Here is a 144,179-nt window from a genome sequence, read left to right as displayed (position 1 = left end):
TTTTTGGACTTTTCTATCAGCATTTTATATGCTTACAGCATTACTACTCTAAAAAATGGTATTTAATGGACTGTTCAGAAATAAGCTTTCATTAACTTTCATATAATTTTAAATTTGGAGAGGTTAGAGGGAAAACAATTTAAGCTCCATGGTACTCTTTTGAAGTATTTATGTACCTTAAAGTGAAATAGACTTGAGGTTTTTAATGTGCAGTTATGTTTTATTACTTTTAACAACATTACAAATAAAGGCTTACATTTTAATATTCCCAAGCAATAGCAAGCATAACACTGATTTCATAAGCTTTAACTGAGCATTTGTCTTTCTTAGTTATTATTAATATGTAAACACCTTTGTTCTATGTGGAAATTATTAAAGAGAATATTGAAATCAGGACCAAAGTTTGTAAAGGGACAGAATTTAATCTGTGTGGCTATAAACTTACTGCCATTCTCACAGAGTTAATCTGTTCTATCATAATATGATTTATGTTGTGTGCACTTTCAAAGGCACAATATTATTTTTGTGGGTGAAATTTATTAGTTCTAATTTATTAAAAAGTCCTAAATAGCCTTGGGTTACATTGACTTGCTTTTTAATCTTAATTACCAATAGCTGTACAGCTTCAGCTCTTGTGATTCAAAATACAAGTCTATAAAGAAAATGAAAGCTTTAACCACCACATAAATAAAAGTTAATTGCAATAGAAAAGAAACTGCTTACCTATCAATTCAGGTTACCCCATTGTTTTTGTAATGACATTACTTTTACCAATGACAAACATGTTCTACTGTCATAGTCACATATTATCAGTTCCTCATGTGCCAGTCTCTGGTAAAACAACTTTTAAAGGAAGCATTTCAGAAATACAATGCTCAGATGAAAACATAGAAACACGATCATCATTTCTGTATAAAGCTTATCATTTCAATTTATGAAAAAAGTATTTATGTATATTATTTCGACCTTAATTTGTGCTCTATGTTCTTAACATCTATTTCTTCTTTCACAGTCTCTCTTGGGTTTCTGGGTACATAGTCTTCATCCTCACTCACGCTCTTACTGTGGCTCATATGGAAAGGAATTCATTCATTCTTCATTTAACTTTTTTTTTTCCATCATGGACCTCTAATTTAGACAGTAGTCTTTATCCCTGGAAGTAAATACAGAAAAATAAAATGCAGGGTGCTGTTTGGAGAGAAAAGTGTCCCCTTGATTGGCAAAAGCACTGGGGAGTGCATTCACATTATAATACAGAGGCAGGACCAATAACTTTGGCCTTGAGAACTTTAGAAAAACAAAAGATTAAAGAATAAAATGGGAAAATAAGTTTTTGAAATACTGAGTAATCAGTATTAAAATACTGCAAGTTTGCTGGAACATTCCTGTAGTAGCTATATCTGGGTAATGCCTCGTAAACCTACTATATACTTTTTCTTTCTTTTCTGACTGAAGAAGTGATTAGAGGTAGAAACAGAGATAAAAATAAGAGATAGAGATACAGACATAATTTTGGGATTTCACACCAAGACTACTTTGTGTGATGTAGAGTGAAATGTGTCATTTGTGAATGTCAACTGAACTCACCTCATCACCAATGACATAAAATGACTCATCATTACAAGGAAGTACATGGTCCCACTATAGTTCAAGGTGCATACATTGAGCTGCCTTGACAATGGTCACCTTCCGAAAATCTAAAGAATACACTTACTCCTCCAGTGAGTGCCTTATACATATTGTTTTCAATGGAGACCCTGGTACAGGGATGAGAGGAGTTGCCTTTCTTATCTTGGACATGGGACATAAAATGATCTATATCGATAGTCAGGAATACAGTCACATCACAGGGCATTTACCTCAACAGAAATTAAATGAAGGAGCAAAAACACACAGAGGGAAGAGTAAGTTAAATAACTACCATAGTAGGTTCAGCCAGCTATTCTGCTTCAATAGTGTGTGTGTCCTGGGAATAACTGGCGTGGGATGTCCACTTTCCTTCTGTTGGTCTCAGTTCTGTCTCTAGAAGTATGAACATCTTGTCAGGTTAAGAGTGGCTCGTGTCCTTCAAAATATGCAGTTTTCGTGTCAGACAGAACCTACGTTCAAGCCAGTCATCTCATTTATCACTGTTCATTTGAAGGAAAAATAGAGCCCGCATTGATCCAATGCACAAGAAAACATGCTGTGTCAGACTGAAATGGAGCTGTCGCCCACAAGGTGCTTGATTAAGTGATCGTCAAGGTTAAGCTGGACCATGTGTGGTTTTCACCTACTCCTAGGTGACTCTTGTACTGAAATTCCTCATGATGGTATAGGTCCTGAGCATTTCTCAATACTTTTTTAAAGGTCACAGAGGAAAAAGTCACTCGAATGAAGAAACTCTGTCAACCAGAAGCACTAACATCTTTTTAGTATTTTATTACTAGTAAAATTCCTTACAATATATGTCAGAACCAAGATGTTGGGATACTGTATTTGAGAACTGGTATTGTGATAGAAATATTTTGTCACTTCTTTCTCCTCAAGGGCCTTCTATCTAGAGGACGTTCCCTTTAAGAACCTACATGATGGGGCTGTCTTTGTTCTGTCTGATATGGCATGACGGCAACAGAAACTATTCACCCAATCTCTGCCCAGATTCACTCAAATTTTCCCTGTTATCTACTTATTACCAGAAGGCAGCTTACATGGCTTTTAGATGAACCATACTAAAAATAATAACAATATATTTGAGAAAATATATTTAAAATTGCAAATCAGCAGAATTTTATATATTTAAGGTATCTTTGAGACTTCATAGTAACTTGTATGTGATATGTTGTTTCAGTATCAAAGCAGGGATGCTCCTTCCTTAACAATGAGATGGCATTTGCCTATTTCTTTCTGCCATTTAGCTGGTAGTCTTCCAGAATGGGGAGTTATCAGCACTGCTAACATCCAGACAAAAGAATAACCACATTCTTCAGAGAGTGGGGGAGAGTTATGATGGAAGTTAGAATGGTTAAGGGCCCACCTCTCCAGGCATTTTGCTGTTTTAGAAATGTCGTATTTTGTTCTACTGCTGACTTGACTGCCCTACTCCTGACTAAGTGACTCCCTCCCCCTCTCCCTCCTCCCTTTCCTTCTTTTCTTTCAAAAGCCAATTCTGACTGTTTAGGTCTCAGCCTGTGTGTCTTTCAGAGGAACTTTCTAAGACTGTCCACTCAGAGTTAAATAGTTTTATACTATCTGATGAACATAATATTGAGTATTCTGAATGTTTCCTTTCTAATCCCCATTAATACATTAAACATTACTCAAATTGAGGGACAGTATTAATATCCTACTGCAGCCATAACAAATAACCACAGATTTAATGGCTTAAAACAACAACAAGAACACCAAAAAAAAACCAGTTATTACCATAGAAATCTGGAGGTGAGCATTTAGAAAGTGTTGTCTGGGCTAAAATCAAGGTATTGGCTCTGCTGCATTTCTTTCAGAGGCTTTAAGGAACAACCCATTCCCTTGCATTTTCCAGCTGCTATAGGCCGCCTGAGTTCCTTGCTCATGGTCTCCTCCTGAGTCTTCACCACCAGTAGCATCTCCAGATGTCTCTGTCATGCTGCATCGGTCATCACATCTCTTTCTCTGTCTCTGACCCTCCTGCCACCCTCTTCCTTTATAAATACCCTTGTTAGTACATTGGACTCACCCAGATATTCCAAGATCATCTCCCCATTTTAAAATCCTTAATTTAATCATGTCTGCAAAGCCCATTTGCCAGGTAAGATGACATATATAAAGAGGCGAGGGAATAATAGGGTGTAGACAGCTTTGAAAGGGGAAAAGGATGGAAGAATGGGGTGGGGGGGTGATTATTCTAACTACCACAGGCACCATGTCAATTTTTAGAAATAAAATCTGGGATGATCTATTGTGACATATTGTAGGTGTTCAATTAATATTTGATCAGTTAATACATATATAAATAAGGCCTGTCTGATATAATGTTACTCAAATGACAAGTGTCATTGAAGTGACATCTAATATTTCACCCCATTATCCACCTTTCCCATTACAGTGTTCCCAGTACAATGAAGTCCTTTAGAGGACCAACAATGTCATAGGACACAAAATCCAATGTAACTCCCCTGTGAAGGACTCGGATACCTCAGAATGGAGTTGTCCTGTGGGAAATGAACCCTGAAATGGCATCATATTAAAGCTCTTCCTGTTTTAAAGGGAATGATGCCAAAGATGTTCTCATTCCTTTCACTCTTGCTTTTTGCTCTATTTTCTCTTTTCTAGAGGTTTCTTACATATAGTTTTGTATCATGATTTTTAAATTATAACCCCCAAGATATAATTATAAATTATAAACCCCAGTTCCAGCATCTTCTTCTGAAGCTTCTCCAAAGTGCTGAGCCTCCTGATGAATTTCCGTCTTTACCTTTAATGTAATTTGTGTATAGCTCTGTGGTGAAGGATTCCAGCTTCACCTGTGGGCCACCTGCGTTATCAAAGGTAGAGACAACTCGAGATAGATGCAGCCTACAGTTGCTTATAGCTCTGTTATACTTTTACATCTAGTTGTTGTTTTTTTCCATCAGCCTGGCAACTTCAGACTCGACACCAGACATGAAAGCAATAGCTTTACATAGACTTCTCCATTAGTTTTCACAATTGCACATACGTTCCCATAATAAATTCCATATTGTAAATCACAGTTTTTCTGCTTCTGTGACCAAATTCTGACTAATACAGTGTGTATATAATACAGATGGGAATATACACTCATATGTAAATCCATAAGCACAGAAATTTACTTGTCACTGAATCTGACTTGGGACACAATTGCAAGCAGGCAAAGAAATGTTTATTTATGGAAGCAAATCATTAACTATAAGATAGCATCAATTGTTCTTTAAGAACAATGATTTTTAAACTTACTTTGGATAACAGGCCACTTTGTAATTCTGATAAAAAGCTGTGTCTCTTTCTTAAAAAAAAGAAAGTATAACGTTTGGTGTACTAGTGAGGTTGTTCCCAGATCTCCTGAAGCCTGTCAATAGACCCCATAAGTCATTGAGGGGCTTGTGGATCCCAGGGTAAAAACTATCCTAGACCAAGGCTCACATTTTGTTTCTTGCCCATTTAGTCTGTGCCTGGTTAGCTCATTGCTTTGGAACCTGGTTCTAATGTGGATGAGATCACACATTCATCCCACATATAATCCAGATGCCTTTGCTCTTCCAACCAACACAGGTCCGATGTCTTTCACATGTGTGCTGTGAGTCACAAACTCGGTCTAGTGAGAACGTAAGAAAGGCTCAGTGAAACTTTATTCTTATTAGCTACAGTTAACAACTGAAATGCCTGCCATTGGGTAGTTGATAGTACTATCATTTTTATTTTTTATAATTTTTTCTTTATTGATTTTAGAGAGGGAGAAAGGGAGAAGGTGAGAGATAGAGACATTGATGAGAGAGAATAGCGATCGGCTGCCTCCTGCATGCCCCCCCCACGGGGGGGGGGGGTGTATTGGACCCGCAACCTGGGTGTGTGCCCTGACTGGGAATTGAACCAGTGACCTCTTGGTACATGGGTCAACACTCAACCTACGAGCCACACCAGCTGGGCAATGGTACTATCTTTTACTCAAGGTAACAAACTCTAAATTTATGATCTGGAAAATAGCGTTTTACTTATGAAGCCAATGGTTGATGATAAACAGCTTAACTGTACGTTTTTTGATAACTTTCTCTTGTTTATGTTTCCGTATAATTTCCAAAGTCCAGAAGTCCAGGAAGTTTCCATCTATCACTGTAGAATAGCAAGCAAACACAGCCAGTGGTAAGCATTTGGTAACATTCAGCAAAGTTTGGGTTAAGGCAGATTCAAATGGAAGCTACTGCTTTTTCAAGCCAAGAACAAATAGATGCCAGACATTGATATGGAGGGAAACCCAACAAATTACAAAGTTTTCTGGTAGCTTTTCTTTAGAGTAAAATATTCTCATTTAGTTTTCTTAAATAACAAGCAATCACTTCTAATGAAAAAGATGAATAAGTTATATACTCTTTAATTTATAAAAAAGCGACCACATAAAATAAGGCTATGAACCAACTTAATTATTCTAATTTCTAACTTTAAGTTGTTTCTAAGGAAGTGAAATGAGATAGGAATGATGGTGAATTCCTGGAAAATACTGAGATCTTCCAAGGAAGAGCTGCTGACACTGATCACAGAACCACGACTGTACTTTCTCTAAGCTTTTCATAACATCAATGTTCCCACCAGGTTATTTTGTAACCAGCAGTAAATTTAGGGAAATGAATAGTACAGAGGTTGCCCCTTAATGGATTTGGGTTAAATTTTTCTTTTTCTACCGTGGCTACATCAGACACACCAAAAGTTTACTTAAGCCCCAGTATACCATGGATTCTGTATGTGATCCATTTAATTTGTTCATTAGGTTCCACATATAAGTGAGACCATGTAGTATTTGTCTTTCTCTGATTGGCTTATTTCCCTTAGCATAATACTCTCCAGGGCCCTCCATGTGGTCTCAATAGGTAAGAGATTTCCCTTTCTTTCCTTCCTTCCTTCCTTCCTTCCTTCCTTCCTTCCTTCCTTCCTTCCTTCCTTCCTTCCTTCCTTCCTTCCTCCTTTCTCTCTCTCTCTCTCTCTCTTTCTTTCTTTCGTTACAGATGTTTCTCCTTTTCCCCCCATTGACACCTGCCTCCCCCTTCCTCCACGCCCCATCTCCGGCTTTAGTGTCCATGTCTATTGATTATGCGTACATGCGTATAAGTTCTGTGGTTTGAGATCCTTCTTTTTTACAGCTGCGAGTTATTCCATTGTGTAAATATACCACAGCATTTTTATCCACTCATCTACTAAATCACTTTTTTTCAACTGATAGGGGATGGGAGAAGGGGGAATGGGAGTTGAGTGCAGTGAACATGGGGTTTTATTTTGGGGGGTTGCTGAAAAGTGTTGGAATTAGAGATGATGGTTGCATAACCTGTGAGTTACTAAAAACCACTTAACTGTGTGCTTTAAATAGTAAATTTTATGCTATGTCAGTTATATCTCAATGAAAAACATAAACAGTATAGTCAAGAAAACTATGCAAAAATAGAATTCCCACCCAATGAAACTCAAACTGAAGCTTGTCTTCTCTTCTAAGCATCTGCTTGCTCTGTTGCTTCTACCGTGTCACATCCCTGTCCTTCAGACATGATCGATGGAAAGTGTCGTAGTGTGACCAGTCATCCGTTTGCCTGGGGCTGTCTAATTTTGCACTGACATTCCTAAAGCTTAAGAAATATCTCAGTTCAGAGCACTCCTGGACAGTTCGTCACAACTATTAACAGGCGACCCTTTTCTCATTAGGGCCTGCACGTTTTCTGCATTTCCATTTTCTCTATTTCAGATATACTGTCCCTTCCTCATCTTACATTTGGAAGGAGCAGACAGGACCTTTGTGAGCACCTGGCCTCTTGTTCCTTGGTTCAGTAGTTTGACTGAAGCCATAGTTCTTTACATTACAGTTCTCACCTGAGGTCACTCGTTTTCATGTTTGAGTGCATTGAACTAACCAATTAAAAAAAAAAAAAACATTTGCTAAAAAGACAAGAAATGAGAAATGTCTTAGCTTTTCTTAAAATAAAATAATCAAAATTCTTCTTTCTGTAACCACTGAAACTCAATTTTCCTGCTCCTTGTATGCTTCTGCTCTAGAAATATAGACTTAGTGGAAATGTCTCTTTACCTCTTTCAGTTTGGACACATCCTCTCAGGGCCCACAGCAGAGCTGGGTTATGAATGCTCATTCACTTCTCAGTTTGGGGTTCCTCATCATCATACAGATTACAGAGTATGAGATGCCTGAGGAAGGACTTAGCCCCAAGGGCACTTAATTCACTGTGTTTTCCTTTGCTTTTCAAGAATGCAGAGTGCATACAAGTCTAGATCTTCACCTCTGATTTTATCCTACACCCAGAAATATGTGGAGGCATCCCGTTTTTCTGAGACCTTCAATCCTTCTGTTACAGTTAATTAAATCAATTATTAACCTTTCTAATCGTGTCTTTTCTTACCTCAGTCTTGGCCAGTCCGTTTCAGAAGATGGAAGGGGGCGTGCGATGCATCACAATAACTGTAGAATGAGGAACATCCATTGAGTATCGGAAGCTTTTCATGAATTATTATCTTTAATCTCCACAATAGCCCCTTTAAGCATGGAATAAATTAATGTACTCATAGTGCAAAAAAAAAAAGAAAAAAAGAAAGAAAGAAAGAAAGAAAGAAAGAAAGAAAGAAAGAAAGAAAGAAAGAAAGAAAGAAGGAAAAGCTCAGGGTGATTAAAATAATGCTCTTAAGGTCCCATAGAGTTGATGTGGCTGAATCGAAATGCAAGACCAGTTTATCTTGAAAACAAATTCCATGCTCTTCCTGCTACACTGTGCCCGGGCAATGAACTACCTGGTTGGGGGTCTAGAAAAATATCTACCATTTTGATAATGAACCTTGCTTCTCTTTGATTAGAATTCTTCCAGTAATATCTTTTGCTTTGTGCAATATCTAAATAAAACCCAAGATCTAATCAATTAACTTTCCTAGCAGTTATGTAGGTTATATGGAGTAGAAAAAGCATGGGGCTTCCTCTCAAGTGTGGTGCAAAAAGCAGTCCCAGAAGACTCACAACTGCATGTCCACCGACTTCCCTGCTTTATTTACTTGTTTATCCTCACGGGAGGATATTTTTTCCACTGGATTTTAGAGAGAATGTAAGGGAGGGGTGGGGGAGAGAGAGAGAGGGAAACATCAACGTGAGAGAGACACATTGATTGGTTGTTTCCTGAATGTGCCCTGACCAGAGCTCGCGATCAAACCTGCAACCCAGGTTTGTGCCCTTTGACCAGAATTGAACCCGAGACCCTCCAGTGTGAGGGCTGATACTCTAATCACTAAGCAATGCTGGCCAGAGCCCCTGTTTTATTTTTATTCAAAGTACTTATTACTAAAGTATTGATCACTTTATTATTGTCTCTCTCCTGTGTGCAGATGTAAATTCCATGACAGTGGGGATTTTGTGTTTGGTTTCTTTCTCTGTCTCCAGTGTCTGAGTGCTTGGTATCCAGGCATTTTTTGGATGGATCAATTAATGAATTGCTCAATGGGACAGAAAAGTAAAATATGGTGGCATTGCAGTTTGTGGGAAATTAGAGTAAAGTGCAAGTACATATGCAGAGAGACAGACCAACAGATAATCTTTCCTTCAACACTGAAACCCAGGTATGTTTCTTTCACTGGACTTGCCTTGCTAAAAGTATAGTAACTATAGTATACGGAAAATGCTTATCTTTAAAAACAGTAAGCACGATAATCACAGAATCTCTCTGGTTGAACACAGATGAATGAACTTCTCCACTAGTATTTTCAGGGGAAATGCTTCTTCTTCCCAAGCCAGCCAGACATCAATACCAGGTGGTGAACTTTCTCTGCCTCTAGCAGAGTGAAATAGGAAGACAATCCTTGCTGGCCAGGCATGAAATCTGGACCAAATTAAAACCTAGCTTCCCATCTGGAGTAGCGCTTCATGTTCCCCTGGACTGGCCTGTGGCTCTGACGGAGGCTGGGAGTGGAGGCCAATCCCATCGTGCGTCTTTCAGAGCTGAGGGGTGGCACTGGCAGGGCGTTCATCTGTAGTCCCTGGGGATGGCATTGCCCGAACCACGCCCAGTTCAGCTAACGGTCGGGATAAATATGGGAAATTAAAAAAAAAGAAGAAAAAAACACCAGTCCCTTGGATTTCTATGCACATTTGGATTTATTTCTCTTGTGGCTTTGCTTTCCCATTGCTAGGTTAGATTTCCCTGTTGTCTTGGTATCTTTGCTCTGGCAGTGACCAGCTGGTCCCAATTCACTATCAGTTTGGGTTGTGCGTATCACACTTGTTTAGATTGGCATCCGAGAGAGACGGTCCAAGGATTACTTGATGACTTATGCTCTGCATTTTTTTTTTTTTTTTAAATCACATTGCAATGTGCTTAGGCAGAAGATGGCTTTTGGAAAATACAAAAGCTTTTTTATTTTCAGATCATCCACTCACTTGCCATATGGCTAGGGAATGACATTGGAAATCTTGGTCTTATTTTAACTTTGTCTGATTTATTTCAGGGAGAGATAAAACAAAGAAGCACGTTCCCAAACTTCTCAGGGCCCTTTAACGGAACGTCTGTAGTCCCGATGATCTCCAGTGGTTTTAAGTTAGGTTCACTGTGCCAGGGACGTAGCCGAAGCACAGATATGGAAAGGAGGAAGAAAATAGTCTGAACAATGATCCTAGTTTGCCTGAGATTGAAGGTTTTCCCTGGAAGTGGAACTTCTGGTGCTAAAACCCGAGAAAGTCCTGGGCAAACGATGGTTGGTCACCCTAGAGGAGGTGAGAAGAAAGGAGAGAAAGTGGTGGATGTTATTAGAGGGCCATCCACAGCGCCTGCATCACTGACCCACTCACCGAGTCGGTGCTTTGGGTGCATCTGCTATAGCCCCAGCCCGGTGCCAGGCACGGGAAATACAGCGGTGACCGAGCCTCACTGTGCAAAGAGCTTGTAGAGTCCACTTTCTAGTGGGATTTGAGAGGTTAGAGCTGGGTAGGGATGTAAATATCTTGTAGTCAAAACCATCCCTCCCTGATTTATAGATAAGAGCTCTAAGACTCAGCAGTTTGGAACAACCGATAACCCCTACAGTGAGTCAGACCCTCAGTTCACCCAAGAGCTGTTCTCTTCACTTTGCCAAACCGTCTGCTTCCCTTCTCCCATCAGCAGCTGCTTGCATTTCAGACCATGCCAGAGGCCCTCACTGTGCTCCATATGTGCCTGCTCAGCATATGTATTTACGTTCTACTGTCTCTACCGCGACTTCTAGGTGTCACACTGAATGCCTACCCATCATTGAAACGAGAACAATCATTTACAGAGGAATTCTGACCTAACATAGTTACCAAAAAACCCACCAAAACAAAATGCTGGGAAGAGGGGAGGGAGAATACTCAGACAAAAATATATACATTAAAATTTTGTGTGTATGCACTTAGGAGTATTTACTTAGGTATAGTTTCATCCCTCAAGATACTTGCCACTTGTCACTTTGTATCATAATAATTTACAAGCATATGCTTTATCTTCATGAGAGCGGAGTCTTATTCTATCCATAAATTTTACTATAATCTCAGCACTTTCCTGGTGTCTTGAACACAGCAACTTCTCTATATATGATTGCCAGAAAGTAAATACGTGGATGAAAATGTATTTTCAAAGTCAGTCAGTTTGGGCAACCGCTTTCCTTAACTCAAGGACAACTGGTTTGACCTTGTGTCGATTTGAAGCAGCCTCATAAAAAAGTCATTTAGTAACTAAATGCCTGCAAGTATTGGGCTTTTAAAATGGATTTGCTCCCTCAGGTTTATCTATCTATATTTTTTTCATTTAAGATAGCTATTACTGATGTGGACCAAAATCAAATATCACAGAAAATAAGAGAAGAGCTAGAGGAGTCTTATTTGGAAGTTGATGTGCCAAGTAAACTTGTTTCCCCTGCATCTAATACAGTGCCTACCACACTCCAGGGCTTTAAAAATTCTAATTAGATGAATAAACTGGTAAATCAGGTAAATATCACTAATATATGGAATCCATAAAAGGAGGAAGACCCTTTCAGCTGCTCAGAGGCTAGAGGTGTTTATTCTTATATAATCAAAAGGGAAATTAATTTCAAAATGTTGGGAGGACAGGATTTGTGGAGATGGTCAGTTCCTTTTGGAATTAAAATAAGGGTAGGCATAACTTGCCTCATCCCTAGTGAATGGTCTACCCAATCATGTATTTAGACCCTAAGCAACTTTCTGGGTTGTTTCCACTCATTACTGCTCCACCTTGGTATAATGTCAGCTCGTCAATTTCTATAAAATTCAAATGTATTTACAAAGCATATTTCAAATAATCTAATAAGTTATTCTAAATACCAATCTGAGTAGAGAACTTCTTTCTAGACAACCTGAGTTTTAGTGTATTTTTTTACTCTCTGGGTTTCAAGTTCACCTTGTAACAAGTACTACTTGAGTTCATGATTTTCCTTCTCAGCAGGGACCAGAGATCTTCCCCTCACTGCACTTCAGACCACTCTCAGGGAGTTCTCTCTCCACTTTCTCCACCCCAGACTCCCTCGAGTGGCTCCGACAGACAGATGGCTTAAAGGCTGAACTCTCCGCTGTGTGCCCCTCTGCCTCCAGAGAACTTTTTCCATTTAACTCATTCTGTATCCAACATTTTTTATAATATCTCTTTTATTTTTTTTAAATAAAATACCATATGAAAAATGAGATAGCTCTTGATACATAGCTGGTGCTGAATACATGGTTGTTACTATTATTACGAATGTTTGTCCCTGTTAGGAGCTGGCAGGTTAGTAGGTAGAGCTCGTCTTTATTTTGCTACATGTTTTTGACCTTGGCATGATTCTACCACACTTAAAATTGTTTAATTCTCTCAAAGACTTTTGCCAACATTTCAATGTTGGTGGACTGCCCATGAACTTTCTTTAGTCCTTGAAATCATATAAGTTAATTTTTCAACTGTGGGAATTCCTTATAAACTTTATAGCTAAATATATAAATAAATTTTATTTTGCATAATGAATGTTTATTCTTGGGTAGAAGTAAAATTTTATGTCCATTGACTAGCCAGAACCCATGGAATAGTCATTGTAATGCAGATCGCTTGATTATAGTATTTTATTAATATCCCAACAGAAACTGAGTGAATTATTCCAATCAGAAATGCATGTATTTCAGCCATCCAAAGTATTCTAAAGTGATTTCCTAGAAATCATGTTTGTCTGTATGCTTTCTAAATGCCCTTACATTTAAAAATCCCAAGAGTTATTCAGGAGTAATTAGAGAGTTATACCACTTCCTCAAACCTCAAACATTTCCATTGTATCTCACTGTTATAAGAGTCAATATCAGTGGTTTAGTTTAAAATTATAAATGCTACAGTGGTTATATAGCATTTCAGTCACGGAATACATCAGAAAATGGATGAGAGGAGCAAGTATCCTTGAGTGTAATCTATTTTTTTTTATCCTCACCCAAGAACATTTTTCCATTTACCTTCAGATAGAGCAGGAGGGAGAGAGGGAGGAAGAGAGAGAGAGAAACATCGATGTGAGAGAGACACATCGAGTGGTTGCCACCCACACAACCCCAACCAGGGCCGTGGACAAACTGCCACTGAGGTATGTGCCCTTAGCAGGAACCAAACCCGGGACTCTCTGATCCGTGAGCCTATGCTCTAACCGCTGAGCAAACCCGACCAGGGCTTGAGTGTAATATTTTTAAGTTTAGAGTGCAATACACTTTCTCACCCCAAATAACTAGCTCAGAACCAGTGCTTTCTTTGAGGGTGAAGAGTATCACTGAAAGTTCTATCTATGTAAGATGGAGAAGCATGTGTTATAAAACACTTGATTGCACTGTTTTTTATTTCCAAGTCATACATAACTTTTTAGTGCTATGGAACAATATGAAACACATTGCTTAGAATTAGGAACATTGTTTTTGTAATTAGATAACCTAAGTTTGGACCCTATTTCTGTTGCTTACAGGTGTGTGCCCTTGGGCAAGTCATTTAGCCTCTCTGAGTGCTATTTTCTAGAATGCAATTATCTCAGAAAATGGTTCTAGAGAATAAAATAGATTATACATATGCGTACTTATTATGGTAGATCCTTAAAAATTATAGCTACCTTTATGAAAGTATACGAAACCAATATATGGTGAAGTAATGATCACATTGCCAGTATTTCTAGTTCTTGAATTGCTCTACTCAATCCTATTAACATTTTGATATTATATGACAAATTGCTTTTATTTGCTGACAAAAATTTTATAAAAACCTTATTTCATCTCCATCATCCTGATTTCATTATGATCATGGCTCTAAATCATTTCCCCTGCTTCTATGTTTTGCTTCTTTTGTGTATTTTTAGATAATTTCCATCTCAACATCATATGCACCACGTCACTGGAATCTAATCAGCAGATCACCTGCTCCAGCAGCCTTTGTCCCATTGCTCCTCCCCTGTGGCCGCCTGTCTGCTTCCAACATCAATTTTTCTATGTGATTATTGCAGCAAAGGATTTATTTGGTTTTGCAACAACTGTCTTGCCTCCTTGCAAGGTTTTCTGTTCTTAAGTTTTCCAAGGTAGATATCCTACATTTGTCTTTTTCAATCCCTTGCTGTTATGGTCGAAAATAATAGTTTCATTTTCTATCTTATGTGCTGATTTCTTTTTTAAGTTCATTGATATTAAAAGCTGTCGTATTATTTTTGTTGGTTTCATTTGTTTATGCTCTCTAGGTCTTTTTATTATTTGCCAGAGAGAATTATATTAACATCACCCTGAAATTTGTGTCCAAAGGTGGTGATGTTTCTTGATATAACAGAGCAAAGTCAAATAAGAAACTGGGAGAAGATCAGAAAGTGAGTTGAAAAGAATGACAAGACTTGGGTTTGTTTTTTAAGTTGGATGTTATCTGGTTTGAGCACCTAACTCCTCATCCTTGGGGAAAAGCTCTCGTAGGAAATGTCCTTCAATTATTTTATAGAAAGGGTACCAATTAGTTTGGATGATCTTATCTTAAACAGCTCAGGAGTTTCCTGAGATGAAATTAAAACTTTTCAGTGAATAGTGTCCACTATTCTGCATGATCCTCTATTTTCTTTTAATATTTTACACAACAGAACTCATTCATTCAATACACATTTGTTCTTTGCCTGCCATGTACAAAGCACTGCTGGAGGAACTAGATTGAAAACAAAACAAAACAAAAAACATAATCACTGCCCTTACATCTCTTGTAAGCTGTTGAGGAAGACAGACACTGAATGAGGGAACAAAACCAATGGTAATGAATACCGAGAGAGGAACAGGACCCGGCATTTCTAAAGTGGTCCAGGGCTACTCTGAGAGCACAGCATCTCAATTGGTGCCTGGGAAGTGAGTGGAACTGACTGGAAGTTCATAGAGGTATTGCTCCCAGACCGCGGAAAGACCGTAGAAAAGATCTTTGAAGGTAGTTCTGTAGTAGAACTAGTTCTAGAAACTCTTGATTTTGTAGTCCTCAGTAGACTACTGGAGAAAAATGAAAACCTTGACTACTGTAATGAAAAATATTCTTCCTGACTCCTTCCAATTTCATTATTATATGCTTTCATAGCATAATGTATCTTTCTTTTAAGATTACACAATTGTAATCTTTTCTAAGAGTTTACTGTGAAAAATTTTAAATGTACAGAAAAGTTGGACGTGAATACACGTATGTTCAAAACCAAGATTCTACAAATGAACTCTTTACCATATTTGCTTTTTCGCACTTCAATTCATCTGTTCATCCTCCTATTTATTCACCAATCCATGTTTTTTTCATGCAATTCAAAATTAGTTGCAGACATAAGTTCACTAACTCCCTAAACAATTTCAGCATTCACATCCCTAAATAGAGTTCAATATTGCCTTTGTCTGAGTGTGTGTATAATATCTATTTGTATTTAAGTATAGTGTACACATGATAAAATATACAAAACATAGTTATACTATTCAATTTTGAAAAATGCATATACTTATGTACCAAAGTCTTAACATGATATAGGACATCATCACCGCCCAAAGCACCTACATATTCCTTCCTGGCCAATCCCTTTGCTGCCATTCTTCTCCCAAGGCAAACACTTCTACTATTCTTCCCAGTATACATTCATTTTATATATTTCAGAACTTTATATAAATTGATTCATCCTGTATAAATTCACTTAGCAAATTGATTTTGAGATTTATTTATGATATGTGTAGTATGTATTGGTAGTTCATCCCTTTTATTTGCCAGGAAATGATCATTGTGTGACGATATAGCAGTCTCTTTAGCCATTTTCTGATGACAAACTCTTGGGCTTTTACCATTTGGGGGATATTATGAAAAGAGTAGTTATGAACATTCTTATCATGTGTTTTTTGGTGGACATATACTTTTATTTTTCATGCATATATTTCTGAAGTGGAAACTGGGTCATAGGGTTAGGTGAATGTTTAAGAATGGTGTATGTTAAGGAAGGGGTAAATTGTAAGAAACTGTTAAATTGGTTTTTATTAAGTGGTTGTACTTTACATTCTCACCAGCAACATATGAGAGTTCTAGTTAGTCCATATCCTAGCCAATTTTGGGGCTTATCAGTCTTTAATTTTAGCCATTCTGGGGGTATGTAATAATATCTCATTATACTTTTGATATGCATTTCCATAATGATTAATATATACTTATATATTTTTTGTCATATACTATTGGTCATTGATATATCTTCCATTGTATACTACTGGTCAATCACAAAATTGCCCAGTTTCAAGGAAAAGAGAAGACTCATGCAAGAGTAACAAGATTCTGTAGGACTATATGGCCAGAAGTTTTTTGGTGACTATGGAAACACAATTTACCACAGTTGTTGTGGTATTTTCATAGATTCCTTAGTATAAACATCATGTTATCTGAGAATAAAGATATTTACATTTGAAATAATCTCTGTATCCTTTATTTCTTTTTCTTATTTAATGACTGGGACAATTACGGGTAGAGTAAGAGTAAACATTCTTTTCTTGTTCCCACTATGGGAGGGTGTTTCAATATTTCACATAAATGTGATATTATTTGTAGTTTTCATAGGTGCCCTTTATCAAATTGATTTTCCTAGTTGACACAGACTATTAATTATAAATAGATGTTAATGTTGTCTAGTGTTTTTTCTGCATCTGTTGAGATCCTGACATGGATTTCTTCTTTTATCTGTTAATATGGTGAATTACAATGACTTGAATATAAACAAACCTTGAAATTCTGAAACAAACACCACTTGTTTATGATGTATTATCCTTTATATAAACAGCTGCTTTTCATGTTTTGGCTTGAGTTCTCTTTGGCTCCACTTGTTTTCTTTGCAATTTTGGCTTCCCTAACATCTATTCACATTTGGAATCACACTGACATGGTATATCGTTTTCTTTGTTTTTTGTTACTTCTGTTTCATTGAATTTCTCCTTAAAATCAGCTCTTAGTCGTTAATCCTTAAACTTGTCCAAATGATGAAAACCAGATCCTCTCTGACACCTTCGGAATTCCCTGCTTCAGTCCAACTTCTGTCTTCATTAAGTCATTCCTTCTAGCTGGTCCAGTCCCAGCTCCAGATTTTGGTGTTCAAGACACTCTCTACAGCTGGCCCAGTTCTCTGTTCTGTTGCATTCTCTTGCGTATTATTGAGCATACTCAACATACTATCTCTGAGATTCTTTTTTTGTAAAATGTGATATAAAGAATAGATAACCCAGTCATCAGATATAATATTACACAATATCTGTTAGTCTTCAAATTCCCTTTCTTAGTCCATAGGGTAGTATTCTCCTCCACAGAGAGAATCCAATGCTTATGCTTTTGGATAATACTTTCAGCTACATGAAAGTTTTAAAATATTTACACTTCACATCTGAATCATGCTCTAGATCAGTGTTTTACAAGTATTTTCCTATCTTAACTAAGGCATAATAATACATATGTGCGAATATACTTATCATTACTATGCAATTATATACTCTAAATGTTTCTAGCCTGTTCTATTTTATCCCATCCTGCTTATTCTAAAATAATGTTTGTTACTACCCACGAATGGGTCATGGATTTTATGTTTTCATTAAACATGTTAGATTACAGGACTGCATACAAATGTGGTACTCCTGAAATTTCTTTCAAGGACAGTTGCTGACCTCATTAACTTTCAGTCACAGAGATCTTCACTTAGGGAAGTAAAACAGCAACGAGTGCAGAAAATATTTTGTACATCATAGATTTTTTTTATTGATTGTTTTCCTATTGATTCAGGGTTTATTGTCCCTAGCCCTCTCATGGAACATAATTCCCAGTACTTTTCAAGTACTCATTTATGTTTAAAAATTATAATTCCCAATTAACCAATTTGAAATGTACCCATTGAAAGTCAAAGAAATGGGAGATGTTTTCAAGAGGGCAAGATTAGGTAGTTCTGTCAAAATGGCAACAATTTTCATTAGTTGGGTTCTTGTCACGATTTTGAACAAGGTAGGATAGAATTTTCCCCAATGGTATTCTTCAAAGTGGTAAAAGGTAACACTTCACAAAAGATCTTTTATGATGTTTAATAATTTTAGAAAATATAATTATAAACAAAGTTACACTTTTAAACTAAAACACTTCTCCAAGTCTGTAATAAACTAACGTGCGTTCTGATTCTCTGGTTCTGTCTGTCATGGAATACCATCTTCCAAATATAATCACAGAAACTGTATTGAAAGAGAATATACTGAACTAAGAGTGAGGAGACTACAATTTGTACCCCAGCTCCTTGTGCCCCTTAAGCAGAACATCTGATCCTTCAATATTATCATCTCTAAAGTTAAGAAAACAAAATAAATAATCACTAAAATCTCTTGTAGTTTTATTAATCTAAGATATGAAGAGTTTGAGAAATCCCCAAAGGGATTTAGAAAGAGTGTTGCTGATGAGCTGGGGGACTGGGCCTTACTTTTAATAATGTCTCATTCGCCATGGCTCCTCACCCTCAGACTTTTTACTCAACAAACAATCATAGCTCTGTTCTCTTTGTAATGAAAACTTTGCATATGGCTTAATTTTCATTTCAAACTCAATGAAACCTTCTACTTATAGTGGTTTGGGGTTGGAGCCACAGACACCTAATTTACAGGCACCCAGCCCTAGTTGCAAACTTCACCAGGCTAAAAATATACCCATCCAAGATTTGCAGTTATTTCCATTTTCTTAGCCAGACATTAAGACTTCAATATCTAAAATTCTGACTAGAAATTCCAAGTGAAAGATTAGTTATCATTAATGAGTTTTATATATTCTAAGTTGAAATAAAATAATAATTGGAGGAGCAATAGTAATTTCTAGAGGGACTATTTAACTATTTTGGGTAAATCTTAGAAATTATTCTTATTAATAATTGAATCAATTACTTTTATTAACTGAAAAAAATCATAGCTGTTCTGAATATTAAACAAATTAAGTACAAATGAGTTATCTTGAATCCAATATGAAGATAGAAAATAGTAAAACTTGAATTATGTATTTAAGTATTATGTTTGAAAATGCCTTTTCCATGCCATTTCATAAATATTATAGAATAACTTCAGAGTGGCATTTTAAATGTAAATAGTATTTTAATAAAGATCAAGTAAGTCATACAACCAAATTCTGAAACAGATGTCATTTTAGGACAAGAACTGAGAATGTTTGTTTAATTTAAGAAACTATCTCATTTTTCCAGAGCATATTTCCAAAGTATCTATCCTGCTTGGCTTTAAATTTCCAACATTTATGTTCTGCCTGAGAGGTCTCCCTCTGAACAGAATTATTTAGTTAGAAATTTATATTGAAGTTTTAAAAAAGTGTTAAATTTTATATCAGCAAAATCTTCTTTCCTTCTACCCTTCCTCTGCGTGCCTTATATTACTTCCTTATGTTTCTTTTTAAATGTTACATAAACTTTTTAGTTTTTAATACTTTTAGATTTCAGAAAAGTTACAAAAATAGTATAGAGAGTTCCCATGTACCCCAGCCTCAGTCTCCCCTATTACTACATCTTATTTTACTGTGGCACATTTGTCACAGTTAATGAACTGATGCTAAAACATTGTTACATTGTTTTTAACTTAATCCTCTACTTTAGTAGTCAGATTTCTTAGGGACATGTACTTTTTTCCCTGTTCCTGGATCCTATCTAAGGTACCACATTATATTCATGCTTCTTAGATTCCTTATTTTTTTCTGTGACAATTTCTTAGACTTTCCTTATTATTTTTAATTTTGATTTTTTAAATTTATTGTTGAAACTATTACAGATGTCCCTCATCCCCCCTCTCCACTCCTTTTACCCACCCCTACCTAGTCACCTCTCCCTCTCCCTCTGGCCATCACCACACTGTTGTCTGTATCAGTGGGCTATGCATATATGTTCCCTGGCTAATCTCTTTACATTCTTTCATCCAGTTCTCCCAAACCCCTCCTGTCTGACCTCTGTCAGTCTGTTCCATGTATCCATGCCTCTGGTTCTGTTGTGTCAGATATTTTCATCAGATATTTTTGATGACTTTGACACGGTTGAGGGGTACTGGTCAAGGATTTTGTAGAATGCCCCTCAGTTGAGAATTGTGTGATTTTTTAATGATTACTCTGGGGTTACAGGTTTTTTTGAAGAATATAACAGAGGTAAAGTGCCAGTTTCAACATGTCATATAGAGGATAAATAATATCCACATGACATCACTGCTGATGTTAATCTTAATCACCTGGCTGAGGTAGTTTTAGTCAGCTTTCTCCATTATAAAGTTACTCTTCTTTTCTCCTTTTTCATACTACATTCTTTTTTTTTTTTTTTACCTTCACCCGAGGACATTTTTGCATTTTTATCTTCAGATAGAACTGGAGGGAGAGAGGGAGGAAGAGAGAGAGAGAAACATCAATGTGAAAGTGAAACATTGAATAGTTGCCACCCACACGACCCCAACTGGGGCTGGGGAGAAACTGCAACCAAGGTACATGCCCTTAGCAGAACCGAACCTGGAACTCTCCCGTCAGTGGGCCAATGCTCTAACCACTGAGCAAAACCGGCCAGGGCTCATAGTACATTCTTGGTAAGATGTCATGTTTTATCACTCAACCTTAAGGAGTGGTGTTACATAGTGGCTTTAAAAAAATAATATATAAAGATAACATAGGATGGCATGGGTAATATACAGATTTATATAGCCCTTTAAAGTTGACAACTTGGATTCATTTATATATAACCTACTCACCAACCTATGTAGTAGGCATGAAAACAATTACAGTGGTAAATATAATGAATATGGCAACAAGGTGAGAAAAATGGATATTAGTTCTTTCAGAAAAATCTACTGAATGGTAGCTGGTTGGCTTCAGGTTTCCCAGAATATTCCATTGTTTCTTGCTCTTATCTTGTGTCTTTTCCAACTGTCACTCAGAAATCATCCTTTGAATATCTTGCCATCGCTCCAAAACCAGTGTTACAAATGAAAACCCCCTGTATTGTCCATCCTTTCTCTCCTACCACCTCAGCTCTCCCCCACTTCTTAAAACAATTCTTCATCCAGACTTTCCTCATTCTGCCAAAAAATTTACCCTTTCATCTGTTATGTAGGCTGGATTTTATGAAATCATCTTGAAGTAATTCCTTTATTTAATTCTGTATATCAATTATCTCCTTCAAAATGTCATCTATTTCTATTCTTTTCTATTTGTTATTGAAGCCTAAGTCTTAGAGATGCTGTATTCCCTCATGCCTGGATCACTACTAAGTTATTCTATTTGTTCTCTGTTTATAATAAGTATTTCTTGCAACTGTCCTTAGTGCCCATTTTATTGTCTCATACCTCTGCTCAGAAAGTTTAGTAACTCTCTGAATCTTAGCACCGCATCTCTACTACGTGTCTTCAAAATTCAACCCAGCAGGCACAACCTGACTTCTCATCTCTGTATGACTGGCAAGCAGAACTCTTATGAGGCTGAAATAATAGCTTTAAAAGTAAGACTATTGTCCCCTGTTCCTGAATGCTCTCCTAGTGCACCCTCATTTATTCAGACCATAAGCATCCTTCAAGGGTCAGTTTAAATTCTATCTTAACTGAAGTCCTTTTTATAAAATATCAGCGTCAGAGCAAGTGGAGGTCAGTAGATGCTGGAGTAAAAATAAGCTCTCTTAATCATTTTTGTCTTACAATGAGGCAAAGCTGCTGATTTCTCATTCTTTTGTATTCCTCGCAGCACGTAGAGGAATGATGGACATATACTAGATTGCACAATAAATGCTTCATGTTGATTGATGATAACGTTTCTATTTCTCTTTAGGGAAGTGGCCATTGAAACTTGGCTACTTTCTTCTTTGCATTTGTCTGCCAGCATTAAACATTAATTAGGCTATGTATTTCAATTTTCACATATATCACTTTCTGAAAAAATAAATCTTCCGAAAGTGTTTTCTCAAATTTTAACTATGATCTGCTGGCTGTTTTCCAATGTTGAGACATTTTTTTTTTCCTTTGTAAGCTTTTCATACCAAAAAAAGGGGGGATTTTAAAATTTTCTTTAAAATTGTAGACTTACATAGCAATTATGGTTTTTGTTGACAGTATTAAAAAAAAAAACAACAACAACAAAAAACAAAACTCTAATAAGAAGGAGTTTGAATAGAGAGCCAGCTTTTCTCTACCAAAAATGGGGGAAAAATGGTATTTGGAGGATTTATGTTTGTTTTCCTCCAGTGGAAAATTTAAAGAATTATTTTTAGGGTCATATTAGAAATTGTTCCAAGTGAATGCAATAAAGGCCTCCCTAGTGAATTGGAGTGGTTTCCAAATCAATCCCCTCAAAAGGAGGTCTTACTTAGAAGCTTTAGAACAAAGTTTCAAAATGCTCCTGCCCTGTACTTTCCAATAAGAATGAAACAGAACAGATTAGAGAGTGGAAGTGGGTCTGGAGAATTGTTTGCTAACCATTAAAACAACGCAGGATACTGAACTGAAGGAAGTTATTATTTTTATCATCAAAGTTTGTTTCAGTAGAGGATTTAAATGGAAGCATAATTGCTTTAGGGGATGGTGGTGAGTGGGCACAGGAGGTCTGGAACAGTAAATTAATCCAATCAGCAAAAGGAGAGGCACCCAGCTCATGTACTCTGTAGGGATTGTACATTCATTCATTAACTATAAATACAATGGCTTCAACACAGCCGAAAGCCAAAATATCCACTTATATTACCAAAGATTGGTATCCCTTATTAAAGGCGATGGAAAGAGGGACTTCTGTACCTCTTTTAATCACTATATGAAATGAGCTTCCTTGAAGGTAATTCATTCTTATTGTATCACCACACTGAAATCAGTGTTGTTTTCAGAAGAGAGTATTTTGCTGAAAAGTTGTAATGAATCTCCCTCTCTCTCCCAGTTATTCTTTGGCAATACTAATACAGCCATGCTTATTATAGTCAGACATGTTTTTTGCCTGAACAAAAATGAAGTTCTAAAAGAGGCAAAACTAGTTAAAGGTATAGATACAACCACATACAAAAGTCACTATTAAAACTCAATTTCTCTGGTCTTACTCTCTCCCTATCCCATTCTCTTTCATCTATTATCATTATTTCTATAAAGTTTTTCTTTTTGCCTTCCTGTTTGGGAACTGGTCAAATTGAATTACAGGTGTAGTCTTTGTTGGTGAGAGATCCTGTTCATTGTTTCTCTGAAACCTGTCCTGAGGTTATGGACCGTGCCTGAGCAAGGGAAAGGACCCTGGTTTAGAGCTCTTGGGAGTCTCCTTTGGTTGTCAGCGTTAGAGATCAGTAGTGCAGATTAGGCATTTTTGGGAGTTAAAACTTCAAGAATTGCTTTTTCAATTCAGCAGCCCCATTTTTCTTTGTTGAAAATAGGTACTTCATAAGGAAGTGAAAGATTATTTTAAACTTAACTCATTAAATCTCTCTCTGTCTTTGAATGAAATAAAAGTAACAAAATATGATACATTTTTATTAGTAACCTTGTAAAGGTCGTGGTGTGTGATACATGATTGATAAAGATTCTGGATAAATAAATCATACCCAATTTGCAACTTAAGAGAAAAATATGAAAATAAAACACTAACTAAACAGAATAATCACAGAGAATATTAATTCTAGATAATTGGAATAAGGAACATTTATTATGTATTGAAAAAATGCTTTCACGTGTGTTATATCAATTGATATCAGTAAATCTTTTCAACACATTTTAATTTATCACAAACTATTGAGCTAAGTGAATCTGAAATAAAGAGAAGCTGGGAAAGTGGTTTATTGTCCCCTATTTCTGAAACACAGGGGACATTTTCTTCTTGATATAATTCCTGAAGTCTGATGTCTAGGAACAAAGGGAAAGTGTTATTTTTCAAGGAAAAAATGATTGTCTCTGTAGAAAATTTTACCTTATATATATAAAAAGCTAGTAGAAGCAATTAGGTAAATTTTTCAATGTATTATAATACTAATTCAATAAATAAATAATCAATTGTATTTCTATATGTTTACATCAAACAATTTTAACTTGAAATATAAAAATATTAAAAATAACATACTAGAGATAAATTTTATGGAACATGTACACTATGTATGCAATACAGAAAATATACAATATAGAAATTTATAAAATGCTGCTAACAGAAATTTGAAAGAGCTAAAGTAATGGAGAGATATACTGTGTTCATGCATCATGAGTATACTTTTATAAACATTTAAAATATAAATAATTAAATTATAAGAACAGTTTTTACTTGATGGGAAATATAAAAACAGAACTTAGGCCAGGTTTGATGACCCCTGCTACAATGATCATATCTAATCAGTATATGAACAAATAATTCAAGGCTGCTGTCTTTATCTAATTATATATTACTAAAATGAACAACTGACAGAAAAAATTAAGATACAAGTTTAAGTCCTCGGGTGAGGATAAAAAAAAAAAAGATATAAGTTAAATATCTGAACATCTACTTTTAAGTGTAAGTAACTTAGGCTGGAATTCCCTGCTTTTTATGCTGAATCAGTCAGTGGAAGTATGAGTATTTTTATTATTGTGAATAAACTGATTAATAATGATACATGTGATAATTTTGTGTATAAAAACTATTATTAGGGGTTTTACATTATCAATCAAAAGATTACTAGCTAGATAACATTTCAAAACACATATCTTTTGAATGAAAAAATACTGATAACATTATATAATTCAAATCAGAATACTAGAGATTATATTATATCCTAATTTTAATCTTATATAATTGTCTGGCATTTTATGACTAATAATATTAAAAATAATCTGTATAAACCGTACTTAATTTTTATTGTTATTTTCCAATTATTCCATGAGTCTTCGGAGAAGAAAAATAATTTGTAATTTTTCTATCATTTAAAGATAAATTAGAAGCATAGCCTAGGTCAAAATTACATAGAGAAAAAAGCCCTCAAAAATAATATTCAATGAAAAATTTCATCTTTAGTCATCTTTGATCCAAAAATAAGAAATAATTTAAAGAGTGAAGAAAAATAATTTTTGAAGAAAAGTGAAATAGTCAAAACAATTTTATTGTCATCAGTCATATTTCATGACAATATATTTTATAAGAATGGTTTAAGAAAATTTCTTGTAGATATACATGTATAGTGGCTAAAATTTAATGTAACATGTTGAAATAATTACTGTAGCTACCAAATATTTTAACTAAATATGAGGATTTTTTAGATTTGTTCATAGTATGAATTTTAGAAATTTCATCTAGAATCTTATGATTGACAAACTTCTTTCTGAATTATATTCTGCAGTGAACCTGAAGATTTGTGATATCAGTAATTTAAGTATTTCTTTTTCTTGTACATGGCACATTTGAACACGTCAAAACAATAAGAAATTATATTTAAATCTGGCAGATCAGAGGGTCATGATTAATTCAATCTTGCTTCTCCTTGACTGGCTTGCTGAGAGATTTCTTGGTCTCAAACAGCTAACAACAGTTTAACTGAAGAAATATTTTTGGAAGGAAAAATAAGAAAAGTGTCATGAAATTTCACTGACAATTGAACAACCACGGTGAAGATTTTGAACAATTTAGGCATTACAAGCATATGATGTTTTATTTCCATCTACAGTTGTGTGTTCAGAAAGTAATGACAACACCATGTAATATAATGGAATTACAATCCACCAAGCAGAACGATCGTGGGCCCCTTTTATCCTCCTTCTTCAGCCAGGAACAAATTATACGGCTTATAAATGATTTTGGAATAGGTTTTTCATGTGTTCATATAAGCTGTTTCACTGTTATTACAAATTAAACATCTACTTGAACTAAACAACTTCTTAATTAGTAATGTACTTTGCAGATGACAATGTTGACATAACAGGACTTACAAAAAATAGTCCTTTGCAGAGTAAGTAATATGTTTCCAGAAGCCATTTGAAAAAGTAACCACGTTTGAGTACTTTGAGAGAGGAAATATACTTAGATGATATCTGCTGAAATATCCTCCCACTATTCTGCTCCAGGGTTGATGCTGAAACTATAGTGAGGGTAATGAGAGGAGAAATGCAAATAGAAATCGAGAGATGATTATATTATCTTGAAAGCCATGTGCTTTGCTCCCCTCTCACATTTGTGAGGCACAATAAAGAGAACTAATTTTTTTTCTCAAGGGATTTTGTGTAGCAGCAGGTGTGTGATCAAATGTTAGAACTAAAAATGCTAAAAGGGAGGGAGACGATTTTAAGTTTTCTTTGGAAAATATTTAGAATGTATCATCAAGCTTCAATTTATAGATTATGAGAATATAATTATATTATTATAGCCAAAGAATCTTTAAGTATAGTAATAGAAGAGGAGATAATAGTTTAGATACTTTGCTAGAGGGAAGGAAAACCTAACTTCAGGGCAGTGTTTACTAAAACTTTTTTCTGTAAGAAAGAATTACCTCTTCTCCCACATTAATTGACTCATTCTGTTATTTATTTATGTGAGTTGAATTGATGGTTATTTATATTATATTTTGTATTATAATTTAGTACTGTCATTCACTGTTTTATTGCTTGAGGTGTTCTAACTTTGACCATTGAGAGTTACCTCATGCTAGCCCTGTGCATGCTCCTCTCCATCTCTCCCCCCGATTGTACCCATTAATGAAGGCATCTATGGACGTTAAGAACTATACTGTAAATTATTTGAGATTTACACGCACAGGTGACCATGTTGTCTGCAAATAGTTTTATTTTGATTTATATGCCATCTGTTATTTTATCTGGATTTGTGTACTGGCTGAGTGTGATGTTGAATAGAAATGATGACAGAGGCAACTTGCCTTGTTTTCAAAATTGATAGGAAAGCATTCAGTGTTTCACAATTACATGTGATTTGCAGACACCCTTTGTCAGCTTAAGGAACTTCTTTTCTATTTCTAGTTTCCAGAGAGCTTTTATCCTAAGACGTTTGTTAGATACATTTGTTTTTTTTTTTTTATTTCTTATGAGATGATCATGTGTGTTTTCTCCTTTATTTTGTCAAGGTAATAAATTGCATCAATTGATTTTTAGATGCTGCACTAGCCTTACACTCATGAAATAAATTGCACTTGATTGTGACGTATTGCCTTTGTATATATTGCTGGATTCAACTTATCAATATATTGTTGAGGATTTTTTTGTATCTATACTTGTGAAACATATTAGTCTGTAATTTTATTCTCTTATATAGAGTTCTAGTTTTAATTTTAGGGTAAAGGAGTTCTCATAAAATGAGTTGAAAATATTTTCTGTCGAAAATATTCTCTGCTTTTGTATTTTATGGAATAGATTTTGTATAAATGGTATTTCTTTCTTAAGTGTTTGATGGAACTAATCAGTAAAATTATGTTTGTCTAGCGTTTTGATTGTGTGTGTGTGTGTTATTTGGAAAGTTTTACACTTTGAATTTAACTTATTTAATGAATAGATATAGGACTGTTCATTATCTATTTCTCAGTCGTTGTCTTTGGTAGCTTGTGTCTGTCAAGGAATTGTTCCATTTATTCTAAGTTGTAGAATATTTGGGCATGAAGTTGTTAGTACTATTACTTGATTATTTCTTCAATGGCTGTGGGGTCCATGAGATATATTCTGTTGTTGGGTAAGATTATCTGAACATCAGTTAGATAGGTCTAACTGCTGGGAGTGTTGCTCTGGTCTTCTATATACTTATTTATTTTCTGTCTACTTGTTCTATTAATTAGTGGGAGAGGTTTTTTGGAGTTTCTAACTATAATTGTGGATTTGTCTATTTCTCTTATAGTTTGTATCAAATTTTGCTTTATGTATTTGAAGCTCTGTTATTAGGTATATACACATTTAGAAGACATATCTTTTTGGAAACTTGATTCCTTTATCATTATATAATGTTCCTTTTCTATTTAATTATATTTATTGCTCTTAGCTCTACATTACTTATTAACATAGCTGCTCCAGCTTTCTTTCCATTTATACTCACATGGTATTATCACTATGCATTCTTTTATTTAAAAAAAAATATGTTTTTATTGATATTTTAGAGAGAAAGGAAGGGAGAGAGAAATAGAAACACTGATGTGAGAGAGAAATATCAATCATCTGCCTCCTGCATGTCCCCTACTGGGGACTGAGCCTGAAACTTAGGCATGTGCCCTGACTGAGAATTGAACTGGGTCCTCTCAGTCCATGGAATGACACTCAATCCACTGAGGAGCCACACCAGCCAGGCTCTTGTACATTTTTTTAATCCATGTTTTTGCATAGAAAGCTGGTTTCTTATAGATAGCCTATTGTTGGATCTTGCTTTTATCTTCAATCTGATAATCTCTGTCTTTTAATCAGTGTGGTTAATCAATTCAAATTTAATATAAATATTTATGTGACATAATCAGAACTGCCATTTTGTTTCTGTTTTTTATTTGTTCCCTTTTCTTTGTTTAATTTTTCCTCTTTGCTTAGTTTGGGGTTGATTATTTTTTATGATTTATACATAAACTTTTTTGTTTACTTTTTCATTACCGTTTTAAATCTAATTTGAACAACTATAGAAAATAGATTGAAACAAATAGAGCCTCAGGGTCCAGTGAGACCCTAACAAAAGATCAAACAAGCATGTAATCAGAGCCCTGCAAGAGAACAGAAAGAGGGCAGGGCTGGAAAATACTAGAAGTAATAATGGCTGAAAACTTCCTAAATATGGGAAGAGATACGTCAATGTATTCAAGAGGCTGAGTAAACCTCAAACCAGGTAAACCCAAGTAAATCCAAATGTAAATAGAATAAAATTAAACTTCAGATTTCAAAAGACCAAAAAAAAAATGTTTTTTTTTTAAATCAACAATTACTGTATTTTTAAAAATTTTTATTTATTTATTTTTTGTTAGAGATGTTTCTCCTTTTTCCCCCATTGACACCCTCCTCCCCCTCCCTCCCTGCCCTGTCCCCAGCTTTGTTGTCCATGTCCATTGGTTATTTTTTTTGAAGCAGGCTGAGATAAAAGATACCTTATATACAGAAGGAAAAGCCATTCAAGTGACAGAGGATTCCTCATCAAAACATGGAGATCAGAGGAACTGACCGAATGTTCTCAAATGCTGAAACAAAGGGGCTGGCAACCCAGAATCCCATACGCAGCAAAAACATCCTCCGAAATAAAGGGGACGCCAAGGCATTGTCAGGTGAAGAAAAACAGAGAATGTGTTGCCAGCAGACTTAACCTAAACACAAAAAACAAAACCCTACAGGTTTTCTAAACAGAGAGGGAACAATAAAAGAAGAAACCTTGGCGTGCGAGAGAGAAAGAACAGTAGCCGATACGTGGAAGGATCACTGGGCAAAACTGGGAACACGATCCGTGGGATCTTTCTTCGCTATGCCTTACCACTACGTGTGAGTCGACACTAATCGCAAAGTAAAATGGCTAATTTGAAAAAAGCCATGAATTTAAGGTAGTCCAACTCTTTTTCATTGTAAACATGGTAGGGACTTTCCTGCCAGTTCTCAGTATCCTGGAGCTGAAGCTGGAGGTCTAGAAAGAAATTTTTATGATCATTATGGGGCCGTAAAGATGAAAATCTAATGGATGATATTGATTTTTTAAATCAATTATAGTTTAAGCAAAGTCTTAGAAACCACATTCACTAACTTTTTTCATATCTCAAATTAATTACTCCCCCCCCTCCCCTCCACTGCCCCTTCCTCTTCTCACTTCACGTGGTCTTTATGCCTTTCCCTCCGCCTCACTACCTCGCCCTGCCCGCCCCTCCTCACCTTCTCTTTTCTTTGTTTCCCTTTTCTCTCTCTATCACAGTGAAACTTCTTGAAATATAATTGTCTACAGAGGTTGTCTCCACTCACCTTTGATTCTGACTTTTTTCTATTTTCATCTAATGCCTGACCTCACCAGGGCACTGCAACTTCTCCTGAGCTGATCACCAGACATCTGCATGTCACTGTTCTGGACCACTGTCAGCTTTCGTTGTTGATTTTAATGTCTCAGCAACATTTAGCGCTGCCATTCATTCCCTCCTGAAATAATTTTTTATTACACTTCTTGACGTGATAACTTTCCGATTCTCTTATTGCTTCGCTGACAGCTCTTTTTTTAGATTTTAACAGCTAGTTTCTCTTCTCATCAACCCTTAAGTGTTGGGGTTCTTAGAATTTTCAAAAATGATTCTTCTCTAGCTGGACTGATGATCTCATCTACTTTTATAACTTCATTATCATTTGTATGCTGACTATTTAAAAAAATTTAATGAATTTATTGAGGTGACATTGGTTAATAAAAGTATATTAGTTGATAAGAAATTTTAAAATGTACATTTCTTATCTGGTATTTGGCCCTATAATCAAATGAATATATTTACTTGGATATTCCAATATATTGCAAAATTAATATATCTATAAATAAACTCACTATATTTCTCCTACATATATCCTTTGTGTGTTTTGAAAATAAGTGAACAGTACTACCATTCATGCAGTTTTTATAAGCGAGAAGTCTGGTGTGATTATCTCTTCTCTCCTCTCTCTTTCTCAGCATTTACTCTGTCATTTTGTCTCCCCTCCCTACTGCTATTCCACCGATACAGGCCACAGTCATCTCTTGTTCTTATTAGTGCAACAGCTTTCCTGTCTCTAGTCTTGTCTCCTCCAGTAACCTCTGGTGGGAGATTCATATAAGGATAGAGTCCACTGTAAGCTGAGGAACATAATCTTTGAAATAATTCACTCATCCATTCAATTATGAAATGTTTATTGAGTGCCTACTATAGACTAGTTACTGAGCCAGGGGTTGCAGTGCACAGACAGGGTTTTGCTTTCATCAGCCTTATAGACGCAAATGCCATTCACCCAACAGCTCTCCCCTGGTCACCTTATCTAGAATAACACTCTGCTTCTATGCCCTTCTCCTTCTATACTTTTTTGACATGTTGTATAGTAGTTTTTTTTTCTCATTTTTAAACTATCTTCTTCTAAAATATAGACACTCAGAATGCTGGAAACTTAAGTCTATTTTGTTAATTGCTATATCCCAAGGCCAGAACAGTAGTTGATATGTGATAGACCCTTTATAAATATTTTTTGAATGGAACAATAAATCCTGGCTTGGAAAAATAAATAAGAATCAAATTTTAAAAACATAATAGATAATAGATTTCAGGTAAGTACTATGAAGGAAATAATCAGGATGCCCCATAAAACAATAAGTGAAGAATGATTTACTTTTAGACAGGTGGTTGGAGAGAACCTCTTTTAAGTTGAGACTTGAACCATGAAAATGACCCAGGCATATAAATATCATATATCATGGGAAGAACATTCTAAGAAGATGAAGCAACTTTTACAAAACTCATCAGTGGGAAAGTGCTTTGCATGCTCAAGTAATCAAAAGAGGTCCTACTGCTAGAGTGTGATTCATGATACAAGATGAGGTTTGGGAAGGAATTTGGATTTTATTGTAGTTATGAAGAAGGCTAGTGACAATAGTATGCGTTGGTTGTACATACCCAGCATGTGATTAAGTATTTGTTAAATGTCTACTTTTCTTGCCAAAAGTTTCATGAGTGCTCATGTTTTAAGCAATATCTGGTATATTGCTAGCGCTTGTAAAATAGATTAATTGTGAAGGTCTGGGATCAACCTCATTAATAATATTCTTTTTCATTGCCAAACAATAAATACCTCAGTAAGACTTGAATATATAATCTCAACAAATGTTATGTTGAATTTGATCCTCTAAGATTTGATCCAGGAGTTTTTACATTGTTGAAGATTTCGTATGTAGAGGTAATAAACTTTTCCTTTTTGTTTGCTTACTGCCCACCTACTCCCCCCTCACCCCCCCCCCCCAAAAAAAAGGAGAATTAGGATGAATAGATAGAAATGTGCTCTTTGGTCATTTGTGTTTCCCAAGTTTCCTTTCATTGAGAGTGTTCACGCAAAGTCTGACTCACAATATATCAGTTATTCAAAAGAAAAGATTCTTATATTGGAAGGGTTTGGACTATTGGAGACCGCCAACATTTCTTCCAAATATAATATCTGGTTCCTTCATGGCTATAATCATCAATACATTTCTAATAACCCAATGAATAAATTACAGTAGGTTACTTAGATAAAAATACATTTTAGCTCCTGACTTAGATTTTGACCGTAAAATAATATATTTTGGCCTCTGGTTTCTATTATTTTGTACTTGCAGTCAATAGAAATACCAATTAAAAACAAAATAAAACAATCCTGGCCGGTGTGGGTCAGTGGTTGAACATTGACCCATGCACCAAGAAGTCGCTGGTTCAATTCCCAGTCAGGGCACATGCCCAGGTGGTGGGCCAAATCCCCAGTGGGGGGCGTGTACAAGGCGGCTAATCGATGTTCTCTCTCATACATGTTTCTCTCTCTCCCTTTCCCTTCCTCTCTCTCTCAAAAATCAATAAAGAAAAAACATAAAACAAGTATACTTTATAGTAATAACAAATTGTGTATATAGCTGAATATGAAATAGAAGGCATGAAAATGCAGTATTAGACCAAAAGTGTTTCTTATACTATAATTGAACCCATTTTAGTGTATCCCAAATACTCTCCCTGGCTTATTTTGGTAAAGAAGGAGTGGAATTTTGTATGCTATAGTCTTTTGACAGTTCTTATTTAAATGGAGCTATAGATCAAGTTACATGTGGCAATGAATTTCTCTTTTTTATTCTTTTTAAAAAAGAGTCTGCAAAAGTTATAATAGAAGTATAAAGTGGACATATTTCATACTCACATTCTGTATGTACACCCTAGGTTTACCAAAATCACAGTTTTTTGGGGATTTTATTTTAGCAGTCATAAATATAATTACTGAATAATTTTTTGTCTTCCTCCCTGATTGGGGAGCTTAAAGCTGATGACTTCATTGTTAGCTTGGCATTGTTAGCTTTTTCTATCCCAATTATGGCCATTCTTCTTCTTTTTAATTTCACATAAATGTTAGTTTTATAACTGCATATGAAAATAAGCATGACATCAATCACAGCCTAGTGAGCAACCCAACTAGAAAAACAAAACACTTAACTGAATAAAAATATACTCAGTAGCTTGAACACACCCAAACTTCCATATGAAGTAGGCTTATTTAAATATCACTACAAAGATGTGCTCTTTACAAGCTAAAAATGTCCACAAGGTTCCTGTGGTTTAATTTATTCCTTTAATTTGAGGCACACCAGTGCCTTTGTGAAATATGCCAAGTCTCAATAGAAGTGACTCTCATTAGTATTTAAATACAATTAATTTATGTTGTTATTTATTGGCCAATTATATTAGAAATTATAGTGTTTAACAGAGGACAATCAGGTTTCCAAGAGCTATAATTTTGCCTGCAGTGGGTAGGAGACAGATACAATCAGCGCTCACATCAATAGCATTTGCTGTGTCCCCCCCTCCTCTTCTATATATATCTAATTTAATCAATGAGGAATGTAGGGCTGAACTATACTATCTCAAGTTTTGCACTGGGGTTCAGTGATTTAGAGGGTTTTAATTTTTTTCCTCACTGTTTTTTTCCATGTCCCCATATCTGAGATTACATACACAATAATTTGAGTTTCTTAAAATGTCTAGATTTTTAAATCTTTTTCATAATGAATTAATAAAATATATTGCACTTTTTATTTTGAGGTCTGTATGGCAGCATATTTATATAAATTCTTATTCTTCACACCAAAAATCTTATAACCTCTAACATAGTACTGCATTATATATTGATAAAAATGAAATAACAATGATTTCTTACTTGTGTCTTGTGTCTCAGTCTATAGGAATTCTAATTACTCTTTAATATCCCTGTGATTATATTATTTGTTCCAAGAATTATTCTCTGATTTTTCTAGCCAGAAATAACCTCTTCCTCTGCTTAACTTCCATATACACTGTTTAGATATATCTTACAGACTTTATCTCATTTTGTTGTTTAGTATGATTTTGAAACCAACCAGAAAATAGGACTAAGTATATATTTGGCAATAATGATCATCCTAGCTCATATCCTTAAGATGCTGAAAGATACCAGAATAATTTGGTTAAAATATATGTCTTATTACACAGAGTTTTGGCACTTCCAAATTTATTTACTGTTATTTTGAGAGTTAATGTCAGGTAGAATGGGACAGATTTAAAGGGAAAAATTTCCCAAAGTTTATGGCTCTCCTTCATAGGAGGGAGAGAAGTAACAGAATGTGTGTATATGTCCTTGGAGTAACAAGACATCACTACCAGGGGGCATCCTGAGAGGTCCTGAGACCAATAGGTCCCTAAATGGAGGTGAGAAGTGGATAAAGAAAATGACAGAGGTCATCTTTTTAAAAATTGAATTTATTGGGGAGACATCAGTTTTCAAAACCATGCAGGTTTCAAGTGTACAAATCAGTAAAACATCAGCTGCACACTGCATTGTGTGCCCGTCACACCAAGCAAAGTCTCTTCCTGTCCTCATTACCCTCTTTACCCACCTCCACCTAGTCTTCACACCCCCTTTCCCTTGGCTATCACCCCACTGTTGTCTGTGTCTATATGTTGTGTGTATGTATTCTTTGGCTAATCCCGCCAATTTCTTTGATCTAGTCTCCCCTCCCCTCTGATAGGTGAGGACATTTAGGTAACACTTCCTAACTAGCTCTGACTGACCCAAGTAAAAAATAGTGCTTACCTGTGCCTGTGCCTAAGCAGACTGACAAACAGGCCTATCTCACTTTAAGGCATGGATATGTGGGTTAGTCATAAGGAAAACCCTTCTCCCTGTGAGTACACATTAAAATGGTTTATTGGGAGTTACCCGCTGGACCTGCAGGGTGCAGGGGCACCAGAGAGGCCTGTGCTACCCAGCTGCGCACAAGATAGGCTTAGAGGATGTGAAAATGGAGGCGGAGTGAATGGAAGCTACACAGCTGATCTCCCAGGACCAAACGGGAATTACAACTAAAATAAAGACAAATCTTTGGAAAAAAGCAACAGAAAAGCAGCAGGATAGGACCATATAACCAGAGACACTGGTGGGATCTGTGGAGGCGCGAGAGGGTGGTGGGCTGGGAGCCCACAGACAGCAGGAGTCTTAGCTGTGAGCAGCGCCCTTGGGGAATAAAACCCAAGCCTGCTCCACAGCACAGAGAGCCTGGACAGAGCACTAAAATAGCCACAGCCCCTCACCTGGGGGCTACAGCAGAGGGAGGGCAGACTGGGCTGGAACTCTGTGGGGACACCCAGGATTTGGAGAGCACTCAGAGATTTTGCTGATTTGCGGCCACAAAAGATGGTGGCCAGTGTCCTCCTTCCACATTTGCCACTCTTATTTAACATAGTACTGGAAGTCTTAGCCACAGCAATCAGACATGAAGAAAAAATAAAAGGCTTCCAAATTGGAAAAGAGGAAGTGAAACTGTCATTATTTGCAGATGACATGATACTATACGTAGAAAACCCCAAAAACTCCACCAAAAATTTACTAGACTTAATAAATGAATTTGGCAAAGTAGCAGAATACAAAATTAACATCAAGAAATCGATGGCATTCTTATACACCAATGATGAACTCACAGAAAGAGAAACTAAAAAAACAATCCCATTTACCATTGCAGCAAAAAAATGAAGATGTCTAGGAATAAACTTAACCAAAGAAATGAAGGACCTATTCGCAGAAAACTACAGGTCATTGAAAAAAGAAAGAGGAAGACATAAAAAAGTGGAAGCACATACCTTGTTCATGGATTGGAAGAATTAACATCATTAAAATGTCCATACTACCCAAAGCAATCTATAGATTCAATGCAATCATCATCAAAATACCAACGACATACTTCACAGAACCAGAACAAATACTTTAAAAGTTCATATGGAACCAAAAAAGACCTCAATTAGCCACAGTAATCTTGAAAAAGAAGAACAAAGTTGGAGGGATTACATTACCAGATCTCAGGTTATACTACAAAGCCACTGTAATCAAAACAGCCTGGTACTGGCACAAGAACAGGCATATAGACCAGTGGAACAGAACTGAAAACTCAGAAATGGACCCAAAGCAATACGCTCAATTAATATTTGACAAAGGTGGCAAGAGCATACAGTGGAGTAAAGACAGCTTCTTTAATAAATGGTGTTTGGGCCCTGGCCAGTTTGGCTCAGCAGTTAGAGCATTGGCCTGTGGTCCAGAGAGACCTGGGTTTGGTTCCCGCTGAGGGCATGTACCTCGGTTGCAGTTTGTCCCCGGCCCTGGTTGGGTTGTGTGGGTGGCAGCCACTCAATGTGTCCCTTTCATGTCGATGTTTCTCTTTTCCCCCTCTCCTTCCCACTCTATCTGAACACAAAATGGAAAAATGTCCTCGGGTGAGGATAAAAATAAATAAATAAATAAATAAATAAATAAATAAATAAATAAATAAATAAAATGGTGTTGGGAAAATTCGACAGCTACATGCAAAAAAAAAATTAAACTAGACCATCAACTTATACCATACACAAGAATAAACTCACAATGGATAAAAGACTTAAAAGTGACTCATGAATACATAAAAACCCTAGAAGACAATGTAGGCAACAAAATTTCAGATGACATACGCAGCAGAATTTTCACTGATACATCCCCTAAGGCAACAGAAACAAAGGAGAAAATGAACACATGGGACTATATCAAACTCAAAAGCTTTTACACAGCTAAAAAAACAACCACCAAAATGGAAAGGCAACCCACTGTATGGGAGAGCATAATTGCCAATGATATATCAGATAAGGGGCTAATTTCCAACATATATAGAATACTCATACAGCTCAAGAAAAGGAAAACAAAGAACCCAATTACAAAATGGGCAGAGGAACTAAATAGACACCTCTCCAAACAGGACATACAAATGGCTAAGAGATATAAAAAGAAATGTTCAACATCACTCTTCATCAGAGAGATGCAAATTAAAACAACAATGAGGTATCACCTCATACCTGTCAGAATGGCTGCCATCAACAAATCATCAAACAACAAGTGTTAGCGAGGCTGTGGAGAAAAGGGGACTCTAGTACACTGCTGGTGGGAATGCAGACTGGTGCAGCCACTATGCAAAACAATATGGTGTTAACTCAAAAAATTAAAAATTGAACTTCCATTTGACCCAGTGATCCCACTTCTAGAAATATACCCTAAGAAGTCTGACACACCAATCAGAAAGAATATATGTACTCCCACGTTCGTAGCAGCACTATTTACAATAGCTAAGATCTGGAAACAGCCCAAATATCCATCAGTAGACGAATGGATAAAAAAGCGGTGGTACATGTACACATTGGAGCTGTAAGAACGAAAGATCTCTTATCCTTTGAGACAACATGGAGGGACCTGGAAAGTATTTTCTTAAGTGAAACAAGCCAAGACAAGTATCATATAATCTTACTTATTTGTGGAATATAATGAACATAGCAGTCTGAGAAACAGGGTAGTCCCAGAAACGTGAAAGTAAGATACAGACTGACAACCCCCAGAAGGGGGTGGGGGGTGGGGGAGAGATAAACCACAGAACTTATATGCATGTGTGCATGGACATGGACATGGACAACAAAGCTGGGAACAGGGCGGGGAGGGAGGGGGAGAGGGTTATCAGTGGGGGGAAAATGAGAAACATCTGTAACAAAAATTAATTAATTAATTAAGTAAAAAATAAAGGAAAAAAAGAAACTGATTGTTTTCCGGTTCACACGGGGATAAGGAGTTTCAGCCAGATGGAAATTAACTGCACCACCAAATACTCTGTTTTGTACAGCTGACATTTTTTATAACTAGACTTCCTTTATGAAGGAATCATGGTGCTGGTTCAAATTCTGGTCCAAGCTCTTTATCTCATTGCCATGGACTGGGGACAAATGGTTAAAGGCCAGGCACAGATCCTAGCTCTTGCTTTGAGGAGTCCTGAACCGTGTGCCTCATCTCAGACCTACTGAACTAGAGTCTGAAGATGTTCTGCCTGTACATGAGCCTTTGAAAAGTACTGGCATAGAGCAGTTTCAAGTGTACTTTTGCATAAATCTTGGGTACAATCTTTGAAGATATATAATAAATAACTACACATGAATGATGCTTTAAAATATAGAAGAATTTCATATGCACAAATTATTTTAATTCTCAAAATGATCCTGTATTATCATTTCTTTTATACATATGAGGTAATTTAGGATTAGTGAGGTTAAGAATTTGTCCCAAATCACAAGTTAGTAAACTGTATAATCAGAAGTTATTCTCAGCTTTCCTGGGTACATCTCTCCAATTTTTTGTGCCCCCCCCCCCCCATTTTCTCTCATGAAGGATGGGAGAGATTCACCATAATAGGCATCTAATATATGTATGTTGAGGAGGAAATTGTAGATTTCACTTTACAATATTTCCTATAAAATATTTATACAATTTTTATAATTCTATTTTGAAGTGTACACAATTGTATATTCAGATTGTTAGGCAATCACTAAAAGTATTATAATACTCAAAATTTTAAAGTCTAACCTTTCTCAGGGAACAGAGAAAAATATGAGTTTAATTATGTTGCAGATGAACATCTTGCAACATATAAACAGCCCAGAGCACATTACATTACAATGCTCTAATAAAAAATAATTAAAACAAGGAAATAAACTGTCACAAGTACCAAAATGTACCCAATAAAAAAGGAAATAAATGCGATTTCCCAGAGAGAAATGTGCCGACTTGAGCATTTTGCAGGTAATTTTCCTGAATGGTGAAGTCTATAAGGAAGGTAAAATTTGAGTGGGAAATTGATTTAGGTGTCACAGTATAGAAGGCCATTTGATGACATCTTCCAGTGTCTCAGTTTAAAAAAAAATAATTATGTTGTTTCTCATTCTGTGTAGGAAATGAAAATAAACACCTGTATGTCAAAGGATATAATTTATTATTTGGTAATGTAATGCTGCATATGAAAGACAGTTATGAGGACAATAAATGGGCATTTTCAAAATTCTTATCATTTATCACAAATGTTCACGTTAAAATCAGAGAGCACATGGGGAAGAATCAAAAGCCCAAATTTTCATAGGTGTTTCCCAAACAAGAAAATCCTAACATTTTTCTGTGGAGGTTACACATATTTTTGAGAGCACAACTGACAAACTGAATATTACAGATGCATTTGAGGGTACATCTAATTAAGTTAGAGTTGATATTCCCCACTAACAATAAACACTGTGGAGTTTGGACACATCTACTGCAGAAATGCAAGGGACACATATGACAATGCCCAGGTGAGTGAATTATCAGAATTACCCTGTGCAAAATGATAGTCACATGTTTAGGTTACTTTTTTCTTTAAGTCACAGGTGATCCAGAGCACACAGCCAGACTCACATAAGTTTTTGGCTGGTTGGTGACAGTGTTGGATGGGCCGGGTTATTTCCGTTGAGTGTTACTCCCATTGTCACTGAAGTCCTGGGCCTGAGAAGTAGCAGCATTGAGAACAGAGTGGTACACAGATGTTTTGGATAAGAGGCATCCTATAGTCACGTGTTGATGAATGACCGCCATAATAGCTAAAATATTTGAAATAACTTTATATCCATCCAGTTCCACAAAATTTGTGAGATTTACTTAAATTATCATTAATGTTTCATGCAAAGTCTTTGACGTAGGTTATTACTTTAGCGATAAGGATAAAATACTGCTTACAGTATCCACTTGCAAATAGAACTAAGATTTCAGCGGCAGGGAGAGTAGTTGATCTCTAAGTCCAGTGACCTCTACGTTACTTTATTTTTCTCTCTCTTCTGCATGAAGACTTGCTACTGGCAAAGTCCTGTACATTGAGTTCCACTGTAGATTTTTTTGTTCTGTCTGCTTTGACTTTCCAAGTGGATTTGGGCGTGACTAGCCAAAGTTAAGGTAGACTGTCGGCACGGGAGAGAACAATGCAAATGAACTCACTCAGGGAGAGTTCAAAGGGAAAGCCTAGCGTCGTGATTGTGGCTCTGCCCCTCTCTTGTGCTTGTTCAGCAGACTGCGGAGGCTGGCATTCTACATGACTACTCCCTTTTCCTCCCATTCAGCCCTTCCCGGGGATCTATTGCAGGACCCTTAAGAATCAGTTAATCTGGCCAATTCTTTCTCCCACCATTTATAAAAATAAAATAGTGACATTAACTTCCTTTCAGGGTAATTAGGATACATCTATTGGAAATTAAGAGCACAATGTGTTCCCTATGAGGAGGACTTTGAGGGAAAAAGAGAACAGAGTTAGTCCCTTAAAATTTCTGCAGAAACAGCATCTACATGGTGCAGATAATTTACGCTTATTGCTGCCTCTGAGTTTTGTTTTGAGGCTGACAGACATATTATTCACATAACCGAAATCCCCTGGTGAAGATATATTTCTTAATCCTCTTTACCAGGCAGGATGGAGCCTATAAAATTGCCTTATCTACCAACCACCTCTGTATAATTTGACATTCTAAGAACATATTTTGTATTATTATCACTATATTTTATGTTGTTGTCAAGTTTTCTCTTTAAAACATATATTTAATATATAGCAATATTTATGTATGTATATTGCTTATACATATTTATGTATCTCTAATTTGTATTTATACAATGTTAATATATAACTAATATATAGTTATATGTAATTATAATATATAATTAACACATTTATATATAATTATAGTATATAATTAGTATATTTATATATTTTTATAATGCACAGAAAACCAAGTATCTTACCTTGAGGCACAACAGGAAGATACTCAGCCTTACGTCTTATAAAATAGAAGACTCATATTCAAGGGCTTGACCTACCACAGATACATGTTTGCAGAATGTTTAAAAAGAAAAAAGGCCAATTTGTTGTTCATCAGTTGCAGTAAAAATACAGTTCCAAATGCCATTATCTTAAAATACTAATAGCTTTTAGGATTGTATACTGAGGAAAACATTAGATATGGGGCATAAGATTGCTGTGTAAAGTTGATCATTACATTGTCATTTACACTGGGCAGAAAAGATACCCACCAAATAGTCCCATAATAACTGATTAGGTAAACTAAGGTGCAACTGTGAGATGAAGTATGGCCATTGCATACCATATTTTCTGTATTTATCAAATGGCAGAATGTTTACTCTACATGGTTTAATTTAAAATCAGAATATAGCCCTGGCCAGTTTGCTCAGTGGTTAGAGCATAAGCCTGCGGACCAACAAGCCACGGTTCGATTCCAGTCAGGGACACGTACCTCAGTTGTGGCTGCGGGAGGCAACCAGTTGATGTGGCTCTATCACGTAGATGTTTCTCTCTGTCTCTCTCTCCTTCCCTCCCTCCCACTCTATCTGATGATGGATAAAAAGTATCCTCTGGTGAGGAATAAAAAAGAAATTAGAATATAAAACTACATCTGTAATATTATTCAGATGTTTTATAAAGAAAGAGTGATGTATGTATCCCTGGAAGTTATATTATTTTTTGAATTTTGCCATAGGTAAAATATAAATGTAATTTAAGAAGATATGCATGCTGTACTGAGGGAAAAGGAGTTCCTATAGAGTGAGGGAAAGAGAGAGTGTATATTTAGGAGTGTATATGTACATACCCTCCGTTGAAACACAGCGGAGACTTTGAAAAATTAGAAGACAGAAGGGCAGGATTAGGTCCTTTAGAAATAGAAGCCAGGGGTGTCAGGAGATGGGAATTGGGTGAACAAAGAAAATCGAGACTCTATTTGACAAGCTCAATTTTGCTCTCAGATTGTATTTTTTATCTTCTGTATTGTTTCTTAGGCCTGGCATAACAAATTACTACAAACTATAGCTTAAAGCAACAGACATTTATTCTCTCACAATTCAGAAGGCCGAAAGTCCAAAGTCAAGGTTTGGGTAAGGTTAGTTCCTTCTAGGGGCGCTGCCCTGCCTCCCAGGCCTCTCTCCCCGCTTCCCTGGTTGCCTGCAATCTGGCATTCCTTCCCTCCCTGGCAGCCGGCATCTCTGCCCCACGGCCGGGCCCTCTGCGTGCCCTCTCCTCTTCGGATGAGGCCGCCAGTCTCTGGATCTAGGACTCCTCCTAGTCCAGCATCACCTCATCTTAATGTAACTAAGTACATCTGCAAAAGCCCTGTTTCCCAGAAGAGTCACATTCTGAGGCACCAAATGGACCTGACTTTGGGAACGGGGGACATGGTTCAACCCACTACACCTTCTCTTTCCATTTCCCTTTTTATTTTGCTCAACATGAAATGGAAGGAGGGAATCAAGATGAAGGTTGAACCATCTGCAATGAACAATTCAAAGGTGCTCTGTGAAGAAACCTTGAAACTAGAATAAACCAGTTCTAGCTTCCTCAGTAAATAAATGAAGTTATGTGGAAATGTCATGCTGTATAGGGTTAGGTAGAAATTCATTTTAGTAAGACTTATCCTTGAAATGTCTGTTTGTATTAGACTAGTTCTCCTGTTTAAAAATAAGATTTGCTTTATAATTTTGTGTTGGTAACAGTTTGTGCTGTATCTGCAAGGTACATGGTTTTAAATCTGAGAAAATATTTTTCTGTATTGGGCATACTTCCTAGTTCTTGATTTCTACCTAAGTAACACTGTCCTAAACACAGAATGAGACAGAACATATAATCCAGTGTAAACAAACGTTGGGTGACACAAACTTTAAATCTATCTATGTGTAGCATTTGTAAAAACCAGTTTTATAATTAATTGTTTATCTGATACATTCACCAACTTTGCACCCTTTTGTTTTGGTGCTAACATATTCTTTTGCATTTAGATGTTTTGTGGCTAATGAAGTTAGCTAATTATACAGTGCTACTAAACCTGCATAGCTCAAAGTCTACTTAGCAATTATTTGCTGAAAAAGTTTTAAATTCTCTTTTATGACATTTTCAAATAAAAGTTATTTTCCTAACTTTGCTGCATAATCTCTTATTAGGAATGCTAATCTCAAAACTTAATAACTAGATAGCTGTCTGGTATTATAATGGCAGTGACTCTAGATATTTAGACCTTATAAAACCAGCCCTAGCATTGCTTCATTCTTTAGACAATTGCTGAGAGCTGAGAGTTCAATACTCCGATGCCATAGGGGCATCAGGTAGCATTCTTGTTGTTGACAAGGAGCTAGCACAGTCATGATGCCTGTTTGTAAGTTTTAGTAGTGAGTTAATTATCAGAAAAATGATGTGATTGTTATTAGCAGGAAATTTCAGTGTTTTCTTCCTTAAAGAAAAAAATTTGGGGGGAGAATAGTATACATCCCAATAATAGCTCTAATATGGTATTTAAGAAATAAAAGATGAAGAAAAATTTTTAATTCATTGATTTCAATTATCAAGTAAAAAGAGAAGTCAAAAGTGTCATTTAAATTTGATGTCAATCAATCTGCTGTCAATCAACACAGAGCTATTCTATCACCACAAAGATCTCTGCTGTTGTTGCCCTTGTATAACAACACCCGCCTCCTCCTCCCGCACCCAACTCCTGGTAGCCACTAACCCATTCTCCATTTCTAGAATTATGTCGCATCCAGAGTACTGTGTATATGGAATCATCCAGTATGTGACATTTGGTAGTTATTTTCTCTGCATAATTCTTTAAGGATTTATCCCAGTTGGTGTTTGTAGTAATAGTAGTTTTTAAATGAAAATATCAAGTTATAAAATTGCTAGGCATACATTAATCCCATTTTCTATAAAATACAGATTTTTCCACCTAAAATATGTATCACAGAGCAAAATGATAATTGTACATAGGAGTAATAACGGCAAACAGGAGTGTCTGTATTGTTTTTATCATACTTCTCATATTTATGATTATGTGTATGACTTATGCAATGTGAAAATAATAGACATGAAATGAGGAGGAAAAGGGGTTCAGGGAGATGTTTAGCTCCGTGTGGTTACTGAATGCTTAACACAGTGGGCTTCATGTTTTTAATTTTTAAATAAAAAGAAAATATATTTGTTCTTTTGAAAAGAAAATATCTCTATGTTGCTGAAATGAATACTGTATGCTGTATGAATCCTTATATAAGGGAAACTAAGCTATCAACACACATTGTGTTTATCAGACATTTAGCAAAGAGTATAAAATGTTTCTAACAAATACATTCTACTTTCAATTCCCTGTGAAATCCCAGGAACTGAATTAAATTATAAATCGGTACAATCTTAACTGAGATATATCTTCACCCAATTATTGCTTGTCTTTTGGACATTTTCCTATTCTGGCCTTTAACTTACAGGGAAGGATGAGAGGCAGTGAGTGTCTAGTCTGGATTTGTTTGTTGAAACATGTAGAACTGTACAGAAAAATGGGTGACTGGTACTGAATGATAATTTACATGGTACACAATATATAATTTACCTTAAAAATATGATTTTACTTTGAAAAACAATTATGCAATAGTAAAAGAAATGTGTCAATGATTAAAATTGCAGTAATAATAAATCAAACTACTTGATAAATTTTAGGATAAATTTTCATATTAAAAACATCAAGAAAAAAACCACAAAGACCTCTAGAATGTCACCATATCCTAATTTTTCCTTCTACAATTAAGAAAAAGCTTAGAATAAATCATTTTACTAATGAATATTAAGTATGATCAAGTAAACCTGATATATCTGGGGATATATTCAGTGAACAGGTCACTAGATAATTTAATTAGCTTACTTCAATTCTATTTCCAAGCTACTCCTCATGATTTTAACATAATACATGAATAGAATATATTAAAACTTTTTTATTTTATAGTCTCCTCATAAGTCAGTGATAAGCACTTAAGCAGTTCTGTCCTGACCTATATGAACTGCAGGTAATAAGCCATTTTTTTCCTCTGAGAGTGAAAATCTCAATGCCTGCTACATGAATGATTTGGGAATATGGAGTAATTTTGTTTCAGATCTTTTGAAGGCTATGGAATTGAAGCAAAATTATTTTAATATTAGTGAGTATTCTATTAATAAATCTCTACATTTGAGAAAATGGAAAAAAAATACTACAAAATTACATGAGGAAAACAAGAATGAATTACATGTACAAGTCCAAGATATTGCTGACTGCTGGCATTTTTTATATCTGTAAAGAATATATATTTGTATTATATTTAACAGCAGTAGTTTTAAAAACATGAAATGTTTACTTACATTTAACCACATTTTTAAAATACGGAAGTTTAGAAATTATTGCTAGTACTTCTAACAGAACTGCTATTCAATAAATGTTAGTAATGTAAATAAAATTGAGAAAATTTTGTTTACACCCATTAGATAGACACACAAACACACTGTTACTGAAAGATATTAAAGCAGAAAAAATTCTAAATCAGTATTATATGACCAAGGTCTTACATGTGGCAAAAATAAGGTTCATCGATAACTTTGTGTTATTGTTTAACAAATAAATGAAGTCATCACGTAAGAGCTCATAAAAGTCTTTCTTAACTAGGTACGAATCTTAGTAAAAACAAAAAGAAAGAAAGAAAAGAAAACAAGACCATCTGGCCTAACATTCATTATTATACTTCACAATAAGAATGTTGTGATTATGTCACTGTGTGGGTATGTGATCCAATTATCAGTAATTTAAAATATTCACTAATGTAAAAATGGTTATTACACATTTATCTAAGTCTCTTGATATTGAAAAATTGCTATAATTCATTTTTCAAATATTGTTTCAAATATATAAAGATGTGTCTCTGGACTCTATTGGAAATATAAAGACAATAATAAACAGTTCAAGCGATAACATAATTTGTGGTTAGCTCCAGATAGGATACTTCTGTGTGTTTTAAGAAATAGTCTCAAGAAGAGAAGGGAGGGGAATGTATGAGTTGGGATATTTATGGCCTGAGTATTTAGCATGTAACTTTCATCAATATCATATATCAAGTGACATAATAAATATATAATTTATGATGAAATACAATCTAATTTAGATAAGACATATCAAAAATAGTCTGGGTCTCTTCTTGAATAGTTGTATCAAAGGTGAAAAATTGAATGGAGTTAGACATATTTTCTTATCACAGCCCTAAGAGTTCAAGCGATTCCATTACTCCTTAGAAGCCAGTGTGGTGCTTACTGGGGGTGTTGAAAGAAGCTGAGGACTTGAGCCAGCTGGTACTGCCAGGGTGAAGTGCTTTTATTGACACTGTGCTGACAACATAACAACAATGGAACAGCAAGAAGGAAATGCCTTCTTTTCTCCTCCTACCTTTAATCTCCCCTTGCTAGTGCCAAGTATGAACAGAACCTATTACGAGAGTTAACTGACAAAAGAAAAATGTAATTTACAGTCCCAACCAGTGGTATGCAGATACATATTCAGCAAGTAGGTTCTGGGAGAAAAGAGAAAGCCCAAATTGGTAGAACTTGCCTATATTTACGGTGTGAATATTTTCATCATGGTTGATTTCAAGGTATTAACATAATCCAACAATATGAGGACATTATTCAGATAAAATGCAGATATAATTGATGTGAATGACCTCAAAGTAGAAAATAGCAAGATGTAGTAAAATAATAAAAAAACGGTACATTTCAAGTACTCATTTTTTAATATTTAGTATAATTTATTTAATATTGTTTATATAATGGCTATTTAACAACCATCTTTCAAAAGTCCTCATAATTTAACAATTGGCTCTTGTGTGCTGATATGTGTTGACTCTAATACACCACTGTATCCCAGCCCAATATCAATCACATATTAGAAGAGAGATTAGATTTGGACCAGAGACAGTAGCTTAAAAGATTAGATGCAACTCACCCCTTTATTTACTCAGCTTAGTTACTTATTTGAACATCTTATGCTCTATCTAACAAGAATAAACTATTCTTTGTACAAAGATGTACTCAACCTCATTACCCAAATTCCAACAGTTTCTATCTCTGGGCAATGATAGTACCCTTTTATTTAGTCATTGTTCTAATTAAATATGAGAAGCTAAAGAATAAGCTGTAACATTAATAACTCCCAGCAATCCTTATATGCAATAATAAGAAAAAATAAAGAGTAAACAGAATTAGTTAATGTATACAAATATAAATGTGTGTAACAAACAAAAACAGTGATATACATAGCTGCTACAATCCTTTTTCTATAAATGGAGTTGTAGTTGATATTTGACCTCTCTTATTCCACTAACCATTTCATTTTCCCTCGAGTCAGCATCTTACATTATTGTGATTCTTTAACCGAAGATTCAGAATCTTCAGTGACCTTTTTTCCCCCATTGATTTTACACTAAGTATTATCATTTGCTATGGAAGGAATATGCATCTCAAAGAATCCAGTGTTTCAGACAAGGTCACTGTATAGCAAAAATCCATCTCATCTTTGATAATCAGGAACAATTACACCCATTAACTAAATCTCTACCTGTTGGTTCAGTGATAGCAAGAGTCCCAAATGGCCCGGGGACAGTCTCAACTTGGAAGTCAGTGGAGCCTTTTTTATGTTTCCTGATAAAAGCCTTTCTTCTATGATGATTAAGACCCCAAAATATTATCTCCCCAAATTTCTTGATTAGGAAAATATTTTCTGAATGGATTATTAGGTGTAATAGCAAGTAAAATCACTTTGACTTCCTGATTCCTGTACCTATGTATCATGGAATGGAAGAAACAACGCTATGTATAGGTTGCTGATTTACTACATAATCAATATTCTGTAAAATAAGACTCCAGTATTTCATGGTATTTATTTAATAACTAGTACCACAACTAAGTCTCTAAAAGGCTATGTTTTACTATTCTCTCAGGCTATTTCCTACAGGATGATGAGTTACATGATAAAATGAGTGATTCCATTGGCATGACCATGGCTGTACCTCTTTTGCGGTGAAATGAGTTACTCAGTAATGAGAAACATTATGTAAAATATGCATAGAATAAGGCATTTTATAAGTTCTCAGATGGTAGTGTTAGCAGGGAAAGGAAATCTCTATACAAATGCATGGCTATTCCATTGGCCCAATGAACAGAAAGCTAACATGAAGGAGAAAGTCTCTTTTCCCCTCTTCCTGGCTTCCAATTTCTCTCTAGTTCTTGCTATAGGCAGAAAACCAGTTTACAAAGGAAAACTGTTGTTTTCAGAGTCTACTCTCAGCAACAACACAATGCTGACTATAGAAGGGTAGACTGAGTCTGAAAATGTAGCTGACATTCTACCAAAACATTTCACCTTTTCACTACTCAGCATTCATAGCCACTTGTATATAAAACAACATTCATTTATCAAATAGCTACTGAGTACCTATTAGATATTAGACTTTGTGCTATAGGCTAAGGGTAACTTGGTGACCAAAAAAATAGATGTCTGGGCTCTCCTGAAGCTTATGTTATCTTCCTATATATTAACCAAATGGTCACCTTGGTTATGTATAATTGCAAACAAAAAGGAACTCAGGTATATTAAAAATATAATAAATACATTTGAAGTGATTAGAGGACTTCCTTGAGGAAGTAGTAGGGAGGCTGTATTGGAAGGCACACCTGTGTACAAGGGCCTTGTGGTGGGAGTGAAGAACTGTGAACTCATAGGGTTGAGTGTCTGGGCTATAGAGATGCAAAGCAATATATATATGTGTGTGTATACATATATGTGTGTATACACACACACACATATGTATTCAAAGAATTTTAAGGAAGATATTTTAGTTTTGACAATTTTATTTATTTACGTATGTATTTATTTATGTATTTATTTATGTATTTATTTATTTAGTGAGCCTTTTTATTGTTGTGTTTTTTTTTTTCTTTTTTTTAAATTGAGGGTCCCTTACTGGTCCTGTTTCCATGAGCGACCATGACCGGGTGGAAAAGGGGAGGGGAACCAGGCGGCATGGGGAGGGGTTATGGCCACAACATTCTATTTATACACAGAACTAAACAGACAAGCACAGAGTCACTATTGCGGTTAGAAGTTGGCAGCATGGGAGAGGGAGAACAGATGGGAAGTTGAGGTGTTGTTAAAAAAATACAGACCCTCCCCCAAACTGGGGTGCCTGTGGTAGGGGGTATTGGTCTGCTTCAACCCAAGAGGAATCAGAAACTCAGAGGCGGTTTGGGAAGGCCAGAACCATCAGGGGTGGAAGGAGAGGGAAGGTCCAGGGGGTGGGAGACTGACAACTGGGTGAAGGGCTTGCCCTCCCCCTGCTAAAATTCCCCCAGCCCCTCTGGTCTGGCAGGAAGGGGGCAGCCTGCAACCCCCACAGGCAGGTCTGGGGCTGCCAGATGCTCCAGGCAGGGGGCTGAAAGGGGCTCACAAAGGCTCGCCCTCCAGGGAGATGACCGCTCTGTCCCCCAGCTTCTCTGCCAGAGCGCAGTGGTTCTTGACCTCCTCGTAGCAGTTTGCTTGTAATTCATGCTGGATCCCTGTCAGCTTCTTGATGGCATCCTTGGAGCTGGCGTAGATCATTTTGCTCCTAAGGGGTGCAGACTCAGGGGGCCAGAAGATAAACACCAAGTCTTCCTTCTTGCTCTCCTTGGTCTCATAGGTCGCGTCATACAGGGCGTAGCGGCCGTCTTTGTCCGGCAGCACCTTGACAAAGGTGACAATGTTAAAATAAATATTCTATATTTTGTGGGGTTCTTAGTTGATAAATAGAAAACGGTTAATATATTCTGTGCATAATGAATTACAGTGAAATATTCTGTTATTTATAGGAGGAATATTCATTTAATGAAAGAGTTTTGGTAAATATTCAGAGCTTGACACCTCAAAATTTTGGGGGTGGGTAGTTGACAGGCCCCAACTAAATGCAGCTCAGGAAATATCATTTTATTGTAGTAATAACATGTGAAAGAAAAATTATAAAATAAAAATGTTTTTTGTTGTTTTGTTTTTTATTTTTAAGAAATACAAACAAATTAGCATAGGAGGTTCCACCTTTTGTAATTGCCACGACTCTCTTCATTAACTGATAATTCTCAAGTGTCTGTCCCAATGGCCATGTCTCCCAGGAAACTATTCCTAATGTATCCTCTCTTACTCTCATGTTCATTATCACATTCTGAAAATCTAAATAATGTTATTATTATTTAATGAAGAACCACATACATAGAAAAAGTCAGTATTATTAAAGAGTCCCTCTCCACCCCACCAAAATACCGGTTTTCACCACACGGCAGCTTGGAACAATAACTGACAAATAGAATTTGCTATATGAAACCTGGTCAAAATATGTTAGTAAATGCTATTGATCATGGATCAATGTGTGAATACTCACATATAGAACAGAGGGAACTATAAGTATCATTTTAAATAAAGCAGGATGAGACAGCTTTTACTATTAAGGAACTGGGAGTATATACTGTTTGCAAAATCTGGAAAAGAGTACAATATAAGAGGCTCCAAGGTAAGCTTCCCTCTCTGCACCCCTCCATGTCATTTCTTTGTGTGTTTTTTTTCTTTCTGTCTAGTTGGGACTAATAACTAAATTATTTAATAACAGTAAAATTTAAGCTTTCTTTAGAGTTATTATACCTTTTTACCAAATAGCCCTCTTCACTCCACACCATCTCAGGGAAGATTTCTGGCGAGGAAGGTAAAAATGCAGAATGTAGACGACCACGAAAATGTGTCTTCCACTTAAAATCCTATTTGAATACTTTGGAAGATTGCTTGCATTAATGACTTCAATTCTGTGCCCTTCCTTGATGTACTCTCTAGGCTATATGGCTTTGTCATTTCCAGTATGATGAGATGAAGAGTCCATATCCATGACCTTTGACTTTTGGGTTGGGCCAAGTGACTCACTTTGAACAATGGATAAAGTCCCTTTTTTGCACTTGTGCCATTGCCTCGAGAACAGGCATCTTTGAACCTGCTGGTTCACTGAGGGTGAGAGGGTCTCAGCACAGAGCCTTCCGAGTTTTGCTCCGTCTAGGTGCATTTATCTGCAGATACGCAAGCTAAGTAGATGCTTACTGAATATTAACTGTTTGTCATGCTGTGTTTCTGTGGCAGTAACTAACATAAATTTAATGATAGATTTAGGTTTAAAGTAATTTCACTGGGACATAGTGTGAAAGAATAGAAAATAAGAAAGCTTATCTTGATAAAAAATAACTCTCCTTCAAAGAAGATAATATCAAACTTCTCTCAGGGTTTTAAAAAAACCTTCTGAGGAAAGAGATTCCAAATGTTCTCCCTGCAACTATTACTCTTTGGAAATTCTTCCTTCTGAAGGTGAATCCAATCCTTAGTGTTTCAGTTTATGACATCATCTGGCCATCAGAGAATTTTAAATTAAATCGATTAAAACCCTTATTTTAGAAATTATTTTTAACTTGTAGAGAAAATCACTTTAAATTAATGCAATACATTTATCTTACTTTCCATTTCGATGATACATTCTTTTATTGTTTTATTCTTCCCTCCTTTTTTCTGTATTTTTTTTCAGTGTTCTTTTGGCTGTATTTTAGGTTTCCTTTTGAATTCTGTCAGGAAGGATTTATAAAAGAACCTAACAAATATGTAAAAATAAGAAGAATATGGTCCAATTTAAACATATGTTGGATCTGGGTAATATAATTGGTGGGGAATTTGACCCCTGCTTTGATGAATGCACCTGGGAAATTGGGAAAACTAAAAATAATAATCAATAGGATGGCAGCTAAGTTCTAGTTCAGAGAGAGCTCGTAGTGGTTCACTGTTTAAGTCTTATCCTTGGAGCCCCCTAGAAACGACCCTGCTGTCTCAGATCGTGAGGGTGAAAGCCTCGCTTTGTTTGGCAGAGCAGGAAGGAGCTTCATTGCTTCATGGTTTACTGCACTGCTTCACTAGCCTTCAAAGTGCCTACTTCATGGCACTTTATGAGTAAGTACCATTTGTCATATGTAGACAAACTAATATTTGAAACTAATGTTAACTTACAAGTCATGTTGCATCCCTGTCTGCCTGCAAGCACAACAGTACAAAATAAAAGCTACTATAGAGCTTATAAGAAGAGTCAAGGAGCCCTAGCTGGTTTGGCCTACACACCTAAGGGTTGTGGGTTTAATTCCCAGCCAAGGGCATGTTCCATCCCCAGGGGTCGTGTGGGAGACAACCAATCCATGTATCTCTCTCACGTAGATGTTTTTTTCTCTCTCTTTCTCCCCACTCCTTCTCTTCCACATTTATCCGAATCAAAGGGATATTATTTAAATAATTTGTGGATCAGATGAAGGTGTACATAAAATAACAGAATATAAAAGGGCAAGTAGATAACACATGGTTTTATGTAGGCTGAAGAATTCTTAATTCCATTTTGCAATGAAAATTGACTTGATATATTTGATCAGGTGGAGAAAAAAATGCCAGTTATTTTCCTAATTTGACTAGAAAGTTCTATACTTGCACCAATTTTTTTTTACAGTGTAGGAATATAACAATGTTTGTTTAATTGTTGCCTTTTTATTGTTAAAAATGCTGGGTTGTCTGATACGTCTCATAGCTATGTATGCAAAATGTCACACTTCTAGAGGCTATTACTTCTATCATGTTAACCAGTAATGCTTGGCAGGTTATAAGGCAAGCAGGAATTAGCAAATTCTATCCACTAGAAATGTTTTATTTTTCTCTTCCTCTAATAAGGATCAGACAGGTTCAGGGGACTGTCAATCAATACCCCTCCCGCTTTTTAAATTAATTTATTTATTTTTGTTACAGATGTTTCTCCTTTTTCCACCACAGATTCTCCCCCTCCCCCGCCCTGTCCCCAGCTTTGTTGTCCATGTCCATGCATACATGCATATAACTTCTGTGGTTTAGCTCTCCCCTCCCCTTCTGGGGATTGTCAGTCTATACCCCACTTCCACATCTCTGGAACTACCCCATTCCTCAGACTGTTATGTTCTTTATATTCCACAAATAAGTGAGATCATATGATACTTGTCTTTCTCTGTTTGGCTTGTTTGGCTTAGGATAATACTTTCCAGGTCCCTCCATGTCATCTCAAAGGATAAGAGATCTTTCTTTCTTACAGCTACATAGTACTCCATTGTGTATATGTACCACCGCTTTTTATCCATTTGTCTACTGATGGACATTTGGGCTGTTTCCAGATCTTAGCTATTGTAAATAGTGCTGCTACGAACATGGGGGTACATATATTCTTTCTGATTGGTGTTTCAGGCTTCTTAGGGTATATTCCTAGAAGTGGGATCACTGGGTCAAATGGGAGTTCAATTTTTAATTTTCTGAGGTAACACCATATTGTTTTGCATAGTGGCTGCACCAGTCTGCATTCCCACCAGCAGTGTACTAGAGTCCCCTTTTCTCCACACCCTCGCCAACACTTGTTGTTTGATAATTTGTTGATGGCGGCCATTCTGACAGGTGTGAGGTGATACCTCATTGTTGTTTTAATTTGCATCTCTCTGATGATGAGTGATGTTGAGCATTTCTTCATATGGCTCTTAGCCATTTGTATGTCCTGCTTGGAGACGTGTCTATTTAGTTCCTCTGCCTATTTTTAATTGTGTTCTTAGTCTTCCTTTTGTTGAGTTATATGAGCACTCTCTATAATTTGGAAATTATTATTATTATAATTTTAATTAATTATTGTTAACAAATGTTTCTTCTTTCCCCCCCACTGATTCACCCTCCTCCGCTCTCCCCACCCTGTCCCCAGCTTTGTTGTCCATGTCCATTGTTCATTCACACATGCATATAAGGTCTGTGGTTTATCTTCCCCCCCACCCCTTCTTCTGGGGATTGTCAGTCTTTACCCCACTTCCATGTCTCTGGGACTACCCCATTCCTCAGACTGTTAATGATCATTATATTCCACAAATAAGTGAGATCATATGATACTTGCCTTTCTCTGTTTGGCTAATTTTGCTTAGGATGATACTTTCCAGGTCCCTCCATGTCATTTCAAAGGATAAGAGATCTTTCTTTCTTATAGCTGCATAGTACTCCATTGTGTATATGGACCACTGCTTTTATATCCATTCGTATACTGATAGATATTGGGGCTGTTTCCAGATCATAGCTATTGTAAATAGTGCTGCTATGAACATGGGGGTACATTTACCCCCACTTTCTGATTGGTGTTTCAGGCTATGTCCTGTTTGGAGAGGTGTCTATTTAGTTCCTCTGCCCATTTTTAAATTGGGTTCTTTGTCTTCCTTTTGTTGAGTTGTATGAGCACTCTACATGTATTGGAAATTAACCCCTTATCTGATATATCATTGGCAATGATGCTCTCCCATACAGTGGGTTGCCTTTCCATTTTGATGATTGTATCTTTTCCTGTGCAGAAGCTTTTGAGTTTGATGTAGTCCCATGTGTTCATTTTCTCCTTTGTTTCTGTTGCCTTCAGTGATGTATCAGTGAAAATTCTGCTGCGTATGATGTCTGAAATTTTGTTGCCTACTTTTTCTTCCAGGATTTTTATGGATTCATTAGTCATATTTAAGTCTCATGTTCCTTTTGAGTTTATTCATGTGTATGGTGTAAGTTGATGGTCTAGTTTCATTTCTTTGCATGTAGCTGTCCAATTTTTCCAACACCATTTATTAAAGAGGCTGTCCTTACTCCACTGTATGCTCTTGCCATCTTTATCCAATATTAATTGAGCATATTACCTTGGGTCCATTTCTGGGTTCTCTGTTTTGTTCCACTGGTATATACGCCTATTATTCTGCCAGTACCAGGTCGTTGTGATTATAGTGGCTTTGTAGTATAACCTGAAATCTGGTAATGTGATCCCGCCAACTTTGTTCTTCTTTTTCAAGATTGCTATGGCTATTTGAGGTCTTTTTTGGTTCCATATGAACTTTTGAAGTATTTGTTCTAGTTCTGTGAAGTATGTTGTTGGTATTTTGATGGGGATTGCATTGAATCTATAGATTGCTTTGGGTAGTATGGACATTTCAATGATGTTAATTCTTCCAATCCATGAACAAAGTATGTGCTTCCACTTTTTTATATCTTCCTCTATTTCTTTTTTCAATGACCTGTAGTTTTCTGCAAATACGTCCTTTATTTCTTTGGTTAAGTTTATTCCTAGGTATCTTCATTTTTTTGCTGCCATGGTAAATGGGATTATTTTTTTAGTTTCTCTTTCTGTGAGTTCATCATTGGTGTATACGAATGCCACTGATTTCTTTACGTTAATTTTGTTTTCTGCAACTTTTACAAATTCATTTATTTAGTCTAGTACATTTTTGATGGAGTCTTTGGGGTTTCCTATGTATGGTATCATGTCATCTGTGAATAATGACAGTTTCACTTCCTCCTGTCCAATTTGGATCCCTTTTATTTTTTCTTGCTGTCTGATTGCTGTGGCTAAGACTTCCAGTACTACGTTAAATAAGAGTAGCAAAAGTCGACATCCCTGTCTTGTTCTTGTTCTTAAGGGAAATGCTTTTAATTTTTGCCCATTGAGTATGATGTTGGCTGTAGGTGTTTCATATATGGCCTTCATTATGTTGAGATATGATTCCTCTATTCATAGATTGCGGAGCGTTTTTATCAGAAATGGGTGCTGGATTTTTGTTGAATGCTTTTTCAGTGTTTATTGATATGGTCATATGATTTTTGTCTTTCATTTTGTTTATGTGGTGTATCACATTGATTTGCGAATTATGTACCCGCCTTGCATCCTTGGGATGAATCCCACTTGGTCATGGTGAATAATTTTTTTGATGTATTGCTGGATTTGATTTGCTAGTATTTTGTTCAGGATTTTGGCATCTATGTTCATCAGTGATTTTGGTCTGTAGTTTTCTTTCTTTTTCTGGTTTTGGAATTAGAATTATGCTGGCTTCATAAAATGAGTTTGGAAGTCTTCCTTCCTCTTGAATATTTTGATATAGTTTGAGGAGAATGGTTATTAGTTCTTCTTTGAATGTTCAGTAAAATTCCCCCATGAAGCCATTTGGGCCTGCGCTTTTGTTTGCTAGAAGAGTCTTGATTACATCTTCAATTTCTTTTGTTGTTATTGGTCTGTTCAAGTGTTCTATCTCTTTCCAGTTGAGTTTTGGGAGACTTTGTGTCTAGAAATTTGTCCATTTAGCTTAGATTGTTGAATTTGTTGCCATTTAGTTGTTCATAATATTTGTTAACAATCCTTTGTATTTCTGTTGTGTCCGTTGTTACTGCTCCTCTTTAATTTCTGATTTTGTGTATTTGGGTTCTCTCCCTTTGTTTCTTGGTGCATCTAGCTAAGGGTCCATCAATCTTGTTTATATTTTCAAAAAACCAGCTCTTTGTTTCATTGATCCTTTGAATTGTTTTTTTTGGTCTCTATATCCTTTATTTGTGCTCTGATCTTTACTATTTCCTTCCTTCTACTTGCTCTGGGGTGTTTTTTTGTTTGTTTGTTTGTTTGCTTTCTAGTTCTTTATGTTGTGAAGTTAGATAGTCTATTAAATTTTTTTTCTTGTTTCTTGAGTTAGGCCTGTAGTGCTATGAACTTCACTCTGAGAACTGCTTTTGCTGCATCCCATAGATTTTGTGTTGTTGTGTATTCATTTTCATTAATTTCCAGGAAGTTTTTAATTTATTCTTTGATCTCTGTGGTAACCCATTCATTGTTCAATAACATGCTATTTAGCTTCCATGTTTTCAAATGTCTTTGCATGTTCTTGTTGCAATTGATTTTTGGTTTCATGCTATTGTGATTTGAGAAGATGCTTGATATGATTCCAATATTCTTGAACTTGTAGAGACTTAGTTTGTGCCCTAACATGGGTCTACCTTTGAAAATGTCCCATATGCACTTGAGGAGAATGTAAATTCTGCAGTTTTGGGGTGTAATTCTCTGTAGATATCTATTAAATCCATTTGATCTAGAGCTTCATTTAGAGTCTGTGTTTCCTTGTTAATTTTTTGTCTAGAAGATGTATCCAGTGATGTCAGTGGGGTATAGAATTCCCCTGCTATGATTGCATTGCTGTTGATTTCTCCTTTGCAGTCCTCCAAAAGATTTTTAATATATTCTGGTGCTTCTATATTGGGTGCATATATGTTTACCAAGGTTATATCTTCTTATTGGATAGATCCTTTCAATATTATGTAGTGGCCTTCTTTGTCTCTAGTTATGGTCTTCATTTTGAAATCTACTTTATCAGATATGAGTATTGCTACCCCAGCTATTTTTTTCTTTTAGTTTGCTTGAAACATTTTTTTCCATCCCTTCACTTTCAACCTATGAGAGTCTTTTTTTTGTGTGAGGTTGGTCTATTGTAAACTACATATAGGTGATTCATGCATTCTTATCCAGTCAGCTACTCTCTGTCTTTTTATCGGGGCATTCAAACCATTCACATTTAAGGTGATAATTGATATGAACTTATTTATTGCCATTTTTGTGTAGTGTGGTTATATTTTTCTTCTTATTTCTTCTACTAATTACAGCAGTCATTTTAGCATATTTTGCAGTGCTGGTTTGGTTGTAACATATTTTTTTAGCCAATTTATGGTCTGGAAAGCTCTTCATTTGACCTTCTATTTTGAATAATAGCCTTGCTGGATAAAGTCATCTTGGATTGAGATCCTTGTTTTTCATAATATTGATTACTTCATGCCACTCCGTTCTGGCCTGTAGTATTTCTGTTGAGAAGTCAGCTGAGAGCCTTATGGGGGTTCCTTTAGAGGTAACCTGTTACTTATCTTGCTGCCTTTAGGATTCTCTCTTTGTCGTTAATTTTTGGCATTTTAATTACTATGTGTCTTGGTGTGGGCCTGTTTGGGTTCTTCTTACTTGGGACTCTCTATGCTTCTTGAACTTGAATGCCTTCTTCCTTCACCATGTTAGGGAAGTTTTCTGTCACTATTTCTTCAATTATATTCTCTAATCCTTGCTCATTTTCTTTCTCTTTGAGGACTCCTATGATGCGAATGTTATTACATTTCCAGTTGTCCCACAGTTCTCTTAAGCTGTCTTCCTCTTTTTCAATTGTTTTTTTTCCTTTTGCTTCTTTGATTGGTTAATTTTTTTCTACCCTGTCTTTCAATTCACTGGTCTGGTCCTCAGCTTCCTCTACTCTGTTCATTAGTCCTTCCAATGTGTTCTTTATTTCTGCTGTGCCATTTTTCATTTCCAGTTGGTTGGTTTTCAGTGTTTCCATATCTTTATTCATTGTGCTGATTTCTTTACTCATGCAGTTGAGCTTCCTCAAGATCATGGCTTTGAACTCTACCTCTGATAATTTGCTTAGCTGCATTTCATTTATTTCATCTTTGATAGAGTTGTTCTTTCATTTGGGATTTATTTCTTTGTTTCACCATTTTGGTTATCTCAGTGGTGTTTTGGAGCCTGCCAAATTTTCCCTGTGGGTGTTGGTGTTCTGCTGTTTCTGGCTCCTTGTCTGGGTTTGGATGAGCCTGGGTGGGCCCATGTTAAATGCCACTGTTAACTCTTATTTTCCTGGGTATATTTGCAAGCCCAGGAAAGGTTCAGTTATCCTCTAGCTTTTTTCTGGAGGTTAGTAGTGTCAGTTACTTAGTGTCTTGGAATTTAGCCCTGGTGTTCTGCATAAAAGGATTTCTAGAAAGTGGGATAGAAGCTGGTTGTTAATGAGCCTTAATTTGCATTTCTTTGCCTCACCTGGGAAAGGCTGAATCTCTGCGGGGTGGGGTGCTGCTGCTTTTCCCCACAGCTCTGAGAAGGAGCACACAGGCCACAGTCCTTTGTGACCGCAACTCAGCAAAAACTCTGAGTGCCCTCCAAATCCCGAGTGTACCCACAGAGTTCCAGCCCAGTCTGCCCTCCCTCTGCTGTAGCCCCCAGGTGAGTGGCAGTGGCTATTTTAGTGCTTTGTCCCGGCTCTCTGGGCTGTGGAGTGGGCTTGGTCTTTATTCCCCGAGGGCGCTGCTCACAGCTAAGACTGCTGTCCGTGGACTGCCAGCCCGCCACCCTTTTGTGCCTCTGCAGATCCTACCAGTGTCCTTGGTTATATGGTCTTGTCCTGCTGCTTTTCTGTTGCTTTTTTCTGAGGATTTGTCTTTATTTTAGTTGTAATTCCTGTTTGGTCCTGGGAGATCATCTGCGTAGCTTCTATTCACTCCACTTCCATTTTCACATCCTCTATGCCTATCTTGTTGCACAGGCCTTTCTGGTGTTCCGGCACCTTGCAGGTCCCGTGGGTAACTGGATCGCACAGTCCTTTTGGGGACCCGGCTCTATGCCTATGTTATGGGTGGCTGGGTCACACAGGCCTCTCTGGTGCTTCAGCACCCCACTGGTCCAGAGGGTAACTAGATGGCCCAGTCCCTGCTGGGTCGCACAGGCCTCTCTGGTGCCCCCTCACCCTGCAGTTCCCGTGGACGGACAGCTGGATTGCACCAGTCTCTCTGGGGGCTCCGGCTTCCCACTGCTCTTGTGAGCTACTGGACCACACAGGCCTCTGTGGAGCCCCAGGTCCCGCTGCTGGCAGCTGGGGAGTGCTGCTGCCCCATGGGATTTCACTCCTGCTCAGCTTTTGCTATAGTTTTTGGAGGTGGGTCTCAGTTACTGGTATGTGCTTCTGGTGCCTCGGGATGGATGTCTGCTCCCCGGCCTCTGTTGCTGGGGGTATATCTCGACTCTGATCCAGCTGCTACTGTGGGGGATGGTGCTGGGCTCCAGGCTGTCTGTGGCTTCCACCACCAGCACCTTGGAATCTCTACTACTGTGCACAGGTCTATGTTGACAGGGTGTCCACTGGTCTGATGGTGCCAGGTACACTGGTTGGGCTCAGGTTGCTGGGCCCTAGCCACTCCCACTGCCTCCTCCCAGGGAAGACCCAGGATCTTCCCAAATGGTGGGACCGCCCCGCGGCACAGGGAGAAGTGCCCTGAAGGGCCGCTCACCGCAGTAGCCGGCTGCTCTGTCCACAGCACAGGAACCTTCTGCTCCACGGCTCTGCACTGCTCGGGTTTGTCGTCCACCTTCACGTCCACTCACACTCTCTCAGACACTAGCTCACTCTCTCACATACTCACCCTCCCTCCGGTCCTGCCCGCAGCCATCTTTCTACTTTCCCCTCTTTAGGGTCTTGCTGGCAAATGATATTTCCAAGAAGAATAGATCCCTTCTCAGAATTTCTGTCATTGAGGTAGGACTTTCATGAAAGGTAGGGAAACAGGTATTCTTTTTCCTCCCATTGGAAAAGTGGTGGTTAATGTCAGACTTCTTGACAGATGCTTGAGTGTGCTTCAAAATAGTCTAATGCTGCTGATAATGGGTATAACTGAGATTTGTTCTTCTGCAAAAATTCACTCTTTCCAAGCAGTTTATTTAGAAGTACTTCATTTTTACATTGACTGTTTTGGATTGAATGCTTTCACAAAGTTGACAGATTTATGGTAGTTATTATTTGCTCAAGGAAATCTGTCAATGTCAAAATTTTCCAGAATGTTGGCTTGGAGAGATGAAGTTATTAATAGATAAGTTTTCTATTGCCATTGATATCTGGGCAAATCTTTTCCTGAAGATGATAATCTAGACCATTATTTATATTCCAACAAGCCTTTCATATTTTCCAGATGTCTCATTCTTTTTCTTAAAAAATATTTTCATCCTTCCTTCTCTTTACTGAGTATTTCTTCCTAACTTCTTATTACTTTCTTGGGTTTTTGGTTTTCTCTGACTTGAGATTTTAGGTAGTCTCAAAGCAGAGTCATATTTTTCTTCTTTCATTCTTTCTCTTCTTTTCTCTCTACCTTTTGTTCCTACATTCTGTATTATTGCTCATAAAGATTTAACCTGAAATTTAAAATGCGCAAGTAATTTCAATAAGTCCATAAAATCATATATGTGTATATAGATGTATATATAAACATACATTATTTTTTTCACAAAGCTTTTATATATAATTACCTCATTTGCTCAAAATAGTTATTATTAAATAGTGTTTTATTTGGAACAGTTGCTCAAATAAGCATTTTAAACCAGTTACTCTGGCTACACAGTTGTTGGGAAAACTCATTTCTGTTGTAGTTGGCACTGTGATATATACCAGAATGCTGTCGTATTGCTTTGATAATAGCCTTTATTTTCTTTTTACTCCCAATATTAGGGAATTCCAAATTTCCTTGTTCTTTCACACTATATACTCCAGAAATGTAGTAGATAGTGACAATTCTGGCAATCTGACAGAACTATGTGAATAGAGTTTGCATAAATATTTTAACACTACAAAGGAAAGGGGAGTAAATCTATTTTGAGATATAAATGCATGGAAATTGAATGTTGTCCATAGATAAGTTCTTAACTGATTATAATGAAAATACTTATAAATATTTTAATTTTTGCCTTTAGTTGTATTTCATCTGAGGAATCATATCTAAAACTCAGAAAATAAAACAGAGACTGATGTTTAAGTTAAATGTAATTATTTTCATTTGAAAAAAAGTATCTGGGGCTCTTTTCATGAAATTGTAAGTAATGACATCCCAAGTGATCCAATAAGAATGTGTCCACAAAATGGCACACAGACGCTTTAGAAAAGAATAAATACACACAGGTGTGGGCTGGTGTTATTTACTCATGGAACTCAGCAAGAAAATGGAACACCTTACTCAAAAAGTTGGTTAAATTATCTGTTCCAGAGAGGGAGGTTTATATTTCATGTAACTGGTGACCTTCAACTCAGTTACCATTGCCCGACAATCACAGTATTTACCCTCCTCTTTGTGCTTGCGTTTTGATTGGTGATAGCTTGGCTCAAGTGCAACTTTTAAAACCAGTTCATGACCAAGTATGCAAATAGCAATCTCCCAAGATGCATAGACAAATATTTTCTATCTAAAGGATTTTACTTAGTTTTGTGTGAACAACAGATTAATTTGGTCAGTGCATTATTCTGGGAAACAGATATAGGTTGAAGTTTTGGGTAATTTTTAAAATCACAGACGTCTTTAAAAATATGATGAAAACTCTGGACATTCCGTGTTGGAAATGAATATATACACCAAAAATAAACAAACAAACAAATACTTTTTCAGAAACAACATTTGGGAAATAATGCACCACTAAATTTTATTCATACACTCATCTTGAATTCCATGGATATCCCAGGTCCAAAAAGTGAGCACTTGCTAGGTATGTGACCTAACTTACTTCTTTCACAAACAGACTCACTATATTCATTTATAAAAAATTTGGCAACTTGTTGAGAATAAGAACTAGACATTACTTTTAATGAGAACATTCTCTTTTTTGCCATTTAAATTAGCAAAGCACATGAGTTAAATAGATATTAGCTATATTTTAAAAATATGATGAACATACAGTTTGGCTAGCATTAGGAATAAGTTTAGTCTAGTAGTCAAATCAGTAGCTTTAGCTTCAAAAGTATGTGTGTCACTGGTATCAATGCTGGTTACAATATTATAGTTCTGTGTATTTTGAAAGTTCGTTTACACTCCCAGAAAATGGACAAACCTACCACTAGGGAAATGATAATAGCCTCCTATCCACAGGCAAACATTTTCCATAAAAGTTAATGGACTGCCTTACATTTGTCTGTCCTGGATGGCAGAATGAGTCCATAAGTATGTGCCTGTAGTTCTGCAGAGTCACTTCACAGAGGGACATGCATATACTTATTGATTATAAACTATATTAGCAATGGGAAATTCCCTTTGGTTCGCTGAGGAGGTCCTTCAGCAAGGGAGATGATATCAGGAGATGATATCTGAGGATTTCATATTGGGTCAGTACATTTTCAGATAGAAAACAAATAAATCATGATGCTCCAAAATTGTCACCAGAACTGGTAGTTTGATTAATGCTAACTATTTGAACTATCTTATATAATTCAGGTGTAAATAATTTTAGGCTGCCTTTTAATTTTTTTTGTCTCTTAGAAAACTTGAAGTACCTAAATGATGATGATGATGATGATGATGATGATGATGATGATCTCCACATCTTATTCCCTGGAATCTATGAATGCTACTTTATTCACAAAAAGGGTCTCTGCAGATGTAATTAAGTTAAAGCTATTGAGATGAGGAGATCATCTTAGATTATCTGGGTAAACCCTAATCTAGCAATGAGTATTTTTATCCAAGACACACATAGAGTAAGATAGATATAGATATAGGAAGACAGAGACAGAGATAAGAGTGATGTGACCACAAATAAGGACACTGACAACCATGAGGGGCCAGAGGAGGCGAGGAAAGGAACCTTCCTTGAAGACTCTGGAGGGAGTGTGGCTCAGCTGGCATTTGCTTTAACACTCGATCTCCAGAACTCTAAAGGAATAAACTTCTATTGTTTAAAGTTACCAGTTTGTGGCACCTTGTTACAGCCCTCAAAACTGACACAGCAGTTTAAAATAATCTTTCTCTTTTATTAGTTTGGGGCTGTCTTAGCAAAAAGCCACAAACTAAGTGGCTTAACCAATACAATTTAGTGTTTCATAATTCTGGACGCTAGAAGTCTGATCAAAGTATCAGCCGGGTTGGTTCTTTCTAAGGACTGTGAGGCAGAAAGATGAGGCTCAATTCTGGGGATATGAATTTGAACTCCATAGACTGGCAGCAAACCCTGGGGACTGAAAAAAAAATGCATATATTTTATATGTATATGTGTGTGTGTGTGTGTGTATAAATATACTGATCTAAATCTTATTAAGTCAAGCTATTTATAACCTTTTACTGTCTGTGTTTGTGGTTCAATGCTTAATCTTCTATAATGTTCCTTCCAGACTTTGTTCTGTACTCATTGTGTGCTCAGGACTTTGGTGAAGCAGAAGAAATAGGGGAAGGACAAAAAGAAAGGTCACAGAGGTTCCTTGTACCAGTGTCTGCCCTTAAAAAACTGTGCAACCTAGTTTCTGAGCTCATTCAGGATAAGAAGTGTTATTCCCTTCCTTTACAAGCTCTGATAGTTCATCTGAATTTGATTGCAAATAGTTTTGTTTCAGAAGGCTTCATTAAGTCAGAGGGACTATTGCTTTGTGCATATTTATGTCCCTAGTCTGGATGAACCATGAGTGATGCCCTCTATTATATTTCATTAGTATTCATGGTGCTACTGGAGTAGCAGTTAAGCATGAAAGCCTGTAAAATAAAATAAAATAAAATAAATAAAACCCTCCAAGAATCTTATAAACTTGAATGCATTAGAGAAAGCTAGCCTTCTTTCCCTTTCCAGTTCTTGTTCAGAGTTGGCACAAAACTTTGATTTTGAAGCTATTTCAAGAGGAGTAAAAAAAAAAAAAATTCTAAGTACACATGCGCAAAAGAAGTAAAATGGAAACCAAAAAAATAAATTCAACACAAATAATGTAAACCTAGTAAGAATTTTGTAGAGAGTTTATAATCACAAGTGATGTAAATTGACCTCAGCTCTCTTCCTCATTTCCGCAGCCCTGAACTTTCTACTTATTACTGGAATGCATAGTTTTGGTATTCAACACCCCTTCGTTTCAAAATGGAAATGAAAAGGGGCTGCCGATTTCTCCTATCCTCCATGTAAAATGGGAGAAGCATTTATTGTTTGAATTTTCTTGATTTCTCTTTTGCATGTCACACACTGCTTAGTTATGTATTGCGTCTATCTCATAAGTAATCATTTCAAATGACAGAGTGGCCCATGTTAAGGAAATGATTCATCTTTTTAATGTATTTGAAAATATGGTTTGCAGCACTATTTTAGACACTGCATTATAATTCTGTGTTATGCAAAACATCTTTGGAGGCTAAAATTAATGCCGATAAGAAGCTTATGCAACAGGAAAAATGAACCCAGGGCAAAGCAAAGCAAAAAATAAACCCCTCAACCCTGACTGTTCTGCAGTCAATGAGAACGCACATTTAGTATTCTCATATACTCTCAGACACATCAAGGTCTTTGTGCATCAAAGAACAGCCTGAATACACCAGAGAGGTCTTTTACTTCCTGTTTTTCCTCTTCTGCCTCCTCCTGTAAATCCTCTTTGTGTGATGTAGGGATTGTACATCTTTTGCAAGATGAAGAAAGAAGAATGTTATCATGCCAATTTTCTTTAAAAATTAATTTTGACTGTTTTGTCAGTTCATAGCCTCCAGGTCAACAAGAAGAAAATGTAAAAAATTAATCTCAGAAAATTATAGACCATTGGACATAGAGTGATGACATGTATTTAATGGGTAGATGAGTTAATTCTCTTCACAGAGTCCAAAAAGGACAGAAAGTTGATGGAGGTCCAGAAACCATAAGGAAATAGAGTTAATGTGCACAATAATTTTTATTCATTGTACAAATGAACGTAAATACTGTTTTTCTAAGTAGTTATCTCTTATCTAATTAGCAACTATATGTGCAAAAATTAATTTTATACCAGGTATAATGCATAAAAGTTGAATTTCTCTAATTGTGTCATCTGACACTATTTTTAATAAATATGACAATAGCAATTAGAAAATAGATGAATACTTTTGTAGTCCTGTGATTTTCAGATGCAAGTCGGGAGCTGGGAGATACAGACACAGGTCAAAAGGAAAGATGCTGTAGAAACGGCAGGGAAGAAAATAAATCATGCATATTGTGGAACCTCTAGGCATAGATTAAGGAAAGAAGGAAAAAGAAGACAAGGCCTCAAATCATTTGCTGAACAGGAGAAATAAAAAATGATTCTTCACTATTTAAAACAAAAGTCACAATTTTATAGGTGAAATCAAGATAAGGTTTTACATCAATATGCTAAGTGTAAAAATATTTAAGTATAAAGAAATCTCTGAGCAAAGCGAGATTCAGCGAGAAGAGGAAGAAGAAAACAAGTAGCATAAATCAGGAAGTGAGAAGCTGGATAACGAAAATGTGACAACAGAACCAATAGGCAGCCACTTGCAGAACCCCTAAAATCTTCAAGGTATTGGAGGATGCTGTATCCTTTCCCCACTTTCTTGCTCACCAATTTTTCAAATCTGGTCTCTGATAATAACAGGGTGTTTTAGTTGTTTCTTTCTTGTTTTCAAAATAATTTTATTTATCTTATTTATTTATCACAATGTCATTATAAGGTATTCAAAGATGGATGGCACTACTATTTCACAGTTGAGTAAAATAAGTCTCAGACGGGTTTGACTTGACCATATTCACAGATAACAGAGTTGAGTCTTGGTTCCCAGCTATGTCTATCTTCATTCAGCATCTATTGCCATGTAACTAATTATCCCCAAATGACTTAAAACAGCACTGAACATTCATTATTTCAGGTTCTGTGGGTTAGGAATTTGGGAGTGGCTTTGCTGGGTGGTCCTCATTCAGGGTCTCCTATGAGTTTGCAATCTTGATGTTGACCATAACTGCAGTCATCGGAAGGCTTACATAGTGCTGGAGAATCCATGTCCAAGATGGCTCAGTCATGTGGCCGTTAAGTTGGTGCTGGAGGCCTTCAGGAGGCTTTGGTTCTTACTGCGTGGACGACTCTACAATGGCACTTAAATCTCTTCACAAACCAGCAGCTGGCTTCTTGAAGAAAGTTTCTCAAAGGACGGAAGCCACGTGCTTTTTCTGGCCTGGCCTTAGATGTCATTCCCCATAATTTTTGCAATATCCTGTTTGTTACATAGGTCAGTCTTATCTAATATGTGGGGGTTGGGTAGTATAAAAGAGGATAAATAATAGGAAGCCATTTCGAAGGCTGACAGCTACAATATAAGATAAAGTTAACTTTATGATTCTCTTCCATCCTTTTTTTCCCTTTCATTTCTAGGTTTTTGTTTGAAAACTATATATTCATTTGGGTGGTAATTTTATGTATTTGCTTTGCTTCTTTACCACTTGTCTTATAAGGACAAACCAGAGCATGAACAAGCACTGAAGACAAGCACTGGGACTTCCCATCCACCTTTTAAGGATTTATGGATCCTCTTATAATATCTTGAGAACAATGGGTTCTCTATTGACCCTGAGTGAACAAACAACTAAATAAGTGAGTAAATTGACGTAATGGAGATATGAAATTTATCAACAGATGTGTCACAATCAGGTTTATAATAAGAAACTTTCAGATTTTAAGTCAAAAAGTGTTAGAATTTATTGCCAAGAGGAAGGTCTCAGAGCAGATCAGATTCATCTACCATCTCAAAACCCCACAAGCAGCTGTTTTACTGTGTCTTTTAGATTTACTAGTCTTTCTATTTAAGATAATATTAGAGCCTTCTGCATAAAAATCATGTACAAGGTGATGTCATAATAGTATAATAAAACTAGAATATTCCAGGGGAAAATAACCCAAAAACGTTTGTTTTCTTTGAGTTAGAAACCTACTAAAGCAAATAGAACATATTGACTTACACAATTTATTCTCATAGAAAAATTAAACAGAGTGCATGAGTTTAAGATGTTTTGGAATATTGTGTATTATAGTGAGAACTAACTGCTAGAAGGAAGATAAGATACTCTCTTCTCTTCCTAGTAAACAAAAGGACCCTTTCCACTAATTCTAATTCTTTATGTTTCAAAACAGGGAAATACTTTCTCCAAAGTAGATTCTTCCTACTCCTAATAAAGCAGGGTTGGTTTTGATGAAGAAAAGGTACACATAACAGTACTGGGGAGAACAAAGTAACAGAAACAGAAATGTCAAAATTAAGAAAATTAAAATTATTTAAAATTAATAGTTAATATCTTTTAGTAAACTATTGATGAAAGTCTTCTTTGCCCCTCTCCATTCGACTCTGCTGAATCATCTGACTGTGTTCCAAACATGAACTTAATACTTGGAGATCACCAACACCATCCTTACCAATTCTACTAATCCCCACCCAACTCCACATATGCTTTACTGAAGTGTAATTGATGTATAATAAATGCACATATTTAAAGTGCATTTTGATATATATATACACCTGTAAAGCTATCAGCAAATGAAGATAATGAACATATCTATAACTCCCCAAAGCGCCATTGTGTTACTTGCTAATCTCCCTTTTATTTTCCTCCTGCCCTCTCACTGGCTGAACCTCAGACAACCATTGATCTGCTTTCTGTTACCATAAATCAGTTTCCATTTAACAGAATTTTATATAGGTGGAAGGAATTATACAGTATATACTACTTTTTTGGTCTGGTTTTAGAACATCATATGACTATTATAAAATAGTTATTATATATAATATATTAATATATAATTATTTTAGGATTCATTTATATTGCTGCATATTTCAAAAATGCATTCATTTTTATTGCTGAGGAATACTTCATTGTATAGATGCACCATAATTTGTCATTCATGTGTTGATAAGTTGTATTGATTCTAGTTTTTGGTTATTACTGACTATCTGCTATGAACATTTATATTCATGTCTTTGTATGAACATAAGCTTGTATTTATCTTGGGTAAACACCTATTAGTAAAATGGCTATGTCTACTGGCAAGTATATGTTAACTTTCTTAAGAACTGTAACACTGTTTTCCAAAGTGATTTGCCACCTTACATTCCCACTAGTAATGTATCAGAGTTCCAGTTCCTCCTAATCCTCACCAACACTTGGTAGGGTCAGTCTTATATTTTTAATTAAAAGAAAAAAGTTTTTGTTGTTGTTGAAAGTATTAAAGATGCCCCCCCCCCCACTGACCTCCTCCTCCCTATGTCCACCCCCCCTCCTGCTTTCCCCAAACTATTTTCTGTGCCTATTGGTTGTGCACATATGCATATAAATTCTTAGGGTCCGTCTTTTTTAACTTTAGCCATATCATGCTTGTTTGCTATCCATATATGTTCCTGAATCACTTCAGATCTTTTGGGCCTATTTAATTATATTTTTGATTATTGACTTTTGAGTGTTTTTTAAAATATATTTTGGGTACAAGTTTTAAAAATCAAATATATGACTTGCAAATATTTTCTTCCAGTATGTGGCTTGTCTTTTCATGCTCTTAAGAGCATCTTTCAAAGAGTAGAAGTTTTAGATTTTAACTTTAAGTCCAGTCTATAATAGCCAATCTTTCCCTAATACAATGTCACAACAAAAGATACTTTTGAAGATCATAGAATTCCAGGTGGACTAGATTTTTGTACTGTCAGAACTTTAAAGCATGTCTTTCATCCCTCACTCCTTTGGATGATTTAAGGGTTGTCTTTACCATTGATTTTAGGCAATTTTATTATGATGTACATGCCTTGGTTTAGTTTTCTTCATGTTTCTCAACCTTGAGCCTCTTAGACCTATGGCTATGTAATTCGGAAATTTTGGTCATCACATTGTAAGAAGAAATGCTATTGGCATCCAGTGGGTAAAGGCCAGGGATGCTGCTAAACATCCTACAATGCAAATGACAGCCTCCACCCCCTATAACCACAGAAGAACGATATACCTCAAAATATCAATTGTTCTGAGGTCAAGAAACCTTGGCTTAATGTAACTTTTTCAGAGAATCTTTCCCTGAAAAAAGCTTTCTTCTTCATAGAGATCTTCATTATACCCATTTTTTCATTATATCCTAAGCAGCATTCTAGGATAGGTTTTCCTACATATATGTTATGGAATCATGTTCTCCTTGGTAGTATGTGCTTATTAGAGTTGCAAAAAAATACTTGTTTAAGGACAGTTTCTCCCACAAAATTAGGAGTCCCATCAGTGATATAATTCTAGTTCTTATTCCTGTGCTAAGTCACAAAACTGGCATGTAATAAATATTTATGAAATTAATGAATGAATAATGGGGCTTTGAAGTCACCTGGGATGATGAGAGTGAATGAGAATGAGAAAAATACAATAAACCAGGTGCCAAAGTTCCTAATGGACATAAAGCAATATCTGGGAAGAGGTCAAGAAATGAAGATATTGACAAGGAGGAATTACAGTATAATAACTGGATTTTATGTTTCAATGGAGGGGCCCCAGCATCCTGGCAGGACAATTACTATTAGAAAGTTTATAAAGACAATTATGAATATAATTTAAAAATTTGGTGAGATTTTTTTAGGTGTGGTTAATAGAAAAGAGTAATGCTTCAGACTGACTTTTCATCTTCAAAATACATTTTTCAAACGTAATTGAACACCTAGCACTAGGACTGCTTTAGAAAATGAACTTGTTGGATCAATGGCTAAAAGACCAGGTCCCCTGAAATATTACTTTAAATAGCACATTTCACACTGCTAGTGTAAAACTCAGAAACTCTAAAAAAGGGCTATGTGATCTCTTTAAAAGATCATGGCAAGTGTATTAGGTTTCTTTATTATGAAACTAGGAATGTAGAGTTTATGATACCCTGCAGTTCACCACAACTACTTATTCCTTAAATGCTTTTGTTACTCTAAAAGTAAATATTTTCAAAACCCAGAGTTGTTTTGATGCTTTTGTTTATTGCAGAAAATATAATTTCTCAGGCATTCATAGGGATGTACTGGTTTGTTTCATTTCCAGAAAACACCATTAGAAGAGATGTTTTTATCATTCTGCCATAAGATATCTATTTTTCTAATTTTGAAAAATGAATAAATCAGTCATTTAAATAGCACTCAGTAAATAACCAGAAACTTGTCTCTCTCTGTAGCACTGGCATGCCTATTGATTTATATTATTACAGTTAAGAAATATGTATTGAGTACTGTGCTTTTATAGACTCTGTCTTGGGAAGGGGTGAAGAGGTATGAAATGATAAGCAAAATATGTAGAGTCTTTACCTTCATGGAATTTGGTATCAAACAGGGGAGCAAGTTATAAAATTATAATTTAGTTATAATTGTAAAATGTATTATGAACATATTATAAATATGCCTAACAATAATTATAATAATACTGTGATAGTTATCTATGCAGCATACCAAACTACTTCAAAATTTACCAGCTTAAATAAACAACCATTTATTATCTCACAATGAAATTTGAGAGTGGCCCAGCTGGTTTGTACTGGTTCAGAATTTCTCCTGAGATTATAGTCAATATATCAATTAGGGATATTGACTGGGAGGCTTGACTGGGACTGAAGGATCCACTTTAAAAATGGCTTACTCACATGGCTATTGGCAAGAGGCCTCAGTCCCTTACCACGCTGGCTTCTCCATAGGCCTACTTGAATATTATCATGATACGGCACCTGGCTTCTTCTAGAGTGAATGATCCAAGAGAGATAGCAAAAGGAAACCACCATACCTATTATAATTTAATATCATAAATTATTCAGTGTCATTTCTACTACATTCTATTTCTGAGAAAGGAATTGTTCAATAACCCACATTCAAGGGTATAATTGGACTCTACCTTTTTAAAAGAGGAGTATTTTATAACTTGGGGATATAGTTTAATAACACTATATTTATATTTTTTAATCTGGGACATTAAAATGCCCTTTCCTGATAGCATGACATTATGCTAGAACTGAAGGATGAACAGATTTATCACAACATAGTAAGTGAAGGATGAAAGATCAAAATAGTTTCAGACACAGGCAACATGCACGAATATCCCAAAACAGGAGAGATCATGTTCTTTAAAAATGCAAGAGGACTGGTGTGGCTATGGAGACAGTAGTTGAAGGGGAGTTGTGAATTGAAACCAGGAGGGGAAGGGAGAGAAATTAGGATATACAGAGCCTGTAGCTTGGGTTAAGAATTTTACATTTCATCCTAAGACAATGGGAAGTCTCTGAAGGGTTTCATGTAGAAGAGGGAGATGATTAAGTCAACAGGTTACAAACAAAATACACTACTGTGTCTGCTCTGTGGAGAGTGGACTAAACAGGGACAAGGGTGGGCGTAGGAAAAGTTAAAAGGGGGTGCCTGGGCAGTGAGTCCTGAACCAGCTGGCGACAGTTGAGGTAGAAAGAAGAGGACGTATGTCAAGTACAATGAGAAGGTAGGCTAGGTAAGACTTAGCAACCAACTGGATGTGGCAGGAAATCACAAGGGTTTCCAAAATAATTCCTGGCTTAAGCACTGGATGGGTGGTGGTGATTCTATTTACTAAAAAAGAAACACTTGAACAAGAATAGTTTTGGGGGTAGGAGAAAAATCACAACTGAGACAGTTATGATCTAGTGGAGTTGTTAGTAGATACCATAAAATGATGGATGTAACTTTCCCAAATCACAGAGTTCGTTCATTGGGAGAACTCATATCCTTTGACATTTACACTCGTGTAATATCTACCGTGTCGTGGTTCCCTCTTCATGATTATTTTTCTGTTTTATTTCTAGGAGACAGAGAAAGAGAATGAGAATGAGTGCAGCTTTTCCTGGTTAACTCTTTATGTTTACTGAGCTATCTTTGTATTTAAAGAGATAGCTTTTTGATATGTGTAACTGAAAAAATTCAAACTTCAGTGTAACACTTTCTTAGTACTATGGGGCTGATGTTTGGGTGTCATTAATTGGCATTTGTCTTGAAGTGAAAGGAGATCAGAAAGATAGACATTCTGGTGGGGTACTGGACATAGTCATCTGCCAGTGTTGTGGATGAAGGGATACTACCTGCAGGTTAGATGGCATTTGTGATTCACACCGACTTTGATGTTATCCTCTTAGGGCAATTAGAGTTAGCTAATGAAGAGCATGGAAGTCAGGAGGAAGAATATGAATTTATTAACATGGGGTTTAAATAATAAATTAGACAGATTAATTGGGGAGAGTGTCCAGTATGCTTCCCTGTAGGAAGAAGATGGGTTTGGAGTGGTTCATTGTCGCCCTAGAATGTAGGAGTTTTGTTAGATTTGAGATTTGTTAGACCCAAGTTAGATTATGGCTTTTTATGGGAGGGAATCCAGAGAAGTAGGTGAGGTCATTTTAGGAATCAGATAAACTCTGGTCTGAGACTTAATTGTGCAATTTGTCATCTGAGCAGCCTTGGATGAACTAGCCAACTTCCCTGAATTTCACTTTTTACTTCTAGTGTAGGAAAAATGACCTCCTTCATGTCTGCTCTTCTGTGCTCTGCACTTTCTTCCTTTTTCAGGATGCTTCTCTCCTCTTGCCCCACTGTTCTGTTACTGCAGATATCCTGATACTGTTAGGAGAGCTGAGATCTACCAGATTAAACTGTCCATGCTAACTCGTGTAGCTACATCAACATATTGTGGATGCCTCCACTAATGCCTTAGAGTCTTGTACAGCAAACATTCTCACACTGTATATTCTCTGCATCTTGGGAGCAGAGCAACCTCCTTACTCCACCAATGTTGGCTTAACTGTTATTTGCTTTGATTATAATTATCTGAACAGCTTAATGTGAACAGAATTTAAAGGTATCTGCATGCGTTAGTGTAGCATTTTTTCTAGATTTGCCTGGAGAAGAACATGCTCCAAGTCCTGCTGGTTCAAGGAGAGTGTGGAGACTGAAAGGATCTAAACCCAACCTGAAGACTTGAAGTCCAGTCAGTTCATAGTCTAAATCACAGCTGCCCAAGCTGACCATACACACTAGCTAAGGGGGAAAGGCCTTATATTTTAAGCTACTGAGCTTTGTATATGTTTTGTCATGAAGTATTATTATAACAATACCTGACTTGCCATTTGTGAAACAATGATATATTATTAGTAAAGCAAGCATGGGTAGGCACCATTCATTTCCCTACACAGCTTTAATCAGAGCCATAAGCCAAGGCCAGACTAGATGAGCCAAAGTAATTGTTATCGGAGTTGATGAGTATTTTTTGTGACAGTAGATGACTGATATACCTACTTTATACCAGGCATAGAAAAGAATAAAATCAGTTCTGCTGTGCTGTTTGCATTCTAATAAATATCCTTTAAAACATATTTTTATTGATTTTTTAGAGAGAGAGGAAAGGAGAGAGAGATAGAAACATCAGTGTGAGAGGGAAACATGGATCGGCTGCCTCCTGCACGCGGCATACTGGGGATTGAGCTCGCAACTCACTCACGTGCCCTGACCGGGAAATGAACCAGGACTTCTCAGTCCATGGGATGCCACTCAGTCCATGAGCCACACTGGCCGGGCATAATCAATATTTTTAAAAAGTCCTAAAGGCAGGCCAAATGTCCTTACTTCTGACTAGAATGTTTTTTTTTTTTTTTAAAGTGACATTGGTTAATAACATTATGTAAGTTTCAAGTGTACAATTCAATAACACATCATTCGTATATTGTACTGTGTACTCACCACCCAAAGTCTAGTCTTCCTTCATCACATGTATTTCACCCCTATATACTCTTATACCTCCCCCCATTTCCTTCCCCTCTGGTAGCCTTCATACTGTTATCTGTTTCTGTGAGTTTGTTTGTTTTGTTTCTATGTTTGTTGATTTCTGTTTTATATCCCACACATGAGTAAAATTATATAGTAACTTACTGCACTTAGCATGATACTCTTAAGATCCATCCATGCTGTTGAAAATGGCAGTATTTCACCTTTTCTTATGGCTGAGTATATATGTACATCTTCTTTATCCAGGAATCCATCAAAGGACACTTCTATAAAAGGTAATGAGAATTTGTCTCCATGGGTAACAGGAGAAGGAAGATGGAGAAAGCCTCGCCTCTAAGACTTAGGCATACAGGCACCTCTCAGACTTCAGTGAAACTAGACAAAGAGGAAACACCTGTACTCCCAACATGAGCTTAGCACAGGGTACAAGCAACAGGAGACTACCTCTGGAGAAAGAAACACTACACGGAGAGAGGTTCTTCTGTGCTGCAGAAATGAAGGGACACTGAATGAGGAGAACACTCTCCAACAACTAAGCCTCTACTCCGACCAGGGAGTATGGCAGTCAGCTGGTAGAGGAATTTGAGGCCTGGAGGGCACTGCTGCTGACCATAGCAACAATAAGCCCAAATGTAATTTTTTTTTTAATTAATTAATTTATTTTTGTTACAGATGTTTCTCCTTTTCCCCCCACTAATTCTCCCCTCCCCCTCCCTCTCTGCCCTGTCCCCAGCTTTGTTGTCCATGTCCATTGTTCATGCATACATGCATATAAGTTCTGTGGTTTATCTCTCCCCCTCCACCCTCTGTTCTGGGGATTGTCAGTCTGTACCTCACTTCCACATCTCTGGGACTACCCCATTCCTCAGACTGTTATGTTCTTTATATTCCACAAATAAGTGAGATCATATGATACTTGTCTTTCTCTGTTTGGCTTGTTTCGCTTAGGATAATACTTTCCAGGTCCCTCCATGTAGTCTCAAAGGATAAGAGATCTTTCTTTATTACAGCTGCATAGTACTCCATTGTGTATATGTACCACAGCTTTTTTATCCATTTGTCTACTGATGGACAGTTGATCAACTAGACATAAAAAGCATAATTTCAGATATAAACTTTTACTTTGATAGGCTCACCAGTAAACTTGACACAGCCAAGAAAAGAACAGTGAACTTGAAAGTAAATAGAAACTGTAGAAGAAAGAGTAAAATAATAATTTTTAATAAGAATAAACTTGGAGGAAAAATTCCCCAAGAGCTTTCAGACCAGGACTCCTTCTGACCAACAGCTTGGTTTTAGCATTTTAATATCCTGAGAGAGAACCCCGCACCTCATCTCTACTATTCCCCACTTTACCAGGGCATGTATGACCTTCACCAGGCCCAGGATCTCCCAGTTAATACCTTAGTCAGACACATCTCCCTCAGCATATAACATGCATTTTATATTTCTCCTCTTTTTCTTCTAGACCTTCAGATACAGCATGTAAACAATGCACAATAAAATAATTTGCACTATTATGTTACTGACAAATGTGAAAAAACATTTTTGTTAGGTCTGTTAAATCTGTTAATGGCAGTGATCATAGGGAAAGGATCATTTTTGGGAAGAGTGTTCAGAGGAGGGTTCCTACTTGACCCCTTAATAACAACAGATGAGAAAACACCTATGTGCATCAACATTTTTTAATTCTTTTTATAGGCATGTGAATGCACAAACATGCAGCCATACCTCTGTGCTTTGCTGAGCCCTTCGGCAGTAAGGCAAGACACCATGTTGCACAGAACCTCTAGGTTATACTTCTTGTCAAGGCTATGATTGATCTTAATGAGGCTACATTCCTTATTTAGGGTGAAAATATTTTTTGCAGTTACTTAAGTTTTAAAAAGGGTATAGTTTTAGCTCTTGTGAATTGTTTTTCAATTCACTCACCAAATAATATAATTACTTTATACTCAGAAATATTGATCATACTAGGGGGAAGCAGTTTAACTCTTTAATTAAAATAATGGGTTGGTGCTTTCAGAAGACTCGAAGACACTCCCTCAGTTTTCTCTCTACTTATGCTCTTGATACCGCTGTTACCATTGTCATGGAGAGCAATCCTCAGTCATTATTTACCAAGTTTTTGAGCTGTCAGATAAAAAGGAGAAAACTTTAAATATTTTGAAAATAGATTAAGCTTTCGTGTTGGAATCTGATGACTCTTTGAAGAACGGTCACTTAGCAACACTTTAAGTTCTGTTTCTGTTCTTAAGACACTTGAAAGATATTTTCGCTTCAAATATTGTATCTATGTTGCATGGCTTGCTTTTTTTTCATCCTTAGCTGTGATGATAGTTTTAACAAAATTAAGTTTTATTTTATTTTTATATATTTTAAAATTATAGTTTACATTCAATACTATTTTGTATTAGTTTGAGGTGCACAGCATAGTGGTTAGACATTCATATACTTTACAAAGCGATTCCCCTCAATATTTCGAGCACCCACCTAGCACCATACATAGTTACAATGTTATTGACTATATTCTCTATGCTGTACTTTACATCCCTATGACTATTTGAAACTACCAATTTGTACTTCTTAATTTATTCACCTTTTTAACCCAGCTCCTGAGCCCCCTCCTCTGTGGCAACTGTTAGTCTGTTCTCTGTATACGAGTCTGTTTCAATTTTTGTTTATTTATTTTTCCTTTAAATGACACATATAAATGAAATCATATGGTATTTGTCTTTCTCTGCCTGACTTATTCCACTTAGCATAATATCCTCTATGTCCATCCATGCTGTCACAAATGGTAAGGTTTCACTCTTTTTTAGGGCCAAGTAATTTTCCCTTGTACATATGTACCACCACTTTTTTTATCCACTCATCTATTGATGGGAACTTGGGCAGCTTCTCTAGCTTGGCTATTGTAAGTGATGTTGCAATAAAAATAATGGTGCATATATCCTTTCAGATTAGTATTTTGCATTTCTTTGGATATATACCCAGAAGTGGAATTGCTGGGTCATAAGTCAGTTTTATTTTTAATTTTTTGAGGAATATCTATGTTGTTTTCCATAGTGGCTGCACCAATTTGAAATCCCACTAATAGTACATGAAGGTTCCTTTTGTCTATCTCCTGGCCCACACACTTGTTGTTTATTGATTTATTGATGATAGCCATTCTGACAGGTGTGGGGTATCTCAGAGTAGTGTTAATGAGCATTTCTCTGATGATTAGTTATGTTGAGTATCTTTTTATATTGGCCTCTTTGGAGAAAAGAAGTATAAATGGTTTAACTTGATGAGATAAATATTTTAATTTGCACATATTTCTTTTTCGTTTTTCCCATATGTTTATTTATATATACTTAGTTTCAATTATAGTAAGTTTATAATTTGCAGCTTTTTTATTATTAAATACTCTGTTAATCCACTTTTCATGCATGCATGGTGTTTATAATTTCCACTCCAGTGACTTTTTGATTATTTTTTCCACCATTATAGATAATTTATCCAAGAAAATTTTGAGATTTTTTAATCCATTGAATTATTGTATAAGGAGCTAGGAAGAATAAGAAAGAAACTGGCTCAAGAGGAGGGAATAAATAGCTGTTTGGATCATGCTGATTTTGAATTAGATATCCAGTAGGAAGGTCAGGTGAGTAATTAAATATTTGGATCTGAAACTCAAGGGGAAATTAGGACTGAGACATGTGAAGGAACGGGCTTATTTGCTACAGATTTAGAAAAGGCATGGAGCTCACCGTGAAATAGAGCTGGAGGCACTGCAGAGTAGTTGTTAAGAATGCAGGCTCTTGAGGACCACCTGCATGCACATTCTGGCCTCACCACATACTGGGAGATAGTCCCCAATCTAAGAAGCCGTGGAAGATACAACTTGGAAATGTAACTACCTTGGAGGATTGTTGTGAAAATTAAATAAAGTACTCCTCTAAAGCACGTTTTGTGAAGTATGGCTCATTATATCCCTTTACTATATCTTCCATTACAATTGTGTCTACTCCATGTACATAGGCCTCTTAATATGGCTGCAGATTCAACCCAAGCATACGGACTCACCTACTTCGGTTTCATCAGCACTGGCCTCAAATAGGCCCTGGTGCTGTCCATTATAATCCCCAGTTCATTTGCTCTGTCAGTCCTAGATCACTATTTTATAACTTATAAAATACATTTAATTTGCTACTGTGAGATAAGTGGGACAAGGGTAATGGCCATTTTTATTTATTCATGGTTCCCACTTCTTTAGATGGCTGTTTTGAAGTTTTCTCTAATCTAAAATCTCCAGTTCCAAAGGCCTGCCCCATCTCTGGCCCTAGATGCCTGTGCTTACTGTCTCCACTCCCTCTGCCCTGAACCCATTTCAGGCAGGCTTGCGCCTTCACCACTGCACTCAAACTGCTCTTGTAGAGCTTACCAGTTACTTTTACTTAGTTCAACTCCATTCTCAATTGTTAGACCTTGTTTTGCTCTAACTTTCTGCAGGGTTTAACATATTTGTTCATATCTTCATTTCTAGACGTGCTACCTCCCTGGTATCCCTTTTCGGTCTCAGTGTTTTGCTTCTTAATCATGTTGCTGACTTTTAAATATTGATATGCCCTTGGCTTAGTCCCCACACTTTTTATATTCTCTATATATTCTTGTTCTGTTGGTGATTTTATGAAGTTCCACAGTGTTAAATATTATATATACTCTGAAGACTCCCAAATTTATATCTCTGTCATGCAGTTATAATAAAATGCATGAAATCACTATATACAGAGTTTTATGCAGTTAACGGACAGTTAGCCAAATTTGCAGTCAGCCCATTCTCTGGTGACATGAGCACTTTTGTACATGATCAATAATGAAAGTTAATTCTCTACTGTAAAAAAGATTTTCTGTCCTATAATTAGGGCAGAAAACTTATTACTTAAGTGTTCTTTTTGCTAAACAGGATTCAATTAGAAATTTTTATACCTGGGAGTAAAACTGGCAAAATAGCTATGTATTCCATTCTTATAAAGGTACATGGCTCTGTTGTTCATCCAGTTCCTTACACACACACACACACACACACACACGCACACGCACACACACACACCTGCTGGGTCTATGGACCTGTGGAGCATAGGCAGACTTATATAACACGTTTGCTTGTTTGTACTAATCCCAGTTATAGTGTATGATGGAGCTAAGACACTCTTCCAGATATGATGTAGTTTGGGGGGAGGGTAGGTTCAGTCTTCAGAAACCCAATACATGCTATCTCATTGACTTATGCTTTGCCATTCCTCTCAGGCATACCAATTTTCTCCTATATTTCACAATGTCAAACCATCTCTGTCTGCTACTGTATCTTTTGTCATTTACTTAATATTCATATCCCTACCTTCCTATCCCAGGACACCATTCTCCTCTTGCTTTCTCATTTTTTTGAAGATGTGGGTTGTGATTAGCCTAACCTGCGAAGATTTCATAGCACTGGACAGTCAAAAAATGCACTTAATGGCCATAGCTCAGGATGTATTTCAAGTACTTATCAACCTCTCTATGTGATAATGACTGACACCACATTTTGACTCCTGAATTCTTCACAGTAAATATTTGACCGAATGATTGATTTACTAATTGAAGATGGGACCCAATCTTAACAATTTTATTCAGTTTTAGTGTTCTGAAAGTACTAATTTTACTGGACATTTTTTACCTAGCTTTTTAAAAAGGCATTTTCTTATTTTGAGTCTGCCCATTTCTTTTCTAAGTAATTACTTCTTTTTACCTTTGGCAATACTCTAGATTTAGTTGAGGAAAACTTGATTTTTAGAGTATGCCTATAGTTTGGGTTTCATATTTTAGTCTAATAATTTATAAATTAGACCAATATTGTTTAAATGGGATAATTAACATACACCTAATTTAATATTCACATAGAATTTTATGCTGTGGTAGAAACCACTTGGATAAACTATTATAGATTACAGTCCTAAAAGTGTCATCTCTGCCTAAAACCTACATTTTGAAATGATCTACAATTGTGATTTCTACAAGGATTTTTCAGAGGTATACTCTCACATTTGCATATAATATGTGTGTTTTTAGTGACACAGAAATCTAGCCTTGGGCATTGTCCTCATTAAAGTTTCCTTGCTACTCTTCTCAAGATCATTTTTGAATTTTTTCTTTTCTTCTTTTTCAATACTATTCAGAATAATTGGTCTAAATATACTAAGCAGCGATTCTCAAATTTTCTGGCTTACAATCTATACCAACTGAGGCACCATCATTGCAGTGGCTCATTATCACATTGAACAGGAGAAAGAGAAAGGTTTTATTATATATACTCCATTGACCAACCCCTGCATAGTGCCTGGATTGTACTTGGTAACTATTTGTTGAGTGACTGAAGGAATGAGAGCCTCGTCTGGAGGATGGCTGATTCTATGAGTAAAGAAATGTGGCATATTTCAAGGAGTTTGAGTTTTGAACTCAGATATCTTAGGTGCAAATATCAACCCTGCCTCAACATAGCTATTGTATTAAGCAAATTAATTTAAATTTAATTCCTTCTTTTTTTAAAATTCTTACATGAGGATATGTTTACTGATTTTAGAGAGGGGAAGGGTCAGAGAGAGAGAAAGAAATATTAATGTGAGAGCGTAACATCAATTGGTTGCCTCCTGTACACACACTGACCAGAAATCAAACCCACAACCTAGGTAAGTGCCTTGAATGGGAATTGAACCTGCAACTTTTCAGTGTATGGGACGATGCTCCAACCAACTGAGCCACCCAGCTAGGGCTCATTCATTATTTCAAGCAAACTTTCCTGAGGGAAAAAAGTAGTTATATATTGTCATCTATTTCTTTTTTCTTTAAATTCATTTTTCCTGTTAATGAGTGTCCTATTCTTCCCAGGAATAATATATTTTCTTCTGTAAAATGGGTCTACTGTGGTTTTATGTCCTTAGAGAAAGATGGAACTTCCATTTTACTCTTACTAACCACCTTTCCCTTGGAAAGTTATCATTCCTATTCATCCCCACCTTTAGATAGCTCACCGAAAAGGAAAACCACTGGAAGTCAAAATTGCAAAAAGAGTTTTGCAATGTTACTTAAACAACATTCTTTCTAAGAAGGGGGACAGATGAACTGGCTAATATACTTTGCCCACAAAATCATCTTCTGGCTAAATTTAACAGCTTTCAAAATAGGACTTTGTACTTATTAAAAATGAAGTCTATTCTAATGACTTTCTTTTAATTCTTTAGTTTGCAAAACTGCAAAATGTAGGTCCTCTTTAAAAAAAAATAGTTCAAGGTGTTTGAGATAATGATGAAAACCAAGAAGTCACTAATGAAAGTAGGGCTGGAGGATTGGAGTGGGTAAGAGATGTCTGAGGAACCTGGCTGGTGTGGCTCAGTGGTTGAGCATCAACCCATGCACCAAGAGGTCACTGGTTTGATTCCCACATGGGGCAAATGCCCAGGTTTGGGCCTGATGCAGGAGGTGGCCAATCGATGTTCTCTCTCATCGATGTTTCTATCTCTCTCTCCCTCTCTCTTTCTCTTAAAAACAAAAAAAAAAGAGATGTCTGAAGAGAGGATGAGAGAGAGCCACAATTGCTATTCTGTTCCCACATGGGATTTTTCTCTAGTGGTCTCCTTCCCTTATACATTATGTTTATTTTACAAATCTCTGTTTATACCAAAGGATAAAATTGTCAGGGTGCTTGAGGCCCTGAAAGGCAAGACTTTGGTGTCTGATGGAGAAAGGGAGGTCACTCTGAATTACAAAGGGTCTAGTAGAGATATAATGACAAACATCAACTACTTGAAACATTTTCTTGAATTTCACTTAGTGCATCTGACTCCTGTTCTCCAGATGGCCCAAACTCAGTGAATGAACTGAGAGGAAACCGTACCTGCTCTGCCACAAATCAGCTAACCCCTCTATATAGTAAATGAAAAAACTGAGCAATGACAATTGTCCAGCTGTGGGGCTTATTGACATGGAACTGGCAAAGCCTCCTTTTGAGCCTTTGAAATTAACATGCAGATACGAGGTATTTGAGCTGACGAAAGTGCTATATTTTGCTCTAAGAATTTCAAGTTCTTCCTAAGGCAATAACACAAACCATTTCTTGTAGCAGTCTGCTTATGATTCAAATTCAGAGGTGTGAATTTCTTTCTGATTCCTAATACATGATGTGCGGATGGAGGAGCATGAAGAGATACTAAAAGGAGTTCTTTCTTTCCTCCATAAAGTTATATTTGTTTACTACCCATGCTTAGATCATGTATTTAGGAAAAGACTGTTTTACTGGAGGAGGATAAAAAAGTCCTTGTATGATATTTAACTTCATCACGTCAGATGTCATGTAATTGAGCACAGCTGTGTAATTAACTGACCATATTGATCTAAAACTATAGCTCAAATCAACACAAAAATATCGGTCACAGCATTTAATAATCCTTAGGTTTATGTTTTGGAAAAAGAAATGCTTTCAAGATTTTATATGCTTTCCATTCTTAAAATCTTAAATGGGTTAGGCTTTAAAACTCATTTTATGCCCTGTAGTTCTCCCTTCCCTCTGACCCTCCCACATCATTTGCATTTTGTCTCAGCTTCCTGACTTTTACCCAGTAATGAACTGGGGCTGGCGACTCCTAAGTTGGTGGAAAGCTCCAGGGGTTGACAATGTGACTGAGATCTGTGACTGTTGCAGATATATGTTAAAACTATATAATATATGTTGTGTAAATGGTACTTGATAACTTTCACTGTAGGTGAGTAACAATAACATTGGCTTTTTGTATGTGCAATCATAAACTTTCCTAGGTGTGGCAATGTTGTGATCTAGCATGGGGTCTCTTGCACATCTGTCACAGCACCTAGTGAAGCTCCCATGTTAGATGTTTGTTTAAGCACTTGCCATTTTCTGCCAAGGAACTGATGTCACTAATCATGTTATTTTAGGAGGCCTGCAGAGGTAAAATGATTTCTTTCATTTAAATATAAGATATATGCATGTTAGAAAATGCGTTCCCTTTAAAGTTGGTTGTAGAAGATAACTTTGAAATCTGAGTATATTTAGTCATAAAGAGTTGGGTTTCTTTACACATTTCTCTTGACTTTTACTCGACATTGGAAGTGGGCAATCCTTTGATGTTTCTCTGTGAGGTCTTGCTGCCTGTAAAATGAAGAGAACAGCTGGTATCCACTCCTTCCAAATTGAAGTGATTCATAAAAATCACATATGTAAAGACCTTGCACAGTGCAGAAAAGGCTGGCTCAGCTGAAGCTATTATAGGAATGAAGGTTAATGTTCATGTCTGTCTCCATTATAGCCACCTGCTCTGTTTGCATAGGTATTAAGATCTCTATCACTTTATACCTGCTAGAGAAGTCACATGTGTTTACTGAAAAATATTCAAGTGAGAATAAAATGTTGTGAGTAGATTATTTTAAACTAGATAAGCACGAGACTATTAAACCGGATATTTAATAAAGACTGTTCAGAGAAAATATTAGTGACAGTTTTCCTTACTAACAACTATGATATCATTGAAGAGTCAGACTTTAAAATTTTTTAATTACATGTTTATGTTTTTGTTTTATAGGAGACACTATTGGTATATCTCTTTTCTTCAGGCATACTTTGATTTTATTTTTAGTAAGACCAATTTAGAGACAGAGAAAATCACTATATCCTGAGAAATGATTTGCAAATCCTTTCTTTCTAATTGGTTTCCTTGAGGTAGAAACACAAAAGATTGCCTTGTTCAATGGACATATTTTGCTTACTAGCTTAAAATCCATGGCCAGTTCTAGTGAATCCTGAGAGACAGAAGCCCAAGGATAAGATTATACCTAATAAAGGTATACTCACAGGGAAAGCATACTTTCTTCCTTGTAGTAGTTTTCTGAAGGGTGAAAGTCCAAGGTTGATGATATAATAAAAAATGACATAAAGCAAAATACTCATTTGGAAAGTATGACTATCAAATAAATTGGATTAGTTTTTTTCCTCATGGAACCATCTAATTTTATTTCAAAAAGGTAATCTATATAAACTAATATATTTTCATCATAGACAAATTTTTAAAAAACACAAAAAAGAAAGATACAAATTAAGATTCCCTAGAATCCTACTCAGAGATAATCACTGTTAACATTTTGGTAATTGTATTTCTAGTCTTTGACATATGTATCTATAGTGTATGTATTCACACATATGATTCTACTTTAAATGTTTTTAAACCTTGCCTTTTTATGAGCTCTACCTCTTGCTATTTTAGTATTTTGGTAAACATAATTCTTAATGGATGCATGCTTCTGTGTCATGTGGATGGTTCTCAACTGTGAAGAGTACTTATTTTCTCAACTTACTGAATGCCAACTCCCAGGCTGACAAAATATTGTTGCAAGCTTGGAGTGCTACCAAATTCTCTCAACCTGAATCATAGTGAATATAGTCTTCTGCTGCCATTGATATGCTGTGTATTTTTAGAAAAAATAATCAGAGGTCTCGCTTTCAGTTACCTCACCCATATTTCCCATTTGACCTCATGGAAATGTTTTGTGGGTAAAATGAAATGTAAGACATTCTGTAAAAAACTATAAAGGACTATACAAATGCAAAAATGATTTTGTTATAGAGTTTTTATGGGTTTTATTTCTAAGTTATTATGGGTTTATATTGACTTATGTGCCATTCCCTGAGATCATCTCTAAGGTTCGTTGTACAAGCTGAATAGAGACACTATTTGTTGTAATTGCTTGATCTAGCCAGCACCATGGATAGATCCAAAGGTAAGAAGGAATTAAATCTAAAGGAGTTGTAAACTAGATTTTTCTTTCACTTTAGGTTAAACCCCCTTAGAGAAAATACCCAAACATATAAATATGAAAATCTCAAACTTATAAACATAAAAATGACCGAATAGAAATGGCATGGTATAAAGATGATTATCCCAAATGTAAAATAAATGTTTTATATAAATTAAGATGTTATTATGTTACTTTAAAATAACAACACAATAGATATAGATATTGTAGTAGATGCCTTTGGTTGCCTACCTATTAGCCATTTCTATTTTTTTTTTTTTGTCAATTCTGTTTGTAGCAATATTTTTAGTCCCAAGTGGTGAATTATGGTTTGCCTAAATTGATAAAGTTATCCTTGTTTTCCTGTGCCAGACACAGGCTTCCTAGCTTTCTTTAGAGCTAAAGTTAGGAACAAAGAAGAGCTATAATTTTTTTTGACATTATTAAACATTTAGGTATGTTCAACAATTCATTAAAGATTTAGGATTTTTGTTTTAAGAATTAAATGTCTTCTTGTTTATTCCTCTGTTTATCTGGTATTTAGCTTCTTATTGTTGAAGAGTTATATTGTTAAGTTATATATATTAAGTTATATATAACATAAATATAACAGAGTACATTTAAACAGGAATTGGGTCTTTTTCATTTTTAAATCACCAGCACCTAAAATAATGTTCTCTACGTGGTGGGTGCTAATAAATATATGGTGGATAAAAATAAATACAAGTACATACAAAGACATATATTTGTACATATTTAGGGCTTGCAATATGTGGAGACATTTACTTAAACTAGATTATAAGTAATGTGAGGGCAGGGATAATGTCAAGTCACTTACCATTGTTCTCTGAGCTCCTAAAATAATATTTGGCTATAGCAGTCCTCATTGAATACATTTTAATTAATGGATTAATTAAGCAATGAAGAAAACATTAATTTATGTGACTACATAAAACCTCACAAAGTATACCTAGTGACTATTATTACTATTTACAGATGAAGAAACTGATGCTCCAAATAACTACATTATTGACTCAAGGTCACATCGCCAGTAAGTGTTAGAACAGGAGCTACAGTCCTGACCTCATACCATGGCTAACACACATTGCAAATCACCAGAGTACCATCTTGTTTATTTAAAAGTATGATTGAATACATAAGAATGTGTTGTACCCTAGTAGGTTATTTGCCAAAGCATTTCTGTATAAAAGGTTTATCAATTAAGATGTTTCAAGTTAGCAGTTTCAGGTAGCACTTTGAGGCTTGGCATCTATCAGAGAAGGAAGCAGAACAATCTCTTTGTTGTCTGTTTTGGGGTGAGGAAACCCTACTCAGAATCTCCGTAAGCTTCCCCTTAAATCTCATTGGTCAGGTTACCATCACATTCCTATTTCTAAATGAATCTCTGACTGTGGGAAGGAGACTGCTATTGTTTAACATGAGATTTGGAGAATTGATCATAACGACTGGTACTTGTGGGCAGCACACTATTACAACATCACGTGCTAATGTCTTATAATACATGCTAATGTATTATATTTCACGTATTACATAAAAAAGGCGAACGTACATCTTTCTCTTTAAAAACTCTATTATGATTCTTATATTCATACTGAGTCAAATTAAACAAACCTAACTATGAAAGTAAAATAAAAAGTCTGACTTCCTATGTTTGTTTAAATCCTAACAGTTTTAAGCATCTCCCCTCCATTTCCCACCTGTGCCCCATTCCCTGCATCTGGGCGTGCTGCTAAAAAGCTTATGTGCTTCCTTCTCTGATGCCGATGAGAAATTCAAACTGTGCAACCCCCGCCCCCCATCAGCAGAAACCCTCGTCTAGGCCTGACCCCTCACTGTCACAGAGACCCAGAACCAGGCTCCGCTCCCTGCTATCCTAAGCCATGTGCCGATGAGCTGCGGAAATATGCCCCGCTCTCCTCACAAAGCCTCATTATGTAAGTGATAAAAGTTTTCATGCCCTCTCAGTTCGTGGTGTGGTGTCATCTGTGATAATATACAATCCAAATTTTGGCTGGGAATCTGTCCTGTCTTTATAGGGTGATCATAAAAGAAGGACAGTAGCTATCAGAGATTTATGCAATATAAACATTTGAGGCTCAGTTTTCCTTTTGCTGGCAAACAGAACAACCTTATTAATAAACTGCTAACCTACTATTTATTATGTGAGTTTTGAGCTGTACTCTGAAGTCCAAACTACCTGTTTCTCTATCCTAGAAGATTTTAACCCTACTGTGATTATTGAAATTGTTCCTGTAGTAATTCCTGAGTGTTAAAGGTTTGGTCTCTGCTGCTAGTATTTTAACAAATTACTCCAGGGGAGTATATTTTAAGACCCTAATGCCATTTTTCTAAGTTAGTTTTTCACTTAATAAAATAGACCTAAGCTACATATAATATCCTGTTTGGTAGACTGGAAATGGTATGACAGACACATAAAAAGGAAAAAATGAAAGAAAAAATAAGTGAGAGAGCAACCTCGTTTTAAGATGAGAAACCCCCAAACTTTATGACCTTATGAATAAACAAGGGTCGTAAGTGACCCTTAAACTAGGTACACTGTTTAAGGTTCTTAGATACTAACTTTATGAATATCACTTTATTTCATTGCTACCTTAAAAAACCTCTACTTCTATTTTCAGCAGCACTGAATCAAACCTCCCACAGGTATTCAGGTTTCCCTTTATCTGATCACTTTCTACATTCTACATACCTATTTCTCAGTATTCGTCAGCTTCTTCACTCTGCTTCAAGTCTATTTCTTTAGTCTTTAAATTCTCTAGAAATTGACTCACTTTTATTCTTCCCACTGAGAAAGCCTTGCCTTTATACTTACAACCACCCAAATCTCAGGTATTTTTCAAGATCAGTCATGTCATCCCTTTTAAAATCGACTCCCTATTTTGCGTAAAATGCTGTTCTCAGTGTTTGTAATATAAAATAGTGATACAGGTTTAGTATTTGTCCTCATTGCACTTAAAATTATTGAGAACAGAGTCAAGTTAACCAACAATATATGAGCATTGATTCCTGGATCATAAAATGCTCTGGAAACACATAGGAAAGGCACCTCAGCAAGCCCTTAAAAATTCTAGCTGTAACTGATCTTTTCAATCTCTTAACATCTATGTGATTCTTTTTTTTTTTTTTTAATTCTCACCCGAGGACATTTTTCCACATTTTGTTCAGATAGAGTGGGAAGAAGAGAGAGGAAGAGAGAGAGAAAGAGAGAGAAACATCAATGTTAAAGGAACACATTGAGTGGCTGCTTCCCATAGGGCCCAACCAGTGCTGGGAACAAACGGCAACCAAGGTACGTGCCCTTAGCAAGAACCGAACCCGGGTCTCTCTGGACCACAGGCCAACGCTCTAACCGCTGAACCAAACTGGCCAGGGCCCCTCCTTTTTTTTTAAATGCAACACACAGTTTAGCACTTAAGTAATATTCTCTTGTATTTTTAAGTATTGTTTCAGAAGTTGAACATAGAGAAATTTAATTCACTATGTTTCTACTGTGGAAGAGAAATGTATTCCTTTCATAGAAATATTGTGATAAGTAACTTGGAGTAGATGTTCAAATTTGATGGCATGCATGCATAACTGAATTGCTATGAATGAGAAAAGAATTCATACTGTTTTTGAAAAATAAGGAGGCGGAAAGGAGGAGGAAGAGAAGACAGAGACTACAGGAGAATTCATTAGAGACCGTGGGAATTCAGTGTGTGAGGTGAATCTTCAGAAATGTAGCTAAAACCACCAAAATTTGTGATATGATGATTGCAAGTAGGTACTGTGTGTGTGTGTGTGTGTGCGTATGCGTGCGAGAGAGGAAGAGGAGGGAAAGAGATATTCTTTGTGACATGGGTTAAAATAGAGGTGACATTGGTAAATGGAGTAATGGAGTCCTTTATGAAACATTATTATTCCAACTAGATTATCAGCTTTAAGTCAGGGGCTGGGATTCATTTTCTGTGCACAGTGAGGAGCACAGAAGGCACGTCATGTGGTTTCTTATTTTGAACAAGTTCTGTAATTTCTGACAAATCAAAATTAATGTCTGGGGCTGGACTGGGATGTGCTGGGAGGTAAGAAACAGAGGGGACCACATTCCTGGAAGTGAATGAACCTCCATTAAGGAACCAGCCGCTGTGAGTGTGGCTTCTGGCTGAGGACTGCCGTGGAGTGTGCAGCACAGCGTTCTGCCTTTCTGATGTTCTGAGTGACGTTCGGCGCCAGACCTGCCGAGTGTGATTCAACAACATGAATGACAGCCTCGGGAGAACAGTGTGCGGTCGTCTGCGCGAGTGGTTGGAGGGCCTGGCGCGGGGCCGCCTGTCAGAATGCATAACCTTACCGGCTGCCAAGGTCACAGCCATTTCCTGTGCAGCTACAGCAAGGCTGGAGTGAATTCCTGACCAGAAAATGTCCTTGGTCAGTATACACCACGGGGAAAACAAACTCTGTGCTATCATGGGGTTTGCTTCCGATTGCTTTGGGCTTGGCGGAGAAGTTGTTGATCAACTGACAAAATTGCAGTGCAAAGAACTACTCATCAAGTCAACACGCATTGATAATAGCTTTGTAATTATATTCCAAAAGACTTCCACAAAGCTTTTGTTTTTTTTTTTTTTTTGCTTTTGGGGCTTTCCATGACATTTCTCATTGAACCCTTATGGGAAGCCAGCCTCCTTCTGTTGCTCAATTGCTTTATTAATGGACACACTTGATTCAAGCTTCAACTATGGTGGAATTTCACTAGTCTGGTTTCACACTCAGAACTATAGGTTTCATGGTCCTCCATAAACTTTTGAATTTAAGTCTCTGGAGGCTACATCCTGGCGTCTGCATTTGCAAATGCATCAGAGGTGATACTGATGAACAGTTAGTCTCCAGATCCGTGTTCAAAGCAGATGGCATGATCCTTACTATCCTAAGTTATTGAATTTAAAAGTCTGGGGCAAAGCCTTAAAATCTCCATTTTTAACAGGGATTCCTAGAGATTCTACAAACCATCTTTGAAATTAAACAAGTGAAAGATGTAAAACGTACCGAATTACCACTGTTTTATACAATAATGAGCAAATAGCTTAACATTTTCATTGATGTTATTAGTTGTTTTGACACTAGTTGGGCAGAATCTCAGAGTCTATTTTATACATTTAGACACAGTAAAAATCAAACATAAAATAAGAGGAACATTAAACTTATTGTAAAATTTACTATTTTATAATTTCATCTGGGGAACTAGTAGAATATTTGCAAATAACAGAAGTAAAAATTGAGAGGAATAAAGAAATTAACGAGGATATTCTTTGCTATCCTTTAATAAGAAAAAAAAGTCAATACACTACATTGTTATAAGGAAAATAGTCATTAAGGACCTTCTTTATTCCAGAAAATAGCAGATTTTTCTCGGAAGACAGATCCTCCTAGCTCCCACCTCACTGAAGATTTGGGGTATAGCTGAGAAAACATCTCAAATGGTGAAATGAGCACAGCACCCTCTATAGGATCCCATGATTTGGGCATGACTATTGAAGGGCTCTTGATTCTAAAGACAGTTTAGGAATACTACTAACAGACCAGAAAATTCGGTCAAATAATGTTAGAAAACATGAGAAATATTAATTGGTCATTTAAGAGACAGATAAAACATTTAAGAAATTCTTTATGGAGTCTGAAACTCTATAATTAAAAAAGATTCTAGTTCCTGTGGGAGAAAGCTGTCTATTGTGAGAAAGTAGAAATAGATATATCCACTTATCTAAATCTAGTTACTGGTAGCAAGATTTGAGCACGGGTTTGGGGCAGCTGATTTCGGTGTCTATGCTATTGGTTGTACGGTGACCAACCATCTTTGTTTACTTGGGTCTGAGTGCTTTCATGGGACACAGAATTACTACTCAGGTCAAGTCTCAGGCAAATGGGCAGAGGTGCTCATCCTAGTTGGTTGCCTCCACTCCCTGCACCCTACACCCCACATCCTGGGTCGAGAGTGACCGGCCTAGACCCAACTCTCTCTCCACAGGGATTGGTTCAGGCAAGGACATAACCTAAGCAGGTCTGATGTGTGTGAAACAGCACTTTCTCTTGATAGTTTGAAGAAGAGAAGCCCTCCCTTTCAGGTAGCCTTGTATTCTTATAAACATGAACCAATACTGCAGCAGCCAGGAGGTAAGCAAACCTCAGAGGGAACTGACGCATGGAAGAGGACAGAGTTCTAAAAACAATGGAGGGGACCTGGAGTCTTGATGACAAAGGGGCTTCTCTAGCAGACATTGTCTGAAGCCTACCCCTCCCCAGGACTATTTATATAGTCCAACAAGTTCCATCACCCTTTTTTTCCCTTATAATTTCATAATGTGCACACATTTTAAAGAGTGAATAAACCAACTGTTCCCCATGCAGCTTAAGAAATGGAATAATATTTATGCCTCAGAAACTCACTATGTTCTCTTCTCAATTACTTCCCTATCCCATTCCCCAGGGGTGACTAGTGACTGTAATCTTTATTATTGTGTTATCATTCTGATACTTTTCTTTATGGTTATAACACATATGTGATCATTCATAAATTGTTACATTTTTATCATTACCTATTTTTTTCCTAATAAAATAGAATCATGTGGTAGTGTTCTTATGCAGCCTGCTTTTGGAGATTCATTTATGTTAAAGCATGCAGCTGTGGTCCATTATCCGGTTTAATATTTTTCTTCTTTCTTTTGACTTTCTTCTGTCTTTCTTCTTTTACTCCCTACTTTTCTGTGTACTTATTCTTTAAATGTATCTCAGGTAAATTGCAATGTCTGAATTTTTGTTTCTTTTTTAATAGAACTTATTTTTTTAGAGCATTATTTTTGTTCATAGCAAAATTGGATGAAAGTGCACATGATTCCCATATACTCCTAGGCCCTGTACACATACAACCCTCCCCACTACCAACATTCTGCACAATCATTTTATGATTGATGAACCTACATTGACACATCATTATCATCAAAGTCCATAGTTTAAATTCCACAAGTTTTGACAAATACATAATGTCGTATATCTACTATTGTAATATCATACAGAATAGTTTCACTATCCTAAAAATCCTTTGTGCTCTTCCAGTTCATCCCTCCCAACACCTTCCTCTAACCCCTGGCAACCAATAATATCGTCTCCATAGTTTTGCATTTTTCAGAGCATCATATAGTTGAAACCACACAGTATGTAGTCTTTTCAGATTGTCTTTCTCTCACATAGTAATACACACTTAAGGTTCCTCTATGTCTTTTCATGGCTTGATAGCTCATTTCTTTTTAGTGCTGAATAAGATTTCATTGTCTGGATATATCATAGTTTATTCATTTACCTACAGAAGAACATCTTGGTTGCTTCCAAGTTTTGGCAGTTATGAGTACAGGTGCTATACACATCTGTGTGCAGGTTTTTTGTGGACATAAACCTTCAACTCCTTTAAGTAAATAAGTAAATAAGGAGTACAATTGATATATCGTGGAGTAAAATATGTTTAGTTTTAGTGTCTTCCAAATTGGCTGTTCCATTTTGCATTCCCACCACAATGAGTGGGAATTTCTGTTACTCATTTGGTGGTGTGTTCTGGATCTTGGCCATTCTAACTAGGTTTATAGTGGTAGGTATCTCATTGTTGTTTCAATTTGCACTTCTCTTTTGACATACAATATGAAATACATTTTCATATGCTTACTTTCATCTGTATATCTTCTTTGGTGAGATGTCTGTTAAGGTCCTTGGCCCATTTTTAAATTGGGTTGTTCATTTTGTAATTATTAACTTTTAAGTGTTCTTTGTATATTTTGGTTAGCAGGCCTTTATTAGATGTGTCTTTTGCAAATATTTTCTCCTAGTCTGTGGCTTATCTTCTCAATCTCTTGACATTGCCTTTCACAGAGCAGAAGATTGTAATTTTAATAAAACCTAATTTAGCAATTATTTCTTTCCTGGGTCACAAATTTTGTGTTGTATCTAAATATTATTTCCCATATCCAGAGTTCATCTAGAGTTGTTCCTATAATATCTTCTAGGAGTTTTATAGTTTTGCATTTTACATGTAGGTTTATAACTCATTTTGAATTACTTTTTGTGAAAAACATAAGGTCTGCATCTAGATTTATTTATTTATTCATTCATTTATTCATTCAATTGTACATGCGATGTACAATTGTTTTTGCAACGTTTGTTAAAATGACCATCTTTTCTCCATTGCAATGCCTTTATTCCTTTGTGAAAAATCAGTTAACTATATATGTGAGGGTTCCTTTCTCTGTTCTGTCCCATTCACCTGTTTGTTTATTCTTTTGCCAATACAATCCTGCCCTGATCATTGTAGCTTTAAACTAACCCTGAAGCCAGGCAGTGCCAGTCCTCCAGCTCTGTTCTTCTCCCTCAATACCAAATGGATTATTCGTAGTATTTTGCTTTTTCATATATACTTGAATATTAGTTTATGAATTTCCACAATTTCTTTTACTGTTATGTTGTCCTTTGTATTTTAACTGGATAATTTAGGTTTTTTATTGCATTTTGATTAATGATATATTTTTATTTTGCTAGTGTAATATTTTGTACGTATTTTAGTTTACATCTAGATTTTCAAAAATTTATCTAAATTCTAAACTTAAGTAATTAAAAGGAAATTGGTTTATGGCATATTGTAAAATTTGAAATTTGAAATAAAACCAATTGACATATATTATTACTTTAAATATTTCCAATGGAGTACTAATACAATGGTAACTTGCTATTAATTATAAATCACTTAAACTCAATACTCTTCTTTACTATTATAGATTTTACATAGCTCCTTTTTCTCCTGAGTTTGTTTGCACTCTACCTTTTTAATGGAATTTTATACTAATATAATATAGTTTATTCTCAATAGTATTTTAATAACAACCCTGTCATTTTTCTCTTTGGTAAAACTGTGTACATAATTGAATTTTAATTTATTTTATGACCAGATGAGTTTATCTGTTGATTCTTCTTCTCAATTGAGTTATCATTATAGTTATTATCAATATAAAATATCAAAAAGTTAATATATTAAACATTTGTTACACAAGTGTTAAACATACAAGGAAAAAATATGTTGACTATATCTCTTCTTGAGATGAATAGGTGAATGACTGATAGTATACTTGTAGGTTGTCTTTTAGGACTGTTCACCTAGCATAAGGTTCCACAGTAAGATTTAAAGTGAGAGGCAATTCTAGAGCTTTTATAGAAAAAGAAAAAAGACAATTGTAGAAGGAGAGGTAAAGAAGAAGCACCAGCATGATGCCTCAACCAAGCGTACACACATGTTCAGGCAGATAAATGTTTATAGTAGAGAACATGTAGACATTCCAGTTCTGAGGATTCAGCCACAAGTAGTAATGGAGTGCTGATACATACCACAACATGGTTGAACTTTAAAAACATTATGTAAAGTGAAATAAGTAAGTCACTAAATAATAAATATTATAGTTTCCATTTATATGAAGTATACAAAATAGGTAAATTCCGAAAGAAAAAAGTAGATTCATGGTTGCTGGGCTGAGAGAAGAATCATTGGGTAATGAGTCATAATGGGTATAGGTTTTTTGGTTTACTTTTTCAAAGTGATATAAATGTCTAGAATGGATAGTGGTGATGTTTGTACAACTTTGTGAATATGCCTAAAACTATTGAAATGTACACCTTAAAGGGTGACATGTGGTGTGTGAATTATATTTCAAATAAAGAAACAATCTTTGTTTAGCATGCTTTTGCATACCTATAGATGTATATATCACCTATTTTGAATACTACTGTTCTATGAAACCTCATGAATCAAAGGGCAAAATTAGGATGAGGGAGGCAAATAAAAATGTATGTAGAAAGGCATCTGTTTCTTTTATGAAATATCTAGGTATATAAAATTTGATAATAAAACAATGAATACCTCAGTACTACCTATCACCAAGTTTCAGAAATAAAATTTATAGTTAAAATTTTATTTCTGTATAGCAACACCTTCCTACCTTTCTATCTTCCTGCTTAGAAATAATCATTATCCTCTATTTGGTAATAATTAAACATATTTTTCATGATAATGGTAAAATGAGCACAAATTTGAGAATTAGACCCTTTCTTTTCCTCTGCAATCTTATCTGTAAAATGGACATGCTAATTCCTCCTTTCCCTGACATATGGGCTGCCAATCAATCTATTTATCTTTTACTCATTTGACAACTATTTATTGAGTGTTCACTGTGTTCCAGGCAGTAAGACTATAGCAATAATAAAGTCACCTGGAGTTTAAAAACTAGCTTTTGAACTTGGCAAATTATAGAGGGGTACCTGTTGAAGAGTGTCACTATATTTTGGAACACTGATAATTTGGGGAGTGAGGTAGCAGAAGACATGAAGTTGATGAAAATTAAGCGAAGGTCTAAGATGGTAGTGTGCGCATGTGTGTGTGTGTGTGCTCATCAAAAGAAGACTGACTGGAAGAACTCTGAACATAAACTTCACCTGTTCTTCAGTTCAGTCTATGACTAGCTCTCCATCAAACCTGGTAAGATATAGAGTGTCAGCTATAATTCAGTTTTGTATTACTTGATACCAGAAAGACTTGTAAAAACCATTGAGACATGTGCACTTGCTGTTCAACTTTTAAGAACCTTAAAGAGTCATAGCGATCATTGGACAGGCCATTTCCTGGGGGGGATGGGGGGAGTGGAAAAAACACTTCCACGTAACACTTGCCTCCAGGCCTTCACTTCTGTTTGGCTCTGATTCTGTCTCCCTATCTCCATCTGTCAAGTCTTTCATGAGCATTTTTGATTCCTGTAAGAAAAATGGGCTCTTCCTCGAGAATGAGGTCTGTGGTTCACTTTGACACTTAAAGACAGACACTTGTGTATTATTATTGTTTGTATACCCCTTAGGTTCTGCTCTATGTACAACCTACCATAAATACTTAGCAATTCATAAGTACACGCTGAATAAGGAATTTGATTATTCATAAGTGTCCCATAACATGTTATTTGCCTATTTGGGAAGTAGGGTCTTTAAATCTGACATATAATTTATGCAAGTTCCTGTTTTAAAAATACTTTCACTTTGCAACCAGTGAATGTTTCTCTTTCTCTCTAAAAATATAAATCAATAAATAAAAACTTTAAAAATGTTTTTACTTTAAAACTAAACTGTTTTGTCTACAGAAAAGGTAAAACAAATATTTATATGATAGACTTTTTTTTTACTAAGAAAACTATCATTTATATGTTGCCTTTAGAAACTCAAATGCTTCTACTACAGACTATTCTGTTTGCCTATTGCTGAACCCCCTGATTATACATGACATGCACTGTCATCTTCTCCATGTAAAAGAAGCTATAGTCACAAAAGAACAGGAAGGCTAAAATCCTGAGATGGGACAGTAAAAGACCAGTATTATCATGTTAATTTCATATGTCTTTGGACTGATATTTTAGCAAATAATATGCCTACAGCAAAATTTTGTCTAAAATTTATCCAGAATTTTAGATTTTTTCCAATTTTTCTTCATCTAAATATGAGAGAAATAATTGACTATATATTTTAAAAATAATAATATAATCTGAACCTGTTTTTCTGTTTTCTTTTATTTTTACATCTGTCCTTAGCATATTGGCACGTGTGGGATCATGCACAGCGAATGCTACAGCACTTCCTTCCAGGGGATGTGGTCTGGATTCATTTTAAACTTTCTTCTTTTGAGTGGCCTGTGTAATTGATTTTTTAAAATATGAAGCACATGCCATTTTTAAAAGTAATTTTTAAAAAAGAAATTATTTTTACTCTATATTTATGTTGAAAGTATATGAATGAAATTTAAAGAAAGAATTTTTTACAAAATATGTTCTGTGCCATTCAGTGAATGAGGTAGTAGTATAATTGAAGCTTATACCTTCATTGAATTTTTAAACCATCTCTTAAATAAATCCTCCACCCTGTTGGTATCACACATCTATCGGTCGTCTTGCAAATATCCTGTAAGTTTCTTGAACTCCATCTTGCTACATAAGAGCCTAAATGCAAAGGAGGATCTAACCACAAATGGAATCACAGAAAAGTCCTGCCCCTGCAACATTGCTATTTTAAAAAATGTCAATTTGACATTCATTTATCAAAATAATAAATTACACATTTCTATTGTCTTCAATACAGAAAAAATGTTTACTCTCTCAGAAGTCTTAGACATGGCCTTTTATAAGCTTTGGCTATATTAAAATCATAAATTTTTAATTTCTTTAAGGTAACACTACAAATAAATTTGCTCTCTTCCTGGCCTTTGCTGGTTCATTTAGTAATTTTAGTTCCTTAGGAATGAAACGAGGGCAGAGGAAGGTACAGGTTTGTTTGTTTATCTATGTATGTATTTTTGTTGTTGACAGTATTACAGATGTTCCCTATTTTCCATCCACCCAGCCCCCAACCCACCCCAGGCCCTCACCATTATTGTCTGTGTCCATGGGTTATGCATATATGCATTTAAGTTCTTTGGTTAAACTCTTGCTGTTTCCCACACCTCACCTCCACTATGGGATCTGTCAGTCTGTTCCATGTTTCCATGCTTCTGGTTCTATTGTATTCATAAGTTTATTTTGTTTCTTAGATTCCACCTATAAGTGAGATCATGTGCAGTTTTGTTTTGTTTTGTTTTCTTTTCTTTTTTTTATCCTCACCCAAGGACATTTTTTTGCATTTATCTTCAGACAGAGCGGGAGGAGGTGGGGGAAAGAGAGAGAGAAACATTGACTGGTTGCTACCCTCATGACCCCAACCAGGGCCCGGGACGAACTGCAACCGAGGTATGTGCCCTTAGTGGGAACTGAACCAGGGACTCTCCAGTTTGCGAGCCAACGCTCTAACCACTGAGCCAAACCGGCCAGGGCCATGTGCAGTTTTATAAAGCATAGGGAGAGGAAGAGCTAGAAGGACACTATGCCAGCATCACCTTGATCACCTCATTCCTAAAACTCCAGATCAATGAAGCCTTGTATTGAATGTGACACTTATATGACCCCAGACCTTTACATATGATAACATATCTAATCATCGAGTCATTCCAATAGATTGGCTTACACAGATAAAGGATGCCTGAAATGGTCACCTGCCTAATGTTACAGAGCTAGTAAATTGCCAGAGCTTTGACTTGAACCCAGGAATCTTGGCTCCAGAGTTTATTTATACTGCTTACTTGATACTCTAGAAGGTAATTTGTGTAGGTAATTAATAACCATGTTTCTAGTTTTATAATGAGGTGGAATGACCCTATGGATAGCATTCACATGAAGAATATACTCACTAAGGTTAATGTTATGAATGTCCTTGAAAACGGATACTGTTCCCAAAAAGGAAAGTACTGGTTGGTGGTATGCACCACCAGACTTAGTGTGTTTACTCTTTGGAGAGGGTATGTGTGTGTGGTGGGAGGGAGTGCAGTTAGAGTCTGAGAAGAGTTGATGCATTCACTGAATGCTCTTTGGGGTCATAGTGACAGTGTTATTAATGCTCTAATAGTCACGAGGATAGATGTTCTTATGTTTTCACAGGAGGCAAGGAGACAAAGGGAAGAACATAAATTTAACCAATAACAGTATTAGCAACTAGCACTATGCCAGTGTGAATCAAGAAATAGTCTCTTTAAAGAACAGGGCATGGTATTTGTTTTTATTGTATAGCTCTTAGGATTATTATGAGGCAGTGCAACTCATGTTTCTGTTGCCAACAGCATTTATAAAATTGACAGTTTTATAGGGAGAATTGTGGACAGTTATAAAAATATTATTTCCCTGCAGGTAAAAGTTAATTCCTATTCCATCAATCCATGAAACATGGTTTAGGGGTTAATCAAAAGAGTCAGGAGCAACAGAGCCTGGAATTCCTTTTTGGCTACTGAGTTTCAAGGATATGCAAGTATCAGACTATGTTTTTTGTTGTTGTTTTTAAATCATAAGTCCCTCTCTGACCACGAGTCAAGAACCTAGAGATAATTTATCCTTTCAGTCCTTTAGGGGACCATTTATTTCCCTACAGTAGCCATGAAGGTTCAAATAAAATAATCCTACTGGATCCTGTTGAAAAGTGCACACAGAAAAAGCATTGTACAGTGGACATTTGGAGGTGGCATTAAAATTGTTTAAAAATTTACTTATCTTGGTTCAGCCATCAATTTGAATAGAGGCTGTTGCCAAGGAATAAAGAGAAGACTGAGACTTCGAAAGGTAGCAATGGGAGAATAAAAAAGATCACCAACAGCAAAGATATATCATTAGAGACCAAAGCTAAGATTATTCACACCCTTATACTATTCACACCCAACTACTATGAACGGCTGCAAAACTTGGACAGTGAGGAAGGCTGATAGGAAAAAAAATGATGCACTTGAAATATGATGTTGGAGGAGAGTTCTACAGATAGCGTGGGCTGCCAGAAAGATAAAAAAGTAGGTCCCAGAGCAAATTAAGCCTGAAACATCACTGGAGGCAAAAATAAAACCGAAGCTGCCCTACTTCAGGCACATCATGAGAAGTCACGGTTCTTTGGAAAAGATAATAATGCTAGGAAAAATAGAAGGCAGCAGGAATAGAGGAAGACAAAATATGAGATGGATTGCCTCTATCAAAGAAGCCATAGACTTGAGTCTACAGGAGCTAAGCAGGACTGTTGAAGACAGGATATGTGGACATCATTCATTCATAGGTTACCAGGAGTTGGAACGGATTCAATGGCACATAACAAACATTTAGGATGTGAGAGGAAACACATATACTGCAGAACATATTCTAGTGAAAAACAAAACAAAAAACTGTTCTTGAGCCCAGCATAATATATATGTATGTGTCTGCTTCATTGATATGGTCATCAATAATGTTTTATGTATGCAAGTTCACCTTCCCATATTGAAAAGCTTTCTGAAAAAGTTTGAGTTATGCTTCTGTCTGTGTGCTCTAGTTTATTTGAGAGAATGGAAGAAAATAATTCATAATGAATCTATAAAAAGAAAAATAAAATGTTATAGAGAGTAATAAAACTGTGTGTGTATATAAGATAAGTATGCATTACTTTTCTCAGCTAAACAATGGAATCTGCCCTGGCCAGTTTGGCTCAATTTGTTGGGCTTCATCCCATGCACCAGGAGGTTGCCCATTTGATTCCCAGTCAAAGGCACATGCCCAGGTTGCAGGCTCAATACCTGTTAGGGAACGTGCAGGATGTACCCTATCGATGTTGCATTGTCACATCGATTTTTTCTCTCTCTCCCTCTCACTTCCTTTCTCTAAAAAAAAAAAAAAAAAAAAAATGAATAAACTATTTTTTTTGAGAAAACAAAGAATGGAATCAGATGAATATTGCAAAAAAAAAAAAATTCAGCACTAGAGTTTGCCAAAGAGAGTAAAGGAATATAAAGAAGAAAGAGAAAGACAGGAAACTATGTGATACTCCATTAAACAAGATTTTATTTATTCATTCACTGAACAAATGCATTTTGAGCACCTACCATGTACTAGGTCTATTTTAGATGCTTGAAATGTATCAATAATATAAAATATGTAAAAATTACAGACTATGGAGCTTAAATTTTAGCAAGAGGGATAAAAAATAATAACAACAACCATAATAAATTAAGTAATATAAAATATTAAGAGGTGGGAAATGGTATGGCAAAAAATAGAGTAAGGCAAGGGGTATGGAATAATTATATTCACTCTGTATTATGTGAAGCAGCAGAATTTAATATTTTTAACAAAATGAAAGAAAGGATATCCAGGTAATAGTAGTTCAAGAAAAACTATTGCTACCTGTGATGGTTAATTTCATGTGTCAACCTGCCTAGGGTAAGTAGTGCTCAGGTAGCTGAAAAAAATCTTATTTTTCAGTGTGTCTGTGAGGATGTCTCCAGAAGAGATTGACATAGGAATTGTCAGATTGAGTAAAAATGTGAAGCTGGGTATCATCCAATCATGTGAGGGCTTGAGTAGAACAAAAATGTGGAGGAAGGGTGAAATTACTGTCTCTACTTGAGCTGAAACGTCCATCTTCTCTTATCCTCAGACATCTGCACCCCTGGTTCCAAGGCCTTCAGACTCGGACTAAATTATATCACTGGCTTTCTTGGTCCTCTGGCATACACAAGGTGGATTGTGGGACTTCTTGAATTCCATAATTATGTGAGTCAATTCATATAATAAATCTCTTCTTATAGTGATCTATCTATCTATCATCTATCTATCTAATCACCATCTATCTATATATCTGGGATGAAGCATACACTAACAGAGACTCCTTGTTAAGTATGAGATGTTGATTATATAGACACAGATATGTCTAATAAAAAAGGTATGCTGTTTTCCTGGGTAGGGATATAATATAGAGTCTGTTACAATATACCAACCCTATGTAATAGTACCTACTGGATCCAAGAGATGAAGTAGTTATTCTAATTATTTTTCCAGTTTAAGATGATTTCAGAGAACAAAGAATTTAGAAATCTAATAATTAAAGATTAGTAATTCATAATTTGCAACCTGATTTATGGTGTAAGACTCATGAGTAAGGGTAAAGTGCTGCTTGCAAACAAAGGAAAAATGTTGAGACACTGGAAGTGCTTAACTAGAATTTTAGGAGGAAAAAGGAAAACAGCTACTAGAAAGAATGCTAGGTCTATCATAGAATAACTGCCATTGGAGGGTTTCATGTGCCATTTGGGGGGAAATTAACAAGGGTGTGAACAGAAAAAAAAATGATGTACGCATATCTGTATATCCTTGATAAAATATGTCATAAACAGAATATCTTATACATTTTAATGATATCATAAGTAACAAAACTTGGTAGATAATATGTTGACTGTGCTTGGAATATGGAAATAAAAACAATCAAATCAGAACATGGAGGAGGAAAATAACTGTATGAAAGAAGAGACCAGATTGCAGTACAAGCACAGTAGAGAGAAGTTAGCTGATATGACTATGGAAATGTACATACTCACACATTCTATAGAATGTGCATAGAGAAAAAACCCTTTTCAGTGGGTTCTATGAAGTTGTGCCAAGAAGCCATTCTTAGTCTACTATTAATTAACTTACACTCTCAGAAAATAAGATAGGTCGAAGGGTAAACTTTCTGATTTCAAACTTGCTGCATATTCTTGTCAAGGTTCTTTGGGTATTAAGGAAAAGAGGCCCATTTAAACCATTGCAATAACTGTTGGATTTTATTTTAAGAAGACAAAGGCTCTAAGAGCAGGGACTGAAGAATGGTTTGGTGTCACAGGAACTAGAAAGCTAGAATACAGGGCTCAGCCACTGATCTTTGTGTGTGTGTTTCATTCCCTTCTCTGTAGATTGACTCTGTTCTGCTCCAAAATAGTGATTCCCCATCTCTAGATTAGTATGACTTTTCAGTTGGTCTCCACACAGCTAATTGATCCAGTTTCTTATTGACTGGATTTTATATTTCCCAGAGACATATCTAACTGGGATAATACATCTTTTCTCATCTTGTTATTGCCATATTGACTTTTATTTTCATTTTTAATAGGAGGGAAAGGAAATTGAAGTGATGAGGAATGACAGACAGCCTGATCTCCCTCCAGAGGCCACCAGCTGGTCAGGTCCGTGGAATAGGCTGTCTTTCCTAGGTTACAAAAATTGGAAAGACTGTCCACTAGATTCCATCAGGTACCCAACCCAAGAAAGCCAGCCTGGGGCAACTGTGGGTCAGTTCAGTGTGCAAATCCTGGGTGATGTGGTCAGACTCTAGCTACTCAATTTATTCTGTTAATTCAGTCCCTCTTGGTGACAGAGGTCCAGGAAGGTGCTTTAGTCTCACCCATGGGTTCTGGTATTTTACAGTGATGTCTTGTCTATGACTTGTTGGTTTCTTGTGAGGGGAACTGAAGTCAGGAACAACCTTATCGCTGTCTTGATGACATCATTCCAGCATTGGTATTGGTATTCAGAGGCTGTTGTTTTTATTTTGTGATACAAAGCAAATGAGTAGCTATGTTGATGTCTCTGAGACTGAGATATTTTGTATAAGATAAATTAGATTCAATTGTAAAGTTAACGAGACTAAATAAATCATCTATAATATTGAACTTGGAATAAATAATCACTCAGAACTCATGATGTAGTTTATCTTTAAAAAATATAGATGTTTTAGCCCTGACCGGTTTGGCTCAGCGGTTAGAGCGTTGGCCTGCGGTCTGGAGAGACCCGGGTTCGGTTCCCACTAAGGGCACATACCTCGGTTGCAGTTTGTCCCCGGCCCTGGTTGGTCGTGCGGGTGGCAGCCACTCGATGTGTTCCTTTCGCATTGATGTTTCTCCCTCTCTCTGTTCCTCTCTCTCCCTCCCACTCTACCTGAACAAAAAATAGAAAAATGTCCTTGGGTGAGGATAAAAACAAAACAAAACAAAACAAAAAAATATAGATGTTTTATTCATATGACTAAAATGGCATAAAAACTTTATCAACCAGTAGTAATGAGTCCAGCCATTGTCCAGTGTGAGGGAAATAACACTGGATGAAGATCAAATGTGCTAAATAAATAAATGCTTATAAAAAGAGAGATGTCTTGCATTGACTCTTTAATGAGACTATAACTAGAACTGAGGATTATGATGAACTGAAACCTTTGCAGTTGAGGTTCAACTAACAAACAAAATGAAACAAAGCAAAAATAAAAACACATTGACTGCTTACCCCAAGGTTAAAAGTACCTATGTTACTCACACCTCTTATTTTGTATTAGATGGTAACCTCTTGACATCAGCAAATGTGGTCCTAGGTAGCCCTTTATCTAGAGGTAGACAGCTGACTCAATTCTTAGAATAAGTTATTTGGGGGAGAAGAGGTTTCAGAGAAAGTTATTCCTGTTCAGTATAAAGTTACAGTACTTACAGAAAAGAGCACTTCTTCTGGGTTACTTCTTGCTTCCTTCATTATCTTGAATGACCTTTTGTGAGGCTAGGAGGAACTTCAATCATTTTGGAACACTGAAAAGAAGACAGAGAATTGTAGTGATGCCAATTCTAAGTCCTTTGCACTGGCTTAACAAATGGCTATAAGAACTAAACCTCTCCTATTGGTTAAGTGAGAAAAATAAACCATTTCTATTATAGGCTGTAATTGCTTGCCTATTGTCTCACTAGAAGATGAAGCCTTGTAGCCATTGTGGAAAATCTCTACATATAAAAGAAAACACTGCCTATTGGTAATTAGTACTATCATAACCACTAACACTAAGTGTGGATATTTTGAAATTCTTTTCATCTGTGTCTTTCACTGCTGTGGTGGCGGTATTTCTTGAATGCTTGATTCTGTTATAGGAACCGAAATATCATTAGGTGGAGATGGTAGGGGTGGGAGGATATGTTTTGACTCAACCTAATGATTTTGTCCCTAACATCAGTCAAATTAAAAACTAACATTTCTTTGTTTTCACATTAACCTTGTTCTTATTTGTGCATTTTTCCTCAGACCCAATAATGTGCTACGTTGTGTAGGGATAGGAGAAGAGAAGCTCTCATAACCTTCATCAGAAGTAGCGTAGTAGATTGACTTTTATCCTGGACTCCTGGAAACGTTTGCCCTTCAACAGTGTTTGATTTTCCTCAGGGATGAGCAAGACATTCCAGGGAAGAAATTAACCTTAATTTCAGCAAATGCAAGCCACTTGTTATAGTCTAAAAGTAATTTGCTAACTAGTAACCTGAAAGCACCAAATAAGTAATTTTCCTCATAAATTGTCTGAATTCCTGTCAAAGGGTATTCAGACATACTCTCTAAAGTTAAAGTAATATCTCTTAACATTTTATGGGATCATCTTTCATGATACTTTAAAAATATGAACATCACCCTGGCCAGTTTGGCTCAGTGGTTGGAGCGTCAGCCTGCGGACCAGAGAGTTCCGGGTTCGGTTTCCGCTAGGGGCACGTACCAAAAAATAAAAATATAAACATCTCAGAAATAATCATATCCATATTTTTGAACAATATGTTGTAAAGTTTCTGAGGTGGGCACTGCACTATATTACAGGCTCAATAGCTATGTATTTGCCTTCCTTCCATCTTACATACTTGTCGTACTGACTGCTCACTGATTGTAATTTCTCCTGAACTCCATGACCCCCTACCTTTGCCATGATCTTTCAACAATTACAAGTGCCAGGGTTATTATTCTAATGAACTGAGATCATTTGGCAAATGCTATATTGGTTGTGCCATTATTCAAATAAGCAACAATAGACTTGCTGCAGCATCAAATCTATGGTTATGGTTTCAGATTGGCCGTAACACTCATGAGACATAGAAAAAAACACTTTAACACTATAGTTAGTTAGCTTTTTTAGAAGGATAAAAAGAAGAAAATATAGCAAGTACGTCTTCATCTCATTAGGAGGCCTGACATGTATCCAGAGATGCAGTTTCTCTTGTTTCGTCATACATATACGTCTGATATGGTTGAGAACCTTGACCTATTGAAGGCCATATCTCTCTTGCCCACCAATTTTATGCATCATTATATTCAAAGGTAGAATACAGTCCATAGTATAAGAGGTGTCTAAATCAAATGCTTCAATTTAGTCCTGCAGAAATTGAGATGGCATCATTAAACCTTTGTGGAGATGACAGCATTTAAGTGGACTTCGGAAGAGAGGCTAAGTTTGTCTGATTTTTATACCAAAAAGAACCAATATTTTGAGAAGTTATAACTGCTTTCATTTATCCACTCATCTACTGATGGGTGCTTGGGCCACTGTGAAATCTTGGCTATTGTAAATAATGCTGCAATGAACATAGGAGTGCATATATTCTTTCAGATTAGTGTTTTGGGTTTCTTTGGACATATTCCCACAATTGGAATAGCTGGGTCATAAGGCAGATTCATTTTTAATTTTTTAAGATATATTCATACTACTTTCCACAGTGGCTGCACCAATCTGCATTCCCACTAATAGTGCACAAGGGTTGCACATCCTTTTCTCCACATTCTCACCAACACTTGTTTGTTTATTGAATATAGCCATTCTGAAAGGTTTAAGGTGATATCTCATTGTGGTTTTAATTTGTATTTCTCTGATGATTAGTGGCATTAAGTTTCTTTACATATGTCTACTGGTCACCTGTATGTCCTCTTTGAAGAAGTGTCTATTCAGGTACTTTGCTCATTTTCAGTTGGATTTTTTTTTTTTTTTTGGTGTTGAGTTATATAAGTTCTTTATAAATTTTGGCTATTCCCTATATCAGATGTATCACTGGAAAATATGCAGTGGGTTGTCTTTTCATTTTGTTGATGGTTTCCTTTGCTGTGCAAAAAGTTTTTGTTGATATAGTGCCACTTGTTTATTTCTTCTTTTGCTTCCCTTACCCAAGGAGATATATTAGAAAAAATATTGCTATGAGAATTTCCGAGATTTTACTGCATATGTTTTCTGCTACTATTTTTATGGTTTTGAATGTTACATTTATTGTTTTATTTATTTTGAGTTTATTCTTTTGCATGGTGTAAGAAGTGATCTAGTTTCACTTTTTTGCATGTATCTGTCCAATTTATTCCACACCATTTATTGAATATACTGTCTTTACCCTATTGTATGTTCTTGCCTTCTTTGTCAAGTATTAATTGATCAAAAAGGAGCAGATTTATTTCTGGGCTCTCTATTCTATTCCATTGATCTACATGTCTGTTTAAATGCCAGTGCCATGCTGTTTTGATTAATATGGCCTTATAGTATAGTTTAATATCAGGTTGCATGATTTCTCCAACTTTGTTCTTCTTTCTCAAGATAACTGAAGCTATTTGGGGTATTTTGTGGTTCCACATAAAATTTGGGAATATTCTATTTCTGTGAAATAGACCATTGGTATCCTGATTGGAATTGCATTGAATCCATAGATTACTTTGGGTAGGATGGATATTTTAATTCTGGAATCTCTAGGGATATCTATAACAGTATTATGTTACTTGCAAATAGTGGCAGTTTTACTTCTTCCTTTCCAATTCAAATGCTTTTATTTCTTCTTGTCTGATTGCTGTGACTAGGACTTTCAGTATTATGTTAAATAAGAGTGGTGAAAATGAACATCCCTGTCTTGTTCCTGATCTTAAGGGAAACACTATAGTTTTTGCCCACTGAGCATAATGTTGACTGTGGGTTTGTCATATATGGCCTTTATTATGTTGAAGTATGTTCCGTCTATTCCCACTTTTCTGAGAGTTTTTATCATAAATGGATGCTGGATTTCATCAAATGCTTTTTCTGCATGTATTGATATGATCATGTATTTTTTCTCCTTCATTTTGTTTATGTGGTGTACAATATTTATTGATTAATGAATAGTGTACCAACCTTGCACCCACAGAATAAATCTTACTTGATTATGATGTATTATCTTTTAAATATGTTGTTAGATCTGGTTTGCTAATATTTTGTTGAGGGTTTCAGTAATTATGTTCATCAGAAATATTGGTATATAATTTTCTTTCTTTGTATTGTCTTTATCTGGTTTTGGAATTAGTATAATACTTCTTGGTCCATACATTCAACAAACTCTTGTGAGACCTACTGCAGGTTTTCTTTTACCTTAGGTCAAATGCATCCCTAGCTGATTCAACAGCAGTTTTGGGTATACCTGCTTTTTGTTGATTTGTTTGTTATTGTTTGGTAATACCTGCTTTTGAATTAGCATTTAGTATGGGTTGGATTTCATAAAAGCCTTTACAACTGCTTGAGAATATGTGCTTGATTACTTGACTTAGTCTGGCCTACTGCGTGGGGCCATAAATGCACATTTCATTTTGTTTTTCTTCAGCAGCTAGAGAAGCTATATGCTAGTCTGTACTATATGTTGTCTTATAATGAAACAGGCAAGTACTGCACAAAAGTTGCTAGTGTCTTTACTATACACTAAAATGTTTCACAATACACTGAGAAACTTTGGTATTTGTTGATCTAAGCACTAGTTTTTCATATGTAGTACGTGTACTGTACATGTGACAATTCTAGAAGTGGGACTATACATTGATAAAACTACGAATAATTTCCAGCTCTGGAGAGTCAGGGTCCGGAGAGTTAGTACTGTGATCTAAGTTCTTATATGGCAAGACATAAGCCTCCCTCACAATCACTGTCCCAGCTGCTTCTGGCTTATGATTGACAACCATATGGTTGATAAGCATTCTCTGCCATCAGTGTGCTCTGTCAACTAAATCTGATTGCTTCAGGCTGCATTTTTTAGAGCCCTGTGTATATTTTATAGAAAGGGCTTAGAGACTGGGCTAACTTTCCAGACCTATAGGGCTCTAGAGGTCGAGGTCTTTCTTCAGCTTCGCTACTCTTTTAAGAATCTTATTCATTGTGAATTTCTTTGTAACATTTTATTTAAAAAGTATTTCATAGTCAAAATTTAAAAAATTATTTGAAAGCATTGAGCATACAGGATAATGTACTTAGAATGACACTGAAGACACTCCATTAACTCGCTTCTCTTTCCATTATCAGGTCATCATGCTCTCTCTATTATACTTGCTTGCTCTAGCATAAAAGTTGTAATTTTCTGAATTTTATGGTTTAGACACCCACATAGTCCCAATTTTAAGTTAAGCCAATAGTCTGTCCTCTGTCTCTTAGTCCATTACCTGTGACCCTTGAAGTCAACGTTGTGTGAGATTGATTTTGCCTATATATACTTGCTTTCTTCCCATGTATTTTGCATGCTGTTGTCCCATGGCACCCTCAGCAAAAAAATGTATAATTCATTCCTCACTTATTCCACCAACTTTTTATGAGCCTAAATTATGCTAGGTACTGGAAATACAGGTGGCTGTCTTTAATAAGTTCACTGTCCAATGAGGAAAAAAGACAGAAAATCTATTAAATCAGAAATTCTCAGTTGTGAAGTCCAGTAATTTATACAAATATTTTATTTTACAAGCTTCCCAAACAATGCTGATATACACAAGGTTTGAAAATCATATTGTCAGTTAAAATCCCCAAGTAATTTTATGAAGTGCTTCTTATAGACATGTAGAATTCCTGACACGTTACTTCTTTGTTCCTCACCACCATCTTTTGAATGTTAAAGAACCTTAGACAAACAACCTTTATATTCTACATCCACATTTCCAGATGAGGAATTTGATACACAAAGAGTTATAGTGTTGTTGCCAAGACAGTCATTTAAGTACTACTACACAATTCTTCCAACTCCTAGTTCAATTCTCTTGTCTCTCCACACTGGACAAACTCAGTACTAATACTACTACACTGTTTGAAAGAAAATAATCTCCTTTTGTATATATCCCAATGGAAGAAATATCTGCTTTCAATCACACAAATTCTCTATAATTTCTTTCACACTTAGCCTCTTATTTCCCATTTACTTTTACTTTCATGGGCAATGTCTATAGATGCAGCTATCACCCTGTAATTGTATTTTATTTTCAGAACCATTTCTGGCATTATTAATGTTTCCCCACCATACTAGCTACTAGAAAATGTATTTCAAAACATGCTTATCAAATAGGATTATCCTTTGGGACAGCTATCAGAATCCCTTACTGGATTAGAGGTCAAGAGCAAATCATAAGGTACAATCAAGAATATTCTGGTGATCAATGTGTTTATGGCATTAATTATGGTGATGGTTCATGGGTATATTCTTATCTCTAGACTTATAAAATTGTATGTGGTAGATATGTACAGCTTCTTTCATAGTTAAGCAAATATGTTCAGAGGAAAAAAAGTGACTTTTCTGAAAGCACACTGCTAGCAAATTTTCAGGCAGGGGTTAGATCTCAGACATTTGGTTGGCAAATTTAAGGATCCCATGTGCACTGTAGAATTCAATCAGAGCGGATTTTCATAGTGAACATAGTAGTGATTAGTATTCTTTAGAGAGATCTGCTGTTTTTATCTCATGACAATGCAAGTGGGTGACAAAACTTTGTTGCATAAAAGATGGAATTCATTTTAAATTACCAAAGTTACAGAAAACTACTCAATGAGTTGGCACTCTAATCATTATGTGTTGATAGATTTATTATTATTACCACAGGAGTAGCACTGGCATCATATTGTAATAGTTTCAAATGCATTAATTTTATACTCATGTTAAATTATTATAGTTATAAGGATATTGAATCACATTTCATTGATTTTCACATTTCCATACAGACAAGGGTATAATTGCATTAATTCTTTATGGTTTTCTTTTGCAGATGATATACCAATTCACTTAGGAACATCCATGCATTTCTAATAAGTAGTCCTTCCATAACAAAGCTATTTTTATTGAAGCTACAGTTTCATTTGAATCAAGATAGTATTCTTAACTCAAAATAGCACATAAAAATTAAAAGAAAATGAACTTGGCTTATAGAAAATAGTATATCTATATCTATATATATCATTGTCTTGTAGTAGTATATACATCATTATATAATATGTACGTTATAATTATAAATATAATATCTAAACTACATATATTATTATATAATCTATAATATACTATATATTACAAGTCAGGTAGTTTTGCATAAAATAATCTGGTGCATATAGTCATTAATATAATAAGTCACATGCAAATGTACACATTGATTCTAAAGAAAATGGAAGCAAAACTGAGGGTGATTCAAGACAAACCATACCTGTGATCATTTAGTGTGTCTTATCGGATAAACGTAATTTTCTTAGGATAGGAAGTTATGTATGTTCACATTCTGATACTCTTGATTTATAGCTGGTTTTATAAAAAAAAAAAAATTTTAAACCTTTGGGTCTGAGTTTCTGCAAGTAGAAAATCAGAAATATATGTTAGATTAGAAATATCTAGTCTATTTGCTTGTCTGTGTATGTATGTGTGTATGTATGCATGCATGTATGTATGTATGTATGTATGTATGTAGTTATCTACCTGTCAACATGGAACCTTTCAAAATAAAATTTTACACACAACCCCAAATTGTAAAACAGATGAAAACTGAGTTGTTCTTGTTGAAGCTACTGAATGGCTTTGTTCACTGATCATTTTCCTTTCTTTTTCCAAAGATCAATCGATATCTCTTACCCTCTTCTGGCCTCTGTTTTCTCACCAAGTCACCTCTTAGGATAATATTATTCTATAAAACATGATTTGATAAAAAATTGGTACAGCTGATCTCTCAGTTTTCCTTATATTTGAACACTTAATAATTGAATAAAAGGAAAGGACCTTCAAAATGATTATAAATTTAATATTAATATCTCCCATCTTCCCTCCTTTCCTTTGAAATTACCCTGGAGTTTATCAAATTGGATGGTTTGAAGTAAATCTTAACTGTATTTGTTTACAAATGGGTAACCAAATCAGTTTTTAAAATAAATTTATAATTCTTATATATTTGTAGGTTCTTAGATCAGTGCCATCCTGTTAAATACCCTCATTCAAATCTCCTTTACTTATATATTGATTTATAGTTTTATTTCCAAAACATCTTAACTATTCCTTCATATATGTGAAAACACGCACAATTCAAATCAATTTATAATCTTCCAAATAAATTTTAATATGAGTTTGTAATTTTTTGTATGTATCTATTGCACTTCTGATTGCGGTTTCATTACATTTATAAATTTAATTGAGGAAAGCTCATATTTTCACTAACTAGGATTATAGTACATTTTATCATTAATTATATCTTCTTTTATGTTTCTCACAAAAGTTTAATGATTTCCTAATTATATTTTAATATATAGGGTTTTTTAAATTATTTTTGTAATAAGATGCTTTCTTTCATTATATTTTCATAATTGATAAATGCTGGTATATAGAGAAAAGCTACTTTTTAAAAGATATTAATCTTAAAACTAAATTTTTCTGGTTTAAAATAAATTGCTGGTGTTTTTCTTAATATCCAACCATATCTTTCACCAAAAGTGATAGGTTTATTTATCCTTTCAAATTCTATACCTGCTGGAAAGATTAAATACTTTTGGTAAAAGAGCTGACAGTTTCTTATTAACTATACCTACCATTTGGCCCAGTAATATAATTCTTTAATTATAAATACAAGAGAAATAAAAACATATGTTCACAAAAAGAACTGTACCTGAATTTTCATAGCAGATGTATACATAATAGCTTAAAAGTTAGAAGCGACCCAAGTGTCCATGAACAGGATCACTCATAAATATATTGTGGTTAATTCTACAATGGAATTCAATAGAGCAATATGAGGGAAGGAATTACAATGTGGATTTATTTCACAAAGAAGTTGAGTAAAAGAAGCTTATTGTTCTAAAAATAGCTTTGTAGGCTGAATATTTAGATGATTACTTTCAACCTTACTTGTTTTTATTAAATATATTTAAGAATGTAATTTCACCACTAACTTCTGAAGTTTCATCTGCATCCTAGAGATTTAAACATGTACTTTTGTTTATATTAAAGTCTACTTATTTTGTTTAATCCAGTTATTCCCTCTTTAATTCTTGAGTTTAAAAAAAGGTGAAAAGTGGAAGACATATAGCTGTCAGAGGACCATGTGAATTCTGATATCTTACAGGACAGATGCCTCCAGGCCCCCTTACCTGAGGATAGGTCTTGTCTAACCCCAGCTTTGCTCCCTGAGGATGGTACCCAAGTTCAATGCTACTCCTGCTCTTGAGTCCACCTTTGGAATATACTTCCTTTTCCATTACCCTCCTTGGCCATTATTTGCAGAGTTAGAATTAGAATGTGTGTCCTTCTTGGTAGCTAAGAATTCCAGCTTGTTCCTTTCCTTTATAACATTGGGGGGCAGAAAATCAGAAATATATGTTAGATTTTTGCATCTTAAATATTTTAGTCTTTTGGACCTGCTCAGTCTTTTGGACCTGATCAATTCCTTTGGCAAAATCCACCTTCACAGTTCTTTTTGAGATATAACTGTATATTTAATTTCAGATCATTTGGTTGCATCAAGTGTCCATGTATGAAGGCATTTACCATTTAGGTCTAGGTGAAAAGTCTACTAGTCATCATGTAAATATTATCAAATGTAGGATTGTAACCACACCCTTGATTTAGTCCTCACCTTGAGTTCTTTTTTTAGAGGTTGCATGCTGTGTTTGGTCTTTTTTATTTAAATGGATCACCTTTGATATGGTGGAACATTCTGACTCTGGCCCTGAAATTTATCTTTATTTTTTTCCTAAATTATCTTGTAATCAGTGTTATTCTACGTTCACTACTTTCTTGTATCATTGTAACAAATGTAACTCATAAGATCTAGGTCATACTTCATACTTTCCATATTCACATTCTTTTTCAAAATCTTATCATTCAGTTTCACCAGTATATTAGGTAAACTTAGTATTTTCAGACAACACTTTTACCAAGTATTTTACCATTATATGAGTCACTATTTCACCATTATATGGGTTATTATTTTCCAGCCTTCTACGTTTCCTGAAATGTGGCCAAGCTGTGCAAGTGTACTTCAAGCCTCTGCTCATGTCTTGTGTGCTAACATTCTGCTGCCAAAACAAATCACATGGCCCAGCCCTAAGTCAACATTATGGGAAGTATAGTCTCCTCATCTAGATGGTGGTCATGGGGAGTGAATATTTCCTGAGCACTAACTTTCATCTATACTATTGCTCAACCAGTATTATGGTACTTATAAGAAGGTAATTAGAGAATATTTAAAAATCATTCTCTGGATTTCCAGACTGGCTTTACATACATTTGTAGAAATCTTGCCAGTTCATTTGTGCCACGTGAATATTTTTAATTACACACTGGATACACACTCTTCTTTGAAAGGGCATTCATATATATTGGGAGTGATTGAAGTATTTTAATAATTCTATCATCCGATCATAGAACATTTGTAGCCGCTTTCTACTATACATACTGGACTTAGATTCTAAATAAAACAATTCTATCTCCAAAAGTTTATTAGTTTTCAGGCTATTTGAGTTTTTTTTCTGATATTTTGCATAGAAAAGGAGGAAGTTCTGTTAATAGAGAGAGGATCACATAGTTGACATAATACTAATGGTTTAAATATTTTATAGCAAAATCATTTTTGAGAAATACACTTAACAGAAATAATTCCTCTTGCTACAGTGAAGAAATAAACAACCTAAGGGCCAACACACAGAGTCTGGTTTTTGCTCATCTATATAACAATGATACAATAGAAAGAATAGAGGGTTAAGATACATAGGACTTTGGTTGTACTTGAGTTTTTAGGGACTTAGGTTAAGTATGTCACCTAAAATCTCTGAACCTGATTTTCCTCTTCTCTAAAGTATGGAAATTAGTTGAGGCATCACAAACTATGGCTTCCAGGCCAGACTTGGCCTGCCCACCACCTTGTTTTGTAAACATATTAATGGGACACAGCTACATTCATTCCATTCCTTCATGTAGTTCCAGTGGCTGATTTCTTCTGCAAAGGCAGAGCTGAGTAGTTGTGAGAGAGACCATATGGTCTTCAAAGCTAAAATATTTACTGCTCAATTTTTTACAGAAATGCTTCCTGACCCTGGGACTAGACTATAATGTGCTTTCTTCAGCTTAAGCTATTTTGATTTTTTTAAAAAAATCAAAGCCCAGCTCTTATCATCTTTGTCAGAGTTTCTTGCTTCTTATTTTTACTTATCTCTGAACCATCAATCAATATTTAAGCTGTAAGTTATTTGTAAGTTTCATATCAAACATCACAAATAATAATTTCTCATGCACTTAAGATATTGGTGCCAGTCTCCCTGAATAAATAAGTAGCTACTTCATTTTCATGTCTAACCTGAAATGAAAATGGAAAGAGAAGGCAAAAAGAGTGCAGAAAAATGAAAAATGTAACATTTAATTGAACTAACATGAATAATTTATGTTGAAAAAAGTGTAATTACCTATTTGGGTTCCGGCCAGTGGCCTGCTCCCCTCCTTCCCTTAGTGTGAGTGACTGGTCACGCATTTCCACATGAGTTCAAGTCTGTTTCCACGTCTCATCTGGCAAAGAACAAAACCAGTCAAAAGCAACCAATTCATTTTAATTACTTAGATTCTATTTGGCAAACGCTGTCCTTAATTATTAATTCAGCATTTCAACCGGCAATCACTAGTTATTATATGAAGCTTTAGATTGTGAGAAGTCAAACTGAAACCTCCAAGAAATTATTCTTTCTTAATAAAAGTCAAGATTGCTTTGCTATATAATAATAACATTTTATGCAGATCTTTATTAGAGTGCCAGCCCAGGAATAGTAAAACACATAATAAAACTGTGTATCATATGCATTTCAAAATGATGTAATGCATGATGAGCACTCATCTAAAAAAAGGACATGTGCTCTTCTCAGGATGTTTTTGTTATATATATTCAAAATAATTCCTTCATGAAAACCTTTTTCAGTGTGACTGAAATTACAATTTATTTATATTCAATTCTACCATGCAGATTATGGTGAAGGCCCAGCGGATGTAGTAAAAGAATGGCCGTGGTGTTTCATTGATTTTCAAATACAAAATACAGAGTGGAATCGAAAATATTTAAATATGCTCTCTGTTTACGTGAAAAGTACAGTATGCTATTTGACCAGGTTCTCTAATTTCAAAACATATTATGTCTGCTGCCTATAGAAGTTCATAATTAACCACATCAAGATCTAGCTGACATATGCTGAGTGATTACAATGTTCCAACGACTGCTATTGATGCTCTTACAGTTATTTCCTTATTCAGTGCTGACTATAGCCCTGTGCACTAGGCTCTTATTGTTCGAATGTTTGTTTTCATTGTGTAGTTGAAGATACCGAGGCTGGGGTAAAGTGTTCACTAAAACACAGAACAAGAAAGCAACAGAGCTAGATTTCAAACCCAAGTCTCCTGGCTTTGTATATTTATCCAAATAGATAAGGACAACAATATTTTTTTTCTTAGTTTTAAAAATATTTTTATTTATTTATTTTTATTTTTTTTATTTTTGTGAGAGAGTAAGAAAGTGAGAGAGAGAGAGACATCGGCGTGAAAGAGAAACATCTATCGGCTGCCTCCTGCACGCCCCCTACTGGGGATCGAGTCCACAACCTGGGCATGTGCCCTGACCAGAAATCGAACCAGGGACCTCTCAGTCCATGGAATGATGTTCAAGCCACAGAGCCACACCTGCCAGGCAGGACAAAGATATTTTCCATCTCACCAAGCTAAGCCCACGCTGATTCTGCTCTGGTTTGCTAAAATCTACGTCAATAATAAGATGGCTGAAATCTTGGTTTAAAAAAACTGACAAGCAGAACAAAATCCTCTATGGTGCTTTTTGCAAACTTTTCATTGTCCTTTGTCAAATTGACAAATATGAAACATCAGCAAAAATGAATAATAGAATGCGAGCAGTGAAAGAAAAGATAACAGCAAATATTAATAGCAAAGTTAGATTTTGGGGGGGCTGGTTATTATTTACATTAGATTTTTTTTCACATGTGCATTTTCTTTGTTCCCTTGCTGCTGCCGGTGCTATAGCACCATGATTTTTCTCATAGTCTAATTCCTGCAGTATGTAGAAACTGCCCCAGCGGAGTGCCTGCTCGGATCCCTTTTGATGAATGGCAGTGCCTCGTAACTGACAAGGAGGGTGCGGCATGCCCTACCCGGGCACCCAGTGATTAGCAGGAGCTGGTGGGCCTTTATGGCAGTTACCAGGTCAGAGGGATCATGCTTCCTTAAGCTCAATAGGTCAGCAGTCCTCCTGATGCAGCTTTTCTTAACGCTGTGGAAGTCATCCCAGCCTGTCTCCAAAACAGCATGATTCTGAAGAGGTTTTTAGTCCCTGCTGCTGAATAGAGCACATTCAATACCTTGTCAGCTTGCAGCAGTGGTTACAAGAACCCTTAGCCCAGCTCCCTTTATGTAAAGCTGTTGGCAGGTAGTAAAGAACTGTGTGGCACACCTGGATACGTGTTGAAAATGGCTTGTGTTTTCAGGCACACCTCAGATTTCAGAATACATGTGCTATAAAACAAGTGACTACCGAGTGAATATGTTCTTCCCACAGATTCCATTACAGAAGCGTGCTCTGGTTTTCTAATATATAACTTAAAGTCTCAGTGGAATACCTTTTACTAAGAAGTTAAAAAGTTATAACCCGTTCAATAGTGAGCTTGATATTTCTGTGGCGAAATAAAATTATTTTGAAAAAATTTCTGTACCTGTTAGCACCCGTTCCCCTTCCTAAAGAATTATTCTTTCTTAGAGTATTATTGTCTTCCTTGAGCAGAAATCCTCTCTCAACCATTTACTTCTTACTATGTGATTGTTGTATACGGATTTTGTGATAAGAGCTTACAAGCTTTATATCTACAGTCTGTTTTGATACCCCAGCAGTTATTTTTATAGTTATTGCTGCTAAGCATCTTTTTAATACTTAGAGGGATTTGGGACACTAGGGATCCAGCCTGCCCAAGCTAGAAGCCCACGTTTCTTTTCCTGAACGTCCTTCAGTTAGAATCTGACAACTGACCAAGGCTCTGTGAATCAGACACAAGCACACATGAGAGTCTGGTTCAGGAGAGAATGATGATGAGGAGGAGGGGCAGAATTTACTGGGGAAGATACACAGGTGTGATGAAGAGACATCTGTCTGTTGGGCTACTCCAAGACCAGGGCTGGTAGCGAAAATGCCAGGGCTTGAACAGGGGGGCAGCTGCAGCAAGTCTTCCCCTGGAGTGGCCTGTGATTGAGGAATCTTGACTGCATTCCTCTAGTTCTGTCTTTGGCCTTTGCAGAGACTCATTGAGCTGCCTCTATCAGTTAATTTATTTTTGTAGGTGGGAGGCATGGTATAGCTAGACTAGGTACTTTTGCAAAACTCTCAGTAGCAAATAACCAAACTTTCAAACATTATCTTTCTTTCTTCATTTTGATGTCTCATGCAATTCTTAATGGAGAGAAGTATAGCAGATGTGTTCCCTTAGATACCCCAAATTAATTTAATCCATTCTCTATTCTCTTTCTTTCTGCTTTCTGTAACAATTCACCATGTATTGCTATATTTATCTTACTGCCCCAAGGTTGTAACTTAATGTTACTATCTGAAGTAACTGAAGTAACTTAATGCATGATTTGTGTGGAAACAATTTTGTAGCTTTCACATCTATCCCAATACCTTACATATAGTGGGAACTCAATAAATGTTGACTATATAGCTAAATGCTTCTACCTAAACCTTGTGATATAAAGCAAATTCTGTGTGTCAAGCTCTTGAAGGCGAAGTATCATCATATTTATTATGAGTAGAAGATGTAACCTTAGAACATAAAGGAGTAAAGGTAACTTGAGAGAGGGAGTAGAAGTGGTAGATGAAAAGAAGGAAGGGGAATGGCAGGACAGAAAACTTTATTATCTACACATTTTTTTTTTTAGTTTTGGACAAAGGGAAAGAAATGCTTTTTTATAAACAAAAAATAAACATTGTCACTTCAATTCTGTGAAAACAAATATGCAGTCATAAAATGTAGTAAAAATTGTCTGGAATGTTGTTGTGTTATTATTTGTACAGTAAAGTGTGAAAAAATGCAATACAAAGGATAAAGTAATAAGTCAAGCTGCCAGCATGATGACACATTGTTAGAGTAATGCCACATTTAGACTGGCCTCCTGTTTACTGGGTTGACAGAAGTCTAATAAAGTTAGTCTTGAGGCAATGGGCATAAATGACTTCAGCTCACACAGCTTCAAAGACAGGGCAGGAGGGTATGATTAAACAAAAAATAGAATGAGATGTTGTTTCAGGAACTAAAATCACAATGTCTCCGGCTTCTTCGGGACAGTATTCTCATTTGGTTACCCCTTTGTTTATTGAATTTTCTCAGTGAAGCCTACTTCACTTCCTTTCGAGTGTCACCAATTCAATTTTCCAAGTCTGCAGGTCTGCACACACTTCTGCCTACCCTAGGAAAAAATTAATAAGAGCCCTTCAAATATGAGAGAACTGGGTCAGAAAGTTACTCTATTAAGACTGCATCACTCTCTCACAGCAGGTGAATGATCAACAAGGTATCGAGAGGTGCAAATGTCACTATATTGAAGGTGTAGGATCAAAATAATTCTAGACGTCAAAGGGAATGTATGTCATCTTCCCCAATTTTCTATTCCCTTCGGAATATTTTCAGCAGTGTCTCTGGAAGATGGTCATCTAGTTTCTGCTTAAATACTCTGTAGTGGTGGGGACTGTTTTCTCCTACAGTGCTCACTTATTTACTTAAAATAACCATTGATTATTTTGTTTGCTACAGGCACAATGTTAGGAAGAGATGCTGGATATTTTTATTAGATGTTGTGAGGGCATATCTTTAAAATGTTTCCCCCATTTTACAGTGAGCTAAAATTCATCTGACTATATTTCCCATTAACGGGCACACATTCATTCAATATCAGTCTATAATTAAGGTACCCATTTTACTTGAGCTTCATGATCCATACAAATAAATTTAATTAGGAGGTAGAGAGATTAGTACATTTTCCATTTAATTATACCTTTTTATTAACAGAATATTATCCCTTATTAAAATATTAAGGTTACTAACTTAAAAACCACCTCATTTAAAAAAGGATATCTATTTAGATTAGAAATAATCGGAAACCTATATAACCTTATTAAACAAATGTCAAACCCAATATATTTAATTTAAAAAAAGGAAGAAATATTAATTAATAAATAAATGTATAGAAAAATAGAATAAAAGAAATAAACATCTTAGTCTATCTTTTCGTGTACCACTGTTTTTAATAATCAGCTCTAATTGCCAGTTGTATTTCAAGAGAAACACATTTCATTCTATATTCTCATCAAAATATGACATTTTATTAACTTTGTAGTAAACATACGTAATTAAATTTAAAGCCTACTTGGTTTTAACCTTTTGAAAATTCTGTCAAAAATGTATTTTAAAGTGTGGCCTGTTTGTGTCTTTGTTCATTTGTTGCTTTCAGTTTTATGTCCACAAGTGAGTGAAATCTTGAGGTTCTTGCCTTTTTCTGTCTGATTTATGGGTGGGAGGTAGTGAGGGTAGAGGGAGTCGAGTGTGTGGTGACAGAAGGCAATTTAAGGTGGTGGGCACACAATGCAATATACAGATGATGTATCATAGAATCGTACACTTGAAATCTATAAAACTTTATAAACCAATGTCACCTCAACAGATGTAATAAAAACAACGTTTTGGTCAATACTGAGAGCACAGTAAAATCATGTGAGTAGATTTAGAAAACACTGAGGCTCACTCACCTCTACCCATTCTGATTTAATTGGATTTTGGAGAGGCCTAGCCATCGGTAGGTTTCTAATCTTTTCAAGGGCTTCCAACATGTAACCATGTTTCAGAAATACTATTTAAAGGAAAACCTGAATGGTGATTACCAGAGGAACAGGGGGATGGGAGGAGGTAGAAGAGGGTAAAAAGGGAATAAATGGTGATTGAAGGAGACTTGACTTGAGGTGCTGAACACACAATACAATACACAAATGATGTGTTATAGAATTGTACACCTGAATCTATATAATTTTATTAACCAATGTCGCCACACTAAATTCAATAAAATAAAAATAAAAATATCTTAATGAGTCTCTCCTATGCCTATGTATTGATTATGTATTATACTCATAAATTTTCTATATTGTTTGAATGGAGACTGTGACAAATTAAACATACATATGGTAATCCCTAGGGACATAAAATAAAAAATAATATAAAGAGGCATATCTCAAAACTCAGCAGAGGAAATACAAATCAAATACTAAAACATTATTATTCATCAAAATAAAAGGCAGATTAAAAAAGGAACAAAAAGTATATCAGTATTTGGAATAAATGTCAATACTTGCAATAAGTAGAAAGGGAATAAACATCCCAATTAAAAGGTCTTGATTATAAGTCTGAATAAAAAAGCAAGACCTGCCTATATTCTGTTACCAGGAATATTAAATAAGACAACACAGACTGCTTTAAAAATGAAGGATGGAGAAAGGTGTACCTTGAGAACACTAAGCATAGAGAGCATATGTGGATACATTAATCTCAGACAATGTATGCCATACTTTATGAACAAAAATATTACCAAGTATAAATCTGAATGCATAAAAACAGAATTTCAAAACAAAAAAGCAAACATGACAAAAATTTAAAAAATAGACAAGTCTATAGGAAACTTTGGAAACCTTGTCAGTAATTGATAGGACTCATAAAAATCGGAAGTGATTTAGAATGTTTGAACAACACTATATAAAAATCAAACTTTTTTGCCATTAATAGAACAACACATCCAGCACTGCAAATAATGCAATATTTTCACATATGTAACATGCATCAAGATAAACAAAATTCTGCCCTGGCCAGTTTGGCTCAGCGGTTAGAACGTCGGCCTGTGATCCGGAGAGACCCGGGTTCGGTTCCCGCTAAGGGCACGTACTTCGGTTGCAGTTTGTCCCCGGCCCTGGTTGGTCGTGTGGGTGGCAGCCACTCGATGTGTCCCTTCATGTCGATGTTTCTCACTCTCTCTCCCTTCCTCTCTCTCCCTCCCATTCTATCTGTACAAAAAATGGAAAAATATCCTCGGGTGAGGATAAAAAAAAAAAAGATAAACAAAATTCTGTGTCACAAGACAGAACTCAATAAATGTCAAAAGATCAAAATAATACAAAGTATATTATTTGACTATAGCAATATTAATTTAGAAACCAGTAGGAAAAAGTCATATTCCCCAAATATCTGGAATGACACATTGCTCAGAGAAGAAATCTAAAAGGTAATGAAATCTTTGTTAGGGTAAAATTTTTAGATTTATTTATTTATTTATTATTATTTTTTATCCTTAACCGAGGACATTTTTTTCCATATTTTGTTCAGATAGAGTGGGAGAGAGAGAGAAGGAGAGAGTGGGAGAGACAGAGAGAAACATCGATGTGCAAGGGACACATCGAGTGGCCGCCACCCACACGACCAACCAGGGCTGGGGACAAACTACAACCGAGGTATGCGCCCTTAGCGAGAACTGAACCTAGGTCTCTCTGGACCGCAGGCTGATGCTCTAACCGCTGAGCCAAACCGGCCAGGGCTGATTTATTTATTTTTATTAATTAAAAATTATCTTTAAAAAAGTTGACATACAATATTATATTAGTTTCAAGTATATGGAATAGTGCTTCAACATTTATGTACCTTACAAAGTGAACACCACAATAAGTCTAGCAACCATTAATTCTGTTCTCCATGCTGTACATTACATCCCCATGATTTATTTTATAACAGGAAGTTTGTACTTAATCTTCTTCCCTTTTTCTGCCCAACTCCCACCCCCACCATTGTCAACCATCAGTTTGTTCTCTGTATCTATGGATTTGTTTGTTTCATTTTGCTTGTTTGGTTATACTGTTCTTTAGATTCCACATATAAATGAAATTGTATGGTATTTGTCCTTTTCTGTCTGACTTATTTCACTCATAATACTCTCTAGGTCAATGCATGTTGTCACAAATGGCAAAATCCAATTCAGAGGTCTGGGGTAAAACCTGAGACTGCATTTCTAACAAACTTCCAAGTGATTCTGATGCTAATAATGTGTTGCTTGAGAAGGCATACCTACTATTCTATTAAAATCCTGAAGCACACTGAATGAATTTATAAGTATACAGGATAGGTATATTTTAATTTGGAATCCAGGGAAGGTGAGCCAAATGAAAGGAATGTTGACTCACATGAGATACTTTATAGGGCTCTCTGAATGGCTGAAGTGTATAGTGGACACCATGGTACAGAGAGAAGAATGTACACATTACCTGGAGAGAAGTAAATAATGTCTATAATTTACAGACTTCAAGAGCCCTTCTTGAATTGAACCCTACTGACCCAAGCTAATTGGGTGAGGATACTTATGCTAGAATAATATCAATATACAATTTTAGATATTTAGGTACAGTGGAAACCTATGCTCATTTTATTATGTGTATGGCCATTTAAAATAGAAATTTGCAGAGGATTCCAAAATGGTGGCGGAGTGAATGGAAGTTATAGAGACCATCTCCCAGGACCAAACTGGAATTACAAATAACATTAAGACAAATCGTCGGGAAAAAGCAACAGAAAAGCAGCTTGTGAGGACCATGTAACCAGGGACACTGACTCAATGCTGGTAGGATTGCAGAGACACAAGAGGGGGGCTGGGAGCCCATGGTCGGCAGTGGCCTTAGCTGTGAGCAGCACCCTCGGGTTACACTCTCAAGTGGCTCCACAGCACAGAGCTCGGACAGATGTTAAAATAGCCACAGCCACTCTCTGTTGGCTCTGGCAGAGGGAGGGTGGATTAGACTGGAACACTGTGTGGGGATGCTTTGAATTTGGAGGGTGCTCAGACCTTTTGCTGAGTTGCAACCACACAGGACAACAATCATCTTACTCCTTCCCAGGGCTCTGGGGAGAGGCTGCAGCCCCTCCCTCGAAGATTCAACCCCACACTGTGGCCCATTGAAATGCAAGTTGAGGCTCATTAACAACCAGCATCCACCCTACCCTCCGGAAATCCCCTTAGTCTGAACACCTGAGGGAGTTTTTCATTCAACTGAGAAACCAAGGCTCTTCAAGTAACCACTACTAATAGCCTCCAGGCAAAAAGCTAGAGAAAAATTGATCCATTCTGGGGCTTGCCACTCTACCCAGGAAAGTAAGACATGACAGTGGTATTTAACATGGATCCTCCCTTGCTCATCCAAACCCAGTAGGGGGAGCAAAAAACAGCAGAACACCAACATCCACAGGAAAAATTTGGCAGGCTCCAAAACCCACTGAGATAACCAAAATGGCAAAACAAAGAAACAAATCCCAAATAAAAGAACAAGAGACCTCTACCAAAGATGAAATAAATGAAATGCAGTTAAGCAAGTTAACAGAGCTAGAATTCAGAGCCATGATCTGGAGGAAGCTCAACAGCATGAGTAAGGACATCAACACCATGAGTTAAGACATAGAAATATTGAAAATCAAACAATTGGAAATTAGAAACCACCAAGAAGAAATGAATGACACAGCTGAAATAAAGAACACATTGGATGGTCTAAACAGCAGCGTAGAGGAAGCTGAGGACCAGATCAGTGAAATAGAAAACGGTAGAAAAAAATCAACCAATCAGAAAACTAAAAAAACAATTAAAAAACAGAAAGACAGTTAAAAGAACTGTGGGACAACAGGAAATACAATAATATTTGCATCATAGGACTCCCTGAAGAAGAAGAAAATGAGCAAGGGTTAGAGAATATATTTGAAGAAATAGTGACAGAAGGCTTCCCTAATTTGGTGAAGGAAGAAGGCATTCAAGTTCAAGAAGCACAGAGAGCCCCCAGTAAGAAGAACCCAAACAGGCCCACATCAAGACACATAATAATCAAACTGCCAAAAATTAAAGACAAAGAGAGAATCCTAAAAGTGGCAAGAGATAAGCAACAGGTTACCTACAAAGAAACCCTCATAAGGCTCTCATCTGACTTCTCAACAGAAACACTATGGGCCAGAAGGGAATGGCATGAGGTAATCAAGGTCATGAAAGACAAGGATCTGAATCCTAGACTACTCTACCCAGCAAGGCTATCATTCAAAATGGAAGGTCAAATAAAGAGCTTCCCAGACAAAAAAAGGCTAAGGGAAAATATTAGCACCAAACCAGCACTGCAAGAAATGTTAAAAGGACTGCTGTAATTAGTAGAAGAAATAGGAAGAAAAATATAATCACACTAAACAAAAATGGCAATAAATAAGTACATATCAATAATCACCTTAAATGTAAATGGATTGAATGCTCTGATAAAAAGACACAGAATAGCTGATTAGATAAGCAAGCATGACTTATACGTATGTTGTTTACAAGAGACCCACCTCACAACAAAAGACTCACAGGTTGAAAGTGAAGGGATGGAAAAAAATCTTCCAAAAAAACAAAAAGGAAAAAAAGCTGGGGTAGCAATACTCATATCTGATAAAATAGATTTTAAAATGAAGGCCATAACTAGAGACAAAGAAGGCCACTACATAATATTAAAAAGATCTATCCAACAGCAAGATATAACCTTGATAAACATATATGCTCCCAATATAGGAGCACCAACATATATTAAAAATCTTCTGTAGCACTTCAAAGGAGAAATTGACCGCAATACAATCATAGCAGGGGACTTCAACACCCCACTGACATCACTGGATAGATCCTCTACACAAAAAATTAGTAAGGAAACAGAGACTCTAAATGAAGCACTAGACCAAACGGATTTAATAGGCATCTACAGAGAATTACACCCCAAAATTACAGAATTCACATTCTTCTCAAGTAAACGTGGGACATTCTCAAAGATAGACCACATGTTAGGGCACAAACTAAGTCTCTACAAGTTCACGAAGATTGAAATCATATCAAGCATCTTCTCAGATCACAATGGCATGAAACTAAAAATCAATTGCAGAACATGCAAAGACATTCGAAAACATGGAGGCTAAATAGCATGTTATTAAACAATGAATGGCTTACTGAGAAGATGAAGGAAAAAAAATTAAAAATTTCCTGGAAACCAATGAAAATGAATACACAACAACACAAAATTTAAGAGATGCAACTAAAGCATTTCTGAGAAGGAAGTTCATAGCACTATAGGCCTACCTCAAGAAACAAGAAAAGTTTCGAATAAACTTTCTAACCTCACAACTTAAAGATGTAGAAAGCAAACAAAAAGAAAACCCCAGAGCAAGTAGAAGGAAGGAAATAGTAAAGATCAGAGCAGAACCAAATGACATAGTGACCAAAAAATCAATTCAAAGGATCAATGAAACAAACAGCTGGTTTTTCAAAAAGATAAACAAGATAGATGGACCCTTAGCAAGACTCACCAAGAAACAAAGAGAGAACTCAAATACTCAAAATCAGAAATGAAAGAGGAGAAATAATAATTGACACCACAGAAATACAAAGAATCGTTAACAAATACTATGAACAATTATATGGCAACAAATTTAACAATCTGAGCAAAATATACAAATTTCTAGAAACACATAGTCTCCCAAAACTGAATCAGGAAGAGATAGAAAACTTAAACAGACCAATAACAACTAAGGAAAATGAAGAGGTAATCAAAACTCTCCCATCAAACAAAAGCCCAGGCCCGTATGACTTCATGGGGGAGTTTTACCGAACATTCAAAGAAGAACTAACACTCATTCTCCTCAAACTATTTCAAAAAAGTCAAGAAGAAGACTTCCAAATGGGTTTTATGAGGCCAGCATAATTCTAATTCCAAAACCAGAAAAAAACACTAAAAAGAAAGAAAACTACAGGCCAATATCCCTGATGAAGATAGATGCCAAAATCCTGAACAAAATACTAGCAAATCGGATCCAGCAATACATCAAAAATATTATTCACCTTGACCAAGTGGAATTCATCCCAGGGATGCAAGGCTGGTACAATATTCGCAAATCAATTAATGTGATACACCACATAAACAAAATGAAAGATAAAAACCACATGATCATATCAACAGATGCTGAAAAAACATTTGACAAAATCCAGCACCCATTTCTGATAAAAACGCTCTGCAATCTGGGAACAGAGGGATCATATCTTGACACAATAAAGGCCATTTATGAAAGACTCACAGCCAGCATCTTACTCAATGGGCAAAAACTAAAAGGATTTCCCTTACAAACGGAAACTACACAAAGATGTCTACTTTCACCACTCTTATTTAACATAGTACTGGAAGTCTTAGCCACAGAAATCAGACCGGAATGAAAAATAAAAGGCTTCCAAATCGGAAAGGAGGAAGTAAAACTGTTATTATTAGCAGATGACATGACACTATACACAGAAAACCCCAAAGACTCCATCAAAAACTTACTAGACTTAATAAATGAATTTGGCAAAGTAGCAGGTTACAAAATTAATGTCAAGAAACCGATGGTATTCTTATACACCAATGATGAACTCACAAAAAGAGAAACTAAAAAGCAATCCGATTTACCATTGCAGCAAAAAAAATGAAGATACCTAGGAATAAACTTAACCAAAGGAATAAAGAACCTGTTCGCAAAAAACTACAGGACATTAAAAATAGAAATAGAGGAAGATATAAAAAAGTGGAAGCACATACCTTGTTCATGGATTGGAAGAATTAACATCAGTAAAATGTCCATACTACCCAAAGCAATCAATAGATTCAATGCAATCCCCATCAAAATACCAATGACATACTTCACAGAACTAGAACAAACACTTCAAGAGTTCATATGAAACAAACAAACAAAAAGACCTCAAATAGCCACAGCAATCTTTAAAAAGAAGAACAAAGTTGGAAGGATCACATTACCAGATTTCAGGTTATACTACAAAGCTACTATAATCAAAACAGCCTAGTACTGGCACAAGAACAGGCAAATAGATCAGTGGAACAGGATAGAGAACCCAGAAATGAACCCTAGACAATATGCTCAATTAATATTTGACAAAGGTGGCAAGAGCATACAGTGGAGTAAAGACACCCTCTTTAATAAATGGTGTTGAGAAAATTGGACAGCTACATGTAAAGAAATGAAACTAGACCATCAACTTACACCATACACAAGAATAAACTCAAAATGGATAAAAGACTTAAATGTGACTCATGAATCCACAAAAATCCTTATAGAAACTGTAGGCAACAAAATTTTAGACATCATTCGCAGCAGAATTTTCACTGATACATCACCTAAGGCAACAGAAACAAGAGAAAATGAACACATGGGACTACATCAAACTCAAAAGCTTCTGCAAAGCAAAAGATTCAATCCTCAAAATGGAAAGGCAACCCACTGTGTGGGAGAGACTCATTGTCAATGATATATCAGATAAGGGGTTAATTTCCAATATATATAGAGTGCTCATACAACTCAACAAAAGGAAGACAAAACACCCAATTAAAAATAGGCAGAGAAACTAAATAGACACTTCTCCAAACAGGACATACAAATGGCTAAGAGACATATGAATAAATGCTCAACATCACTAATCATCAGAGAGATGCATATTAAAACAACAATGAGGTATCACCTCACACCTGTCAGAATGGCTGCCATCAACAAATCATCAAACAACAAGTGTTGGCGAGGGTGTGGAGAAAAGCAGACTCTAGTACACTGCTGGTGGGAATGCAGACAGGTGCAGCCACTATGGAAAACAATATGGTGTTACCTCAAAAAATTAAAAATTGAACTTCCATTTGATCCAGTGATCCCACTTCTAGGAATATACCCTAAGATGCCTGAAACACCAATCAGAAAGAATATATGTACCCCCTTTTTTATAGCATCACTATTTACAGTAGCTAAGATCTGGAAACAGCCCAAGTGTCCATCAGTAGACGAATGGATAAAAAAGCAGTGGTACATATACACAATGGAGTACTATGCAGCTGTAAGAAAGAACAATCTCTTATTCTTTGAGAGGACATGGAGGACCTGGAAAGTATTTTCCTAAGCAAAACAATCCAAGCAGAGAAAGACAAATATCACATGATCTCACTTATTTGTGGAATATAATGAACATAACAGTCTGGGGAATTGGGTAGACCCAGAGACGTGGAAGTAGGGTACAGACTGATAATCCTCAGAAGAGGGGTTGGTGGGGGTACAGAACTTATATGCATGTACGCATAATCGATGGACATGGACAACAAAGCCGGGTATGAGGTGGGGGAGATGGGAAGGAAGGTGTCAATGGGGTTAAAAAACAAATCTGTAAAAAATATAAATTAATAAAAATATTTTAAAAATAAAGTTAAATAGAAATTTTCAAAGAAGATATTAAAATAATCAAAGGTGGTTAAATTAATTAAAGATCACATTTAAAACAACCCTTGATTTTAAGATACAATACTTAAACAGTTTCCTAGTCTAGATGGCTTAAGTGAATAATTTTATAATTTTTATTGATTGCTTGATATTATAGAGAGGGAGGAAGGGAGAGAGAGAGAGAGAGAGAGAAATATCAATTTGTTGTTCCACTTATTTATATATACATTCATTGGGTTTTATATGTTCCCTGACCAGGAATTTAATCTACAACCTTAGAGTATAGGGACAGTGCTCTAACCAATTGAACTATCCATCCAGAGCCTTAAGTGAAGAATTTAATTAGACTGCTTTAAAAAGAGGATCGCTAGTCTTCTAAAGTAGTTAATTATCAAAACTAAAAATAAGACACTTTTTTCATTCTACAGTTACCTGCCCAGTCAATACAAAGGTATTTTGCCCCTAGACTTATTACTGTGTCTTCAAAGCTCAGCATAAATTATTTTCTTCTTTACTTATATTTTAATTTCGGTAATACTTTACCATTCCATTCTGATTGCTATTCAAGAAGCATTACTTCTAAGTTATGAAGATATTGCCGGAAAAATTCTTAGAGGTTTTGCCCTGGCCGGTTTGGCTCTGTAGTTGGAGCATTGGCCTGCGGACCAGAGAGTCCTGGGTTCGGTTTCCGCTAGGGGCATGTAGCACCCCCACCCCAAATCTTAGAGTTTTATTAAGAAGAGAATAGCAGAAAAAAACAAAAACAGAATATTATGTCATGAAAAGAAGTAAGTATAACTACTTGAGTCTTGCACTAGGATAACTTTTTGAGGAGTAGCTTTGGTTTAGTCTTGTCCTGAGGTCTGCAGTTCTAAAAAATCACTTTGATTAAGCTGACCCCACATTGATCTGTCTCTCAATTTTAAAGGTGATGGGTGCACAAAGCTGTGTACAAATACATAGTAATGGCAGATGTTAATTCCACTTGATTATATTTTATTCCTTTTATAATTTATAAAATTATATAATTTAAGGTGTACGTGATGATTTGATAAATATGTGCATAGAGAAATGATTACTATATTTAAGTTCTAGTTTCAGTGAGTTTTTTAACCACTGTTTTTCTAGTCCTTATTTCATTTATGTATTTCTTCTCTGATTTTTATTTCCTTCCTTCTGCTAACTTGAGGCTCCCTGAGACAGGCCTGGACCCTGGGGCCTCAGGGGCTGGTCTGGTGCTGGGGACGGCCTTGAGCCTGGGGTATAGGAGCCAGTCTATCCCTGGAGTGGACCTGCAGTCTGGTGTCATGGGTCCAGACTGAAGCCTGTAATAAATTAAATACACACACACACATGTTGTGTATAATCCTCCATAAGCAATACTGAGACAATTTAAGCTATGAAGACACGGCATGATTCTAATTGTCCAGTGACTGAAGATCTAGGTCTAGGAAAACATCTGTTCATAGAAATTATACTAATCAAATAAAGTAATCAAAAATAATATTTTTTTACTATTTGTAATCGCTTTTGCACTTTTTGTAATTGTACGGTATTATAATGTTTTCAAAGATCTAAAGAATTTCTTAAAAATTTTCACTTATAGCATTTTTACCCACTGCAATTATAAACAAAAAAAAAGTATGTAGACTATGCATTCTTCTGGATATTTGTCTCAGATGGATGTTGATTTACACTATTAAACATATACTAGAAATGTTCCTTACCTCTACATATGGGGGCTATAACATACATTTAATGGATTACTACATATCAAATTATCTATGCCCCTGAACTGTGATAATACCGCCCCCCCCCCCCACACACACACACACACATTGCACTAAGATAGGCAATATTTATATACTGGGGAAAATCTTTTGGAATGAAGAAAGATTGTGAAAGCTAGCTCTTAAAACTTTATTTTTCAGATTAATTATTATATATACAAAACAATATATGTTATACTTGTTAGGTATAATTACTCAACACACATTTATTGAGCAATTATTGGTGCCTAACAGATATTTCTAACTGAATATATTACAATTTCCTGATATTCCCCTAAAAGCTTGTTCCACTATATCTCAATTAGTGGTAATTGTATCCTTTTAGTTGGTCAGGCTAAAACCATGGTGTTAATCCTTGACTTGTATTTTTCTCAAAAACTCCTGTTGTCTCTACTTTAAAAATATGTCCAGAACATTACCACTTTCAAAAATGTATTCCTGCTCCTGTTCTTGTTCTCCTTGCAGGCTAATCTCAATTTATCATCCAGTGTTATCTTTTAAGTATAAATCAGATCATGCCATCTCTTGGTTTAAAACTGTCTAAAGGTTCTTCATCCTACAGAGACAAAGAGTCAGGCTTCTTCACAATCACCTACAAGGCCTGTCTCTGGCCCCTGCCACTTTTCTTACCTCTTCTCCAGCTCTAGTTTCTCTGGCCCCATATATATATATATATTTATTTGTTACAGATGTTTCTCCTTTTCCTTCATTGACACCCTCCTCCCAATTCCCCCTCCCCACACCCCAGCATTGTTGTCTATGTCCATGGTTACGCATGCATGTATATAAGTTCTCTGGTTTATCCCTTCCCTCCCCCACCCCAGTCCCCCTCTTCTGAGATTTGTCAGTCTGTACCCTATTTCTTTATTTTATTTTATTTTATTTATTTATTTATTTATTTATTTTTTATTTTATTATTTTTTTTATTATTGATTAATTTTTGTTACAGATGATTCTCCTTTTTTCCCCCACTGATTCCCCCTCCCCCTCCCCTCTGCCCCTTCCCCAGATTGTTGTCCATGTCCACTGTTCATGCATACATGCGTATAAGTTCTGTGGTTCATCCCTCCCCCACCTCCCCACTCCTTAGGGGATTGTCAGACTGTACCCTGCTTCCGCGTCTCTGGGACTACCCCATTCCTCAAACTGTTATGTTCATTATATTCCACAAATAAGTGAGATCATATGAAATTTGTCTTTCTCTGTTTGGCTTGTTTCACTTAGGATGATACTTTCCAGGTCCCTCCATGTAGTCTCAAAGGATAAGAGATCTTTCTTTCTTACCGCTGCGTGGTACTCCATTGTGTATATGTACCACAGCTTTTTATGTCTGTACCTTATTTCTGTGTCTCTGGGTCTGTTTTGTTCATCAGCTTGTTTTGTTCATTATATTCCACAAATAAGTGAGATCATGTGATATTTGTCTTTCTCTGATTGGCTTGTTTTGCTTAGGATAATACCCTCCAGGTTCCTCTGTGTTGTCTCAAAGGATAAGAGATCTTTATTTCTTACAGTATAGTATTCCATTGTGTATATGTATCACAGCTTTTCTTAGTTGACTGGAAAATTACAACATCAAGAATTTCACGGGTTCTTCCAGCTCCTGGGAGTACTTTTTGTCCATATGTCTGTGTGGCTCATCCCTACATCTTTCCAATTTGTTCTCAGTTGTAGCCTTCACAGAGAAGCCTACACTGACTACTCTATTGAAAACCAGAACCTGGCACTTCTGATCACCCTTCCCTACTGTATTTATGATTAATACACTTCTAACATATTATACAGTTTATTTTTTCTTCTCACCAGGAAACCTATGAGAGAAGGGTTTTTTATTTTATTTTTTATTTCTTTAGTTTAAGTACCTTACATACAATGAAAAACGTTTGATTGAATGAATGAATACATGATATTCTCTGTTTTGAGTACAGGGAACTAACAATGAACAGCATGCACATGCTTCTTGCTTTGTGGAGCTTAGAGGCTATAACGCAAGTCAAAGCATTTAGAGTTTGGAGAGCTATTTAAAGTGCATGTAGTCCAACTTCAATATATTACAGATGAGGAAAAGAGTCCCAGTGATGTTATACGACTTTTCAATGATCACAGAGGGACCAAAGCCCAACTCTCTGATTCATAATGTAGCAATCTTTTCACTATACATTGTGATTAATTATTTTCATTTATCATAGTTTGTGCTCAAGGTATAGTGGGTACTACAAAAAGTACATATAAGGCATACAGGCGTAACATTAATATACAGTATTATAAACTGTATTATTAATGATAAAGGAGTGACATGAACAAATAATCATGAAGTAGTTCACAATTGTAAGAAATGTCTGTGCCCTAAAATTGTTATGACATCTTTCAACAAGCTGACAGATGAGGAAAATAAAAACAATGGAACTAACTATAATATAACCGAGGGTGTGGAAATAGCCTAAGTATAGTTTGGGAGAGAATAATGGAGGATGATAAGCTCCCTTGAGTTAATTTAAATCTCCAGGCCTCAGTGAATTTAAATCCTACAAGAGAGTAGACATTGAAGATGTGATTACAGATTAACTCAAGACATCATAACAGAAATCAGATGAGAAAATGTTCTTTTAGTTTTCAAAAAGACAATTGTAATAGATGACAGAAAGAAGAAATATGTTGAATGAACTAGCTGAACAAATATATTGTGATTAAATAGAAGCAAAATTGGCAATTACCAAGAGTTATCATAGATCCATAAACTTGCTAGAATGTTTTGAGATTTTATCTTGAAATGTGTAAAGGTATGCCCGTGTTTGTTGTACGTGTGTAATTTCTGCACACGTTTGTGTGTTATTTAAGCAGGGTATTTGACAAAGTTCCTCTTGACACCTTGCAGGCAATATGGGGTTAAATACTTACCACATTTTACTGGTTCATAACTGGTTGAATATTTATGTGCCAATTATGTATTACTGAATATATTTAAACCTAGAATAAAATCTTTGTTGCTGGAAGTTTTCTACCTTGTCTATGTTTTAAATATCTGTATCATGACTTGAATGTGAATTAAAATAAAGCACAGTTATGAATTTTTGAGCTATCTAATATTTAAGGTGACAGAATCATGGTTTCAAAAATATTCAGCAACAATGATAGTCATAATTTTAATTACTCCATTTTGGAGTAGCTATTATGTGCCGACTAGGCACCTTTATACACTATATCTCATTTGATTATTATAACTACCCCAGTAGTCACTATTATCCTTGATTTAAAAATAAAGCACATAAAAAATTAAATGGCATACCCAGAAGCAGAAAAAAAATCTTAATTTCAGCTCTGTTTTATGCAAGAGCTGATGCTATATATCTATGCCTAGCTAGTTTATAAAATTTATGAAAAAAAATGTATGAATAGGAAATTAAATGGAGGCTAATACAAATACCTATATTTGGATACAAAGAGTAATTTTCCTACATATAGAAAGTAGCAACTTGAATATAAAATATTTCTAAAAGAAGAGTTTCAAATATATGAATAAAGATTCCATTCAGCTTCTAATAAACATAATGCAATCGTAAATCTCAGCTGCATAAAAAATATTAGACCAAAAGAATAATATTATCATTCCATTCCTCTTTAATCAGGTCACATCAAGACTACTGTGCCTAGTTGATTATGTGACCCCCAAATAATTATATGGACAAACTAGGGAGACTCTTGGGGAGTGTGAGTAATTAGGACAATAAGACCTTGAGCATTTTCTTTGCTTATCTACTTATTGTTATTCCAAAAATGAGTTGTTACAGAAAAAGTCCCAAACTTGTACTTAGAAAATACATATAACAATAGCCCACCTAGTCTTATAAATTAATATTCCCAAAATCTGAGAGTTAGGGTACTATATAAGATTTAAACTCATACAAGCTTACTGGATAGACAGGGTCTCTGACTGACTTGTACGAGCATCATGAAATACTTTTTAAAATTATAAAGCAAATATAACAACACAAATAAAATCTCATGGGGCTTTCACACTAAGAAAATTTAACTTTCACAAAAATTTTAATATAGCGAAGCAAAATTAAGGTTTCTAACTATGTGAAAATATGATAGGGTGTATTTATAAGCATGTGTACGTATGCTAATCAGGGATGTACCTTTTCTATAAGCTTTACTGCTACTAAGGGTGCCATAAAACATTTTATAGTCACCAAGTAAGAGTGGGAGGATAATATAAAGCACTACAGCAGATGTAACGTAGCATGCAGGGGTAACCTGAGCAACTTACATGAAAAATTACACTGTTCTTCACTCTGTCAGACTTTCAGGCAGTTCATTCGGCCTTTGATTTGTTGTGTATATACACTTCCATTTGGGCTTTCAAACCAGTTCCAACTGATTTGACAGAGCATAGGAGAGTTCTGCTTTCAATTTGGAGACTATGATCAAACAAATGGTGAAGGAAATTTTTCCATTTGCAGCACTGGCTTTCTTGAGTGTCCGTGGCTATGATCTGATGCATTTATTGTTCTTCGAGGAAGAGTAAGGTAAGACCAATGTAAAGGACATACCTGCAGCTGGAATACAAAGAGGGTTCTCTGTGCATCTCTGGGATTTTCATTAATTAAGAGAGGATGAAGCAATGAAAACCGATATTCCAGGAATATGTTGCTTTTGCGCCCAACAGTAAATTGAGAAACTACCAATTGGAAAAATTGTCATTTTACTCTTTGTCAATTATGTTACTCAAAAATGCTAGCACGGGTCATAAAGGCGAAAGTCATAAAAATGTCCACAAATACAGCAAGGACTATCAGGTTTACTTTATTTGATTCATGTTAGTTCTTTGTGTCAGATCTGCAGCAAATAGAATTGCCTCTGCTTAGATTCTGTACTTCGCTATAGAAGGCAGAGAAAGGGAATATAAATGTGGATATGGACATTGGTCAATAGCCCCTGGACACAGTCCTATGGATATGGTATTCTAAATCAGGAAATAAGCCCTCGTCTAGGAATATGCATTTGGATAAATGTAAACACTTACAATAAAAGCCAATTTTTAATATGTCTTCTACAAACAGGAGAGCGCCATGGGGAATGATACAATGGAAGGGTAGGACTTAGTTTGATGCCTCTTTTAAGTGTCCTGGCAGAACATGCGAAGGGTCTAAACTAAATAAAGCAAGAGTGTAAGGAAGAGGTGGAGGGAAAATTTTGGGTCATGTGGAGAGTAGAGAATCTATAGATTTTGGTGGTCGAATATTAAATAATGAGAGAAAAGTATCACAGATGACTACTATGTTTCTGGATTGGTGGTTCTGCTATTTCACAGGAGAGAGAGACTAGAAGATAAAGAGAGAATGTATTTCCCACTGCTACACCTGAGCCCTTGGTCATATTTTCCTTCAATTCTATTTTAACACAAAAGGTAAAGCATATCTCTTTTAACTTGCAACATGTCAAAGTGTGTGTTCCTTCAGAATTGTACTACTGTCTGGCAAGTTCTCTTTGGGAATTGGAAAAACATTTCCTAGTGACAAGAGCGTATTTCAACTGAAGCAGCAAGTTGGTTACAAGTCCTTAGGTTATGCTTCAGAAAATGAAAAGCAACCCAATCAAAGGGAAGGATAGGCAGGCCTCACAGGCGAACCAAAGCGTTCATCTCTTTCTAATTTGCTTTTGTGATTCCCACAGAGTAAATATTGCTCAAAATGAAGTGAGGTCCTGTATGTTCACTCTCTTATTTTCTTGTATATATTTCAAAAGAAGTCAGACCCTGAGCAAGCCCAAATTTTAGAGCCACACTGTCAATAGCAGTGACAACGACATGTGCATTGGGCATTGCTATTTTTTTTAAAGAAATTTATTTCAATCAAGAGCAGTCCTGGGAGGGCCCAGAGTGGCAGCTTGGGTGGTTCATTGCACAGTATTTGGTTCATGACTTTGATCTGTGAAAGTGCAGCAAGCACTTGAGGTAGCTGCTGCTCTGCTCCAGGAGGTCAGCTCCCTCAGGGAGAGGTCGGATCCTTGCCAGAGAAGCACGTTTGTCTTTGGATTGTCCTCTCCTGCTTCTGGAGCCCTGGGTCCTTCTTGCCCTACACTTTCCCCGTTAATCCAGACCTTTGATTCAGTGAGATGTGAGTCTGAAACAGCTGGACATAATTTGGAAAAGGAAAACATATTCTGTGTTCAAAGAGACACTTTTCTAGTCATGGAATATTAGAAGGCATTTTTTTTCTTTGCTCAGAGGATTCTGTTCACATTTCTCAATCTATTAAACACAGTATGGCTCTGGGTAGCTATTCTGTTGCCAAAGACACTCTGACATTTAGCTGCATCTCGAAATCTGTTTTAATATTTTAGTATTACCTTTAACTGTCCCTTCCCTTTTCCTATAACTCAGAGTCATCGTCATTGTGAGCCCTGATTATAGCATACTGGCCAGAAAGAGGAAACTATTTTTTCTTTAATATTCCCTTTTCAATAGTGCATGGGTGCCTTTAGATTACAGTTAAATTTACTATATATATCCACATAATTCCTGCTCTCTATTACCTATCTCCCCAAATCCGTATTCTTTATACCTGCATTATGTATCACCAAGTTTGATATATTTGTTTCTGGATACTTCATTTAACTTATCTTTCTTATTTATTGAGCTCCTCTGAAAAACCTTTTAAAAAAATAAGGGATAAAACTCTGTATGAATTATGGACGAATCTCCAGGAATAAGTAGTTGAATCAATTTGTGGGCAAACAGCCATGTTCTATGGGAGTAAAACACTAAGAACATGTTAACAGACATGTGTGTTGTAATTACAAGTAAGACATGTTTAACAATATATGTACTACCGTGTTCCATGATAATTAAGCATAAGTGAGAAAAATCTAATGTCAGTACTTAATATTTCTTATGCTGAACCAAAGAATATTTTTCTCACCTGCATGCATGATTTACAGTATTTATCAATACCATACACTAAAATGTGGGTTCCCTGAAGGCAGCCAACATCCTCTTCAGAATGTGTCCTCTGGTCTTAGCACAATGTCTACTTTTTGGGAGTTTTACAATAAATATTGAATGAGTAAGTCTATTTATCTGTCTATTCATGCACTTATGTTGACAATGATCCATGAAAACATATTATATAAACATCATTTCAGATTGGCTACTGACCAACTGAGATAATCACACATGCCCACACAGTTCTGGGCTTATTTCTGAGTCCCTTATTTGTGTCTAGCATGGTCTATATCTGTGTCTAGAGACATGAAAAGCCACAGCCCATACTCTCCAGGAGCTAACAGTCTAGTGGGGAAGGTGGATAAAACAAGACACAATGTGGAATGGCTGGATCATAAATCACCTATGGATGAATGAAGAGGTTGGAAAATCATGCATAGTGATTGGATTATCTTAGAAGCAATGGGTATATCTTGAATCATTTTTAAGCACACAGTGTCAGTAAACATTTATGAAAACGTAAGCAGGCTTAGCCCAGCCAGTGTAGCTCAGTGGTTCAGCATCAACCCATGTACCAAGAGCTTGCCAGTTCCATTCCTGGTCAGGGCACATGCCCAGGTTGTGGGCCCGATCCCCAGTGGGGGCATGCAGGAGGCGGCCAATCGATCTCATCGATGTTTCTCTCTCTCTTCCTCTCCCTCTCTTTCTCTAACATCAATGAAAAAAGAAAGAGAGAGAGAGAGAGAGAGAGAGAGAGAGAGAGAAAGAAAGAACGAAAGAAAGAAAGAAAGAAAGAAAGAAAGAAAGAAAGAAAGAAAGAAAGAAAGAAAGAAAGAAAATGTAAGCAGACTAACACTCTAATAGCTGTAATTATCTGTACCCATAACTCTAATCCAGGCCTGAGAATTCCTATACCTGCCTTTCTATCTTCTAAGTGTTTCTCAACCTATTTGCTTATAAAAATTACCTTTAAAACATATATAATAATTAAAGCCTGAGCTTCAGTATTTATTCTGATTTATTGATATAGATTTGGGACTCAGACATAATTTTTAAAAAGGAACACCCCAGGCGGTTCTTGTGTTGGTTTCAATCATGGTTCTGTGTTTGTTTCTCTTTTCCTTCTACAATTTGGAAGAACTAGGATTCAGAATTTCAGCCAGGAAGCTACAAATGGATGACTAATACTGGAAGCTATGGTACTACTGCAATGTTGCAATGTGAGGTTATAGCTCACCCAAATGCTGTTTGAGACAAGTTAGTGATGCTCTATTCTCTCCATTAACTTAGAAACCCTTGGTACAGTCCCTCTGGCTATGTCAGGCAAGCCAGGTCCAAATATTACATGGATCTTTGATCTGATTTTAGAGGTAAGGGAAGAAGGAAAAAGAAACATGAGCAAATTTACGGTCACTAGGAGTGGGGAACTGAAATGAGAGAGGGGAATGGGATGGAGGAGACAGAAGTAAAAATAACTTGAAATGATAAATCCCTTTGTCTGCATTGTGTCATCATACTCACATGGACCCCACAGAAGTGGAGCAGTGCCCTCTCCCCAAGTCTGGAGAAGCAATCCAAAGTGGAAGTGAAAGATCTTTCCATGAAAAGGAGGTACTTGTACTATTTACCTTGATTAAAGGTTTATGGTACTCATACAGTTATAAGAAAACAAATTACTCAATGTCTATTTTCATATCTTATGGTTATATTTTACACAAGCGCACACACACACACACACACACACACACACACCTCAGTACAAACACACCCATGGCTGTCAGAACATTAAGCTATGGCCTGAGGGCTTTCCCATAGCAGCAGGTGTTTGCCTCTGTGGTCCCCTCAATGCTCAGCTCTAACTGTTTTTTCTTCACAGTTGTCTTATCCCTTAAGTTGGGACTTTTATTATTAAGTAAGTATAATAAGATTTTCTTATGTCTCAACTGGGCCAGACCAACAGACAGAGCAATTTTGGATTCCCAGACCAGAACAAAGCTTTTACTCTGGAAAGCTTTGTAATCGACTCTTTAAATATAGTAGGGAAAATCACCCCATCTCTTTCTCTAACTGGAGAAAACAAGTTCTACTCCAGCTGCTGAAACTGAGAGTAGTTTCATTTTTTAAGTAACAAGGTGTTTGAAGTTGGGCTCCAGGGTGACTGCAAATGCCCAAGGACCTAGGTGGTTATTTTCTGTTCTGCCATTTCTACATGTGGACTCCGTTCTCGTGCTCCCAGGACGGCTGCTGCTCCTGCAGACGTTGTCTATGTCTCTGAAACGGGTAGGCCGAGTCACAGGAGAAAAACCCTAAGTCCCATGCCAGCTGCGTTCATCTGTTTTATAAGACTTACCCAGAAGGCCCACCCACAAACTTTCCTTAATACGTCAGTATTCATACCTTGATCACATGGTCAAGGAAGACCAATGTGGACTAAGGAGGTCAGTCTCCTTCATCACCCAATTTCTTTCTATTTACCTCACTCCAGCTCCCTTTGTTCTTCAACTCTAATCTTTGGAATGAAATTAAGAAGATAAGTTAATGCCTCAAAGCTTTAACTCATTGTTGAAACTGTTGATATTCACCTCAAAAACCACAGGCTAATAAGGCAGGTTGGACAGTGTGAAGGATCACCTCAGACATGAACGGAGGAAAATTTGTTCTTTCAGCAGCGCTGACTGAACACTGCAGAACTTTAGACTTTTTAATAATTGAGTAACCTTTTTGACTTTAGTCTATTTTTACTAAGAATTGTGCCAATAGATACTCTTTCAAAATAAATAGAAAAAAATAACTAGAGAAAAACAATCACCTGTAATTTCTCTTCAAAGTATCTTAAGATCTAGGCAGCAATTAGTATTGCCAAGTTAATACAGGAAGACATTTCGGTGGTGGTGTTTTTCTTACATTATTAACTACCAATATCACATACTGATGAGAGGACATAGATAATTAAGATTAATGAAGTTTTACTTCATCCAAGAAAATCAGTAGAGGTATTAATTTCTGTGGGTGTTCAGTGAATACATTTGTTAAGGCTGGTTAAAAATATTTAAGCTAATAATCATGTTCATGTTACACATAAATACTATATACTAGTTTTAAAAATCTACTGTTTTCTTAATAAATATTTGCATCTCCATTAGAAGTAGCAGTTTCTAGCCTAGTTAGTCGTTCCTGAGTTTTTCTTGCCATATGACCATATACAGATAAACTCACACAAAACAAACAAATCTCTATTCTCCATATTTAACCAGTATTTATTACTCACTGATAGTGATAACAGTGATACACACACACTCACATGCCCATAATTATCCTAGAGAGTTGTGAAGATTACTTTCACTCAGATGAATAGAACTTTCATTTCACTTTGATATTAACTTCAGCTGAATAATTTAAAATACTAAAAAACAAAAACACACACACACAAAACCCAAAAAACAAACAACCCAACAAAATTACTGTCCTGTTTAATTCACACAAGTTAAGTTGTATTCATGCATATGAATAGTTCTATGAATTCTCTTTTGGAAACATATTTTAATTTCACTTATTGATTCTAATTTGAATATAGCAACATTTTGTTGAGTATTCAAATCTTGGTGAAGTTCTGTAAACATGTTTATCAAATGAGCTTCAGTTCATTTGTCACCTTGTGTTTTGCATTATGACTTTCACATGTAAAGCAGTCATGACATTGTTGACACAGATCTCTGCTGTGCTGTATTTTACTGTCAGCTGAAATTACACATAGTTGTTTATATACTCTGAGGCAAGATATTTCTTGCTGGAGGGTCAAAGCTTGGATTGTGATCACATTGCTGTTAATTTGCAGACACACTCATTTTTTTAGTTTTAAAGAATATATTATTTTGTCAGGAGCTCAAATCTATAATTCCTCCATACCTAACCTAAAGAGAGTAGTGTATGATCAGTCAAAATAGCACATATATCCAAGATGAAATGTGAAGATTTTAGAAAGTAATTAAGATGATGCTATTTACTGTATCCCAGATGTTAATATTTTGATGTGGACTGGAGCCAGGCATAGGAAAGAGATATACAGCACTTTCTGTACATATTTTGCAGAATTTTATACTTTATGGTACAATAAAAAGGTAATGGGGATCTTTAGAAGAACAATTTTCAACTACAAGAAAAAATATCTAGCTAACAATGTTGATCCTTCAAAAGGGAACATAACATTTTTGGCACAAATATTTAGCAGAAAACTGAAAGTTAAACTGAAAAGTGTCAAAACATGTAAATAGGCAGAATTTTTATGTCTTAGCATTAGTTGTTTAATCTAGATGTTTAAAAGAAAAGTACTACAGATTATGACATAATCTATCAGTACATCTTCTCTATTTTATTCATCAGATAATTTGTCATTAGATTCCACATATAAGTGTGATCATGTGATAATTGTCTTTCTCTGACTGGCTTATTTCACTTAGCATAATACTTTCCAGGTCCTTCCATGCTGTCTCAAACGGTAAGAGATCCCTCATTTTTAGAGCTGCATAGTATTCCATTGTATAAATGTACCACTACATTTTTATCCACTGATCTACTGATGGGCACAGGGGCTGTTTTCCAGATCTTAGCTATTATGAATTGTACTGCTATGAACATAGGGGTGCATATATTCTTTCTGATTGGTGTTTTGGGATTCTTAGGATATGTTCCTAGAAGTGAGATCACTGGGTCAAATGGCAGTTCGATTTTTAATTTTTTGAGAAAACTCCGTACTGTTTTCTATAGTGGCTGCACCAGTCTGCATTCCCACCAGCAGTGTGCTTGAGTCCCCTTTTCTCCACACCCTCGCCAGCACTTGTTTGTTGATTTATTGATACCAGCCATTCTGGCCGGTGTGAGGTGGTACCTTATTGTCGTTTTAATTTATATCTTTCTGATGATTAGTGAATTTGAGTTTTTTAAGTCATATATATTTTTTATTTTTTATCCTCACCCAAGGACATTTTTGCATTTATCTTCAGATAGAGCTGGAGGGAGAGAGGGAGGAAGAGAGAGAGGGAGAAACATCGACCTGAGAGAGACACACTGAGTGGTTGCCACCCACACGACCCCAACCAGAGCAGGGGGCAAATTGCAACTGAGGTATGTGCCCCCAGCAAGAACCGAACCCAGGACACTATGGTCCGCGGGCCGACGCTCCAACCACTGAGTCAAACTGGCCAGAGAGAGTCTTATATATTTTAAGAATTAATTCATTTTTAAATTTTTTCCCATACTTTTATTTTATTTTTTAAATTAATTAATTTATTTATTTTTGTTACAGATGTTTCTTCTTTTTCCCCCACAGATATCCCCCCACCTTCCTCCCCACTCTGTCCACAGCTTTGTTGTCCATGTCCATGGTTCATGCATACATGCATATAAATTCTGTGGTTTATCTCTGCCCACACCCCTCTTCTGGGGATTGTCAGTCTTTACCCCAATTCCACATCTCTGGGACTACCCCGTTCCTCAGACTGTGATGTACATTATATTCCACAAATAAATGACATCATATGATCCTTGTCTTTGTTTGGCTTGTTTCACTTAAGAAAATACTTTCCAGGTTCTTCCATGTCGTCTCAAAGGATAAGAGATCTTTCTTTCTTACAGCTGCATAGTACTCCATTGTGTATATGTACCACTGCTTTTTTATCCATTCGTCTACTGACGGACACTTGGGCTGTTTCCAGATCTCAGCTACTGTGAATAGTGCTGCTATGAACATGGGGGTACATAGATCCTTTCTGATTGGTGTTTCAGGCTTCTTAGAGTATATTCCTAGAAGGGGGAACACTGGGTCAAATGGAAGTTCAATTTTAAATTTTTTGAGGTACCACCATATTGTTTTCCATAGTGGCTGTACCAGTCTGCATTCCCACCAGCAGTGTAGTAGAGTCCCCTTTTCTCCACACCCTCGCCAACACTTGTTGTTTGATGATTTGTTGATGGCAGCCATTCTGACAGGTGTGAGGTGATACCTCATTGTTGTTTTAATTTGCATCTCTCTGATGATTAGTGATGTTGAGCATTTCTTCATATATCTCTTAGCCATTTGTATGTCCTGTTTAGAGAGGTGTCTATTTAGTTCCTCTGCCCATTTTTTAATTGGGTTCTTCATCTTCGTTTTGTTGAGTTGTATGAGCACTCTATATATTTTGGAAATTAACCCCTTATCTGATGTATCATTGGCAATTATGCTCTCCAATAGAGTGGGTAGCCTTTCCATTTTGATGGTTGTTTCTTTTGATATGCAGAAGCTTTTGAGTTTGATGTAGTCCCATGTGTTCATTTTCTCCTTTGTTTCTGTTGCCTTAGGTGATGTATCAGTGAACATTCTGCTGTGTATGATGTCTGAAATTTTGTTGCCTACATTTTCTTGTAGGATTTTTATGAATTCATGAGTCACATTTAAGTTTTTTATCCATTTTGAG

The 144,179-nt window shown here is 36.0% G+C and overlaps 1 protein-coding gene across 1 annotated transcript; it reads right to left on the bottom strand.

Moving 5' to 3' along the window:
* Positions 1 to 49,515: 49,515 nt before the first annotated feature.
* LOC118631145 (cofilin-1-like) lies at positions 49,516 to 137,178 on the bottom strand. The gene is made up of 3 exons (XM_036263461.1): positions 137,133 to 137,178; positions 135,335 to 135,462; positions 49,516 to 49,827 (listed from the first exon to the last, which is right to left on the bottom strand). Exons 1-3 carry the CDS (start codon positions 137,176 to 137,178, stop codon positions 49,516 to 49,518), a joined length of 486 nt encoding a protein of 161 aa, XP_036119354.1.
* Between the last annotated feature and the right edge of the window lie 7,001 nt (positions 137,179 to 144,179).

Source organism: Molossus molossus, unplaced genomic scaffold, assembly GCF_014108415.1.
Source record: "Molossus molossus isolate mMolMol1 unplaced genomic scaffold, mMolMol1.p scaffold_m16_p_15, whole genome shotgun sequence".
NCBI classification, from domain to species: domain Eukaryota; kingdom Metazoa; phylum Chordata; class Mammalia; order Chiroptera; family Molossidae; genus Molossus; species Molossus molossus.
This window is presented reverse-complemented; position numbering and strand designations above follow the sequence as displayed.

Coding starts and splice junctions, on each gene's coding strand:
- LOC118631145 (XM_036263461.1), bottom strand. CDS start 137,178: ATGACGATGACTCTGAGTTATAGGAAAAGGGAAGGGACAGTTAAAG. Junction 135,463..137,132: donor AAGGGAAGGGACAGTTAAAG/GTAATACTAAAA, acceptor TCCAATTGGTAG/TTTCTCAATTTACTGTTGGG. Junction 49,828..135,334: donor TCTTTGTATTCCAGCTGCAG/GTATGTCCTTTA, acceptor CACAAAATATAG/AATATTTATTTTAACATTGT.